Genomic DNA, 125853 nt, shown 5'->3' with positions numbered 1-125853 from the left:
ATACACACACACACACATTTAATATAACAAACACATTTAACACACCCACCACACACACATTTAATGCAAAGAAAATGAAAATCACTTACTTGAAATGTTTGCAAGCAATAATTCTTCCCCACTTTAGCTCCTTTCTTCTCCTTTGATTTTTATTTCAAGTGAATGGGAGCTCACTACTAGCTAAAAAGTGATATAAAAGCTGCAGGATAAAACCGACCGACCAATCGGTCGGTTTTAGTACCAAACAAAGAAAACGACGTCGTTTTAAGGGGCTGACGCACAGATATTTTTATTTAAATTGATTTTTAATTATTTTTCCGCGGAACACAAAACCGACCACAGGGAACGGTCGGTTATAGCATTGCCATGTCATACATATAACCGACCGTTGACGCCGGTCGGTTTTATTTGTTGCCACGTCACCCAGGTCGACGTCGTTTTGTGATTTCGACGGGTTAAAACCGACCACGCGACCGTCGGTCGGTTTTATTTGTGGCGGTCGGTTTTGTGCGGTCGGTTTTGACCTGTTTTCTTGTAGTGTCAAAAGGACTTTTCTCATTTGGAATTTTTTTTTCCGCTTTTCCTTTTTCCTCCATGCAAAGTATCTAATCCGGGTTACACCGTAAATGTGTATATTCAAAGATATTGTTAAATCTATATAATTACTACCTTTTTTCTTAATAAAATACTAACCTAAATGATATCAACACAACATTATCAAAATGGGTGAATTCTATAAAATTAAATGAATTAAAAATATTAAATTAGTATTTATTTTAACTTATATATTAAACTTATTCATATAGTTTGTTTAAAAAAATTATAATTCAACTTACACACAAGTTGAAAATCTTAGTTTTTTTATAACGTGTTTTTATTTTGAAAATTTGAGGTTAAGAAAAATACACAGAATCACTTTAAAAAATTACCTATATTGTTTGTTATGTAAATAATTTTATATCTAATAAATTGTAAATTCTAAATGATTTATCTAGACACATGAATTAAAAATTATTTTCTTCATTTTTTAATTTATAAATGGTTTTATAAAAAAATGACTTAACAAAACATGTATGAGAACCAAACCGAGAAATCTTGAACTTTCAATTACAATTTGATTATTGTGAACCAAAATACAAAGTAAACAAATAATTATTTTATTTTGAGCGTGTGAAGCCTTCATTCTATCTAAATTATTCAATTAAAAAAATATTATAATAACATGATGAGCAATCGAATCAATATCGGATGTGAAACTAGTAATGTCATAATTAACCTTGATAAGAGTACCACTAATGTTTACAATTATTAGTTGTATTAACTTATATTGATATTGAAGTAACAAGTGCCCTCAAAATATGACCAATTTATTGGTGTGAAAGATGAGCTCTTTTGGTATTGTCATTGTCCATGAAATTATGCGAGTCTTAAAAATCGTTCAAAATACCATATAATTTCTTATCACAAAATAAGCAAAACATGTATGAGAACACACAAAAATATCAAAGTATAAACATTAACATCTTAAAAAGGTGGAAACGGTTAAAAATCTAAATAACAAGATATTAAACAAGATCTCACCTGGAAAAAATTAGACTAAAATTTTATTGAAAAACTGGTACTAACAAAGAGGGTGAAGGAACGAATGGGATAAAAATTTGGAAAGTAGAGAAGTGGTCATTAGAATCCTAAATATGCGGATAGACTCTTAAAGCATCCATTTACCTTTGATGTTATTTTTTGGAAATTTGACAAATACACCAACTTTTAGATATTTATTTTCAAATATACTATCTTATCTAAAATCTTTAAAATTTACTATATATATTTTTTTGAAACAAACGTGTTAATCTAATAATAAAAAACCATACGGCATCTACACGAATGATATTTTGAAGAAAATGTATATACAAATACAAATATCCGCTTCATGCATCCTCGTTGATTTACTGGTACCTTCTTCATCATGCCCTGATAGAGCTATTGTTTGAGCTATCGACCAAAACGGCGATTTCATATAAACTTTCATCACCAAATCAAAACCCGCTTACAATTAAGAAGCGAAAACAAAACTCTCACCATGGAGAGAAAAATACCTTAGATCTGAAGTAGAACCACAGAAACGAGAGAAATCGAATTGAAAATCCACCCGCTTGAAATAGAGAAAAAAAACAACGAAATCTCCAATGGTTTTAGATCTATAAATTCTCCCGAGAATAGATCCGGAGCAGAATCACAAAAACAAGAGAAATCAGACTGAAACTCACCCGCTTGGAAGAGAGACAACGAAACCTCCGATAGTTTTAGATCTAAGTTTCCCGAGAAGATGTATTATTCAAAAACTAAGAAGGAAAACAAAGCAATTAGGTGATTCGGGGCTTTCCACCGGTGAAACTGTTAGTTCAGTACAAATAGAAAAAGAAATTAATACAGAGTTAACCTTATAAAAAATAAAACTTCTATTTAGTACATCCTATATTGTAAATATAAAATATATACTAATACTCAAGTTTGAAAAATAAAAATATCTTTTTATTATAAATGAACAATGCATTTTTGTGTATATGCATAATATAAATATATTTTATTTAGACGAAGAGTACAAAAACGGAATACATCGAGAAAATGAGAATTTTTAAATTTTTAAAAATTATTATTATTTATTAAATAATTTTATTTAATTCTTAAGTTTATGAAGATTTTCACAAATAACGAAAATAATTAAATATTAACATCTACATGGTTTAAAATAGTTTTTAAAATTTATTTATTATGAAAATTTTGTAATCAACTATAAAAATATAATTTAAAAAATTCATTTATTCATATTCAACTCCATGAATATTACAATACATTGTTTTTGTCATCTATATCATAATTATTTTTATCTCACAGGATCAACTGATTACATTTCCCTCTACCAAAAAATTTCAGTTCCCCCTTTACTTTTTCATCCAAATTTTCGTTCCCCCCACTTTTTCAACCTAAACTTTGTAAGTGAGAGATTTAGTTGAATCTCTCTTCTTCTACATTTGTTTCTTTCTCTTCCTCTCCCTACTATTAATTTGGTGTATACATATCCTTCCCTCTTTTCCCTTCCCTGTCTTCCCTTGTCTCTCCTTCTCCTCCCTTTCCCTCTCCTGTCCTCTCCATCTGATTATCAACCGAGCTTACTCAGATCTGTTGCCATCGACGGTGACCCACCAGCCGTTTGATGCCGATGTTGACCATTCTTTAAAGTTTAACAACAACCCACCTGATGATGAGGTAAAAAAATGATTTTTAGTGTGTGATTATATTTGATTTTGCGGATAAATTTTGCATCTCTGTGAGATTTCGATGTGTTTGTGTGTGATTTGAGCTATAGTTGTATAGTTTAGAGTAAATATATATAGTGATGGCTGTTGGTTGGATTTTGATTTTTGGGGATAAAGTTTGTATCATATTTCAGTTTGTGTGTGTGATGTGTGTTTATGTGCCTTTAATCACCTTTTTTTTAAATGTTCACTTAATTAAACTTGCACAGATTTTCCTATTGAGAAAATACAAGGTTGTATATGTGACCCTAAGCTGCTGTTGAAAATAAAGTCTTATAATTTGATCAATATCACCAGGTTCATTGGTTCAAATACTTTGAAGAACCAATATATCTAAGATTTGGTGTTTTACATTAGTGCTAAGAATAATATCTAATGTTATGTTGTTTAATTTGTCTTATAGGTTGAACGAAAATCTCATGGCGATCTTACTATCTCACCAACACTATATATAGATGATGTTTAGTACAGAGGTTTGTTGACCAGAGAGTTTAATCCATTGTCACATGGTGAGACAGGAGAAAATTCATTGACTCATATTCCTTTTCAGGTCTTCCATTATACCACTGTTCTCTAATTTCCTTTGTAACTGGTATATGTCCCGAATTGGTTTTTTGAAAGGCCCATATGTGTTTTTGGAATCATATCTAAGGAGTTACCAACTGCAACTCTGTGATACTTGTAGCCAAATCCCTGTTGTCAATAGCTTCTTAAATTCACATATATACACTTACTCTCTTAGGGAATGAATTGTGACCACAGTCTGGGATTAAGTTATAGATTTTGTTCCTTTGTACCTTACTTGGTAGTTTATTATCCTTAAAAAAAGTGAAAGCCTCTGCCTTGCATGTTTCTTCTAAGAACGGAACTTGTTTTAAGACTAACAGTGTCTGTCTCCATTATTGTACTACAACAGAAGCTAGTAGTAAAGATGGAGGCGAGGTAACTTTTAAGCTATATATCATATATGGTCATTACCTCTTTTATAAGTAGAAAGCTTTTTGGGAAGGGGACTGAAAATGCCAACTATATCATCGATTCACATATTATCTGTCAGTATCCTATTAATGATTAATAGGCCAGAAAGGATATGGATAACCTATTTCTTGTAAGTTTTTATGTTGCTTCCAAGACTTCATGTGATTTCTACTGACATAATTCTATATATGAAGTAGGTAATTTTATCATAGTTTAGATTCTTTATGTTTTAGGTTCATGCTCGTTCTCTTTTGAACATTTTTGCTTGTGGCAAATATCTTAACTGCATATTTAAGCAACATGCTTTAGTGCACAGAGTGTTGCTGCCATCCGAACGAAAAATCCTGCCAGCAATCTACCAAGTCACAGATGAACTCTAGTTTCCATTACTGCACCACCAAGGCAGCCAATGATGGAGCTCACAACTATAGAAACACATATTGACTCATATACAAGGCCAAGTTGATTAATTTTTGGTGACGTTGCAATTAAAGATAGATTAATTTATGTTTTGTTTATTGTATATCTTTAGGTTATTTAGATATTTGGGATTGTCATCCTCACGGGACATATTGGTGGATATTTGATGATATATTTGGTTGGTTGTAATGGTGTTTATTAGTTCGGAATGATAACTTTTGTTTACAAAATTTTGAATTGTTAATTACATTTTCTAGCCTAGCTTGTTAATTTCTTATTACAAAACTATTGTCCAAACAAATGATTTACAAGAGTAATGAAATAGAAACAATTGTCCAAATATTTAAAAGACAACAAATTGGCAGGAAGAAAACCATTGTATGAAATAAGCAAACACAAAAGAAAAAGAAAAGAAAACCGTTGTGTGAAAGTCTACAAACAATGTAATTTGAAAAAACAAATTGTTGTATAAGAGACATACAAACAACTTAATAATAGAGCTAAAACCATTGTCTAAATGGATATTCTTCAAGCATTTGTTTAACAAAAAACATTGTACAAGAGGTTTTGCACAACTGCCACAAAAGTTAAAATATTGTTGGAAGGGTCCTTATACAAGTGTTCTTGTGCTCTAAATCCGTTGTGATAGAGAGTAAAACACGAGCATCTCTACTTCAAATTTCGTTGTATGATCCTATTACCAACAAGTCTAGCTAACTCTTAAAACTGTTGTGGATAGTCTTACTAACAACACAAATTTGTAAAACGACTATTGTTAAGAAGCGTTTATAACAACACTCCTTTTAAGAGTAACGTTGTTGTTTCTGGGTGTTGCACAACGTTTTATTTAGCGTAAACCATCGTGTTGCGCACTATCACACAACGGTACGCCCGTTGTCTGATATGCATATCAGACGGCGTCTCGATAGACCACGGTTTTCCGAGGTCTCAGACAACGGGCAAAAATCGTTGTCTGATGCTGTTTTCCTTGTAGTGTCAGTTTATTTTTTATACCATATTTTTGTTGGAAATTATGGGTACAAAGCCCCAAATTGTTAAGTCATTTTGTGTGCACAATTGAGCGAGTCCCAATCACCTGTTCGTAAATTTGGATTGCGTTTTCAGTTTGGATTAGACGAGATGATCCACAGTTGCTTCAAAGTGTAAATATAAAGGTGAGACCTTATATCCCTCATTAATTTCATAAAGGATCTTTCAAGATTTCATGTGGTGGAACGTGTGTAAATGTGTTACTAGTGTATTGCTCGACCACCCACCTATGTGCGGGGCGGTGCAAATTGTGAGATTTTGAAGTGAATCAAAGATCGTGGATACGTGCTTCACTGTGAACCAAAAAAAATGGAATATCTATGTGTTTGAAAGCAAATTGTGAGATTTAGAAGTGAATCAAAGCTCATGGATACGTGCTTCACTATGACCCAAAAAAAATTAAATATCTGTGTGTTTAAAAAAATAAATTCATTGGTCACAGAAATTTCATAATACAGAGGAAAAAGTGGAACTGAAGTATCATAATACAGGAAAAAATAGCTTTATAGGTCACTGAATAGTCATAATACGTAGCAGTTTTATAATTAGACATCAAGTACATTTGGAGCACCAAATTCTCACCCTTAATCGAGCCAAAACCTTGATTTTTGCTCTAACAAGTGGCTCAATTCTAGTTGTCGAAGCTGAAGCAATTCGTGTCAGATCGTGTACTTTCGTGTCGTGTACCTTTTCGTGTCGTGTACTTAAAGACCAAACACAAAACCGACATGTTTAGCGTTCGTGTATTTTCGTGTCATGTACCTCTGTTTTCGTGCTCGTGTCATGTTTCGTGTAAAGTCGAATTTAAATATAAATATAAATAAATATATAAAATAATGTAAATATTAGATTTCTAGGCAAAAGTTACGAAATTATATGAAATATATTTATTTTAATTATTTATACTTACAATATTATAAACTATGCATTATTTGAAAAGAGAATATAATTATATTTTTATAAATATACATATTTTTATTTAAATATTAATATTTAATTATAAAATTATATTTATTTCTTGTACCTTGTGTCGTGTCGTTACCCAAAGGGTAAACAGAAAATCGACACGACATATCAGTCGTGTACTTCGTGTTCGTGTATTTTTCGTGTCGTGTACTCAAAATGCAAACACAAACACTAAATTTTCGTGTCGTTTTCGTGTCGTATGAAAAATTTCCGGGTCTACTCATGACCGACACCTCTACAGTGATAGTTGTGAGCAGATCGTATGCTAGTGATAGTTAATGTTAGTAGTTTTGACACACATATACAACTCCAAAACACCTCCTTTGTCCATGCCAATTGCCAACCCATCAAACTCTCATTCAAGCTTCAAGAATCAAGACAAAGCAATAGAAACCTTGCAACACAACTTAACGAAAATTCTCAATGTAGCATATACTAGCTAGGATTCTGTAGCTTGTTTCTTCAGATGTATGCCCACAGCTGTTTTACGATTTGAATGCACAAAGTAGAAATTCGCTATAATTAAGCAGAAGTGCAGGTTATTTTAAGTTGCATTTTAAAGTTCAGGTGTTACAACACATACTTTGTTTCATCCCTGAACTACCTCTTTATTAAGTTGGCACACTGAAATGTTACCATAGCCAAAATCATTGAAACAAAATAGTTTCAAAAATTCAAAAATAATTATTTAATTCAAAAGACATTCAAGTCAAATGTCTGCTACAATGATATGTCTCACCCGACACACATTGCAACCATTAACACCAAAAATAATCCAAACCTACTAGCATCCGTGGGGATGGAGCACAACGGAGATTTACGTTGAATCTTAACAAAAATGTTTACCATATTAAATTAGCTGTTCACAAGTTGAATCGCAGAACCAAACTCCATTCGACATTAGGCTTCTCAATTTTAGGCCACGAGTATGAGCTGCAATTAACAAAAATGTTTCACATATTAAAGTTGTTAAAGAAGTTCATGGCAATGACATATATACAGTTCTAATACAACATTCTTATATTCTAGGTAACTTACATATAAGCTCGCTCTGGTTACACTTACAGATCACTTTGGTTAAAGTCTTCCGTGTCCCTTTGCATTTGGCCCCTTCCACAAATCATGCAGCGCCAGGATGAATTGATTGGCGATGATGATGAGTACGATGAACTTTATGGTGATCTTAATATTGGAGAGGGTTTTCTTCAGCCCCAGCCGTCTGAGGCGCCTGGTCCAAATGGTGCGGTGAATCTACGCCAGTAAATCTGGTGCCAAAAGAGTTAAACGTTCCTGGAGGACTAACTGATTAGAAGTATATAGATTTTGGAGTTCCATTGCCGGACCCAGCGGATCAGATAGCTAGCAGATGAAGTGGCATCAAATTTGGAAGGAATTAAGACTTCACAGAAAGCAATAGCTCCAGATGTGAGTCATTATTCTCAAGCATTAAAATTGGGGTTTCATGGCTCAACACCTGTGGCTCAGAATGGTGCGGAGAGCTACACTGGTTGACTACTGATGCGGAAGTTGAGAGTGTTTTATCTAAATATGGGAGGATCAAGGAGTTTAAGTTTTATGATGAAAAACGTAGTGGAAAATCTAAAGGATATTGTCTGGTTGAGTTTTATGACTCAGCTTCTGCTGCTACTTGCAAAGAAGGAATTAATGGATGGTTACAATTTTAATGGGAGAGCTTGTACAGTGGCATTGGCCACAAGGAAGGAGGGCTCTGAATGATAATGCAGTCATAATTACTTGCGGAACAAATGATCCTACTGGAGATTTAGGAAGAGGTTTTGGAAGAGGTAGGTGTCCGAGAGGACAAGGAGGTGGAAATTGGAGATTCGGGCCAAACTGGGGCATAGGTACCTCTATGAGACCAAACATGCCAAATGCACGAGGGTTTGGAGCTGGTGCAAATTTAAATTCTGGAGTTTTCATGCATCCACATCGTATGATGTGTACTGCTGGATTTGATTCAACCCATATGGGTCGAGGCTTTCCACGTCCTACTTTTCCAGGGATGATACCTCCTTTCCGCAATGTGAATGCTCCGAAACTTTCTGGTGCATTTCGTCCTGTCATTGAAATTAAATTTTAGTTGCATCTAGCACTTACACCCGACCTAGCTACCATCCAACAAATATGTTTTGGTTGAAAGACCGTAACATTTATATTGAAGATGAAGACTCGTTACAATTAGTCATTTTTTTTATGGAAAATGCTTGGTGTATATAATTTTATACAAAATTTTGTACATAATGACATGTGGTGGGTTTTAATTGAAATGAGCTCCCTGTATTTACATTAACAACCCCAATTAAAACTCACCACATAAATTGCCACCTCATTATGTACAAATTTTATGTACACAATTTCATGCACCTATCACTACTCTTTTTTTATTTCCTTTTATTTAATTTCAAGGTAGCCTCTAGCATAAGCAGAAGGGTAGTATAGTCTTTTAGTCTTGAAGTTGTTAGTTATGGGTAGCATAAAAAGAACATGGGAAGGATCATTCTAGAATTGAATCAAAAAGTAGCAATTCTTTCCCTGCAAGTTTAGTCTCTACAAGAGGTGGTCCAATAGTTATATATATCCTAGGTGGAGCAGCTTGTAAACTCTCCTTCAGTACTGCTGACTGTTAATTTCTTTTTATAGTCCAACTTGTTTTTACTTTTTAATATATAGGTTTATATTTTCAAGAAAACCCCACTTTATAATAATTATGTTCTCCCAAGCTTGTAAAAATTTGAACTTTTGTCTCAATTTATTAGAAAGATACATGACGTGTTCTTATTACGCATTAAACTATTAGCTTGTACAACCACGTTACTATGAAATCTTAATCTGCAAAACAAGTATTGGTAGTAAAAATAACAAGTGCCTTGATAGAGGGTAGGAGATGGATGAATATTCAAATAAACGGGTGTTTGAACTGTCGGAAAATAACATAAAACATAACATTTTACTCGGGGTTGTTGCCTAGGCGTGCAAGGCCAATTCTACGCACTCAGAAAGTCATTACATGATCCAAAATAGAGTTCTTCATCATAAAATAGAGTAGAATTAATAACTACAATACAAGGTAATATTACCTGCTTAGCACATGACGAAAAAGGCATTTTAGATTTGGAGCAATTTCTTCATTGTTTAGAATAATTTTTTTACATATACCGAAATAAGATAACATTAAATTATTTTTGTAATATCAAATTTCAAGGACTAATTTAAAAATACAATGATATATGCAATATATAAATTTAAGAAAAGATCGAACCATAACAAAAAACTAAAAGACGATTAAAGTGTGTCATGATAAGGCTTTTCATGCAATTATATCATGATCACTTTATGCTTTATTGAAAACTTTATATCATAGATTAGGATTCAATAATCACAACCCAACATTCCATTAACCCCAAATATGTACAAAGAAATCCAAAATAAGATATGAATATATATATGATAATGGCTTATTTATTATGCATGAATGACACAAATCGTCAAATATATAATATATCTAGAACATCATAACAATGATTGTTGTGGGTTGTGGATGGTGGTGTTATACTCCCTCTGTCCTAGCAGGTTTTTATGTTACTCTTTGGCATGCATTTTGACACTCTTATAAAGTATAGTTTCGTAATAATTTTTAAACTTTTTTTCTAGAATAAATGTTTGACGTTTAAATATTTATTAAAAAAAAGTTATGGAACTATACTTTATTAGAGTATCAAAATGTGTGCAAATAGTGAACGTAAACAATCACATGGGACGGAGGGAGTAGTGTTTATACTAATAAAAAGATAATAATTAAGACAATCTTTACAACAATAATGTACAGATTAAAAGCTTGATGTGTTTTCCCCAAATATGAAGAGAATTAACGTGCACCAACTAAATGCACATGAAAATATGAAAGCTAGTAGCCCGGATGCTTTGTTGAAAGATATGTTCAGGATTTGCGATAAATGATAAACTGAACTTCTCTTCATATTTCGAAATTGTATATCGCAATTGAGGCATTAAAGAACCGTTAAGTTAGACGGAAAAGGTGCAGAATGAAGCGCATAAAATAACCAATGGGTTGCCATATGCAATTTCTAAAAGTTTGCATACTAAAGTGTTGTGGGCCCAAGCGTAAGGATGTGAAATACAATTAAGTCTTTTTTCACTCACGTTTGTTTTCCATGGAATTTGATTGATGCGTGGTCAAATTCTAGTATTGAACACAATTAATACTTGGTATGTATAAAATATTATAGTTTTTTCTGTTTATATTAATTAAGGGAAGAAATTATTGTTAGGTATATAAGAAGTGATCAATTCAATTATATAGGCCTATATGTGTAAAAGAGCTCTTACCACTTTCTTAAGCCTGCCTCCCCCTCCTCCTGACGCGTATATCACTGCTTTCTTCTTCAAAGTCCAAGTCCTCAAAGTCTAAAATGTGGTGGTAAAAATGAATCAAGACAACAATATGGTTACCCGTATTTAACTCGTTTAGTTCAAAATAGAGCATTATTAATAACTACAATAAAAGATAATATTACCTGCTTAGCACATGATCAAGGAGGCATTTTAAGTCATGTTGGAGCAATTTCTTCATTGTTTAGAATAATTCTTTTACATAAACTGAAATAAGATGAACATCAAATTATTTTTGTAATATAAATTTCAAGGACTAATATAAAAATACAATGATATATGCAATATATAATTTTAAGAAAAGATCGAACCATAACAAAAAATTAAAAGATGATTAAAGTGTGTCATGATAAGGCTTTCATGTAATTATATCATGATCACTTTATACTTTATTGAAAATTTTATATCATAGATTGGGGCTCCAAAATCACAACCCAACATTCCATTAACTCCAAATATGTACAGAGATAAAGAAATCCAAAATAAGATATAAATATATGATAATGGCTTATTGATTATGCATGAATCAAGCACAAATATACGTTATACTCTCTCTATTCTAGCACGTTCTTTATGTTACTTTTTGGCACGCATTTTGACACTCCTATAAAGTATTGTTTTATAATAATTTTTAAAAACTTTCCCTAAATAAAAGTTTGTCTTTTAAACTTTTATCCAAAAAACAGTTATGGAACGAGACTTTATAGGAACCTCAAAATGCGTGCAAACAGTGAACATAAACAATCACATGGGACGGAGGGAGTTGTGTTTATACTAAAAAGATTATAATTAAGACTTTATTGGAAACTTCATATCCTAGATCGAAACTTAAAAATCATAATACAACATTCAATTAAATAAGTATATGTACAAATAAAAATAAATCCAAAATCAGAAGTAAATACGTGACACTGACTTGCAGATTAGGCATGAATTAATCGGGCACAAATCGTCAGATCTATGATATATCGAGAACATCAAAAAATTGATTGTGGTGGATGGTGGTGATATATTGTTTACACTAAAAAAAGAAGATAAATAAAGGCTTAATTGGAAAATTTATATCTTTGATTGAAACTCAACAATAAAATCCATCATTGGATTGATTAATCCAAATATGTAAAATTAAAAATAAATACAAAATAAAACGTAAATATATGGTAATGGCTTACCCATTAGGCGTGGATCGGGCACAAATCGTCAGATATATGATATATTGAAAAGATCATCACAATGATTGTTGTGGATGCTGGTGATGTAGTGATTACACTAAAAATGATAAATTTTGAAGAGAGGGTGATACGGAAGTAGGGGAAGAACCAAGATTTGGAATTCGCCTGGGCTGGGAGACAGAGCGACAGCGGCCGAGTGGAGGTGATTTTAATTATGCGGGGCTGTGAAGAATAGAATTAGGTTTAGTTTGCTGGGGAAGGCACTATAGAATTAGGTTTTGAATTTTGGGCTACCTAGGCTGAAATCATATTGGGCCCGCAGATATATATAAAAAATTTATAAAAATATTTTTTGGGTCGGGCTACAGCCCACCCTAGTCATGGGCTAGTTCCGTCCACGGAAGGTAAATTATGAACGAGAGGTTGATGCGGAAGGTGCAATTCTAAATAGAGAGAATAAGAAGATGAAGGGATGATTGTATGAAATGATGAATGTAGAATGATTTTTTATTTTGAGGGGCGTTTACGTTGGTATGGACATGTTCGGCGTAAATGTAACTCAGCCCTGGTTCGAAGGGTTGAACGCATATCGGTTCGGGAAAAGAGAAAGAGAGGTCGGCCCCGTCGGACGTGGTCTGATCAATTGAGTTTGGACTTGGGAGCCCTAAATCTAACGGGAGATATGACATTAGATAAGAATGATTGGCGACGGCATATTAGGGTAGTTGAGACTCGGTTTAGTGGCTTACACGGGTTTTGAGTGTTCTGGTGTTATGCTTTTATAACAAGGCTCAGGTGCAACGGCTCAGATCATTCATGGACAGATGCATTGCCGATAGAGGTGAGTCCCATGTGTTAGAAATCATGGGCCAAGGTACACTCTACTTATATTTCACACAAAACTTTGTTTTGCACCAAGCCGGGGGTCTCACGGAAACAGCCTCCTTACTCTAAATGAGTAGGGGCATGGTGTGCGTACATTTTACCATTCCGAGACCCTGCTCTAAGCGGGATACTGGGTTTGTTTGGTTTGGTTATTGAAAGAATGTGCGATAACAAGACAAGATGTGTGAGAAATAACAACGGGGTGTCTCGAATAAAGTGTATAAGTTCTACTCCAGTACAAATCAAATTAGCCTAAAAGTGAAAAACCAGCTTGTGGTCAGTTTCCTACACACATATATATATATTTATACAATGTATATAATCATCAATTTTACCCGTACTATAATGAGGAACCTCCTAACACCATTACCAACACTTTTTTGTAACTGGACACCACCGGCTACCATCGCTAATAGTCATTGCCGCTTGCCACCATAACTTACCACAATTAGCGACTACTTATCACGATCACTTACTACTATTATGGACCTCCTATTACCATAATTGATCATTAATAATCGACAACTAATACTTAAAATAAGTAGATTTTCTCAATTATGAAAAATAAAAGTTTCAGAATTTACTATATGAAATAGTGATTAATGTTGTATAAACTAGTGATTCATGTAGTTGTAAATAGTGATTTTGAAACGGGTTTTTAGTTTGTATTTAAGATTTGATCACTAGCCTACTTATAAGTTATATATATACAACCTCTTATATGATTTTATTCATGATAGAAGTATTTTGTTGATAATAAGTTATTAAAAATTAATTTTAGAACTGTTTAATGGTAGAAAAATATATTCTCTAATGTCCGAACAAATTGAGCTAATTTAACTCTCTCAATTTTTGTGAAAGAGCTAATATAGGTTAGAGTACTGAAATTCGGATTTTACGAGCACTCTATCCACTAAACTTTGTTTGGACTATGATTGAAGTTCTAGAGATTAAAATTGGACATTTTAACATCTGCACGAAGAAAACAAAATTTATCACCAACTAAACTTTGTTTGGACTATAATTGAAGTTCTAGATATTAAAATTGGACATTTTAACATCTCTACGAAGAAAACAAAATTTATCACCAAGTATGAGGTGATCCAATAGTTATATGGGGTATTCTAATATATACCCAAGTCCAAAATATTTGTTTTTATAAAAATACTACATCTTTTTCAAATATTTTACAAAATACCAAATATTTGAAAATATTTCAAAAATACTGTATACAAACACTTGCAACCCCTGCAAGGCCAATTAACTAAATTTAAATCCGGTTGAATCTACTTGAAGATCTTACTTTTGCAAATAATCTCTAAAATGTTACTCCCTCTATCCCATTTTCTTTGAGCTCATTTGAGTAGCCTGATTAAGAAAGAAATGATTGACTCATTTTCAACCACATAAAGAGAGTTAGTGCATATATATTAAACGAGTGTAGTTTATGAATGTGTGGTTGTAATAATGTTAAAAAGATGTTGTAAAATAGAAGGTTCATTATTTTTGGCACATCCAGAAAAAGGAAGTGGTTCAAATAAAATGGGAGGGGAGAGATTAATATTTTTGCAAATATTTTGAAAAGATAGTAACATCGCAAAAAAACCTAGAAAAAGTGGTAGTTTTGGTAAATTCCCTAATTATTAAATTTATTATTATTTAAAGTATTAATATGGATTTGACTAATAATATTAATATGAACTCCTTATTTTTTGAATTCTGAAACATGATAGCAATTTTATATATGCGTAAATTAAATTGTTCGAGTTTCAAAAAAGAAAATGAATAATTTTGTTAGTAATTTAATTTTGTTGGTGGGAAAATCGTTACATTATAAAAGTTTAGCCAATTTGGAAGTCAAATAGAATTTTTAGGATAAATAACTTGAATTCAAAACTAATTTGTTATCAATTTTTTTAAAATATGATACTACAACTATTTTAAATGCCCATTAACCTTTTTAGCCTTTACTTAATTAATCTCCCTCTCAATATGATATTTCTCTCTATTTTCTGTCTACAAGTGTGACTATAAAAATTCAATACAAAATTTGATAATATAAAGTGTTTTTAATAATTTTCATGAAAAAATAATTGTATATATTGAACAATATGAAATCAGTTATGCAGGGCATTTTACGAGCTGCTCCATCTAGAATATTATCTTATTCACCGAATTTCCTCCAAAAAAATAAACGGGGAGGTGAAACTCTTTGACCGTCACATGCATGCGATGCAGGTGATGAAATTTTACCTAGTTGAGTTCTCACATTTAGTCTTCTTGAGTTTCAAAGGGGAAACTCGCAACAATTTCACATGCTTTCTATATGAGGCTTTAAAGGCCGAGGGCTTTGTGTCATATGTGTCGGAGATGAGGTGTATTCGACAATCAAAGAGGGGATCAAGAACTCTATGAGTGCCATAATTGTATTTTCTCAGAATTATGCTTACTCTACATGGTGTCTTGATGAACTTGTTCTCATCCTGAAGGCAACAAGAACTCCATGTATTTTATTATACCACTTTTTTTGAGGTTGAAATTCACCATACCAAATACCAGCTAGGAAATTATACACTTGCACTAGAAAAGCATAAAGCAAGGCACAAAGACAAGAGGGAGGAGTGGAGAGAAGCCCTTGTAGAAGTTGGAAGTATTCTTGCAGAACATATAGAGGGGTAATCTTATTATCCAGTTTTTCTCAATTATTCAACGTTACATGCTATATAATACCATGGTTTTCTCCGGTTGCGCTCAAAAGAGACCTCATCCTTGAAGCCCAAATTTTAAATAGATTTTCAGGATCTAAATCTAAAGACATGTTTTTTCGTTGTTATGTGTGTTCAATAATAATTTTAAAATATTATACATAAACACGAAATGTGTTTTACATGTGCAGTTAGCTGCATAACCCTTATTAATACCAGAAGGTTCTAAGGATTCTTAGGTCAAGGGTTCTAAGAGGAACACGGCCCTCGTTTTCTGATATTAGCATTCTTGATTGTATAATACCATGGTTTCTTTCTGTAATTAGTTCAGGAATCCTATATATCTCGACATGTCAAGACATATTATTGTATTTACGGATTGTTGGATGATAATGTGTTTGGTTTTCTGGTAGGCAACAGAGCACTTTCATCTAGAATACTGTGAAATTGTTTAGGGAAACACTGGCGGCCAAGTTCCCAAAGTGCCGGCTCCCAGAGCCTGAAACATCAGTTTTACGAGGCAGTTCTTCATCGTCCTTGTCCAGATATGAGCTATCTAACGACAAGGTAATTCTTTACACAACGAATGCTAACAATGGCCTAGGCGCAAAAGGGTTGGCGAAGGAGGTTCTGTTGAGTGGAAATGTTGTATTTGAGGAGAGAAACTGTTCAAAAGAGCCAATATATTTGAAAGATCTAGAAGAGCTTGTGGGTAAAGAAAAGGTGAGGTTTCCTTTGGTAATTGTGAATGGGAAGGATTTGTGTGGAGAAGAAGAGGTAGAGGGTTTAGATGATTTTGAGGACAAGCAAAAGCTTAGGTCAGTATTGAATATGCTTTATGTCACCAAAAGAGCAGTGAAAAGCCTTCCATTTGGCGGAAGAAGTTCAACTAATGGTGAAGGTTTCTAAGACTTCCCTCACATAGAAGGTTTTGTAATATCTTCTCATAGTGTCTAAAGTATAGATTAACTGACCATGTTTTGATTAGTCGCAGATTTCTAATCCCTCATACTAATTTGATTCATGACAAGCTAATTCACTATGGCTCAGGATGCCTCGTTTTGTCATGTCTTCTTGAGTTTCAGAGGGGGGACCCGCAACAAGTTCACATGCTTCTTATATGAGGCAATGAAAGCCGAAGGATTTACAGCTTTCATGGACAGAACTGCCATACGTGTTGGAGATGAAGTAGATTCAACAATCAAAGAAGGGATCAGAAACTCTATGAGCGCCATAATTATATTCTCCTGAAATTATGCCTATTCTACGTGGTGTCTTGATGAACTTGTTCTTATCGTTGAACGCAAAAAGAACTCCAGGTATTTTATCATACCAATTTTTTATGAGGTCGAAATTCTAGATATTAAACAACAGCTCGGGAATTATGGCATTGCACTTAAGAAGCATAGAGCGAGGCACAATGACAAGGTGGACAAGTGGAGAGAAGCTCTTGCAGAAGTTGGTAATATTCTTGGACAGCATGTAAAAGGGTAATTTTTCTTCCTTTTCTTTAGGGTGATTTTATGTTATACTCTAAATGATACTTTTCTTTATGGCATTGTTACACAATATTCATTTGTCGGATTTGTTCTCCGTAATATTTTGAGGTCTGGAGTTGGATCACATGCCATGGTAGTAGTCTATGCACCTACTAGGGGCAAGAGATCGAGCTATATATGCACCTGAGTTTGGATGATAATATGTTTTGTTTATCACTTTCTGGCTGCAGAGCATCTTTATCCAAAACATTGTAAAATTGTTTCAAGAGATATTTGCTGGCAAGTTCCCAGAATGCCGCCTTCCTACACTAGAAGGTCCAAGTTCACAAGGTAGTTCTTCATCATCAATGTTGAGACCTGAGCCATCTAACGACAAGGTCGTTCTTTACACAATTAGTGTTAATAATGGCCTAGGTGCAAATGGGTGGGTAAAGAAAATTCTGATGAGTGGGAATGTTGTATTTGACAGGGTAAGGTTCCCTATGGTGATTGTGAACGGGTAGGACTTGGGCGGAGCAGAAGAGGTGGAGGGTTTAGATGATTTTGAGAACAAGCAAAAGCTTATATTAGTACTGAATCATCTCTATTTTTGTGCAAAAACTATAGAAAACTAGCTCTTAGTGGATCAAAGTAGGAGTTTAACATTTCAAAGTAGTATTCAGGACGAGTGGATCAATCGGAGATACTCTTAGTTGTTGTGCTACTTCTTTTCCTGTTTCTTTACTATGTTTCTTTTAATATAAATGAAATTATCTCTCATTCTTTGAGTACTCTTCATCTTATTTAGTATTGGTGAGCACGGTTCGGTTTGGAAGGTTTTGGAGGTTAAAACCAAACCAAACTGAATTTTTCGGTTTCGAAATTTTACAAACCGTATCCAAACCGAATGTTATAAAACCAATCCAAACCGAACCGATTCTTAACGGATTGGTTTCAGTTTAATACCAAAATATTAAAAAAAAAAAAATTGTGCAATTTTATTAATTTATAATAATTTTAGGTGCTACCTTCTTTTGTCACTTAGCATAATATTTAATAAAAGGTAAAGGCGAAACTTGTATAATCCTTTGATATAAATAATTTTCCTTATATGTTGTTATAAAAACCAATAATTCATTTTATTTTAAAAACTAAAGAAAATATTTTATTTAAAAAAGAAAAAGAAGAAAGGTTGATTATTAATGAAGAGTAGATAATATAAGGATGGAGTAAAAGGGGAAGAATAATTTTAAAAGTATGAAATAACCAAAATATTAATCAACACTTAAATACCGAAATTAAATTTATAAAAATATTAATTATGTAACATATGTGCTAACGTTTCGCTTCGGATATTTTCGGTCGGTTTGAAGGTGAAAACCGAAACCAAACCAAAAATTTTTGAATTATAATTACCAAAACCAAAACCAAACCATTAAGAAACCGCAATATTCAGTTTGGATCAGCAAGTTTGGACCGGTTTCGGATAATTATGCTCAGGCCTATTATTTAGTTTTGTGTATGTCGTTAGGCCTCTGTCCTTTATTATGTATGTTCTTGACGATACATAAGTCTACATAGATGGAAGTCTCAGTTATGTTTATTTTAGTGTTTAACTCTTCGTCATGTCTTTCTGACATAAGCTGTATAGCTTCATCATGTGTATGATTGTTGGGCTTCCTAGGCGAGCCTAACTCCGGCTATGATAATACTTGTTGTGCTTGCTAGGCGATCCTAACTCTGACTTTAATAATACTTGTTTGGCTTGCTAGGCGAGCCTAACACGACATTAGTAATGATATTGTCCGCTTTAGGCTGAGCCCGCACGGCTTTGCTTTTGGGCGCCTCCCAAAAGGTTTCATTCTATTTGGAGTTGTTCTCGCTGCTTAATTATATTGTAGATTTCTGCCCTTTCCACCCTTTCCACCGCCGATGTGGGACAATTTCTAACAATAGGAACATCCCCTCCTGCACATAGGCTAAACTAAGAATATTATCAATATCCGCAGATCATGTTTATGTCTGAAAAGAAAGAAAGAACTTTAACATTCTTTACTGCTAGTGAATTGTATTATTAATTCAATGTTATTAGTCCCCGAATAATATTTCGTGTCTCTCTTGAAACATATAATTTCCAGGCATCCCTATCAACTTTTTGATCTCGTCTCTTGCCATCTTTTCACCGCTCCGCCTATCCGTCCTTTAGTAATTCCAGACTTATGTTCAGTCTCCTTACTTGGCTCGAATCAATTTATTATAAATTTTCACCAAACATATGGCACCACAATTTATTCCTTATACCATATTTGTGTTTGAAAATGTGGGTAACAAAGCCGCACAATGTCAAGTCATTTTGAGCATAAAATTGAGTGAGTGTTCATAACGAGTCAAGTTTGGATTGTGTTTTCAATTGAGCTCGCGGATAAATACTTAACTGTGAACAAAAAAAGTGAAATATCAAGGTGTTTGAAAAGATAAATTCATTATTGGTCACTGAATTGCCATAATACAAAGAAAAAAATTATCTACATACCTTTATGTTATTAAGAGCAAAGATATAAGCAATTAATGTTAGTAGTTTTGAGTCTTTTGACACAAATCCACAGCTCCAAAACACCTCCTTTGTCCATGCCGACCCATCAAACTACGTGCTATGGTCCTAAAACTAACCAAAGCAGCAACTGATCCTCGAGCAGCTTCCCATAACAGTTCCTACGGTCCATCCATTCCTCGAGAAATGTTTAACATATTAAATTACCTGTACACAAGTTGAATCCCAGAACCAAACTCCATTGGGTATTAGGCTTTTCAATTTTAGGCGACGAGTTTGAGCTGCAACAGAAATGTTTAACATATTAAAGTTATAAAAGAAGTTCATGGCAATGACATATATACAGTTCTAGTACAGCATTCTTATATTCTAGGTAACTTACTTATACGCTCACGCTGGTTACACTTAGAGATCACTTTGGTTAAAGTCTTCCGTGTCTCTTTTCATTTGGCCCCTTCCACAAATCATGCATAGCGCCATGATGAATTTATTGGCGATGATGATGAGTTCGATGAACTTTATGGTTATCTTAATATGGAGAGGGTTTTCTTTAGCCTCAGCCGTATGAGGCGCATGGTCCAAATGGTGCGGTGAATCTACGCCATTAAATCTGGTGCCAAAAGAGTTAAACGTTCCTAGAGGACTAACTGATGAGAAGTATACAGCTTCTGGAGTTCCATTGCCAGACCCAGCCGATCAGATAGCAGATGAATTGTCTTTGGGCTATTACCTTCTCCATTACCCCTGTTAGCAGGATGGACAAAACCAGTCACCATAAGGAACACCGTATATAGCAAAGAATTTAAATAAACATTATAATTAATTTTTCTTTAAATAAAATTGTTTATTTGACCTAATTTCGCAATTATATACCAAGATCTAACTTAATTTGAAATGAGGAGTGCAAAAATGAGATTTATCAAAATGTAACATAATTTGAAATGAGAGGCGCAGATGAGACCAAAAATTTGTAGGTGATCCACTTACATTCAAGTGAAGCTAAATGATCTAATTTGTGTTAACCATACATATACATAGTTGAGCGTCACGTATCATTGACTTTGATATTACTCTTTCTTGGCCAAAGCAATTTGAACTGATCAACATCATTAAGAAAAATGCACCAGACCTGATTACAAAAAGAGTGTTGTTTTTCAGGCGCCTGATATTCGGGTTAGAAGACAAGTGTACACATGAATCAGATAAATGCTTACCTGAACTTCATAACCCGAAAATCACATCGTGGTTGACTTTGTAAAGGATATTCGCAGATCACTTCTATGTGCCAAACAAGAAAATATTACAAAGCCAGGCTCTGCCAACATTACTTAATTGTAATATTTATTTGTAGTTATATTATAATATATTTTAATGAAAAGACGTGGTTTAAAGATGAAACGGTGAAATATAAATAATCAAAAATCATTAATGCTTAATTAAAAATATATATTTCTGTACCAATTAAAAACATAATTATTGCCGAAATAAATTCATTGATTTAAATTTTTATGATAAAATTTGTAACAAGGTAATGTACTAAATTTGAAATGAATAACTAGCACAAAACATTAGCTAATAAAAGATATTACTCCCTCCGTTCCTATTTATCTATCCACTTTTAACATTTTTACGCATATTAAGAAAATTTAAGTTTGATAAGAAACTTCCATCAATACCCTATTTAATACCTTAATTGTAGGAAAATACTAGTGGGATTACTCCATTATCCAATACAAATTTGATGAATCAGTGAATAATAGTCATGATATTTATAGCTAGAAGAACAAAGTTAAAGACTCTTCAGGTTATTAAATAAAAATTTTTGCTTTGGTTATATAAATGGACAGATAAATAGGGACAAGTTTTTACTTCCAAAGTGGACAGATAAATAGGGACGGAGGGAGTACCTATTTAGTATATTTCTCAAAGACAAGGACGCGGATTTCAAGTCTTACTGGAGCATTTTCTTCATTATTTCGGATAATTCTTCCCATAAATACTGAAATAATTCACTACTAGAAAACGTAAAATAGACATCAGGGTATAGACATCGGTCGACTTTGGCCACGATGTAAAAGAGCGTATTAACATCGGCTGAAAATTAATCGATGTCTATGATATTTTTGACATCTAGTTAATATAAGAACCGATGTCTATCTTCTTTGAATTAAAAGCAAAAACCGCGCGGCAACCCTTTTTTTTCCCTCTCCCCAAATATTTCCCGTACTTAGCCAAATTTTCGTTCCCCCCAAATCTTTTAACCCCAAAATCTGACAAAATAACATACTCACTCATAATGAAATTTTCTCTCTCGCTCTTTATTTTCTCTCTCGCTCTACTGCTTACCACCTCTCGTCACCGGCCCCGCGACGGCGCAACAACCCACCTGCCTCCTCAATCCGATTTGCAACCACACAATTGAATACAATCAAATAAACCCACAATCAAACCTCACCTTCAGATTTCATTCGATTGAATGAATCGCAGAGTACTCAAACCCTAGATCGCCGCCTCCTCCAATTCCCTATTCACGCTGCGACGTTGCTATGGATTTCGTTCAGTGTTTTTCTTTCGTTAAGTTTGTTTAGCTGAGTTCCCCCGAATCCGTACTGTTTTGACTGTAGTTTGTTTTGTCGTTTTTGGGTTATCTCCGGGAGTGGATGCTGATTTGTGTTCGCTAGGTTTAAATGGATGTCTGGTAAACTTGAGTCGATTGTTTGATTGGTGTTTATTTTGTAGAGTTGTTGCGTTTCTTGTTTGAGTATTGGTTGAGTCATCAAGTCACAGTCGAGCTGTGTGTCCTCCGCTGCTGGGTCGAGTTTTGTTTCCAAATTGCAGTCCTTGTCTCGATTATAGTTTTTGTTTTTGTTGTGTTGTAACTACGGGTCTCAGGAAATGGTTTCCATCAGCTTTACTATTTTTATATGTATTTGAGAGGGAGTTTTTATCATTTGCTCATAGCTGGCTTATTAGAGAAACGACGTAGTTTGAAGAGAATATTATAATATAAAGTGGGGATGGGTACTCTAACAGACTAATCAATGGTCCAATGCTTATGCGACATGTGGCAGGAGAATTGTGTTGAGATATAAACAGCAAAGGGGCATGAGGAAAGGCAGACTGGAGCATGCACTATTTTCTCGTTTTGTTTTCATTTACCTATTCTCTGTAGTTTTCTTATCTGTGAAGTAATGAGATCTTACATATTCTCAGTAGTATAAGCCAGTTTATCCTCTCATTTGTGTGTTTATTCCATTACTGCTTTGGTATAATTTGTGTGGTTGGTTACAAGTGGCATCAGAGCTGTTCATTTCTCGGCCTTTTGTAGAGCAATTATGGCAGACGGAACTCGTAGTAAAGGGTTGGATGACCGTTTGGGGGCTTTGGAGGTGAAGTTTATCGAGCTGTCTAATGAAACTAGTAAAGGCAGGACTGAGAGTAATCGGAAGATGGCGGAGATGTGTCAACAAATCGAGGAGTTGGGAGTTGGATTGGGCAAAGTTGATACTCGTTTTGATGAAATCAAACAATTGCTGCTGCACAATTCCTCTTCCAGGAAGAGTGATAACCACTCGGTGCCACCGAATTCATCCGGTGTTCCAGAAGGAGGCGATAATCGGATCTTCCGAGAAGAGGTACCCTATCACTCTACTCCGTCCTCAAACCTTACTTTTACTACCATGAATTTATCTTCTGTTCCGCTTACATCTGCACTATATGCACAACCTCCACCCAGTTCTGCTATGGGCACCATCCCAACACACACGCTCCCTTTCCAACCTCCGCCACACTATCACCAGTTCCAACCACCCCCAATATATTCAGTACCACCGTACTACTCCACCACCATGACCACACAACCCACTTCACCTAACACCACCAACACTTATGGATCTAACCAACTCTACATACCTCAATACAATCAATTCCATCACACCGTACCACCATATACCTCTCAGCTTCTGCACCACAATCCTGGACCCATATTTATCCCACATACCACTCATTCCCCACACTTTAACCCTATACCAAAAATTGAATTTCCAAAGTTCGATGGCAGTGATCCTAAGGGCTGGATTATTAGAGCAGAACAGTATTTCGACTTCATTAATATAGAGGAACATAAGAAAGTGAAACTAGCAGGACTCCACTTTGAGGGAAAGGCAAGCATATGGTATAGGTTTTACCAGAACAGCAGGGGTAACTACACTTGGAGGTCTTTTCAGAATGATCTCCTGTCCAGATTTGAGAACCCAGAGAACCGCGATGTTCAGGACTTGTTCAATAAGTTGAGACAAACTGGAACAGTTACTGAGTATGAAGATAAATTTGAAGAACTCAGGGCCATGATTGTGCTAAAAAATAAGCATCACACGGAGGAATATTTTGTGTCGAGCTTCATTAGTGGGCTAAAGGATCACATTAAGGGTGCTGTTAAGATGTTCAGGCCCCAATTGTTGATTGATGCTGTTTATTTAGCAAAGCAGGAGGAATACAAAACTTCTAAAAGTGTCTCCGTTAGCAAACCTTATTTACCAAAGGTTGTTCCAGCCTACACTACTGATACCAAGCAGAGTTCCACCACCTCTCATTGGGGAAAAAAAGAAGGGGCCAGCCCGAGGTCCACTCTCACTAGTAAGGAAATAATGGAGCGACGAGCCCAAGGATTATGTTTTCATTGTGACGAGAAGTATCATCCCGGAAAAGATTGCAAGGCCAGGTTGTATGTTATGATGGGAGAGGAAGATGTCACAGACCTAGATGAAAATTCGATGTGTGGTTTAGTAGACTTGGAGCCAAAGTGCGAGGTGGAGTGCCCTCCAGGAGAGATCTCTCTTAATGCTATTGTTGGAAATCAGACTCCGAGCACAATTCGCCTACAAGGATTGATTAAGAAGCACCAAGTGAGTATCCTAATCGATAGTGGATCTACTCACAGCTTTATCGATACTAAATTAGTTAAACATCTGGGCGTACCGGCCGAAATGGTCCCTGCACTAGTGGTGAATGTAGCAGATGGGTCTCGATTGGTGTGTGATACTGCTTGTAAGCAACTAAACTATGTGATACAGGGCCACAAGTTCACTACCGATCTGAGGTTGTTTCCATTGGGAGGATCAGATATTGTTTTAGGGGTTGATTGGCTGAAGGCGTATAACCTTGTGACTTTCAATTATCAAAATTTGAGCATTGCTATAGTGAGGGAAGGGCACCAAGTGGTTCTGCAGGGTCAAACGGGGCACAAGGACGGCGAATTAAAGACTATTAGTGGAAAAGGTTTACGGAAGTTAATTAGAGGGAATCAGGTAGCATCACATGGCTATCTGTGCTTGATTTCTGCCCAGAAACTGGATGATAATAGTCCCTCTTCTCCGACTTCAGTACCATCTGCAGTTAGTCAGTTACTACAACAATACCAGGACGTATTCCAGGAGCCCCAGGGTCTGCCCCCTCATAGGTTGCATGATCATAAAATACCACTGCTTGAAGGTAGTCAGCCGGTGAACCAGGCCAGCTACAGAGTTCCTTATTTTCAGAAGAATATGATAGAAAGGCAAGTCAAGGAGATGATAGCCTCTGGGATTATACAGCCAAGCACAAGTCCTTTTGCTTCGCCCGTAATATTGGTTAAAAAGAAAGACGGCTCTTGGCGCATGTGCATTGATTATAGAAAGCTAAATGACATCACAGTGAAAAATAAGTACCCAATTCCAGTTATTGATGAGCTTTTAGACGAATTAAGGGGAGCTGCATGGTTTACAAAACTTGACTTGCGAGCTGGGTATCACCAGATTCGAGTTGTGGACGAGGATGTGCATAAAACAGCCTTTAAAACTCATCAAGGCTTATACGAATTTCGGGTGATGCCATTTGGGTTAACTAACGCTCCAGCATCGTTCCAAGCTTTAATGAATGATATTTTTCAGTTGCAATTAAGGAAGACGGTGTTAGTTTTTTTCGATGATATACTAGTGTATAGCAAAACACTTGAGGAACATCTTACAAATTTAGAGGAGGTACTGAACATCATGAGGACTCATCAGTTATATGTCAAGGAAAGCAAGTGCTCCTTCTGTCAGAACCAACTAGAGTATCTCGGCCACATTATCTCTAATGAAGGAGTCTCGACTGATGCTAGCAAGGTACAATCAATGGTGCAATGGCCAGTCCCTACTAATATCAAGCAGCTGAGAGGTTTTTTGGGATTGACCGGATATTACAGGCGTTTCGTGAAAGGTTACGGGGTGATTTGTAAGCCTCTCACTGAGTTGTTAAAAAAGGGGTCCTTTATCTGGAATCAAGAAGCACAAACAGCCTTCGAGCAGCTTAAACATGTCATGTCCACGACACCTGTTTTAAGGTTACCAGATTATTCTCAGCCTTTCACCATTGAAGCCAATGCTAGTGGGACAGGTGTGGGCGCTGTATTGATGCAGCAAGGCCAACCCATCGCTTACTACAGTAAGAAGTTGTCACCCAAACAACAAGCCTTGTCTACTTACGAAAAGGAGCTGCTGGCCATTGTTTTGGCCACTCATAAGTGGCATTCGTATTTGCAGGGCCATCACTTTATTATCCGTACGGACCACCAGTCTCTAAAGTACTTGCTCGAACAGAGATTATCGACCATCCTTCAACAGAAATGGTTGGCCAAGTTGATGGGTTTGGATTACGAGATTACATATAAGAAAGGGAAAGATAACAGTGTGGCTGATGCTTTATCGAGGGTGGGAGAAAAGAGCACAGAGGGTACATTACAGGAACTCACAATTGTCACTCAAGGCTGGCTCCACGATGTTATTTCAAGCTATGTTGAGGACAAAGAGTCACAGTTGATAATTGATGGCCTTGCTGTCGGTGACCCCCTGTATGCAGAATTCCAGTACTACAAGGGCCTCTTGAAGAAAGCAAATAAAATTTATGTGGGTTCAACTGGTGGTTTGCAGACAAAATTGATTTGGGAATTTCATGATGGGGTGGTCGGGGGCCATTCTGGGCAGGAAGCTACTTTTAAGCGACTTTCACAACATCTTTTCTGGCCTGGCATGAAAAAGGATGTCAATGAATATATCAGGTCTTGTGATATATGCCAACGAGTCAAGACAGGAACTCATTACCCTCACGGGCTGCTACAACCTCTTCCGATTCCTAATCAAATCTGGGAGGACATCTCCATTGATTTTATTGAGGGACTACCAAATTCAGTTGGGAAGGATTGCATTATGGTAGTGGTGGATCGACTCACTAAAGTTGGTCATTTTTTCTCAATCTCCCATCCTTTCACTGCAACCCAGATTGCACAGCTTTTCCTGGATAACATCTACAAGCTGCACGGCCTGCCCAAGTCAATTGTCTCGGACAGAGACAAGATATTTACAAGTAATTTTTGGAAGGAGCTGTTCTCGTCACTAGGTACACAACTCAACCTTAGCACGTCGTATCATCCACAGTCCGATGGACAAACGGAAAGGCTAAATCGCTGCTTGGAACACTATCTTCTGGCAATGACTAGTAAGAGGCCTAGACAGTGGAGCAAATGGCTACCACTTGCTGAGTGGTGGTATAATTCATCTTATAATTCAGCAATTAAGATGAGTCCTTATGAAGCTTTATATGGGGTCAAACCTCGCCAATTTTGTGCTCCTTCTACCTGCCGATCTACGGTGGGGGCTGTTGCAGACTTCCAAGTGGATAGGGAGGCGATGAATCATGTTCTTCATGATGCTATAAGTGCAGCACAACATAAGTACAAAACTTATGCGGACAAGAAGCGAACAGAGATCAGTTATGAGGTGGGTGACTGGGTCTTCCTGAAATTACAGCCATATAGGCAACTGTCCGTCGCTATTAGAAAATATCTCAAGCTTGCACATAAATTCTTTGGGCCTTATCAAGTTGTGGAAAAAATTGGGGCTGTTGCATACAAGCTTAATCTTCCTCCAGGCAGTCAAGTCCACCCTGTCTTCCATGTGAGTTTATTAAAGAAGAAAGTTGGCTCCAAGTTTAGTGTTTCGACGCAGCTGCCCAAGTTGGGCCAGGAAGGACAGTTCCTGGTGTATCCCATTAAAGTCTTGGATAGGAAGATGATAAAGAAGGGCAATATAGCAGTGGTACAATGGTTGGTGCAGTGGTCACACTCTGTTCCGGAGGATGCTAGCTGGGAAGACGCAGCTGCTATTGCTGAGCAGTATCCGGATTTTAATCCTTGAGGACAAGGATGATTTGAAGAGGAGGGTATTGTAACTACGGGTCTCAGGAAATGGTTTCCATCAGCTTTACTATTTTTATATGTATTTGAGAGGGAGTTTTTATCATTTGCTCATAGCTGGCTTATTAGAGAAACGACGTAGTTTGAAGAGAATATTATAATATAAAGTGGGGATGGGTACTCTAACAGACTAATCAATGGTCCAATGCTTATGCGACATGTGGCAGGAGAATTGTGTTGAGATATAAACAGCAAAGGGGCATGAGGAAAGGCAGACTGGAGCATGCACTATTTTCTCGTTTTGTTTTCATTTACCTATTCTCTGTAGTTTTCTTATCTGTGAAGTAATGAGACCTTACATATTCTCAGTAGTATAAGCCAGTTTATCCTCTCATTTGTGTGTTTATTCCATTACTGCTTTGGTATAATTTGTGTGGTTGGTTACAAGTGTGTTTTATTGTTCACTGAGTTGCATCTCTGTGCTCTAGTCCTGTGATGCTGAGTTTGGTGCTTGGTTTGGTCTGTGCCGACATCCTGAGTCTTTTTGTTTAGCATCGAGTTGAGTGTAGCCGTGTTTGAGTCTTTTGATTTGATAGTTTTGTGCATTTTATGTTGAGTTCACTAGATTTAAGGATTGCATGTATTTAGTTTCTTAGTTTTGTTTCCTGTTTGTTTCTTGTTTCAGTGAGTATTGTTCGAGTCTAAAGTTGTTAGTTTTAAGGTTGCAGTATTTTGTTTATTATTGTCTGATTTGTTTTTGATTTGTGTTGTCACTTTCTGAGTTAATTGTTTCGAGCTGGGTTTGTATCTGAGTTTCAGAGTCACTAGGTCTTGAATTCTTGACTTTCATATGGGTGTCAATTGTCATCCATATTTTTTTGTGTTGTCCTGGTACTGCTAATTGTTATGGATGCATGAGCTTCTTGCCTAACATGGTCGTAAGATCCATGGTGGTGGTGGAGAGATCCAGAAGGGGAAGGAGCAGAAAAGAAGGGTGCAAATTAGGCGATAATTGTGCCTTAATTAAGGATATTCATTATTCTTAATTAAGGTTTTTTAGTACCATTTATGGCGACCATGTTTGGGGCATTTTTGGCCTATAGAGGCATTTAAGTGCCATAATGTTGGCTTATATATGTCATTAGTTTAAAAATATTCAAATTTGCTCATATTTCTTTCATTCGGTTTTGTCTTTTTTTCAGGATGTTTGGAAGAGACGTGAACATTGGTGTCCCAGAAAATTGAGCTACAAATATTGGTAGAAAGGAATAAAGAAGACATCATTTTAGTCTATTTTGTAATCGATGTAATTTTGTAGGGCACTCTTTTTCCCCCTTGAGTTTTTTTCCCACACGGTTTTACTCTTGAGGGGCTTTAACGAGGCCTTTTTTAGTGGGTTATCTCTTCTGACTTGAAAGGCTATGTTGTCTAAACATCCGGAGTATTTACATAAATTCAGTTAGATGATATACCTTCTTAAATGAAGGATACTCTGTCCATCCGGATTTTGTAATTTCAATCTTGGTATAATACAACCGTCTTATAACAAAAAAAAACATACTCACTCAATATTCAGACAAAACACTTCAAATTAAAACACCCCCCGCTTTTCTCTCCCCCCGCCTCTCTCTCGTTTCTCAGAGTCGAAGAACCCTAATCGAAGCTGTGCAAGCCCTAATCGAAGTGTTGAAGCCCTATCGAAGCTACTGGATCTCTGAAAGCCCTAACCGAAGCTGCTCAAGCCCTAATCGAAGGTGTTGAAGGCCTAATCGAAGGTTTTGAAACCCAAATCTCAAAGTCGAAGCAGCTAATACTCAACCTCTCAAGGTCTAATAGTTCAGGTTTTGTTAATAGTTTTGAGAGCATTTACCGCAACTTTCTTTGCCGGAGTGTTTCAGGCTAGCCTGCTAAGGTTATCAGTGTGTATCATTATGAAAAAGCTTCAACTACCATCGTTGTTGTATTTGGCAGACATTTGCTAACTACTGGTTGGAGGCTTGGAGCGCATTTGTCAGTGTGTATCATTATGAAAAAGCTTCAACTACCAGTGTTTTTGTATCTGGCAGACATTTGTTGACTACTAGTTGGAGGCTTGGAGCGCATTAGTCAATAAGAAGCTGGTCTGTGGAGATGCTATTCTTTTTCTCAGGTGTAGATAGGATGCAGCACCTTAGTTTTATAAAGGGGTTCTTACATTTATGATCTTATTAACAAGGATTTAGTAGCAGGGGTGACGATGGAGAACAGAGGCTGGGGATTAGAAGAGCAGCCCAGGCTAAAAGTGGAGCCAATTTTGCTTTAGCTTTTACTCAGCAGTTGAATGATATTGCTTCCGTGGTGAAGACCATATATATGAAAAGTGTTTTCAACCTTTGCTACAATCCAAGGTACATCTATTTCCACATGTCAATTAACGCTGACCGGGTCCCTTTAGTGTTGCTACTCCTAGCTATGGTCTGATCTGCATTTTCTCATGAAAATAAACTTGTGCTAGTGGCAATTGCTAGTTTTGGCTCATGTGTCTAGGAATTCTTTTGCCGACTCTTTCTAGTAGGTTCTCCGCATGATGATTTTTGTTCTCATAAACTGTTATGCCATCTTAAAGTAGTTGGGCTTTAATGTTGTAGCATATGTTTCTTTCATGCGAATCGAGCAAAACAAAATCTTTCCTTATATATATATATAGGCTTAATGACCTTTTAGCCCTTGAAGTATGGGTGGAAATTCCGATGCGGCCTCAAATTTTAAAAACGTACCTTTCGACCCTCAAAGTACCTTTGTCGTACCTTTTAGCCCTTTTTAAAAATAGCGGTATAAATCGGGGGATAAACTTGACGATTCATATTCTGAGTAAAGTTTGGGCGTACCTTTTAACCCTTAAAGTATACATCTCGTTCCTTTTAACCCCTAAAGAATACATTAAAATACATTAAATGTTCCTTTTAACCCTTAATGTTTAATGTCCCTTTTAACCCTCACGTGTGAAATGTCAACTTTGTCCACCCCGTTATATACCGGTATACGCCATAAGGGCTAAAAGGTACGACAAAGATACTTTGAGGGTCGAAAGGAACGTTTTTAAACTTCGAAGCCGCATCGGAACTTCCACCCAAACTTCAAGGGCTAAAAGGTCGTTAAGCCATATATATTAATATATATTTCAATTTGGACTGTGAAGTTCTTTTGGCCTGATTTGTTTAGCTGTTTGCTTTGTATGATTTCATTAAGAATTTCAGTTATCTTGTTATAGCTATTCTAGATTGATAAAAAAGAGTAACAATTGCAGGAAGGTTGTATAAGTTTTCTTATACATCACTTTCCCAGTAACTTTATGGAAAGATGGTATAACTATCTTAATTCTTATATGCCGTTCAAAATACCACAAGCCTTCATGTTATTCTTTGTTATTTATCTTTAAATTCCTGTGTTCTGGGGATGAACTTTTCCTCCACAACTTGCAGTAGTGTATTTAGTTTACAGCATCATGTAACTGTTGCGACCTTACTCCCCTGTGATGACTTTTCTAAAGGTCTAGCTCGTCCAATTTTGTAGTACCTTTCTGCAAATTCTCGAAGAGCCTCGGCAATTCTTTTTCACCTGGGATGAGGTTCAAAATGCTCACTGAAATAGAAGACGCAGCAGAGAGAAGGTTAAGCACCTGTTTTATATCTGTAATTAGTAAATTTACCAATATCTAATACATTGCATTGTTACAGGTGCACTGGACTAATAATTGGTATCAGTGACGTTGATCCTCTGAGATGGCCTGGTTCGAAATGGCGGTGCATATAAGCTGAAGGATGGCTAGATTATTATAGTTTGGAGTTTTTGGATAACTTTAGATTTTGGTATTTTGCCGAAGGATGGCTAGATTATTGTAGTTTGGAGTTTTTGGATAACTTTAGATTTTGGTATATTGCCGATAGATGGCTAGATTGGTTATGGTTGAATGTTGGATGTATATATTGAATGGTATAGTGCGATTTCTATGAATGAATCGAATTTTTGGCAGCATTAATTTTTCAATTTTTTTTTGTAAAATATTGCAGTAATTATATTAGGCCCCCTTCTACAATCGTTTCTAGACCTAACATATTGTTATTTTTATATTCATACTTAGTATTCTAAAAATCGCCGAGTCGGCCAAGTACTCATTCCGAGTACTCGTTTTTAACCCCTTGTCCGATCTGAGTCCCGAGTAACTGGGTTCAAAACCGATTTATTAAAAAACCGGTCAAAACTCGGTTTGACTCCGAGTACTCGAGGTCAAATCCGAGTTTGACTTCGTAATTTTTTATTGTCTTATTTGAAAATTATTTCAAAAGAGACTAAACGTAAATTTATATATGTTTTGGTCTTGTTTTGGAAAGTATTGACATTAATTACAAAGTATATGTGTTTTATCATTAAAACTTGTAAATGATTATTATGTCAAAAATTATCAAACTAGTTACTTTATATTTGAACTTCATTATTTCAAGTGTGTTATTAAAATATTAATATTATTAGATAGTTTTATTATTAATCGGTAGATAACTATATACGAGAGAAAAAATTAATTTGAAAAAGATACCTGATTAGTTATCCGATAACTCATTCGGAGAACTCTCCCGAGTTTCGAGTACTCATTTTTTCGGAACCAAACCGAGTTGAACGGAGTTGCGATTTTTACAACCTTAATCATACTTAATATACTCAATGTAAGAAATTTGGAAGAATTTATCTGTTTTTAAAAAAATTCTTCCTCTCTTCTCTTCATTTATATTAATTTTTCTTTTTCTCTTTTTCACTTTAGAAACTTGGGAGGAAAGTCGAAGAGGCCACCTAATATTGAAGATTGAGCAAAATTGAAAAGTCAGGAAATTATATCGAATCATGTAAATTTCATCAGGTTTAGTTCTAATTTTTTAAAAAAATTGATCTATTCAGCTTTTCAATGTTGAACAAATTAAATTTTAATTCGGTTAAGTTCTAAACAAAAAATATCATTCTCAATCGAATTGATTGAATCATATGCTATATATATATATATATATATATATATATATATATATATAGAGAGAGAGAGAGAGAGTTTTACTCCAATAGAAACCTCCTTATCCTAGAAACTAAAAACCAAACTGAAATATCACTAAATCCTAAAGCAAATACCACTAAATTTTTAAACAACCTCATCTCCACCTCCATCTTCATCAAACCCACCTCCATCTTCACCAACCCCACCTCCACTACCACCACCTCCGTCGTCGCCTCCTTCATAACCACTACCACCTCTATGCCGCCCACCCCCTCCATAACCACCACCTCCATCTCCATCTCCACCTCCACCTCCATTATTTCTTTAACAACACAACCTCCACACCTCCATCTTCACCAGGCCCATCTTAATCGCCGCTTCAACCTCCTTCAGATTCGTTCATACTTCTTTCTCCACCTCGACTCAACTTCAAAGGCGGAGCCGCCACTATTCCGGCAACGCTCCAACCCCCTACTTCAAGCCGCCCAAACCTCCGCTACAATCATCTTTCCTCCATCTCCACCTTCACCTCCACCATCTCCACCACTATCACCACCATCTGAATCGAAAACATGAACAGATCTGGAGATTCTAAGCTGGTTAATATCTGGAGATTGAGTTTCCACTAAATTCTGCAGCACAGATCACTAAATCCTAAAGAGATAATCACTAAATTGTACTGAGAATATCACTAACTTGTATTGGTTTCTAGTTTTTATTTTAAAATTGGTTTCTATTTGATCATGAGCCTATATATATATATATATTATATTTTCGGTTAGGATTCACTAGTTTTAATGATAACATAACACACTGTAACATTTCTAGTTAAATAATTTATCATCTTATGAGTTGAACTTTGTGTTATTTTTAACTTATGATCCCTCAATGGAAATTTAGAATAGGGTGACCAATTGTAAATAGTCTATGCCATGTAATTCTTTCTAAGTGAAGTATGATCAATGGATGAACTGCTAGCATATATCAACAGATGAAGACTGTAAACTCATCAATGGATAAGTCATGAAGATCTCAACGGATGAGGCTTGTATAACAGTCAACGGATAAAGTGTGTAAATCAATGAACGAATGAAGCATGTTTCAACGGATAAGTCAATATCCATTGAAAAAGACCGGTGCTAAGCCTGACAGATCACATGGTTTGATTACACTAATTTGGACATGAGAGCCTATTTGGGAAAATAAAGAAGAAGCAGAAACATTCTTCTCTTATACAATGCAACCTGGATTAAAAGAAGATGATCAGTCAAAGATGAAGACGATTCAGAAGACTTGTATAAGACAAATATTGATGCAGCAAAGATTTAGATTAGAGTGCTAGTTTTGTAATTTCGTGAATTCTTTAAACTTGGGATATATAACCAAGTAGTAGCAATACTAGAGTTGTTGTTGAACATTAGTGAGCTTTAGAGAGATCAAACAACTTCTAGTGTTGAAAACCAGCAGATGTGTGTTTGTAAAAATTCACAGATATCTTCTTCAATATATTTTCACGAGTGGATATATCAATCTACCCGTATTTTTAATACCTGGTGTTATTTGCTTGTTTGTTATTACTTGTCTGCTTGTATTGAATCTTTTATGTTTTAAAAGATTGTATTCAACCCCACCCCCCTCTTTCTACAATCTTTACTCTAGTTCTGTGTAAAATAACATTTGGTATCAGAGCCAAGTTCCCGACATACATGAAAAAAGATCAACACTGCTAGCAAAGATGGGAAGGATGGATATTGAAGTGAAGATACATGTTCTTGACAAAGATAACTACTTTCATTGGAAAGTAAAGATGCATCTTCATTTAATGTCTCTTGATAAAGATTATGTCAACCACATAGAAAAAGGGCCTCATATTCCTATAAAGGTATGCACCGGGATAGGAGCTAATGGTGAAGAGATGATAGGCAAGATGATTCCAAAGCCTATTAGTGAATACTATCTTGAAGATATTGAGGAAGTGCGCAAGGACAAGAAGATCATGAACATTTTGTTTAATGGTCAAGATCAAGTAATGTTTGATAATGTTATCAACTGTGCTACTTCCAAAGAGTTGTGGAATACTATTAGATCTGTGTGTGAAGGAAATGAGCAAGTTAGAGAGAAGAAGACGCAGTTGCTAATTCAGCAATATGAGCACTTCCATTCAAAGCTGGTGAAAGTTTGAGTGACACATTTAACGAATTTCAAAAATTGTTAAATGGTTTGAAACTCAATGGAAGAATCTATCAAGTTAAGGATTTGAATTTGAAATTCTTAAGGGCAAGCCCATGACAGTTTCTCTGAGAAACACTCAAGAATTCAACGACTATATTTTGGAGAGACTATATGGCACCCTGAAAATCTATGAGCTTGATATGGAACAAGATGAGGAAATTGGTAAAGGGCAAAAGAAAGAAAACTCATATGTGGCTTTAGTTGCATCAAGTGTAGAAAATGTCAAGGAGAAGAGTATTGCTCTTGTTGCAAATTCAAGCAAGGTGTCAAAAGAAGAAAGCTCGGAATCTAGAAAAGGAAAAGGAAAAGTGATTGAAGAACATGACTCTGACGAGGATATGGATGAGATTGATGAGCACTTGGCTTTTCAATCCAGAATATTCTCAAAGCTCAAATTTAAGAAGAATTCTAATGCAGCAAGGCCATTCAAAAGCATTCCCAAATCTGACAGAAGTATTGTAGACAGATTAAAATTTAAATGCTTCAATTGTGGATTAGTTAGTCACTTTGCAAATGGATGCAGAAAGCCAAAGTCTGAAAAGAAATCTTTTGAGAATGTGGATTACAAGAAGAAATACTTTGAACTTCTCAAACAGAAAGAAAAATCATTCATCACAAAGGAGGATTGGGCTGCTGAGGATGATTCTAATGAGGATTATGAGTATGTCAATCTTGTTCTTATGGTCAACTCCTCTGATCAAGATTATAGCACAACAAGCAGTCAGGTATTCACTAAAAATCTAGTTGAATTATCTAAAGATGAATGCAAAGCTACTATAAATGAAAAGTCTACTGAATTGTATCATTTACATGTGTCTTTATGTTGCCTGAGATTTATAACAATAGACTAGGCGGAATAACTCTATTCTTAAGGTTTAAATGTCAAATTGATATACATAAACAACCAATATCAAAATCAACTACTCTTATTGATTTATAAGAACTGTTACAAACTCTCTCAAGAACTTTGTTCTTATGAGCTGCTAGGTTACAACGATATCTCGCGTGTTGTACATACATTTATATAACCTAATAATTGTGTCTAATAATTGTGTTTATATACTACACATGCCACAGGTACGTCTGTCAAGATATTCTCTATCAATGATTATCTGTTTCTATTTATCTCATGTAAGATTGAATATCTTCCTACAAACTAGATGTCCGGTATCAATCTTCTTATGTTTCCTAAAGTGCTCCGTCTTTAGATACTAATGCTACTTACTGACCAAGTATCTGTATACTAATATCTATGTACTAGTTCCTGATGCCCATATCAGTTTCTGATGACTCCGTTGTTTCTTGGCATTTGCATATTAATAATCTCCTTTCCTGATGCATCAATGACTCTTCTTTCGTAACAATCTCCCCCAATTCATGCATTATGTTATAAGACATAAATTCTTAATTCAGTGATGCCAAAACCCCTTCAAAATTTTAAAGCAAATAGTACACCATTATCAAGAATGCTTTCACGAACAAGTTCATCATACTTGTCAAGATTTTAAGATTGATATCTGTAAAACTCACTTGTTTAGTAGCTTCCTTTGAATTCTCTCACTTCTTGTAAATTTTCAAAACTATTAACCGCTTGAAACTTGAAAACCTTGAAAATTCTCTTCTTTTCTTCTTCTTCTCTTCTTTTCAAAATGAAATTTTGAATTTCTTCCTTATCCCCTTTTTTGGCAATCAATGACCAAAATTGAGTATCCAGAGAATCAGTATCAATTATGAATATAAGAACAAAAGTACATCTCGGATGACCCTGCAATAAATTAAGAAAAATTCCTAATTCTCTCTGTTATCTTCAAGTGATCTCATCACTTCTCACAATAATACTTACTCCCTCTGTCCCTCTCATTTGTTTACAGTTTTTTTAAACTGCTCGACACACATTTTAAAGCGCATATAAAACATAGTTCAATAACTTATTTTCAAAATTTTTCTTTTTTGTATAAAAATTTAAACACTAAACTTTTATTCAAAAGGAAAAAAAATTCAAAATAAAGCTATACTTTATGAGAACACTCAAATACGTGCCGAGTCCCCGTCCTCCAATGTAAACAATTGAGGGGGACGGAGGAAGTATATCACTGTAAAGAGTGATAACTAGAGATAAAGTCTTCTAATGACTATGAATGATGTCAAAGTTTTTTAATATGTGTAATTATTTTTAAAATGACTTTTATTATGGGACGAAACAAGTATTTATAAATTACAACTTACTAGATGTGAATCATAAATGCACATTTGTAGTTTAAACAAAAACTCTTAATTTTGTTTCCAGGCGTAATATTTCTTAATTTTGTTTCCAGACACGATTGTGCATGTTTGGGAAGCAGAAGTAGTTGCTTCTTTTTATTAAAAAGTTGGCTTCCACTTCTAGTGACTGTTTATGTAAAGAAGCAAAAAACACTTTTAAGCGTTGAAAGAAGTTGGAAGTTGAAAAGGCTGACTTATTTTCACAGCTTCGCTTCTTTTCATTTTTCTTATGTAATAACACTCTACTTTAAATTACCAAACATTCTGAGTAAAATTATAATTATCCAAACACTTAAATAATCTATAATTTACATTATCCAAACACTTTAATAACTTATAAATCATCTTCTACTTATCACTTATAATCCATTTCTCTGTTTTAAGTGAGAAATAACTTCTTTAAGTGAGATATTTACGGTCAAACACAGCACATGAAACTGTAAATTGCCACTTTATAGAACAACATTCTTATTAACTTGTGTGGAAAGAATTTGTAATTACCAATAAGCTGGGACTGCCTACAGACTCTACATGTATATCTCAGAGACGCAAACATGAACATGGAGAACAGAAAACACAGTGTCCTGAGCAATGTAGAACATCCAAAACATATATATTACAGATGACTTCTATTCTGATGTTCGACATGCAAAAACTTTCACTTTTGGACTCTTGCCAACATCTGGATATATGAACTGAATTTGGGGCCGTCAAGACGAGAGTTGTAAAACTACTAGTTTTGATATCTAAACCCTTCTTACTGAGGCCTCTAGTATTCTGTGGATATGGAATGCTTCACCTTGGTACCATTTAGCGACCTCCCCTCCAAGAAACAAGCAGTTAGTTGCCTCAGTAACTTCTCAAGATGAGATTGCGAGCAACTCTTTCGATCTTCTAAGTTGGGATTTACTGACAAGACAAACGCATTAACTGCATCCACCACAATTTCTCGTTGTGAATCTTCTAGAAGATATCCAACTGATGATTTCTCTAGTTGTGCATACACTAACAGAGCAGAACAGTCCTACACAGACATCCAAACAGCCCGGTTACCAAACTTACGTACACGGAATAAATATTTAATTACAGATAAAAAATAATGTCTCTCAATCCCCAGAGCTATAAGATAACAGCGATAATGATGAGTAACTTGCCAAAGCCATTTTACTTTTTTCATTCAACGTAAAACACTAGCAACAATTGATGATATTATTTTACTATTAGGGAAATCATCATGCTAAACAGGCGAACAAAGAGGAGATGATTCTAAAGCAACAAAAGAGGCGGCGACAAGATAAAGGACAGATGTGATTTTCTTCTTCCCTTCCCTTGCTTAAAAGTTATTGGAATTCCAAAAGTAGAAGATTCTCACTGCACAAAGCACAATATATATAGGGCAGTACGAGCACAAAATATTTTAAAGGTACCTTAAGCAGATCTTTATCTTCTTCAAACTCATAGAACTTTTCAAATGCACTCCTTCCATAGAAGATAGCTTTCTCCAGATTTGCTTCCTACACGCAAGAAATAACTCCACATGTTTAGTTGTTCAACATCATCCCCTATCAGCAAGCTTACTCATAACTGAATCTTAAATAATGTAGCATCACACAAGAAACCAAATAGAACAAAAGCACAAGACCAGAAACAAACAATTTTAAGTTACCAATTTAACTTAATGACAAGATAAAAATCCATATTCCAGTTTTGTATTAAGTGATATATTATGTGAAATCTGATGATTAAAACTTAGGCTTACAAATTGACTAAGCTGAAAAATAAAGTATCCAATCCAAAAGATAGGGGGTCAGCAGTGCATATCATTGTTTTGAATGATTTTGCTTTTAGTTACTGGTGGACTAATTGTATCAATCAATTTAACAAGTGCTTTTAGTTTTAAGCTTTCTAACTAATAGGCTTATTATCCACAACTACATATCTATACTAAACTATAAAAACTGAACATAGGTATAATTTGTAGTTTGGTATGGTACCTCAATCTTGGTTACCCCTCCTAAATCACATCTGTTAAAATTTTCAACTCAAATTGATGTGAATCTTAGATATAATACTAAAAGAAGTCCATAAAAATGTCTGAGATTTGATCCCCACAGCAACGTATTAAATTTTAAATATTACAATATTAATTTTAGAGATATAAATAAATTAAAAATCATAACAATTACATTATATTCTATTTTTAAATTATAAAAAAGTTCGAAAAAATAATAATTAAAATTTATTGAAAAAAAAATAAATCATTTAAAATTAACTCATGCTTTGCACGGCCTGTAAGCTACTATAAATAATAATTAATAAATAAAAGAAGGTTTCCTCTGTGCACTTACTCCTAGTTGTTCTGGCATAACTTCTAAGAAAAGATCAAGTTGCTAGTCAACCAAGGTCAGCAAAATTAATTGAATAGAATTACAAACTACACCTTAAAAGCTGAATTTGATTGCTCAGTTAAATAATCAAACAAAGCACAATGAGCTCGGAACTATATCTTCAAATGGCTACATATAACACTTTTCATCATTGCTCGAAGATACAATGATAGAAAGATGGCAACATATGACACTTTTCCTCATTGCTCGAAGATATTACGACAGAAAATAACACAGGTCAAAACAGGAGCACAAGAAACTGTGTACATGATCTACAGTTGTCTTGTAAAGAAACCCAAGAAAAAAACTAACTGGCACTTTACATAGATTGTGGATACAAGTTATTTAACAGAATGCTATTTACCCGAACCAGCTCAATGAATTTCTGGCAATGAAGCAGGAAACAAGTAGCTGAGGTGTCGTCCTGCCAAGAATTGGGTAAGTCAAGTACTTGGAGAATAGGAGCATCTAAGAATAAACCACTACCTAACTCTTACTGTAAATATTAATCTTTATCTATCATGTATCGAATCTTTTCTTAGCGTTCTCGCTCTTTTTTCAGAAAGAATTGATGGACGAGCTCTAATAGGTTAAGGAGCACACAACAGAAAATAAGTGCTTTACAAATTCAGATTTCTAAACACTGATGTATATTAGTAACTAACCAAAGTAAGTAAAAACATAAGCACGAAAAGACCCGAATCTAAGAACCTAACAGAACCTGTCCTAATTAATTATTCCTTCTAGCAGAACGAATGTACTACCTGCTTTGTTGAAGTTAATACTTGGGAACTTCACTAGGTTACTTGTCCAAGTTGCAAAGTATTGACGTTAACAACTATTTGAGGTACCAAATACCAATGGACTCAAAATTCAACTTTGTTACCTTTAAGCTACAAAATTGTACTCATCAAGCAATAACAATTATATGTCAAGGCACCAAATAACAATTTTTTTAAGGAAAAAATGGTCTATATCATTTTATTTTTAATGTTCTATTGCTGACTGCCATACTGCGATTGAATGCTCAATTGCTTATAGGTGAATTATACCCCTTGCACTTGATTCTGTATATTTTATATTTCCATATGTTAGGACTAGCCTATATTAGGAGTATTACTTAATAGTAGTAGTGTGACTAATAAGTAACAGCAGTTGTAGTTGAGTATTAAGGTGTAGGGGTGTTTGTATCTTTCTCAGAAGTTGTTACTGGTTAGCTAAGTCTATATAGAAGTAGCAGTTGTAATTCTCAATCATGTAAAATGACATGAAATTTGAACTTGTTCCACCACTATTTTCTTTCTCTATATTTAACTCACTTCTTCTCTAAGCTTTTGTCAAGCTTTTATCTCTCTAAACTCTCTCTTATTTCTAATTTATATCTCTCTTCGACTCTTTCTCTTCAATCTATATCGAATTGTTGTTTTACATCTTACATTCCTGCACTTAAATAACTGAAAATCACAATATTATATAAAATTAACAAACCTAGTTCCTGACATTTTTCTTATTTAATTTCTCCAATCCTCAACTCTGCTTCTACCGATTCTCTACGAGTGCACACTATAATTTGATCTCAATACAAGAGGCAGAACTTGTCAGACTTCTCACTTCTGTGTTGGGTACAATCAGTCACTGTCAGCAATTTACAGCTCAATCTTTCAAAATAAAAGTTGGGGAGTCAAGCTTGGAGCCATGATCGGAGTTTGAGAACAGGAACTTGACTACACACGGGAACGGGAAGATGACTACATAGAACATAAAGCACAAAGGAGCGTATCTCATTTCTGTGTTAAGTACAATCAGTCACTGTCAGCAAGGGAACATAAAGCACCAAGGAGTGTCTGTGTGCAATGATGGTTGTTTGATTGGCATCAATTGTTCTTTTAAAGTTTTTAAGAACATATCTCAATGTATTCAATATTTTAGAGTCAAAATTGAATGTTTATCAAGTGTATAAGACTATATGGTGATAAATTGTGTATATGAAACAATTTTGGTGAAATTTTTGTTATCTCAACATTAGTGTGAATCAAACCTACAAATAATAACAATAGATATGAGCTTATACCTTGAATCATGTTGACTACTCACTCTCTAATCTATCAAATAATCCAGATTATGTGTGACGGATAGTGTTTCAATTTCTATTACTGTTTGAGATCTTTAGAGGTAATGGCTGACAATTATTGAGCAAGGGAAAATAAAAGGAAAGGCCGAGGAAGAAAGAGAAGCAGATCTGATGCATTTGTTGCAGACTTGCAAGAGATGCATTTCACCACCTTCTCATTCAAACTTTTCTTTGTGGCCTTCTATTCTTATTTCCTTCAATTTTCCCTCAATTTTTATTTTTTTTCCCAGCACTGCCAGAGATCCGAAAAAAGAAGAAACAAATTGCAATCCTAGCATGTATGATCATCCATGATCCATCAAACATATTTCAGGTTATTTAATCAGTAAACTTCAAAATATAACCTGATTTGTAGTCAGAATTTTCTAGTCACTATTAAGTATTAACATTATTGCTAAGATGGAAATTTTGTACCATAATTTTTTCATACATATATAATACCACAACTCTTTCATATACACAAAACATTCAAATCTGAATCTACAAGATTTAATACATTAAAAAGTGTTTTTGGAAGGAAACAACAAAAATAATACAAACAATTGAAATCAATAAAAATAACACCATATACGTGCACATACACAAAAAGGTTATAAGCCATGATGATACATAATTATATGTAAACATATAATTTTTGACTAACTATCAATATACACAGGGTCTTTCACAAATGATTATATACTATTACGTAATATTCGATGACTTTTCCAGGATTAACCATTCACATATACACTTGTACAGTATATATTATTTACATAGGCTATAACAATTTCGATTTCATTTACTTGTATATCAAATATTTAAATTGAAAAACATAACCTCTCAAAATGTTTACTTAATTTTAAGAATGTAAATTCAATTTAATTTCTACTTTTGTAGAATATTTGGGAAAAAGGGCCCTCATTATCATAAATAATGAAAATAATGCCCCGAATAACGTTTTTCCAGAAAAAAACCCAAAATAACAATTAGTGACGCAACTACAGTAGTGTGTCTTACTCTTGCAATCAAACGTGACATCATTTGGCGTTTTAATTTTTTATAAACAAATAAAACATTAGACTAACTAATGTTTAGACTAACTAACGTCAGACTTATAAAGAGATAAACTGTATTTTAATATAAAAGAAAAACTCTACACGAAGTAGCGTTTTAATATTTTAAATAACGACATAGATGCTACGCGAAGTAGCGTTTACATGTTTAGTATATAAATTGTTCAAACTCCTCCAACGGTTAACAGTGACGAGTGGGGTTTTGGCCCCCAATGACATTATAACAAAGATTAATGCCCTGAATGACATTATGCCAAAAGATGGCCCTGAATATCATTGAGTGACGTTTCTCGTGTAGCGTTTTGGTTGAAAAACCAAAACGCAACATTGTGAAACGTTTTAGTGGATTTAAACACATAAAACGCTACTTAAAGTATTTATTTTTTTCAAATATGTTAAACGCTACTTTGTGTGTCGTTCAATTGTTTTTTGTTATTTTTTATAAATATGTAAGACACCACATCGTGTGGCATTTTGTTTGTTTTAAATACTCAAATCTTCAACTTCGAATATAAAAGGGCACTTAAATTAAACTTTGAATACTCCCTCCGTCCCCCTGAGTTGTATACATTGGGGGACGGGGACGCGGCACGGACTTTAATGCTCCTGTAAAGTGTAGTTGTGTAATTTATTTTTAAAATTTTTTTTTCTGAATTAAAGTTTGTATGTTATATTTTTATTCAGAAAAAGAAAATCTCAAAAATAAGTTACGGAACTATATTTTATAAGAGCATTGAAATGCGTGTCGAGCAGTTGAAAAGAAACGTATACAATTAAATGGGACAGAGGGAGTATAAAAAACACATAAATTATCGTAATTCATACTCGAATCTAGTCTAACATGCTTCGAAACAGGTTTATCATAACAAAACCTTCTAATTGAGATTGGATTATATCACCGTCAAAATAATCCATCCAAGTACTGTATTTCCAAGTTCCAACTTTCGAACCTGAACCCGAAGCCATGATTGTATCTATCAAATTCTTCACAACCGACTTGTTAGGGATTGGCGCAGATATTTGAATTGTTTTACTTGGCTTGGCTTGGCAGTGGATAAACACAGAAAAGTGTTTAGGGTTTGGGCAGTGAGACACACAGACTGTTCTATCAGTGTTGTGTTGAATACAAAAACGCAAGACGCAATAGCGTTTATAATCAAAACGCCACTTAAACTAGCGTCTAGCCTTATTCTTTTACTTTAAATATTATTAAAACACAGTATCGTTAAGCGTCTACGACAATTGAATTTTTAGCTTTGAACAAAACACTATTTCGTTTTGCGTTTTTATCTTTTTTTGTTTTCTCATTTGCGGATAAATGCAGTATCATCTGGTGTCTAAAGCAAAAACGCTTTTTCAACTGTCGTTTTGATCTTTAAACACTTAATAATGTAGTGTTTAAAATGTATTTTTTATTGTTTTCCAACTAAAATGTTTTTTGTTTATAAAATTAATAAATACTATACTAAAATATTTTTAAAAATGATTCAAGTATAAATTAATCATTCTAAAATCCAAACATAAACCCTTAATGTTAATGAATATTAATTTACTTTTTAAAACTGGTTTCTTGGCGAAGGCCCTAAAGCTTCGAATTAATTAGAGTTTAGGCTCGTCAATCCTAAGCCCTAACTGTCAGCCAATTTAGTTTCAAGTATAATAAATTAAACATTCTAAAACCCAAACATAAACCCTAAATCTTAACGAATGTTAATTTTTTTTTTAAACATAAACAGGTTTCTCGGCTTGAAGGCCGAATTAAGGTTTAGGCTCGATAGCCCCTAAACCCTCAATCATAAACCCTAACCGTCAGCCAGTTTAATTTCAAATATAAATTAATAATTCTAAAATCCAAACATAAACCTTAAATGTTAATGAATGTTAATTTACTTTTTTAAACTGGTTTCTCGGCTTTAGCGCCTTCGGCACTAAAGCCTCGAAATTATTAAGGTTTAGGCTCTAGGGTTTAGGGCCTTAATCTTAACCCTAACTGTCAGTCAATTTAATAATTTAAACTCTAACGTTGTACTAAAACATAAATATAGACACGAAATTAAAATAATTACAAGATCCGCGCAATGAGAATTTACAAGTTCAGGGTCCTATCCCTACAGATGTTATGAAAAGCCTACAATATACAATAAAAACTAATAAAACTCCAGCTCTATAGCTCCAATAGCTGATACCCTGTCAAACGATAATGAATATGAAATAATTAGATTGGTTTATATAAACACTACACAAGCAAGAAACTTAACTACACAACTCAAACAGAAAAGCCTAGTGATTCAATACATACCCTCATTTATGTCCACCAATACCACAATCGGGAGCCTGTCGCTGCCTTTTTAACCGGCGCACATATATTTCATATCTACCAGACATATCAGCTCTATCTGAACTAGTCTGTGTATCAGGTTGAGAAGACTGTAAAGAGAAGCCCAAGTCAAAAGAGGAGATCTCTGATATATCATGCTGAAGTCGAGTCCGGTGATGATGCTGTATAATAGGAGGAGGCTGTTGTATATTGGTATCCGGAATATGAAAAGTCTGTTGCTCAGCAACTGGCTATGGAGTAGGAGTGAGGCCTAGAGAGCAGGAAGGCCAATCCTCACGTCTAATGAACTCAGCCTCGTCGCTAGCAGCAATAGAAGACCCGGCAGCAGCAGCAATAGATGGCTCGGCTATAGTGGCAGTAGATTGCTCGGCAATAGCAGTACTACACAATCCTCGCTTGTATCTACATGAGTTCCCCTCCTAAACCGCAGTGTCCTCATGCTCATCAGCATGATCAACATCATCAACCGGCTCATCAACTAATCGTCCACCATCTCGACCTCCTCTCCCACCGGCACGGCCTCCTCTCCTACCACCAACACGGCCTCGTCTGGGTTAATGACCTGCATCCTCTCTCCCCTCATCCTATCTCCCCTCCTTCATAACCACTACCACCTCTATGCCGCCCACCCCCTCCATAACCACCACCTCCATCTCCATCTCCACCTCCACCTCCATTATTTCTTTAACAACACAACCTCCACACCTCCATCTTCACCAGGCCCATCTTAATCGCCGCTTCAACCTCCTTCAGATTCGTTCATACTTCTTTCTCCACCTCGACTCAACTTCAAAGGCGGAGCCGCCACTATTCCGGCAACGCTCCAACCCCCTACTTCAAGCCGCCCAAACCTCCGCTACAATCATCTTTCCTCCATCTCCACCTTCACCTCCACCATCTCCACCACTATCACCACCATCTGAATCGAAAACATGAACAGATCTGGAGATTCTAAGTTGGTTAATATCTGGAGATTGAGTTTCCACTAATTTCTGCAGCACAGATCACTAAATCCTAAAGAGATAATCACTAAATTGTACTGAGAATATCACTAACTTGTATTGGTTTCTAGTTTTTATTTTAAAATTGGTTTCTATTTGATCATGAGCCTATATATATATATATATTATATTTTCGGTTAGGATTCACTAGTTTTAATGATAACATAACACACTGTAACATTTCTAGTTAAATAATTTATCATCTTATGAGTTGAACTTTGTGTTATTTTTAACTTATGATCCCTCAATGGAAATTTAGAATAGGGTGACCAATTGTAAATAGTCTATGCCATGTAATTCTTTCTAAGTGAAGTATGATCAATGGATGAACTGCTAGCATATATCAACAGATGAAGACTGTAAACTCATCAATGGATAAGTCATGAAGATCTCAACGGATGAAGCTTGTATAACAGTCAACGGATAAAGTGTGTAAATCAATGAACGAATGAAGCATGTTTCAACGGATAAGTCAATATCCATTGAAAAAGACCGGTGCTAAGCCTGACAGATCACATGGTTTGATTACACTAATTTGGACATGAGAGCCTATTTGGGAAAATAAAGAAGAAGCAGAAACATTCTTCTCTTATACAATGCAACCTGGATTAAAAGAAGATGATCAGTCAAAGATGAAGACGATTCAGAAGACTTGTATAAGACACATATTGATGCAGCAAAGATTTAGATTAGAGTGCTAGTTTTGTAATTTAGTGAATTCTTTAAACTTGGGATATATAACCAAGTAGTAGCAATACTAGAGTTGTTGTTGAACATTAGTGAGCTTTAGAGAGATCAAACAACTTCTAGTGTTGAAAACCAGCAGATGTGTGTTTGTAAAAATTCACAGATATCTTCTTCAATATATTTTCACGAGTGGATATATCAATCTACCCGTGTTTTTAATACCTGGTGTTATTTGCTTGTTTGTTATTACTTGTCTGCTTGTATTGAATCTTTTATGTTTTAAAAGATTGTATTCAACCCCACCCCCCTCTTTCTACAATCTTTACTCTAGTTCTGTGTAAAATAACATTTGGTATCAGAGCCAAGTTCCCGATATACATGAAAAAAGATCAACACTGCTAGCAAAGATGGGAAGGATGGATATTGAAGTGAAGATACATGTTCTTGACAAAGATAACTACTTTCATTGGAAAGTAAAGATGCATCTTCATTTAATGTCTCTTGATAAAGATTATGTCAACCACATAGAAAAAGGGCCTCATATTCCTATAAAGGTATGCACCGGGATAGGAGCTAATGGTGAAGAGATGATAGGCAAGATGATTCCAAAGCCTATTAGTGAATACTATCTTGAAGATATTGAGGAAGTGCGCAAGGACAAGAAGATCATGAACATTTTGTTTAATGGTCAAGATCAAGTAATGTTTGATAATGTTATCAACTGTGCTACTTCCAAAGAGTTGTGGAATACTATTAGATTTGTGTGTGAAGGAAATGAGCAAGTTAGAGAGAAGAAGACGCAGTTGCTAATTCAGCAATATGAGCACTTCCATTCAAAGCTGGTGAAAGTTTGAGTGACACATTTAACGAATTTCAAAAATTGTTAAATGGTTTGAAACTCAATGGAAGAATCTATCAAGTTAAGGATTTGAAAAATTCTTAAGGGCAAGCCCATGACAGTTTCTCTGAGAAACACTCAAGAATTCAACGACTATATTTTGGAGAGACTATATGGCACCCTGAAAATCTATGAGCTTGATATGGAACAAGATGAGGAAATTGGTAAAGGGCAAAAGAAAGAAAACTCATATGTGGCTTTAGTTGCATCAAGTGTAGAAAATGTCAAGGAGAAGAGTATTGCTCTTGTTGCAAATTCAAGCAAGGTGTCAAAAGAAGAAAGCTCGGAATCTAGAAAAGGAAAAGGAAAAGTGATTGAAGAACATGACTCTGACGAGGATATGGATGAGATTGATGAGCACTTGGCTTTTCAATCCAGAATATTCTCAAAGCTCAAATTTAAGAAGAATTCTAATGCAGCAAGGCCATTCAAAAGCATTCCCAAATCTGACAGAAGTATTGTAGACAGATTAAAATTTAAATGCTTCAATTGTGGATTAGTTAGTCACTTTGCAAATGGATGCAGAAAGCCAAAGTCTGAAAAGAAATCTTTTGAGAATGTGGATTACAAGAAGAAATACTTTGAACTTCTCAAACAGAAAGAAAAATCATTCATCACAAAGGAGGATTGGGCTGCTGAGGATGATTCTAATGAGGATTATGAGTATGTCAATCTTGTTCTTATGGTCAACTCCTCTGATCAAGATTATAGCACAACAAGCAGTCAGGTATTCACTAAAAATCTAGTTGAATTATCTAAAGATGAATGCAAAGCTACTATAAATGAAAAGTCTACTGAATTGTATCATTTACATGTGTCTTTATGTTGCCTGAGATTTATAACAATAGACTAGGCGGAATAACTCTATTCTTAAGGTTTAAATGTCAAATTGATATACATAAACAACCAATATCAAAATCAACTACTCTTATTGATTTATAAGAACTGTTACAAACTCTCTCAAGAACTTTGTTCTTATGAGCTGCTAGGTTACAACGATATCTCGCGTGTTGTACATACATTTATATAACCTAATAATTGTGTCTAATAATTGTGTTTATATACTACACATGCCACAGGTACGTCTGTCAAGATATTCTCTATCAATGATTATCTGTTTCTATTTATCTCATGTAAGATTGAATATCTTCCTACAAACTAGATGTCCGGTATCAATCTTCTTATGTTTCCTAAAGTGCTCCGTCTTTAGATACTAATGCTACTTACTGACCAAGTATCTGTATACTAATATCTATGTACTAGTTCCTGATGCCCATATCAGTTTCTGATGACTCCGTTGTTTCTTGGCATTTGCATATTAATAATCTCCTTTCCTGATGCATCAATGACTCTTCTTTCGTAACAATCTCCCCCAATTCATGCATTATGTTATAAGACATAAATTCTTAATTCAGTGATGCCAAAACCCCTTCAAAATTTTAAAGCAAATAGTACACCATTATCAAGAATGCTTTCACGAACAAGTTCATCATACTTGTCAAGATTTTAAGATTGATATCTGTAAAACTCAGTTGTTTAGTAGCTTCTTTTGAATTCTCTCACTTCTTGTAAATTTTCAAAACTATTAACCGCTTGAAACTTGAAAACCTTGAAAATTCTCTTCTTTTCTTCTTCTTCTCTTCTTTTCAAAATGAAATTTTGAATTTCTTCCTTATCCCCTTTTTTGGCAATCAATGACCAAAATTGAGTATCCAGAGAATCAGTATCAATTATGAATATAAGAACAAAAGTACATCTCGGATGACCCTGCAATAAATTAAGAAAAATTCCTAATTCTCTCTGTTATCTTCAAGTGATCTCATCACTTCTCACAATAATACTTACTCCCTCTGTCCCTCTCATTTGTTTACAGTTTTTTTAAACTGCTCGACACACATTTTAAAGCGCATATAAAACATAGTTCAATAACTTATTTTCAAAATTTTTCTTTTTTGTATAAAAATTTAAACACTAAACTTTTATTCAAAAGGAAAAAAAATTCAAAATAAAGCTATACTTTATGAGAACACTCAAATACGTGCCGAGTCCCCGTCCTCCAATGTAAACAATTGAGGGGGACGGAGGAAGTATATCACTGTAAAGAGTGATAACTAGAGATAAAGTCTTCTAATGACTATGAATGATGTCAAAGTTTTTTAATATGTGTAATTATTTTTAAAATGACTTTTATTATGGGACGAAACAAGTATTTATAAATTACAACTTACTAGATGTGAATCATAAATGCACATTTGTAGTTTAAACAAAAACTCTTAATTTTGTTTCCAGGCGTAATATTTCTTAATTTTGTTTCCAGACACGATTGTGCATGTTTGGGAAGCAGAAGTATAGTTGCTTCTTTTTATTAAAAAGTTGGCTTCCACTTCTAGTGACTGTTTATGTAAAGAAGCAAAAAACACTTTTAAGCGTTGAAAGAAGTTGGAAGTTGAAAAGGCTGACTTATTTTCACAGCTTCGCTTCTTTTCATTTTTCTTATGTAATAACACTCTACTTTAAATTACCAAACATTCTGAGTAAAATTATAATTATCCAAACACTTAAATAATCTATAATTTACATTATCCAAACACTTTAATAACTTATAAATCATCTTCTACTTATCACTTATAATCCATTTCTCTGTTTTAAGTGAGAAATAACTTCTTTAAGTGAGATATTTACGGTCAAACACAGCACATGAAACTGTAAATTGCCACTTTATAGAACAACATTCTTATTAACTTGTGTGGAAAGAATTTGTAATTACCAATAAGCTGGGACTGCCTACAGACTCTACATGTATATCTCAGAGACGCAAACATGAACATGGAGAACAGAAAACACAGTGTCCTGAGCAATGTAGAACATCCAAAACATATATATTACAGATGACTTCTATTCTGATGTTCGACATGCAAAAACTTTCACTTTTGGACTCTTGCCAACATCTGGATATATGAACTGAATTTGGGGCCGTCAAGACGAGAGTTGTAAAACTACTAGTTTTGATATCTAAACCCTTCTTACTGAGGCCTCTAGTATTCTGTGGATATGGAATGCTTCACCTTGGTACCATTTAGCGACCTCCCCTCCAAGAAACAAGCAGTTAGTTGCCTCAGTAACTTCTCAAGATGAGATTGCGAGCAACTCTTTCGATCTTCTAAGTTGGGATTTACTGACAAGACAAACGCATTAACTGCATCCACCACAATTTCTCGTTGTGAATCTTCTAGAAGATATCCAACTGATGATTTCTCTAGTTGTGCATACACTAACAGAGCAGAACAGTCCTACACAGACATCCAAACAGCCCGGTTACCAAACTTACGTACACGGAATAAATATTTAATTACAGATAAAAAATAATGTCTCTCAATCCCCAGAGCTATAAGATAACAGCGATAATGATGAGTAACTTGCCAAAGCCATTTTACTTTTTTCATTCAACGTAAAACACTAGCAACAATTGATGATATTATTTTACTATTAGGGAAATCATCATGCTAAACAGGCGAACAAAGAGGAGATGATTCTAAAGCAACAAAAGAGGCGGCGACAAGATAAAGGACAGATGTGATTTTCTTCTTCCCTTCCCTTGCTTAAAAGTTATTGGAATTCCAAAAGTAGAAGATTCTCACTGCACAAAGCACAATATATATAGGGCAGTACGAGCACAAAATATTTTAAAGGTACCTTAAGCAGATCTTTATCTTCTTCAAACTCATAGAACTTTTCAAATGCACTCCTTCCATAGAAGATAGCTTTCTCCAGATTTGCTTCCTACACGCAAGAAATAACTCCACATGTTTAGTTGTTCAACATCATCCCCTATCAGCAAGCTTACTCATAACTGAATCTTAAATAATGTAGCATCACACAAGAAACCAAATAGAACAAAAGCACAAGACCAGAAACAAACAATTTTAAGTTACCAATTTAACTTAATGACAAGATAAAAATCCATATTCCAGTTTTGTATTAAGTGATATATTATGTGAAATCTGATGATTAAAACTTAGGCTTACAAATTGACTAAGCTGAAAAATAAAGTATCCAATCCAAAAGATAGGGGGTCAGCAGTGCATATCATTGTTTTGAATGATTTTGCTTTTAGTTACTGGTGGACTAATTGTATCAATCAATTTAACAAGTGCTTTTAGTTTTAAGCTTTCTAACTAATAGGCTTATTATCCACAACTACATATCTATACTAAACTATAAAAACTGAACATAGGTATAATTTGTAGTTTGGTATGGTACCTCAATCTTGGTTACCCCTCCTAAATCACATCTGTTAAAATTTTCAACTCAAATTGATGTGAATCTTAGATATAATACTAAAAGAAGTCCATAAAAATGTCTGAGATTTGATCCCCACAGCAACGTATTAAATTTTAAATATTACAATATTAATTTTAGAGATATAAATAAATTAAAAATCATAACAATTACATTATATTCTATTTTTAAATTATAAAAAAGTTCGAAAAAATAATAATTAAAATTTATTGAAAAAAAAATAAATCATTTAAAATTAACTCATGCTTTGCACGGCCTGTAAGCTACTATAAATAATAATTAATAAATAAAAGAAGGTTTCCTCTGTGCACTTACTCCTAGTTGTTCTGGCATAACTTCTAAGAAAAGATCAAGTTGCTAGTCAACCAAGGTCAGCAAAATTAATTGAATAGAATTACAAACTACACCTTAAAAGCTGAATTTGATTGCTCAGTTAAATAATCAAACAAAGCACAATGAGCTCGGAACTATATCTTCAAATGGCTACATATAACACTTTTCATCATTGCTCGAAGATACAATGATAGAAAGATGGCAACATATGACACTTTTCCTCATTGCTCGAAGATATTACGACAGAAAATAACACAGGTCAAAACAGGAGCACAAGAAACTGTGTACATGATCTACAGTTGTCTTGTAAAGAAACCCAAGAAAAAAACTAACTGGCACTTTACATAGATTGTGGATACAAGTTATTTAACAGAATGCTATTTACCCGAACCAGCTCAATGAATTTCTGGCAATGAAGCAGGAAACAAGTAGCTGAGGTGTCGTCCTGCCAAGAATTGGGTAAGTCAAGTACTTGGAGAATAGGAGCATCTAAGAATAAACCACTACCTAACTCTTACTGTAAATATTAATCTTTATCTATCATGTATCGAATCTTTTCTTAGCGTTCTCGCTCTTTTTTCAGAAAGAATTGATGGACGAGCTCTAATAGGTTAAGGAGCACACAACAGAAAATAAGTGCTTTACAAATTCAGATTTCTAAACACTGATGTATATTAGTAACTAACCAAAGTAAGTAAAAACATAAGCACGAAAAGACCCGAATCTAAGAACCTAACAGAACCTGTCCTAATTAATTATTCCTTCTAGCAGAACGAATGTACTACCTGCTTTGTTGAAGTTAATACTTGGGAACTTCACTAGGTTACTTGTCCAAGTTGCAAAGTATTGACGTTAACAACTATTTGAGGTACCAAATACCAATGGACTCAAAATTCAACTTTGTTACCTTTAAGCTACAAAATTGTACTCATCAAGCAATAACAATTATATGTCAAGGCACCAAATAACAATTTTTTTAAGGAAAAAATGGTCTATATCATTTTATTTTTAATGTTCTATTGCTGACTGCCATACTGCGATTGAATGCTCAATTGCTTATAGGTGAATTATACCCCTTGCACTTGATTCTGTATATTTTATATTTCCATATGTTAGGACTAGCCTATATTAGGAGTATTACTTAATAGTAGTAGTGTGACTAATAAGTAACAGCAGTTGTAGTTGAGTATTAAGGTGTAGGGGTGTTTGTATCTTTCTCAGAAGTTGTTACTGGTTAGCTAAGTCTATATAGAAGTAGCAGTTGTAATTCTCAATCATGTAAAATGACATGAAATTTGAACTTGTTCCACCACTATTTTCTTTCTCTATATTTAACTCACTTCTTCTCTAAGCTTTTGTCAAGCTTTTATCTCTCTAAACTCTCTCTTATTTCTAATTTATATCTCTCTTCGACTCTTTCTCTTCAATCTATATCGAATTGTTGTTTTACATCTTACATTCCTGCACTTAAATAACTGAAAATCACAATATTATATAAAATTAACAAACCTAGTTCCTGACATTTTTCTTATTTAATTTCTCCAATCCTCAACTCTGCTTCTACCGATTCTCTACGAGTGCACACTATAATTTGATCTCAATACAAGAGGCAGAACTTGTCAGACTTCTCACTTCTGTGTTGGGTACAATCAGTCACTGTCAGCAATTTACAGCTCAATCTTTCAAAATAAAAGTTGGGGAGTCAAGCTTGGAGCCATGATCGGAGTTTGAGAACAGGAACTTGACTACACACGGGAACGGGAAGATGACTACATAGAACATAAAGCACAAAGGAGCGTATCTCATTTCTGTGTTAAGTACAATCAGTCACTGTCAGCAAGGGAACATAAAGCACCAAGGAGTGTCTGTGTGCAATGATGGTTGTTTGATTGGCATCAATTGTTCTTTTAAAGTTTTTAAGAACATATCTCAATGTATTCAATATTTTAGAGTCAAAATTGAATGTTTATCAAGTGTATAAGACTATATGGTGATAAATTGTGTATATGAAACAATTTTGGTGAAATTTTTGTTATCTCAACATTAGTGTGAATCAAACCTACAAATAATAACAATAGATATGAGCTTATACCTTGAATCATGTTGACTACTCACTCTCTAATCTATCAAATAATCCAGATTATGTGTGACGGATAGTGTTTCAATTTCTATTACTGTTTGAGATCTTTAGAGGTAATGGCTGACAATTATTGAGCAAGGGAAAATAAAAGGAAAGGCCGAGGAAGAAAGAGAAGCAGATCTGATGCATTTGTTGCAGACTTGCAAGAGATGCATTTCACCACCTTCTCATTCAAACTTTTCTTTGTGGCCTTCTATTCTTATTTCCTTCAATTTTCCCTCAATTTTTATTTTTTTTCCCAGCACTGCCAGAGATCCGAAAAAAGAAGAAACAAATTGCAATCCTAGCATGTATGATCATCCATGATCCATCAAACATATTTCAGGTTATTTAATCAGTAAACTTCAAAATATAACCTGATTTGTAGTCAGAATTTTCTAGTCACTATTAAGTATTAACATTATTGCTAAGATGGAAATTTTGTACCATAATTTTTTCATACATATATAATACCACAACTCTTTCATATACACAAAACATTCAAATCTGAATCTACAAGATTTAATACATTAAAAAGTGTTTTTGGAAGGAAACAACAAAAATAATACAAACAATTGAAATCAATAAAAATAACACCATATACGTGCACATACACAAAAAGGTTATAAGCCATGATGATACATAATTATATGTAAACATATAATTTTTGACTAACTATCAATATACACAGGGTCTTTCACAAATGATTATATACTATTACGTAATATTCGATGACTTTTCCAGGATTAACCATTCACATATACACTTGTACAGTATATATTATTTACATAGGCTATAACAATTTCGATTTCATTTACTTGTATATCAAATATTTAAATTGAAAAACATAACCTCTCAAAATGTTTACTTAATTTTAAGAATGTAAATTCAATTTAATTTCTACTTTTGTAGAATATTTGGGAAAAAGGGCCCTCATTATCATAAATAATGAAAATAATGCCCCGAATAACGTTTTTCCAGAAAAAAACCCAAAATAACAATTAGTGACGCAACTACAGTAGTGTGTCTTACTCTTGCAATCAAACGTGACATCATTTGGCGTTTTAATTTTTTATAAACAAATAAAACATTAGACTAACTAATGTTTAGACTAACTAACGTCAGACTTATAAAGAGATAAACTGTATTTTAATATAAAAGAAAAACTCTACACGAAGTAGCGTTTTAATATTTTAAATAACGACATAGATGCTACGCGAAGTAGCGTTTACATGTTTAGTATATAAATTGTTCAAACTCCTCCAACGGTTAACAGTGACGAGTGGGGTTTTGGCCCCCAATGACATTATAACAAAGATTAATGCCCTGAATGACATTATGCCAAAAGATGGCCCTGAATATCATTGAGTGACGTTTCTCGTGTAGCGTTTTGGTTGAAAAACCAAAACGCAACATTGTGAAACGTTTTAGTGGATTTAAACACATAAAACGCTACTTAAAGTATTTATTTTTTTCAAATATGTTAAACGCTACTTTGTGTGTCGTTCAATTGTTTTTTGTTATTTTTTATAAATATGTAAGACACCACATCGTGTGGCATTTTGTTTGTTTTAAATACTCAAATCTTCAACTTTGAATATAAAAGGGCACTTAAATTAAACTTTGAATACTCCCTCCGTCCCCCTGAGTTGTATACATTGGGGGACGGGGACGCGGCACGGACTTTAATGCTCCTGTAAAGTGTAGTTGTGTAATTTATTTTTAAAATTTTTTTTTTCTGAATTAAAGTTTGTATGTTATATTTTTATTCAGAAAAAGAAAATCTCAAAAATAAGTTACGGAACTATATTTTATAAGAGCATTGAAATGCGTGTCGAGCAGTTGAAAAGAAACGTATACAATTAAATGGGACAGAGGGAGTATAAAAAACACATAAATTATCGTAATTCATACTCGAATCTAGTCTAACATGCTTCGAAACAGGTTTATCATAACAAAACCTTCTAATTGAGATTGGATTATATCACCGTCAAAATAATCCATCCAAGTACTGTATTTCCAAGTTCCAACTTTCGAACCTGAACCCGAAGCCATGATTGTATCTATCAAATTCTTCACAACCGACTTGTTAGGGATTGGCGCAGATATTTGAATTGTTTTACTTGGCTTGGCTTGGCAGTGGATAAACACAGAAAAGTGTTTAGGGTTTGGGCAGTGAGACACACAGACTGTTCTATCAGTGTTGTGTTGAATACAAAAACGCAAGACGCAATAGCGTTTATAATCAAAACGCCACTTAAACTAGCGTCTAGCCTTATTCTTTTACTTTAAATATTATTAAAACACAGTATCGTTAAGCGTCTACGACAATTGAATTTTTAGCTTTGAACAAAACACTATTTCGTTTTGCGTTTTTATCTTTTTTTGTTTTCTCATTTGCGGATAAATGCAGTATCATCTGGTGTCTAAAGCAAAAACGCTTTTTCAACTGTCGTTTTGATCTTTAAACACTTAATAATGTAGTGTTTAAAATGTATTTTTTATTGTTTTCCAACTAAAATGTTTTTTGTTTATAAAATTAATAAATACTATACTAAAATATTTTCATGTGTTGCATATACAGAGGCTCAGGCGTCGTAACGCCAACTCTAATGACTTGAACATTGACGTTCGGCTGATCCCCATTCTACAGGCAGCTAGCGTTTAAGGGGTAGCTCGGATATCTTCACTTCAGCTTGATTGGAGTCTGATCGATGCTCTGGTAGAGAGACGGCGACCAGCGACACATACATTCCACTTGCCAATGGGAGAGTGTACTGTTACACTGCAGGATGTTAGTGTTTTGCTCGGGTTACCCATTGCCGGAGCTCCCTAGATGTGTCCTATCAGCCATGCACCTTGACAAAGCGGGGCGACCACCATTAGTGGCATATTTGGACAGATTCCAACACCCGAGAGTTTCAATAACTCGAGGATACGGCTCATTTGGTATGAGGCTATCACTCCAGCAGTATTACGTGATGCTACAGGGGATGAGGAGATTAGACATCAAGCCAGGTGTTATTTGATGCAGCCGCTTGGAGGGGTCACTGTTCACTAACCATTCAGGTGGACTAATACACTCGATGTGGGTGCATTTTGTTCGTGGCCTAGAGGCGTTCGGAGATTATGCATGGGGTCTAGCTGTTCTGGCCCGTCTCTACAGAAAGCTTTGTAATGGTGGCAAAGTGGGTACTGAGGAGGTAGCTGGATGCCTTCTCTTACTGCAGCTGTGGGCATGGGAGAGGTTGCCCACTCTTGCCCCTATTCGGACCACTGTTCCGTTAGTGGATGGTGCTTTCTGGGCGGATCAGCTTCCGGGACCACATGGAGTCAGGTACATAGTAGCTGTGTTTTACTAGTTTGTCTCTTCAAGTTGCGAACTGTCTTTCAAATTGACTAATGTGTTTTTATTGTATTTTCATGATGTCTATAGGTGGCTTGTTGAACATTCCCTCGTGGAAAGTGATGGACGCACCATGTCTACGGCTCGAACGGCATTGGATGAGCTTGCTCCGGGTCGGTTCATTTGGGAGCCTTATGCTCGCATTCTTGACACATTGCCAGACTACTGTTTGGCCGGTCATCATCTCTGGCGCTATCTCAGCCCTGTGATATGTGTTCACCTGGTGGAGCCACATCTGCCGGACAGAGTAGCTAGACAATTTGGCATGATGGAGCACATTCCTGGTGACCCGGGCTACTTACTGGAGCATCATGCTATGACGCTGAGGAGCCAGAAGGCCTTGGATTATGCACGGACACATCAGCCGAGTGTGGCACTCTGGGAGCATCATCTAGAGCATATATTTACTGCTGACCTGATCGATGGTGATGCTACAGTCCCGGAGTACATGGATTGGTATATGCACAGGAATGTGAGGTTCATTAGTTGTTTGGGTGCATTGCATGTCCACCTGGTAAGTATTTTTTCACTATTATATCTACACTTTATGTGATATGTATCATGTCTTTTTCGTTATATGTAGTTGGGGTATGAGTTGTATTAGTCGTCATGCTTTATTTGATGAGTTCTAGTAGTTGATATTGTATTTGTATTCGTTGTATTTCAGGGAGTGTTGCTACAGACTAAGAAAACGGGGCGGCAGCTATTCTCCCGGATCTATCCTTACTAGCCACTCAGGGTATGCAGCATCTCCGAGAATCGAGATCAGTCTGTATACGTGTTTGATGCACTTCGAGAAGAGGAGCACCAAGCTAGACAAGAAGAGGGTAGACAGGACGAGGGGAGGGAGGATGCAGGTCATCAGCCCAGAAGTGGTAGAGTAGGTCGTGCTGGTGGTACGAGAGGAGGCCGTGCTGGTGGGAGAGGAGGTCAAGCTAGCGGACGATTAGTTGATGAGCCGGTTGATGATGTTGATCCTGCTGACGAGCATGAGGTCACTGCGGTTCAGGAGGAAACTCATGTAGATACAGGCGAGCATCGTGGACCTGAGCCATCTACAACTGCTATTGCCGAGCCTTCTACTGCTACTGTAGCCGAGCCATCTACTGCTGCTGCCGGATCTTTTATTGCTGCTAGCGACGAGGCTGAGTTCATTAGACGGGAGAATTGGCCTTCCTGCTCTCTAGGCCTCACTCCTACTCCACAGCCGGTACTTGAGCATCTAAATACATGTTTTTTTGCATCGATGTCTGGTCTTCTAAATACATGTTTTTTTGCATCGCTGTGTGTGTTCAAAAGTAATTTCAAAATATAATACATAAATAAGATATATTTTTCATGTGCAGTTCTTCTGCAGAACCCTAACAAATACTAGAAATAATGTAAAGGTTCTAAGGGCTCTATGGCTAATGGTTTTATGTGGAACATGACCCTATACATATGTAAATACATAAATATGTATATATATATATCTAGGTATATATATATACAGGTGTGTATATATATATAGGTCAACATTCCAGAGAGTTACTCCTTATATGGAGTTACATAGTGCGCCATTGTAAATCATCAATTTTATTATAAATTCTATTATAGAATACATATAAAACGTGATTCTAATATAGAATACTATAAAATATATCTATTTAAAGTAATCTAACCCTTAAAATTTGATGAAAAAAAGTATATTTTCGAAACTGATTCTACTACAGAATAATTCTGGATGATTATTATTCTGTTATAGAATCATGTTGAGATATTGCATAATTTTAGATGATCTTTGGAATAAAAAAATTGTATAACTTCGTTTTCGGTTTAATAATCAAAATTTGCAATTATATTCCATAAAAAATATAATAAAATATATATTATGTGTATATTTATAATGGTGTGCTAGCACTCGATAGCATACCCTCTTATATGGAGTTACGTAGCACACCATTATAAATATATACATAATATATATTCTATTATATTTTTTATGAAATATAATTGCAAATTTTGATTATTAAACCGAAAACGAAGTTATAAAATTTTTTTATTCCAAAGATCATCTAAAATTATGCAATATCTCAACATGATTCTATAACAGAATAATAATCATCCAGAATTATTCTGTTGTAGAATCAGTTTGTATTCTATAATAAAATTTATAATAAAATTGATGATTTATAGTGGCGCACTATATAACTCCATATAAGGAGTCCCTCTCTTGAATGTTGCCCTATATATATATAGAGTGGAGTTCTGTGGGACACTAAAATTTTGGCTTTATTGGAGTCCATCAGATCCACCGTTGGTTTTTTAAACTATCCAATGGCTGAGATTTAATAATTAAAAAAAAACGGCTGCCAGTTTTAAACTCTTAGCACGCGCACGTCTCTGCAAGGCTAATCCCGCAACATCCGGTGAAGGACACATCAACGCTATCATTAATCCCTCACTCTCGGTGAAGGTTAGTCTCATATTTGTAGGGCGATTGGAACATTATCTAACAAGCGGCGAAGAGTTTGAAGAGCAAAGCTAATTTGGGCGAAGATGAGCTCTGGTAAGTTAACACTCTCCTGTTTATGTCCTTCAATTGAGATGCATGTCTTTTTTAGGTTCAGCAAATTATCAGATTATATGAACTTGGGGGTCTAATGGGTGGGTTGTCCTGCATTCGTACTTTAATAGGGTTTCGATCGTTTGTGCCCGGTTTTATTTGTGAGGGCTTTGTTACAAATTTTAGTTTGTGCGAGTGTTTTTTAATATCACAGCAGTTTTTGTGATCCATGGTTGACTGCTCTGGTTGAAATTGGGTATTTTCTGTTGGAAGTTTGAAATTCATTGCGCTCTTTAGTTCTGCATTTTGTTGCTTTAATTCTCGAGAAATTGCATTTTTGTGTTGCTTGATTGAGGGATTGTATTTTGGGGAATGTGTCTTGCAAATATGCCCTATGGGTTGCCCTGTAAGTGGGTGATGAACTTGTTATTTTTATTGTACTTTGAAAAAGGTGTGAATATGGGGATTGTTGGCTTATCTGTAATTGGGGGATTGTATTTTGAAAAGGTGTGAATATGGGGATTGCATAACTCTGTATCTTATTTTGAAGCTTGTTGTTGAGAATATGCACAGCAATGTAAAGACATTCTGGTGTGTTGCTACGCAATGATATTGCATATGAGCTTTGACTGAATAGAATTCTCTGCCTTGTTTCAAGAAATTGCTTGTTTGTTGCTGTTTTAAATGAGTCTTGCACTGGTTATAATGTGCTATTTTGCGTCATGTGGTTAGGTCGAAGGAGAAGCGGGAGACTAATTGCTAGCCCGTGGTTATACAATTGGACGAAGAAGAAACCGGAATACGTCATTATTGATGATGACAGCTCAAGTGAAGACATCCCGGGATTGTTTCTGGGGGATCTTTACTGAAGAAAAAAGTACGCGGAAGCGTGATTGGCAAGTCACCAGGTGAGGTGACAACACCATTGCGTAGGTTGGACATACGAAGGGAAAGGATGGAGGCAGATCAGATGCGTCGGAACGCTTCAGACGAGGAGGAGGACGATTTTATGACGCCTGAAGAGTGTTTTCAAAGCTCGGGTAAGAAGTATGCAGGACAAGCTAGTGGAAAGGCTGGAGGTTCAGATTTCCATGCAAAATCACAGGTTTCCACGGCATCTATTGTGAAACGGTTACGCATCAAGGTAATTTAATTTTCCAGCACGCTGTATTTAGAGATGACGCGCATTGTGAACTATAACCGGAGTTTCGTCAAGCAATCATTAATTGTGTGCATATTTGTTTGGTGACGTTTAGAATATGCAGAACAGTAGCGATGGGCGGGATGACTCTGCAGCTGTTAAGCCTGACATGCCGAGAGTACGATCCACCTCATCTAAAATTCCTGAGGTATTGTTTACAGTGCTTTTAAAATCTGTGAATACATAACCATGACCACTTGCTTCGTGTTATCGTCCAGTTAAACGAAAATGCAGTTGTGTTTAGTTAGTGTGTGGTGTGCTAAACATTGTACATGACATTGTCACATGACTTTATGTGCAGGCCCGGAGGCGCGCAGCGCGATGTATTGCAAACAGGGCTCGATTAGCAGTTCGTGCGACACCACCAAAGCAAGAACAGGAAAAAAAGAAGAGGAACTATGAGGGATATCTTCAGAAGAAATTTACGCCCTCAATTATAACCAATGTGCTGCTCACACTGTCTAATGCTCAAACAGAGTGGGTGAAGAAGGCCGGTTTCGGGCTGCTATTAGATTTCCGCATGAAAACTTACCAGCATAGGCTTGGATATAAGATTGTTGACTCGTTCTGCAGCAGGACATGTGGACTTCGTTTGAAGGCGGGAGATGTCTTGATCACGGATACTCTTGTTCACAAGATTATTGGTCTACCACTAGGTGATTTAGAGATAGAACTTAAAGAAGGGAAAATAGCGAAGACTGATTAGGACAACCAATATGAAGGCAAGTCTATATCTCCGTTCATGGTCATGAATGCAATAAAAAAAAGCAGACGGGCTGATTACAACTTCAAAATGAACTTTCTGGTTCTTGTGTACAATTTTTTTATCGAGGCGAATCAGAATAGGTGGATATCGCGAAAGATGCTCAGCTTTGGAGGTAATGTAGATGAATGTGGACAGTACAATTGGTGTAAGTTGCTGATAGATAAGCTGCACAAGACGCATGCTTTCTGGGCAGAACACAAGTGGAGGAATTTTGCAGGTCCTTTGGCATTTTTAATTGTAAGTTTTTTAAGCGTTGTACATTTACTGTTCTTTTACATTATTAATATGTGACTAGTGCAATGAATTTTTTATTTTGTGCTGCACCAGTACTGCTATGCTACCTGTATCCGGAGCAACAATTCGATGGAGAGGAATATTACTTATCCCGCATATTTGAGTTGGACCGACGACATCCTGCGAGAGAGAGAGAAGAACGAGACTGACGAGGATAAATTTGACGTAGGATCCCTTGTGTTAATAGAAGATGAAGTACAGGTAAGCTGTAGTGTGTGTTACTGTCTTGCGAAAATTTAAGCTGGCTACTGACTATTGCCTTTATGTTATGTTATATAGGATGTTGACAAGCACGTGGGATCGGGTGGTCCTAGTAATACCGCGACTGAGGTATTTAAAAATGTGTTAGCGTGTAGTATATAGTTTTACAAATTTGTTAAAAGTTATGTCACTGTTTAAAAATTATCATGCAACTTGCCTGGAAATGTCAGATTATGAGGGATTGCTTAATATATTTACATGGCTGACTGAAAAAAATTACTGGCGTACTTATTAAATGTATGTGTTTAGAGTCCTAGGGGTATCTTATCAGCAGGATGGATGTTGCATATGGGTATGTTGAAAAAAAATCATTTGTTCCAACTTTAAATTTTAAAATTGACCATTTGACTAATCTTGTATAACTGACGGCAGTTACAATGATGCATGATAAACGCAGGAGCATACCTATTGTCAAAGCAGTAGTTGTATGCATAATAAAAATTTAAGTAAAACATAAATTCACAAGACTTTGTTCCTTTTAAGTTGGTCTTTGACTAATGCCTTTATGGCATGTTAAATAGGATGTGGAGAAGCACGTGGGACCTCGTGGTACAAGTAATACCGAGACTGAGGTATGTGAAACTCTATTATTGTGTAATTTATAATATTTTTTTCAATGGTTCTATGGTTTGAAATTGTCTTGCTTGCCTCTTATTTGGACAGAGTATATCTAGAGAGCTGTCAATGAAAGAGATGGTGGTCCCGGACAGTGTTTCAGGGGACTCTGGGGAGGAGTTTGAAGGGGGATGCGAGGGAATGGATGTTGACGGGGGATGTTATAATACTGCAAATACGGATACTGAACCGGTGCAACAGGTAGGGTGATACAGTTCTTATATTTCTGTACATGATGCTTAGTCTAAATGCGGGATGTCCTTCAACTTAGTCTTAATATGCAACATGTTTATATCTCATTTGCCTTGGATTTAGCTGCTGAACGCAACGGAACATGGAAGACATGATAGTCCTAATGGTGGACAGAGAGAACAAGCAAGTGTGGTCATGGATGCAACACACTACCGTTCGGTAAGGAAGACAGCAGGACACGGGATTAAAAAAATTAAGGTATACGGCAGTTTTGATTTGTAAATCAAAATGTGGGGTGTCCTTCGAGACTGTGGGTGTGCTGTTGTGTGGAATTTATGTCCTACAAATAAGTTCTAGTATGATAACTAATACAGTCTTAATTGGGTTGGATTTAGATTGTGCATGCAGCGGATCGTGGAGAACATGACAGTCCCAATGTTGGACAGAGCACACAAGCACGTGCGGATATAGAGATCGAGAGGCATTTTGAGGAAGAGGTACTATAAAGATTCATGTACGATAAGTGCTTTTTTTTTAAATGTTGTCCTGAATAATGTAATTTTTCTTGTTGCAGCCATATATGAAGAGATTTGAGGCAAATATGTTGGAATTGGAGGAAAATTATAATAAGTGCCTATCTAATTACATCGAGAGCATGGCCTTATATCCCGATAATGAAAAGCTTGCTAATTGAAAAGGAGGTTTAAGCAATTTTTCCAGATGTTTGCAGAGTCTAGCCCTATCACTAAGAGCTTGTCAATGAGATGTGAAAATCAGGGGCGTAGGACAACGCGGGATGAAGAGGATACTGACAGTATTCCTAGTTTCTCTCTTGGCTTGACACAAGTGGTCCCTCAAAATTTGGGAGATTCAATGGACGACTGTGTTTTCACTCCAGCTGCGGTGCTTCCTTCTGCCAAACCAAACAGTGAGCAAAGGGAGACTAGAGACTTACAGGCACCTTTGAAGGTGAGACCTAGAAGAGACATCATACCTACGGCAATATGCAAATCACCATATGTGACTAGAATTACAGATATTAGCCGGCACAACCTGACAACGGAAGAGAAGGATGTTTGAGAGTGGTTGTGTAAGGATAGCACAAATCAGTCGTGAGTTTCTCGTTCAACTGAATAACGTTACGCAATCTCATACATCTACCTTTTTACATACCTAATTAAGTGCTGCTCTATTGTAGGGACTACATATTTGAGTGGAGAGATAGGAGATGCACGAAAGCACATTTTCAGTCTCTTCGGGAAAATGCACAAGTGGAGTCTACTGTGATTGACACCTGGACACACATGCTGAATGAAAATGAGCTACGCAGAGCGGAATCATCCCCAATGCGCTTGTTCCTAACCAGTGAAACAATAGTAAGTGTGTAATTATATATCTTGTATCAAAAAACATTCCTTAAAAAGTATGTAAAAGTTTATATATTCAAACTTGCTTGTTCCTTACCGAACGGTAGTGTGTTGCATCCATGACCAAACTTGCTTGTTCTCTCTGTCCACCATTAGGACTGAGGTATTTCAAACTGTGTTATCGTGTAGCATTCCTTAAAAAGTATGTAAAAGTTTAAAAATTACCATGCAGTTTGCCTGGAAATGTCCTGTTATTGTCAGATAATGAGGGATTGTTAAATATATTGACATGGTTGACTTAAGAAATTGTAGTGGTATACGTGTTTAGTCCTAGAAGTAGCTAATCAGCAGGCCAGATAATGAGGGATTGTTAAACATAGTTCTGCACGTTGTTAGTGTTGTGAGCAATCAATTGGAAATTATGTTTGCCAATTTGGGTATGTTTTTTGGTAGCAATGTGGGGGAGGTGTCCTGCCAATAGACCTATGGTTTACATTCGAATAAAAATTGTTTGTGCTTTTGTGTCCTGACATTGCTTGATTATTGGTACTTGCTGCTGTGGTTGTATCTGTGCTTAGAGTTTTGTGAATAACATGAGTTTTTTGTGTCTGCAGTATAATTATGCAGGTTACTAACTAGGGTAGTGGTATACTTATTATGTGTATGTGTTGAGAGTCCTGGAAGTAGCTAATCAACATGCCAGATAATGAGGGATTGTTAAATATAGTTCTGCACTTTGTTAGTGTTGTGAGCAATCAATTGGAAATTATGTTTGCCATTTGGGGTATGTTTTTTTTCTGGCTTACATTCGAATAAAAATTGTTTGTGCTTTTGTGTCCTGACATTGATTGATTGGTACTTACTGCTGTGGTTGTATCTGTGGTTAGAGTTTTGTGAAGAACTTGAGTTTTTTGTGTCTGCAGTATAATTATGCAGGTTACTAACTATTATAGTGGTATACTTATTATATGTATTTGTTTAGAGTCCTAGAAGTAGCTAATCAGCAGGCCAGATAATGAGGGATTGTTAAATATAGCTCTGCACTTTGGTAGTGTTGTGAGCAATCAATTGGAAATTATGTTTTCCATTTTGGATATATTTTTTGGTTGCAATGTTGAGCGTGTATATTGGTGTTCCAAGCAGTAGTAATTTTTTTTAATTGATCCATATACAGTATGGACCTATGCTGATGAATGTTGCACAAGGAGATGTGGATGCGAGGCTGACTCGGTATGCTGCTTTTGATGATAACATGGATGTGGTCCTACAGCTGGTGAATGATATCCATGGCCGTATATTTGACATTAATGATTTCAAACTGGTAATTTTTAATTCCCATTGTTTCGTGGGTTTATATTGTAAAGTAGAAAGTAGGATCTGCTACGTGCTGTAAAAATTGACTTTAAATCTTGCCATGTAGTTCCTTTTCCCGGTGTATACTGGCATACATCACTACATCATATGTTACAACATTAAAAGGCCACAATGGGAAATTATAGACAACCGAGCGCAGGAGATGTCTGTGGAGGATACATACGGCGATCTACCATGGAACCTGGTATGTCGATTCCTCAAATGAAGTCAATATCTGCACATATATCTGTGCTTTACTATAATTTATTTTTTATGTACTTCTGCTGTGCGAGGATACATTTTGCCATATATGTATGCTACACAAATCATGCAATGCATTGATAAAATAAAGCATAAAATAAATATGATATGTGTAGAGTAGTGGATAAGAGGCCATCCTAACTACATGTTTCGTTGCAGCATGACTGCTTCTGCCAGTATTTGGAATGCTACCGAGTTCCTAAGCAGCATGAAATTGTAAACCTTGAGCCTACTATCGTGACCATGAGCTGGCAAACATTCGACAATGTAGTGGACTGCGGCGTCTTTGTAATGAGACACTTAGAGTCCTATATGGGCAGCGCAAATGGATGGAGTACTGGACTGCGAGCTGAGAGGGTATGTAGTCTCCCTCTTAAGTAATTAAATCTCTGATGTGCAAATGGATGGGAGTACATGACTTAATTTTTGATTTTAACAACTGCAGGACAATCAGAAAAGTGTGCTGCAGAAGCTCAGGGCTGTATATGCTCATCGAATCCTGATGTGGTCTAAAAACAAAAAAAAGCATCTTGTGCTGCACAAAATGGTGAATTACTCCAAGATGAAGTTGTTAGGGGATTAATGTTGTTAGTAGTTTATTGATGCGTCCCACGATTTGAATATTATGTGTTTGCGTGGCCATTTATTTTTTAAGGACATTAATCTAGAATTTAGCTGGAATGTATCTTCGAAACCTACGTCTGCTTAAGCTTTTTTAAGTACTTATTTGGATTATTTGCGTTATAATGAATTCAAACATATTATATGTTTATATAATTCTTGTGGACAATGTTCTTACTACACATGCCACAGGATGAGTTATGTAATAGTATTTTTGTGTGATCTCATTATATCAAATTAGGTACCTAAAATAAATTGTAAAATATTATGAAATTCGGATATAGATGTCTACTTCTGTACATAATAATAAACCATGTATATCAAATCCCGTATATATACAAAGTTACTCCTAAACTCTATTCTTTTTGCTAAATATATGAAAATTCAGAAATTAGAACTCATGTTTACCGGTTTGTTATGTAATTACACAACTTCAAAATCGACTTTCATCGTCCCAATTATCTTATCTTTAAATCTTTTCAGAATCAACATGTAGAGATACATTTATTTATATTTTAAAACTTTCAAAATTCTGATTAAAAGCTAAAAATATACAGCTACCAGAAGCAATATATATTAAAACTATATACTTTACTATTATAGTAGCCACGGGTTTGAATCAAGTTTGTTTTAAGCTAAACATGTCCTTGATCTGACAAAATTGTATTCGAGTAAATTACTCTCGGACAAAATAGAAACTCATTAGGGTTGAGTCACAGGTGCTTTAATATATAAGGAGTATTAGAATACATGTTTATTGTTGTTAAAAGATAAAAGGGCAAAGGGAACTTTGAGGAACAAAGGAAAAAGGCACAACATACTCTTCGTTCTGGCTGTGTACAGCAATGGTAGGAATTAGGATATAACCGACCTTTCACCTCCTTGCAAACCTCTCCTACCATTTCCCCGTTCTTCCTACCATCATGAACTTAAACTAGATTAGTACAAATGTTATGGTAGGACAGAGAATTACAAAATTTTAAATATGCTAAACATGAGCTAATGCGCATATTCACTTACGTGAAAAAGAACTTTTGGGAAGCATAATTGATACCGCCACCAACTGTATCGTTAGCAGTATAGGTTGGAGTTGGACCAAATTTCTCTCCCTTTCCTTGACCACGATAAAGATAGCCGTCATCCCCATGATACCCATAACTGTTTGCCTCCCATCTGATATGGAGAAAAAGATCAGGACAAATCTTCATCTTAGAGGAAAATTACTTGCCACTCATAATTTTCTTTCGAACCTGTATATATTTCAATCATATATTAGTCAAAGAGGAAAAGGTGCCACCTCATAAAGTCAACAACAAAACTAACCCTCAATTCCTACCATTATATAAAAGTCAGATACACAATGAAATATATGTCAATTAACCTGCAGTCCTGCACATAAGCTCAACAATCAATATGCATGAAAGCTTATCAGCTCTCTCGGATATAGTACACATCTAGCTATTTAAGTCGTTAAAATCAATTTTTTTACACCTCCAGATAACAATATAACATGTAATACTCCGTGCCAATCTAAGTGTCATCATTTCCTTTGTCGTGTGTCCGACTTTAGCTGATCAGAAAACCTACTTTTATACATATCTGAATAATCATTAAAGGATACCACCAAAATGAGTAACAACTAAAACTCGCAAGACATTTGCATATTGGAAACTGATATCATTATAACATAGTCCAACTTATTTTTCTACAAGTGAAGATGGGAGTAAATATTATCACCGTGAATTTATGAGGGTAGTGGATTAGAATAAAATATATATATAAGACAGAGTGACAAAACACATATAGAAAATTGCAATTTGAATTTATGAAGGTAGTGGATGTAGAATAAAACATATATACAACAGTAACAAAACACAAATGAAAAATCGCAAATTTGGACGGAGGAGCTAAATAGCCATAATAATATTATTATTCCTATCATTTTTAGTACTAGAACTCAAAGGGTACTAAACAAGAGATAGAAATTCTGTAAAACTAAAATAGTCCTTCAGTAGAACTCTGCTGTAAGAGGACTCTACTAAAACATTAAAGCTGCAAGTAGCTAAAATAAATACGTCCTTGTTTTTGCAAGGAAATCTTTGCTAAATTATTTCCCATGTATTACTATTTCCCTAAAAAAAATCACTGGTGATGTATTTCGTCAAATATTATGCTTGATATCATAAGCCTTCTTATGGCTTATCTTTCATCAAACCGGTACTAAACATAAACACAACACTATATGGCTATAGGCTTTCCAATACCAAATTCTATGAGTCATTCTCCATCCAGGGGCGTAACCAGAAATATCATTCAGTGGTGTCAAAATTTACTACATTCAAAACACATACAAAAAATTTCATTCAGTGGTGTCAAAATTATAATTTACCACTATAAATACTCTTCCTAGCAAAACAAGCATAAAATTTTATTTTTTAAAATTTCAGTGGTGTCGGATGACCCCAATACCAATACATTGGCTACGCCCTTGACTCCATCACAAACATAGTTGTAAAAATGTTCAATACCTAATTCGAAGCATTCACCGCACTTGTTTGCTATAAGCCAATCACCATTTTTCAAAAAATCAATTTATTTTATTGAGCAAGATAGATTTATATATACACCAAAAATTTCAAAACATTCATAATATATGCTACAATATACTTAAACAACTTCTCATTATGCACTTCCAGCTGATTATGTACAGAGGTGGAAGAAGAAGAACGTTCAACCACTTGTGCTTTGAGATGAGTATTCTCAGCCTTATTTTGTTCAAGTTGTTCTTTCAGAGCCGGAATCTGAGCCAAAAGATCATTATTTGTTTGTGTCTGAGTGTGTCTGTTTGTGTCAATGAGTGCTCTCTCCTGTTTTCTAAATTTCTCTCATAAGTGTTTCACTCAACTCCCGTGCTTGTGTTTCGCTCAGAATAAACTGACATTCACTTTATGTCTCCCAAGTACTGCATTTTTCTGAATAAAATATTCTAGTATATTAATATACGTCACTATATTGGTTGGTGAGTGGGATTACATTGGGGGTTGGTGCGTCGTTAGAGGTGGACTACTAAGCATATCACGATCATTTTGCTACTAGGAGTCCCATTCTTCAACTACCAAAAAAACTATACTCCAAACAGCCACCAGCCTTCTTTACTTGCATTGTCGCTTTAATTTGGTTTTTACAAAATTGATGATAAAAATGATATATTCTTAAATTTTCAATTTTATTAAGTTTAAGTATTATTTCTATTGTTTTCTACAGTAGAAGAGGATTATCAAATCACCACTAGAGAGAGTTCATCTTTCAATTTAATGTTTCATTATGGGATTATTATCAAATCCACTAGAGAGAATTCAGCTTTCAATACTGATGTTAAGCCAATGGAAAAATTCACTGATAGTGAGTTGCCAGGTCTCATACAACAATAAATAAACTTATGCAGACATGTGTAATGAGCTATACTGAGATAAATTTTCAGTAATACCTTTTCCATTGAAATTTAATACTAGCAGACATGATTTATTCTGATACTGCAGCTTCTAATATCCAGACAGCAGATACAGTGTTTGTCACAGGATCACCAACATCCTTGACCTTCCGCACCCTTATACAAAAGTTTCTTGCGACTTAGACTTCAGCCAGTCATGATTTCTTACAATTTCAGGACTTCTGTTCAGCAAATAGTTCTATTTGGTTCTTTAAAGTATTAGTTGATCATTTCAAAAACAGATATACAATCCAACGAACCCATCATTTCTAGTCAGTTAACGCTTAAATGTCCTTTTTCACCTTAAACATAACTCCATTAGATACAAAATGATCCAAACATTAGAAATGAAGAATGCAACAAAGAAACATACGGATCAACTTTAATAGCATCCAAACGTCTGAACTGAAGTATACAAAAAAGTAAGTCAACTCCGGTTTTGAAGTCTTAAAATATGAGACACTAGCTCGAGTTCTCCAAGATTTTTCAAATGATCAATCGCGATCTCAGCATAGGGAGGTTTCAATCCAATACCTTTTTCCACCATTACCCCAGCAAGATTTGCAGCCTCTAGCAAATGTCCGTCTTGGCAAAGCCCAGCCAACAAAATAGAGTAAATATCAGAATCAATTGTCAATATGCAACCCAACTTCTCAATTTCGACGTACAAGCGATAACCATCCAGAATCTGCCCTTTTGAACAAAGTTTCTTTATCAAAAGGCTCGAGGCCAGGCTATTAGGACTCACAGAGGTAGCTAACATCTTTCTGAACACCTTCTCAGCCTCTGGAATTTTTTCAACCCGCATCAGGGACACTACAAGAGCACTATAGCACTCAGTATCAGAAACAAAACCCTCTCCAACAAATCTGCAAATGAGCTTATAAACCTCATTTACATGCCCCTCTAAACAAAGTCCATTAATTAAAGTACTAGCTGTGACCCTATTAGGTACAGAACCATTGGCAACCATTCTATCCAAAATACTCAATGCCTCTAAGGACTTGCCATTTTCACAGTAGCTTTGTATCACAGATGTATAAGTAATAACATTTGGTTTACTGGCACCGCCTTCTTTCTCCATCTCCCCCAACAACTGCAACGCCTTGTCTAAACTCCCAAACCTACAAACCCCATCAAGCAGTGTAGAATACATCACCGTGTTTGGCAAACACCCATGACTCTCCATAACCTTAAACAATCCACAAGCTTCCTCCAACCTATCACCCTCCACAAAACCCTTAGTCATCGCAACATACGTAATCATATCAGGATAAAGACCAAAACCCTTCATTTCCCTCATCAACCTATCCGCCTCATCCATATCACCCTTATCACAAAACAACCTAATAACCACATTATACGCCAATGTATCCGGTCGACAACCACCTTCCTCCATCTTCCTCAACACCCACAAAGCCTCATTCGCAAGCTTAGCCTCTCGACACAAATTCAAAACAACTTTAAACCTCTTCACACTACCCAAACACCCCTCACTACCAAAATCCTCCATAACATCATTAATGACACAAGGGTTCAGTTTAATTTTCAGCAAGTTACAAACTTTATTATACATATAAGTAGTGTGTCTATAATTAGGCTGCAAAGCAGCCCAAATAAAGAATCTAAGACCCAATACAGGTTGATTAACACATCTTTGTAACACTTGAGTTACAGATGAAGTATCTAATTGAGCCCTAATCATGTTTAGGTTTCTTTCAACGTTTGACCCATTTTTCTGCAATTGGGCCCAATATTGATCTGCAGATGATGAGGAAAATTGGGTTCTTGAAAATACAAAAATGGGATTTGTGAATCTATATGATGATGTGATCGATCGGCTCATTTCATCAGAAAATCAAATTTAAGACAATATGCGTATGAAAAGCTGTGTGGGTACCTTTGATACTGAGGAATTCAACAGCTTCAATGGCGTCGATTTTGCAGGGATGAGTGAGAGCTGCTTACAGCGTCAGTGTGTTACTCCTTCGACTTACCGTGGTGGAATGGAGATGTAGAATTATTTTGATTTACCCATTTAATTAATTATTTATATTTTAATTGGACACATGTTAGAACTTTAATTGGAAAAATTCATGTGAATCATTTTTTATCCAAACTTCTGTTTCAATCTTTTATCTTTTAATTATTAAATATTTATTTATACTAACTTATAACTCGTGCAATACACTGACGATTATAATATTTATAATTTTATTGTATATATTTTAAATTTAACTAATTTTATTGTGTAAATAAAATTTTGATGGAATAATGCGGTTAAATAAAAAATTTATTATTATATTACTCGATATTATTTTAGAAGATCGAGGTCTTTTAGTTAGAAAATATAAAACAGATAATATATAATAGTTAAAAAGAATAACTTGTTATATATATAGGCCCGTATTTCGGTCCGAATACCGACTGAACAAATTTTTAATGTTTCGATCTTAATAATATAATAATAATATAGATAGATGAGATTAGAAGATTCAATAATCAAACATCTAAGTCTCGTTTGGTGCACTTTAACTAGAAACCTAGACTTCCACGAAATTTATAATATTTTTTTTCTGATAAATCGAGATAAAATGACAAAAATCAGAGTTCAATACATCTAAAATACATAGACCAGACCAACCAATCCAAATTTCATGAAACTTATGCGACGGATAGCTTTTGATTGTATGATATTAACGGGTATATTCGATTGGGATTTTAATGGATTGTTTTTAGTCTATGGATTTTACAGGTGTTTATTAGATTGGGATTTTAATAAATTGTTTTTTGTGATTTTGATTTTGTGCGGATTCTTGATCAAATGTCGCAGAGTTGATAGGATTTAAGTACAATACTTCAAAATCCCATAGATTTTGATGGGATTTCAAAAGATTTAATATACACTACGAAATGCCACAAAATCCATCATTTTATGAAGTCCAAAAAAATCCATCAGCATTTGAATACCATCAGATTTTAATGGATTTTAAACAATCCCAATTGAATATCATCGGATTTTAAAGCATAATTTAAAATCCCAATTGAATACCACCAGATTTTGCAGCATAATTTAAAATCTCAATCGAATACCTCAAGATTTTAATGGATTTCAAACAATCCCAATCGAATACCTTTCATGAATGCAAAAAAATGCTTTAAAATCCCAATCCAATACACCTCTTATAATGGATTATGTGTGATTTTGATTTTGTGCGGATTCTTAGTAAAATGTCGCAGAATTTATAGGATTTAAGCACAATGCTTCAAAATCCTATTGATTTTGGTGGGATTTCAAAAAATTTAAAATACACTGAAGAATGCCACAAAATCCATCATTTTATGAAATGCAAAAAATCCATCAGCATTTGAATACCATCAGATTTTAGTGGATTTTAAACAATCCCAATTGAATACCATCAGATTTTAAAGCATAATTTAAAATTTCAATTGATTACCACCGAATTTTGTAGCATAATTTAAAATCCCAATTGAATACATCAGGATTTTAATGGATTTCAAACAATCCCAATCGAATACTCTCGGATTTCATAAATGCAAAAAAATGCTTTAAAATCCCAATCCAATACACCCCTCTAAAAGTAAACAAAATATAGACTTTCCTGAAATTTGAATTTCTTGTAAAACGGTGTAACATTATTAGTCATACGTGGTTACTCTGAGTTACATAATTGTTTACTTATTATAATTTTATATGTTTAATTATACCATGACCAAATTCACAAAATTTAAATTATAAATAAATAATATTTATCAAAATAAATTATTTAATAATGTATTATTTTTTATTTAGCATTTACGCATACTACATATATCATTATTATAGAAAAGATACTTTAATTTTTCTTAACAATACTTATTATATATTATTATATAGGGTCTCGCTCAAGAGGGAATTAATACTTAAAATATAACCACATGCAGAACCCTATATTTTACATAGATTTTTAGGATCTAAATCTAAATACATGTTTTTTGGCATCGTTGTGTGTGTTCAGAAGTGATTTCAAAATATTATACATAAATAAGACATTTTTTTCATGTGCAGTACTGCTACAAGTCCTAACGAATACTAGAAATAAGGTAAGGGTTCTCAGGATTCTCTGTCTAATGGTTCTTTCTTAAACATGACCTTTATTATATATGTGTATTTTACATTAACAATTTATCCATCTTATAAAATTTATATTTATTTCCCAGCTTAAACTTTGCAACGTAAATTTTGTTCTATATTTTATTTGCTTTTATTTAGATATTACTAATATTATATTAATATATTGTCTCATCTAAATATTGTTTTATATTTATAAATCTCATTTTTTTTCTTTTTATACTATGTTAAAATTCATATTAGTTCATGTTAATATTACATACCAAATCATTTTATTTCATTTATATACCTAAAATATATTAATTTTATTATCTAAATTGTCAAAATTATATAATTACATATTTAGTATATAGTATCAACCAAAAAACACTGTATTTTCAGTTTCAAAACAACTACACATTGTAACCTACTTTTAAGTAACAACGAGTTCCTGTGTAATTATGAATCCCGCTAAACAAATAAGGCCCTAATATGATCCAAATCTGTATGTTTTTCTCAAAACTCTACTTTCAAACAAGCCGTTATCTTCTTAATATGGTCTTACAAGATATAATGTTGTAGAAAAGTTTAGAAAATTATCCAAAGATTAATTTATTGTATGATCTTGGAAGTAACATTTTGAAGGGAAAAGGATAGGGTTGATTATATTTCATAAACAACGGATTAGATATATCAATTTATATTTAGTAAGTTAGTTTCAGAAAAAATTAGTAGAGAAAAGCTTTTATGATTGTTGTTAGAGGAGTAATAAATGAGAGGCTTTTGCTGAAATAGCCCCGATAAATATAGTGTGACCTCGAGGAAAGCTTTTTGTTAGGTTTTCGGATTTTCAAAGAACACGAGTGGTGAGTTCTCGAAAGTGAGATTAGAGTTTAAGGCCATGGTGTTGCCGGGAATGGAGGAAAAGTAAGAGAAGATGGACGTGGAGGCGGGGTTGTTCAAAGTAGTGATATTGTGTTTAGAATTTAGTGATATGGCAGCTGAGAGTCAAAGTGTCTTCTTTGGAAATTTTCAGATTTACAATTTGGTTGACGATCCTCAATATGAAGGGTGCTCGCCCTAATGGTACAACATATTTTCCTAAGAAGGTTGTTTTGCCTCACCATAACTAAAAACCTGTAAATTGAGGATTTATGTAGCCGACATACTAGAATTGTGAAATTCCTAACTCTACTATTAGGTCAGTAATGACTTGGTTTTCGTTGTAAGTTGGTGTTTTAATTTTTTTTAAATAAGATGCGTATTGTTTAACAGACTCCTGTATACAGTATCCTACCGGCCAAAGGCCTCGCACACAATCATATGCATTGTATTGGAAAGGCACGAATAATTCTTTCATTGTAAATACATATGATCTGTCCTCGGATTATTTTACGCCTCCATTGTGCTTGTCATTTTTGCGTGCACCTCATATGACACAAGAAACGGCACATTGTTGCACCTAGACTAGGTGAATAGATGTACTCTGTATATCTTGAGTAAGCGAAGATATAACTACATTATGAAATCTTAGGAGGGAAACTATGTCAATCAATTAAAATTCCTATCCTCAGGATTCATTTACTAACTGAGCTAAATTACAAAATAATTGGTTAATTCAACATTATCAAACTAGGTTATAATTAATCTACGAAGTTTTAAATTGCTCTGATATATATATTTTTGACGTGCTGAAAGCTCTGTTTTACCAATGAAGATAATCCGATTTAGATAAGTAGCATATGCATATGATATTAGAAAGTGATCATACTACCTCATGGCCGTTTATTGTATTATTGCTTTGATTGTTCTATTAATAGATGTATAGACATGATGACATAATTGAAATATTTGAAGTCATGTAATCTGTACAAGTGAAGTGAAGATCGATTGCTAATCAGAAGCATCAACGGCTGAATAAACAAGCTATCAACCGCTACATCAATTTCATCAATGGCTAATCTAGTAATGCTATCGATTGGTAATTCAAGAAGCTATCGACGTCTGAACTCTTACTAGCAATTGATGACTACCAATTGACAGCTACAAGTCAAGTAAATGACAAAAAACACATGGGTTGATGTGAAAGGTGCTGCACCAGTTTTGGAAGCTAAACCAAAAGCTGTTTAGTCAAATATTAAGAACCTCGAAGCCTATCATTTCTAGCAAAGCAACAAGAGTTTCAAGCTGCCAAAAGTACTATCAAGTCCAAAAAATTTCTATATTTGTAACTGTTAAAAAAAGGAGTAGGATTATGCTTTTACAGGCTATCCTAGTTTGTAGTAGTATATATTCACATTATAATTTACATTTCAATGTATCCAAACACTGAGAACTGAAGAACAAAGTAGTAGAGATAGCAAGCAAGAATTTGTAAACTTCTGCTCTACATTTTTTTGTAAGCAGCCAAGTATTTTAACTTGGGAGGTTCTTAATGGAAAAATATCTCAGGTGGACTAAACAATTCACCTGAAAATTTTAAAATCTTTGTTCTTTTTAATTTCTATTCAAATTTTATTATCTCTTGTATTTTGAATATAATTTATTAAGTAAAAATTAGTTCAAAATTTTTGTAGAATGTATTCAACCCCCTTCTACAATCTAACTTATTGTTTGCATTGTCAAATAACAGCGATTCATTCAAATAATGATCAAAAGTTGTAGTATATTGTTTTAAATAATCTATATATAATATACCATAATAAATATTTATTTATGTACGATTTAATTTAGGAAAATGCTATGATACCGCTTCGAAGCGCGGTTCATGAACCGGTTGGTGTAAAGTTAATTTCGAATATGAACCCACTGGGCCAACTCGGTAACTTTTGGTCCAAGATTACCCCGACTCGGGCAGTGTTAAAATGAGTTGAAATACTATTTACATATGTTTGATTATTTTCTGGGTGAGCTCTTACGAAAAGGCGACAAAAGCAAAGGGGCTCAATTCATCCTCGCTAATTCAGCAACTAAGGTGCCACTTGATATCATCTCTCTCTCTCTCTCTCTCTCTGAGATTCATTTTGTAACTAGGGTTTTGACTTGGGGTATTTTTGTTCTATCTTGTTTAGATCTCTTTTATCCTCAACGCTTAATTATATGTTTGTATGCATAGTTGTGTTTGTGCTGCTGTAATTAGTGTTGTTGTGTTGTAATTGCTGTAAGTTATGACCAGTTTTGTTTATGATGTGAAGATTTAAGGTCTTAGTGGATGTGTTATAATGCACTTAAACTGTTTGTTAATTTGACTCTGAGGCAGTCTTGTAGTAATTGAGCTGAGGTTATTGGGTTTCGATTTCGATTTTTAGTTGTTTTCGTGTAATTTTCAGGAAGGAGAATTGAATTATTTTTTCGTGCATTATGTCTAGAAAGTAATTTCATGGACTCGTATTAGTTGTGATTTGAAGAAGAGATGTAAATTGGACCGGTTGTGTACTGATTGTTTGTTGTTGTGATGTGGGATTGATGCGGGTTTGCTGGGTATTTTAGTTTTGGTTGATTCTTATGCAGGATTAATTTGGGGAGGTAATGGCTTCAAAGTTGGTTCAGTTGCAGTCCAAGGCAAGTCAAGCGTCACAGCTTGTGGCCAAGCATGGCACATCGTACTATAAGCAGCTGATGGAACAGAATAAGCAGTACATCCAGGAACCTGCCACTATTGAGAAATGCAATGAATTGTCCAAACAGTTGTTCTACACTCGTCTTGCCAGGTTACATTCCTTGAACCCTTTTTGGATCTTTTGAGTCGGCTATACTAGTGTTAATTAATTTAGCTACACATATCATATGTGCCGAGGACTGAAGTAAATCATCATGTTATCTTATCTGAGAATCTATAGTTGAACCTCGATTAAGTAATAATTGATAAGGTAATATCTTCAAATTTTTTCCTAGCCTCAACATAATGTAGATGGTGTTTTTTCACTCTCGATAAAGTAATAAACTCGATGTATTTTTCCTTGGTCCCAGTGTTATGACTTTAACGAGGTTTAACTGTACATTTTAGCTTTAAGCTACCTCAGACAGCATCCTAATTTCATTGTGCTTTTAGCACCCTCTTTTATCGCAGCAGTATACAGAAATATGCAAGCAAACATGTGAATTCGACAACTTGAGCTAGGAATCCATACCTCTTTTGTGAAAATTTTCTCTCTCGGGTTCATACAAAAATTTTAGTGTTTGAGTTAGTTCAGTAGTAAAATGATACAGTAAACATGGATTGGATGACTATAAAATCTATGCATCTACTTTCTAAATTTTTATTTTTATTTTTTTATAGTTAGATGTGTCGTGCGTGGCACTCTGATTCTCATGGGGTTAATGGAATCTTGATCCTGTAGGCATCATTTGTAGTAGACGTGCTATATTGTGATATATAAGTGGAACTAGTAATTAGGTTATTGGCAAATAGTGCATCTCTGGTTTGCTGTCCTCGAGTTCATATAAAATCCACTGAAGCTGCTTACAGATGGATTTTTGTATTTAAATCATGTTGTACCAGAACATTTTGTCAATGGAAGATATAACACCCAGTGCAAGCTTTACATATTTCCTCTAAAGTTATAATTACTGGCTATTGCTCATTTTTCTGAATATCACAAGTTTCTACCATTTTGTGTTACAGTGTTCCCGGTCGTTATGAGGCAATGCAGAAGGAAGTTGAATATGTAAAGCAACTGTGGAAGAACAGGAAGGACCTGAAAGTTGAGAATCTCGGTATTGCTGCTTTGTTTGGACTGGAGTGTTATGCATGGTATTGTGCTGGTGAAATTGTTGGAAGGGGTTTCACATTCACTGGATATTATCCTTAAGCCCTACGATTAGGGTTAAAAGTATTTGCGGGAATTACTATTTTAAAGTTTTCTGTTATAATTAGTGATTTCATAGTCACTGGCACTTGTAATAGATACATGTTTTTGTACTTTCACCAATTTTCAGAGCTGAGAAACAGTGGCTAAATTTGGTTGCCTTAATAATTCCATATATGGTGATTACATTCGCATCTGTGACATCTTTTATCCCTTGCTATCATATTCTTGGTCTTGTTTATACATGGGTTCATAGCTCAGGAGTTCTGTAAACTACAAGTTCCTCTTTTTTCAACACGAGGATCTGGTTATATACAAGTGCTTATTGCTTAAAATAAAAAAGCGAAGTAGAAGTTAGAAGCAAGTTAAGACTTATAAGTGGTAAAAGTGTTTGGGAAATAAGTAGAAGCCGTGAGACAAAAGCTAGTATTCGTAGCTTTTTTTAAGTACTTCCTGACTTCCTACACAAACAGTACAAATAAGTGCTTCTAACTTATAATCCAGAAGCTGGGCTTATGAGCCCACGCCAAACACCCACCTAGTTTGCGGCCTGCTTTTAAGTAGATCTACCGTTTAAAGCTGTTTTAAGCAAGTTGAAAACCATGAGTTCGGCACTGTCATTTTGTAAGAGTATGTCCCAAGCTGTTCCTTCAGGGAGCCGTCGCAGCCCTATTGTGCAAGTAACAATCAGATATTAGAGAATATGACAAGTTGCAGACTGTCCTGTAGCGTGTGAATGTTTGGTTATAATAATTTACATAAATATTATAAATATATAAAAATATATAAGAAAAGTGATTTGTTTATATATAGAATGTGACGGATGAGCAAAGAAAACGTGTAAAAGCATAACATGGCTTCGTCCCCATCTTATTTTCGCGTTTTTTTTCAAGTCGGTCGTCATAACTTTGTAGTTCGTACCCACCGCCACCAGGCCAACAACATCGAATAAATAATCAACTAAACCTATTAAATTATTTTTAAATATAATTGTACTTAAAACTTACTCATCTGGTTTTTTTATATGTCACTTTTGACTTGTGCACCTAACTTTAGGTGAGTTAGGTGGCCAATGAAAATTATTATTTTTAATTGATTTTTTTGTAAAATAAAATTTTGATTATATATTTTTATTTTGAAAAAAAAATTCAATAATAATATTTTTAACTATCCGATCAAAGCAGTTAAAAATATGTGCCAAAAATTCAAACGTCAAATATTAAAAAAAAGGGAGTATCTCACTATTACTGGCAAAAAAGAAAACCTTATCTCAATATTATATTTATATAATTAATAAAATTTAAATGGAGTATGTGAAGAAGAAAAGCATAGTCTGAAATATTTTCTCGTCCGATTCTAGCTGATTCTGAAATTCGATTCTGACAGAAATGGAAGCTTCTCTCTGATCTATCACTTCTTTCTGTAAAATAACCTTACAAATTCGAAGAAACCACACCAAAATTACACATAATAAATACACACACAAGTACACAACTAAATAAATAAACAATCACCGATCATCATATTAGCGACTCAGAGTCTCTGTAAAAATGCTTCACAAGAGCTTCAAACCCGCGAAATGGTAACAACTTCACTTGATTCAATATCTATCTGTATCTATACGTGTATGTATATGCTGATTTGATTTAAGTTAGGTTTTAATAACTGATTGAATTTTTGAATTGTGACGTCAGCAAGACGTCGTTGAAATTGGCGACGGCGAGGATAAAGCTGATGAAGAACAAGAAAGGAGTGCAGATGAATCAGATGAAGAATGATCTGGCGGCGTTGCTGCAGTCCGGGCAGGATCGGACTGCTCGTATTCGTGTACGATTCTTCGGTTTCATTTGATTATGATTATTTTCATAGAAATGCGATTTTTTTGTGGTTTAGTTGGGAATTATGTGATTAGAGTTGGTAATTGATGTGTTTGTGTGGATGTAGTTGTGAATTGTTTGTGTTTTTGAGGATCTGGAAGTTGTGCTTCGTTAAAACTGGAGTCTCGAGTTGAGATGGATGAGTGAATTGAATTTTTGTTGTCGTGTTCAGTCAAGTCAACTCATGTGTATAGATTATTTGTGATTACATATATTTGTTATTGTCGTTATTTTGTTATTGTAGTCTTTATAATAATGATCTCGGTATCAATAGCTGGACAGTAGTATAATAAGTGTCGGTGTTTGCTTTAGTGAAGTTAAAAGTACATGTAAATTCAATATGTTTTATAGGAAAAATTGGACGTTTGATTGATGGTTTTGGTTCTCCTAATGTCAAGTAAATGGTGGTTTGAAGGTTCTTACTTGCACGTAGTGTTGACATCACCGACAAGTTTAGGAAAAGGTCATTTTTAAGTGTTTTATAAAGTGGATCAAGTAAGGTAAGTGGTTCAGCGCTTAGAAAGGTCATTTGCTGCATTTGTCATTATTGTGTTTTGCACATTGTAGGAGCTTCAATGTACTTTTTATTTGCAGTATGTATTTCATATTTCATTTAGGGCTTGAAAGCTTGATATGGAGTTTGTATTGAGTCGAAGTCAGATGACTAATAATTTGCTTAATCTACAACATATGTTCTCTTTCCTCTATGTTAGACATACTTTATGTTGAGCATCATTAAGCTGTTACTGGAGTTATGTTGCACTTCCAGGTACCAGTACTAGAGAGAAGCCTAAGACCTTAGTACTTGATGCATCTCTATAGAGTTTTATACTGATGCACTGATATCCCTGTTTAGCTCTTTTTTACTATAAAAGTGAAATTTATATTCATTTATTATCGCAATATAGAGGTGAGGATATATTTGGAAGCAAGTAGGAACCTAGTACCTTCTGTTTATTTACCACACATATTCTGACATCAACCAGATCATAAGTGTGCTTGTATCCATCCGAATTTTATTTAGCTTTTCTGGTCAGTTGCCATCCAGTTTAGATGCGGCTAATTTTTTACATGACATTTAGTTTTTTATTTCATTTCTTGACATTAAAGCCCTATATTTTTTCGATGACAATGTTTTTTTTTGGTATTCTTTGTCATAAACTGTTACTTTTACAGTCTCCTGAAACTGCTTATATATTGACCTTCCAAATTCAGGTCGAACATTTCATCAGGGAAGAGAAGATGGTGGCAGCTTATGATCTTATTGAGTTATATTGTGAGCTCATTGCTGCACGCTTGCCAATTATAGAGTCTCAGAAGTATGTAAAATTTCATTATTTTAGATGATATTGTACCTCTTTTTACCCTTTTATGGACAACTCTTATTTCAGGAATGCAAATTTTTTGTTGAGATGTAATTTTCCCAAGAGGTTAACAATTTTCATGAAATTGGAGAAATCAAAAGTAATTGTTCATAAGCCACTGATGGAAACTTTCCTGCCATTTTATTTTTGTGAAAGTTCTGGCAGGTGTTTCTGTCCATGATTTATTGGTTGTGAAGAAAACCAGTAGTTTTTGGCTTTCTGTAGGTTCATTAAAAAAATACTAATAATAATCTTACTCTTTATTAATGTCCTTCATTGTTTGGTGTCAAAAGTCCTTCATTGTTTAAGTTTTTATGAAGATAGCTATTTTGAGGCTGCCTGGGTGGCTTTACTTTTGAATATGTTCTACTAAAAGGGCTAGAACACAAATAAGATTTTGTAAGTCTTTTGACCCATATACAGCTTTTGGTGGTCTGACTGTATAAACTCTCCTTTCTTAATACGAGAAATGCATAACTGCTTAAATACATTTTTAAAGTTGCAGAAACTTGATGTTTTCTTGTGGATGTTCATGTTTAATGAGTTGTTATAAATAATTTGTGAAGGAATTGCCCAATTGACTTGAAGGAAGCAATTGCAAGTGTGATATTTGCAGCACCAAGATGTGCTGATGTACCAGAACTGTTGGATGTTAAAAAGCACTTCACAGCAAAATATGGAAAAGAATTTGTTACAACAGCACTCGAGTTGCGTCCCAATTGTGGTGTTGGCCGCATGGTAAGCTTCTATAGTTTGCATATCTCCTTGTCATATTTGATCAAAAATCAACTGCTAAGTTGTACATAGTTCAACAGTATTGATGTTTTTTGTAATCATGATATGCTTTCTTGTTTTCAGTTAGTTGAAAAATTATCTGCTGTTGCACCAGATGGGCAGGCTAAATTTAAAATATTAAATGCCATAGCAGAGGAACGCAACATCGAGTGGGATTCTAAATCATTTGAAGAAAAAGAAACAAAGCCAACAAATGATTTGTTGGTGAGCATGAATATCTGAAATACTGTTGCATTTCTTATTTGTCATTTTTCCTGTATGAAGCTAGGTTTAAGTAAAATTGAGAACCCATTAAATCTCTTAAATACATGTGAAAATCTTTCGATGGTTGATGAAGTAATATCTGTCACTGAGCAGAATGGACCAAGTACTTTTGAGAAGGCTGGTGAGATGGCAGTGGAAGCCACCAAAATCGGTGTTTCAGATGTCCAAGCTACTTCTAGTCATGATAGGCACACCAGACCTTTGAATTCCACTGAGACAAACACGGTATCTTCGGTGGACGTGCACACTGTTTTGCCTGTAGATCATGGTGGTAGGAATACAAATGATATTACTCATTCTGATCCTAGACATTCAGGTTCACCAGTTCCAATTTTACGCTGTTGATAAAAGTTACATTATTTATATATCTCAACTCATTTGGCAAATTTATATTTTATCTTATTTAGGAAATGAGACAAAGGTAGGCAGCCACTCTTTTGCCAGAGATGAAAATTATTCTAGGAGGCAGGATTGGAATATGGAATTTAAGGATGCTAGGTCTGCAGCACAGGCAGCAGCAGAGTCTGCTGAAAGAGCAAGTATGGCTGCAAGAGCTGCTGCAGAATTTTCTAGAAGGGAAGATGATAGTAGGCATTTACCCTCTGAATCCAGGAACTCAACTGGTAACAATACAAGACAAGATATGCCTGGGACATATTCTTCATCAGAACTGCCAGGTGAAAATTTTGGAAATGTCCCTGTGAAGAACTCCTCCTTTCATAGTGGAAATTCCAAGGTGCAGAATGATCAAATAGTGAGAGGTGAAAATCAAAATCGGGCAGAAGCTCGTGACAGATTGCAAATGTATGATCATGGCAACACTAAAGAATCCAGTCATCCAACATCTGTGAGGCCTGGAGAATCTACAAGTGATGATATGAACTCCGTACATAGCATGCAAAGGCCACATGAGTACTCTGGAAAAACTTCATTTGAAGAGACCACTAAACAAGTCAGGGAACCTTCAGATTCTAGAACAGGGATGATGCAACAATACATAGAGTCCAGGGATGAAAGTGCATCTAGATGGAAAGATGATTTCAGAGCTGAACATTTTGATCAATATGGCGAAGGGAGACCTGAAAAGCAGGATCATCTCGGGTCATTTCACTCTCATTCCAGCACCGAAACTGATGATGTTGCCTACAAGGAATCAGGGAGTAATGCTGCCCAGGATCTTTTTATCGTTAATGGCCAAGAGAGTATATACAGAGACACTACGAAGATGAACTCATTTGATGACAAATCTGTAGCTTTTGACGAATATGACTCCAGTGATGTCAGCCATAATCTGGATATAGGCCCGAGATATGATGAAGGAGAGTCCACTACATATGTTTCACCACTAGGCAGTAATTCATCCTTTTCATCAACTATAGATATCTGGAACCCTAGAAAAGACACAATCAAGTCGCCGGAAAGAGCGACATTAAAACCACATCATTTTTCTGAATACCAACCCACTCCTGTTTTCTCTGAAAGCACATCAAAATCTTTGGATCCTTTAGGACCAGACAATGTGTCTGTAACTCCTCATGATTTGGATGGACCAAAATTCGACAGCGAAGATGAGGTGGAGATGTCTATTGATGAAGAAAAGAAAAATGTGTTATCCTTAGATCCTGAGTCAGCACATGCTGAAAGTTATGACTCTACTGAAACTTTGTTTGTGAACAGGAAGGATACTGATAATTATAGAAAGCCAGGTGTAGGATCCTCGTCCGATGATGATTTGGTTACTATGGAAGCTCACCGACAGAGTGACTCTATGATAGTTCTAAATGCAGACTCTCCAAAGTTTGATTCCGACAAGTATATGCAGAACATCAGCCAATCTTCAAATCTGTTGTCGACCCATACGGACGGGGACAGATTTCTTATAACCGAGTCACCTGAGGCATTGAAAGATGAGGAATTGAAACATCAGTCTGATTCAGAGGAAGAAGGTAAGCTTAAATTTGGAACCTTGACAGGTGGGCTTCGCAATAAGGGCTACAGGCATCCACCCTCTATTAGGAAACTAACAGGTGATTCATCATCGAGGAACCCAAAAACTACAGATGAGAGTTTAATGAAAATTGAGCAGCAAATTTCCCCAATCTCTTTGGAGAGCTCTGTGATTGCTACACTGAGCAATGATGCAAACACAAAATCAAGCTTTAGCACATCAACTCTTCATTCAGATTCTGATTCACAGACTGATGATTCTGGGGATGAAGCCCAACAAAATACCATCAAGGGAAGGCAAGCTTCGCTTGGCAAGAAGCCCAACAAAGAAGTAAAATATAAATCCAGCTTCAGGCCTCCTGTTGCCACATACTTTGACCTTGATAATGAAGATTACAATGACGATGTCCCGAAACAAAATTTACCCAACAAGGGCCACTTGGGAAGTGCAATATCTCGCAGGACAAAACCTTCACCTTCAGGCCCTGGAACCAAATCATACTCCAAGATTCAAGCTGAGCATGAGGAATCAGCTAAGCCAAATCCCAGTAAAGATCGAACATCCACTAGAGACCGCCCAAGTAATGAAATACCAACCAAGATGAAGTCAGAGGTGAAAAGTGTCGACTACTTTTATAGAGAAGAACAGCTGAACCCTGCAAAATCCGAAGCTTCCAAGTCTACAGTTTCCAGAATCCCTCCCCATGAGAGACCTTTAAACTCATCAACAGCAGAAGAATCTTCCAGCGGTCTTCAAAAAACAGAAGCTTCAAGTAGCCTACAAAATCCAAAGACATTGAAATTTACAGGGGAGCCACCAACAAGGGAAGATTCCACGAAGAGAGCGAGTCATGTTCATCCAAAACTTCCAGACTACGACTCCATAGCTTCTCGCTTACAATTATTGCGAAAGGATCAGCAGTAAAGATATACAACTACACTACATTATGATAGCCTGATCAGTGTGTATAGCCTAGTAAATAATATATCCTTGGTTTGCAAAGCTTGTGTAAAGTCTCATATTTGATTTGTTGTTTCATTTGCCGAAAATGAGTAATTTTGTCATGTAAAAGACATTTCACTAAAAAAAATCTCCTAAAAATTTGATAAATTATTGGTTGAATAGTAGGGAGATTGGTTTCCATTATTGTTGTCCAGTAGCAGTGAAAGTGATTGAAATGATATGCCCTCATACTCGGCTTTTACCATCCCGTTCATTTTCAAGTAAATATTTTTCTTTTATAAATGTGGATTTTCTTTTCGGACATATTGTATTTTGCGTGTCGATCTTGAGTCTTGAGTCGGGTGTCTATATCAGACCCCGAAACTCTGACCAAACATCTAAAATCACGGAGCATCCCATGTTATTTATTACACACAAAACATCCTCGAAATCACCTTGTCCAAACAAAACCCTCCAATGGATCATCTCCCCCACTCCCTCCTCCTGGAAATCCTGACTCGCCTGCACGACTCAGCCCTCCTAACTCGCCTCAAACTCACCTCCAAAACCCTCAACTCACTCTCCACTCAGACCCCATCAATCCATCTCCAATGCTCCCACTCTCGCTACCTCAAATCACGATCACCCCTCACCATGTCCCAGATCACTCCCTTCAAGACCATCTTGATCAAACTCATCGACACCTCTGAGGTCCCTGTTGAGTCCGTGTGTATTGGTGTGGAGAATTCGCTTCGTGGGCTGGTTTATGATGATGTGGAGGATGAGAGTGATGATTTGTTTCTGACTGAGAGTGGGTTTGTGGAGGAGTGGGCGAGGAGAGTTGGGGAGGGGCTGAAGATGGTTTCGGTTTGCGATTTTTGGGTGCAGTCTTGCTGGAGACGGTCTCGTGTGCTTCCCATCATTTCCAATTATTGTGAGTGCACATTTTGGATTATATTGATTGATATGTAAATAAGTTTGATAGTTTGTGAATTACGGAGTAATTGAATTGGAATTGACTACGAAAAGATAGAAATTGTTAAGTTTCGATGTGCATGACATGAAATGTGATCAGTGAGAAATTTGTACTTGTATCTTGGACTTTAGAGGTCTGATTGTGATGCTTAAGTAACTGGCAGCTCGAGTAAATGTGTTCACAATGTTTTTATGTTATCGAAAAAATTTAAATATTAGTTATGGTTTGAGCTTTTACGTATCAGGGTTGAGTTCAAGATCACAGTGAAGCATTAACCGTTAGTTTAAGTAACTGTGTTCACAAGGTTTTATATGTTTTTATTTTCCCAAGATCGATTTAAGTTTGACAAAATATTATCACTATGATTTCATTTTTTATACCTGCTTGATTGGACAAAGTCTGGTGAATTTGAATGGAGCTAACCCAGGACTCGAATTGTCTCAGAGCTTTTAATCAAACAAAAATACTTTTGGAGATAAATAGTATCAAGCCTTATGTTATAGAGTCCAGCTATGTAACACTGTTTAAATCAGGGACCTAATTAACTTTCTTAGTTGATGAATGAGAAGGTTTAAATTATTGGTAGTTGTAACTTGGAACTTGATAGAGTCTATTTGCTGTTCAATAATTGCCTTCTCAGTCCTAGAATATAGCTGGAATAGCTTGCAGTTGCCTATTTTAGAAAAGTATTGTATCAATGCTAAGATAAAGGTTTGTGGTGCTTTAGTTTATTAAGGGAGGAAACATAGTTCCACATAGTCACAAATTATAAATAATTATTTCTTATACTAAAGCAGACCCAAATGTTATTTTATTGAGAATTTTTTGTTTGTGTTCTGTAGCATGCTTGCTATATTGTGTTTTGCAAACAGGAATGAAGTTTGTTTTGTGGGTATGCAGGTCACAGTCTTCTTGAACTAGAGGTGAAGAATGCTTGGTTGTCTGTAGATGGTTTAAAACCGATGCCGATGCTCAGAAAGTTGACACTAGAATTTATCAGACTTGATGATGAGGACCTAGATAAACTGAATGAATGTTTCCCGGCTCTTCAAGTTCTAAACTTGATTGGAGTTGGTGGATTGACAGACCCAAAGATTCATCTCTTCAACCTAAAAGCATGTCAGTGGACTGTCTCTAATGCTCCATTATCTCTGACTATATGTGCTCCTAATCTTGCCAGTCTAGAACTTAAATGTGCTAAGCCAAGAAAACTATCTATTGATGCTCCATTATTGTCTCATTTCCATCTTAGTTTAGAGAGAGCGGGCCAGTTTAAAGTAGAAGAACTTAAGACTCTAAAAACACTACACCTAGAATCCTCAGACTTATGTTACCTACTCTGCACATTTCCATATAATACAACAATTCAGAATCTTACGCTGGACTCGCCAAAGTGTGGGCCAGTTGAAATGACGAAGTTCAGCCTTCTTAAGGTATTCAGTGTTTTCCCAAATGCAAGCAGTCTTACATTGGGTTCTGGGGTCTGGTCAGAACTAATGATGTGCCCTTCGGCACCATTGGCTCCGGTGGCCGAAAGTTTAAGAGCTAGGAGTATTATGAAGGGCTTGAAGCAAATTACTGCTTACTTGGTGCTAGGTGATATAGACATAACACTCTCCTTCATTTCATATGTCCTAGGGAAATGCTCAAATTTATCAGACATGGCATTGTTTATTCACCGCGATGTTGATTCTGGTGTTGCAAGTAGCCTTATCTCGTCATGTGTGACTCAGTGCTCAAGAGTAAGATGGAGGTGGGGAACTTGGAAAGAAGGAACTAAAGACTGTTGGATTTGAAAGAGCGCCTGACCTGACGTAAATGTGTAAAGAGGAATTTATGTATGCCATGCTTTAATAATTTCATGGTGATTCTCCCACGTAGCTTTGGTGATTTTGAAGAATCAGAATATTATCTGTGTCAGATACCCAAGCGTTTGTTGTATCCAACACAACTTACTAAACAGGTCCAGTGTACTTCTTCAATGTCTGCTTTAAATCAGTGTATAATATATGTATGGTTCCCTAACCTCTGACCTCGGTTTTTCTCTCCCAATATGCTCCTGGTTATGCTTTCATAGTTGTATAATAATTTATCATGGCCATATGTGTTTATCATATCATACAATAAAGGGTAGTGATATTTTCGCAGTATCCTTCATTCTTCTTTTATGTGTCCTTAATTGTAATCTCCCTTTTAAGATGATAAAAGAAGAAAAGTGCACAGCTCAATATATGATACCCAAATTGTGATCGAGTAGTTTTTATGAATATAACTCGAAGTTAAATATATAAAAATCCGCTAAAAAATCAGAGAGTTTGTAAAATTTTGGGTGTAAGTTATGACTAGACCAAATGCTCAACACATAAGCTACAATTTTGGGAAATAATAGGAAGTGGAATATGAGAACTTCCATGTCTGTTCAGTTGCAAAAGTTGTAGAGTAAGGAGTGCAGGTAGACAAACACTGATCACTATATTAGAAGTTAGGGGAATGAATGCCTGTTTCTTTAAACAAGGTGACAGATTATAAGTAATCTCTGTAATTTTTATTCCGTGTTATGTAATATATACTCATATGACATGAGTATATAACAATTTTATATCTCTCAGTTTTTTTAGTTGTAATTGTGTCAGTGTATGCACTTCAATTTGATTAGAAAGTATTCTGCATCTTCAGTATAATGTATAATATCTACTTATGGAATAAGGATGAACATAAATTGAAAAGTCTGAGTGACCTGAAAAGATATGTACCTTTAAGTCTTTGTTTCCCTTATTTTTATTTTTAAGTCCTGAAACATTTCTAAAAAAATTGGTGTTAAAAATATTTTTCTCATATATTATTAAGCGTGCGTTTGGCTAAACATTTGAAGCACTTATATTGGGCTTGATAAGTTCAGAAAAAAAGCTACGTTGTGCAGCTTTTTTTTCACTGCAGCTTATTCCGCTCTTCTACTGCAGCTGTGTTTAACTGTTTATATTATGATTATGAACTATGTACCAAAAATGTATGTATAGCGCAAGATGCACTATCTCCCACAAAACACTAGTAGTATTTTTATCTTAAGATATTATTAAATTAAAGTTGGCATTGTGTCTTTAGTCAATATATTCTAATCATTTTTATAAGAAATTTAAATAATAAATATATTATTGTGATTTTTTATTATTGTAATTTATTTCTTTTATTACAATAAAACAATTTTATATTACAAATTTATCCGGCTATACTAACTTATAAGTCAAGTTATCCAAACACTAAATAATTTATAAGTTAGAGTATCCAAACACTTTTAATAACTTATAAGTTCAAACTGACTTTTTATTTATAATCCACTTCTTCACTTTAAGCAATAAGTCACTTCTTTTAAGCTTAGCCAAACGGCCCCTAAATATTTTGAGGTTCGTGTTTATTTTATGTTACTTTTGAGGTTCAACTTCTTGTTAAATGAACTTTAAGATTTTTTGTGTCCATACATGTAAACTTTCAGGTTTAATTTCTTATTAGGTCTCATGAGGACACCTGTGTGATAGTTTTGAGGTTCAAGTGTACTTGTATGAGTGAGAACAACTACTGGTGTTCTTATAATAAAAGTGTCACTTTAGAAGAAAGTCATGGCATTTTTGAAAGTTCGAAATCAAGAAATGTATCCGTAGTTTTATTTATATAAATAATTAAATAAATGTGATCAGACTTGACGGAAAGAAAACAAATATAATCAGATAAACGGAAATTACTTGATCTGTGTGAATTATTAAGGGGGAAAGTTCTAAAATTTGAGAATATTTCTGTTTTATAAAACTTGAAAAGATTCGAATAGAAGTGATCGACTGCAAGTTCTAGCAGGAACATTTAATATAACCATAATCCATTTTAGAGTCTGGTGAGCTGCTAAGCTTAAGAGTTGAGGTGCAATCTAGTTTGTCAAGTAATTGCAAGTTTTAGCAGGAAAGCGAAATGCACACATACCAGCCGTGCTATCTAAAGTCTAAATTTGTATTAGTGATATAGTCAGAGTCTTGTGCTTTTATTGAACCTGCTACAATGCTGTGACTTGGCTTACATCTTACTTGCTTCTACTGTTTGAGAGAAAGCAAGTAGGAGATCCTTGGAAAGTTGTGATTATTTATTACATATTACAGATGTTTTTGTGAGGAGAAGGAAATGAAATATGAAGAGTAAAAGTTAAAGGCTACGCTCTATATAATTTGGCTTCTGAAAAAATTAAGAGATATAGAGAATGTAATGAAGGTTCTAAAAACCTTGCAAAAATGCTTTGTTGCTTAGAGAAAAAGCTGCAGGATCCTTCAGAAGTTGCATGATAGCATGTCCTTGGTATTGCTGTGTGGCTTTTGGTGGAACTAGTCCACAATCTGAAGTCCCTCCGGTACTTCGCATTTCAATTTCAAGGCCTTTGAGCTTTGAAGTCACAGATGACGCAATTCTAAAATGTTGGTTTAGCAGATTGGCACCGGGTTGACTTGGTTTATTTGTTGCTAATTCAGTCTCTTATCGATGCAATCTTCTTAGTAGTAGGCGTGCTTTACCTTGCACAATTTTGCGATAATCTGAACGCAATGAGAACTGAACTTGATCTTGAAATTGTGTTTTTTTTCTGACCGTGATTAATAAGGGATGCAGTAGATTGGATTTTCCAATTTTAGACACTATTTAATATCTTTTGTTATAATAAGGGACAGATTTTCATTAAACTAATTGAGACAGCAAATCATTTTAATGAAAAGCAAAGAAGAATGTGTCAATTAAATTGTTGCCAAAATAGTTTCTATATCAGTGTCGAATGTCAATGCAAAAATTATCTACAGCACACCTATGCCAAAACAACTCAGTTGTGCCATCAACTCCTCTAGAATGTCTTCTCTCTGCATCATGCTCTGCTCCCTCTTATATCATCAAAACTTTGCCAATGCCAATTATGCAGTCCTTTCTACTTCTAAAAAAGGGCAAGGCAGGTCGCAAATAACATGTACAACAAGATATAGTGTTGAGTCTCGGCAAGATATACTGCCTAAATCTTGTGTACGCTGTATCCGGCATCTTCTGATGTCAGGTTCTGCCTCCAGTTCTCAAACTCGGTTCCGCCAAAAACCAATTGCTTAATTCCAACAAAGCTGTTATGAAAATTCAAAACTGTAGTCAGGCTATTAAAGTTGCCACCAACACAAAGAAACTTTATGCGCATCTCAAGCATTTGATTAGTATAATAGACAAGAAATTTGACCAGCAAGATTGCATAAAAAATCCAGATATCATGCTATGCAAGTAGCAACTACTAACTAGAACAATTGACAAGGTCAATGTGTATAAAATAATTGTTCCCCTTTTGGTGTAAAATTACTGATGAAGACCTATAACAAGTTTAAAACACTGTTTGAAGCTTACTCTGAGCTTAATTGGGTCAGCGCATTTACCAAAATATCTAACAACAATCCATCAGCCGTTCCAATATCCACCCTGCCACATGCAAATGGCTATGTCAAATTTAAAATTCATTACTAAATAGTTATACCACATAAAAATCATTTACACAAGACTGCATACCATATTCGTGCGATGTTGTCTTGAATCTCTAAATCCCCAATGTTATAAAATGTTGTTGGTGTAACATTTGCTCCCTGAATATCATCGTAAACTGGCCTTTTATCCATAGGAGATTGTGATAACTGGAATTCAATATATTGTCAAATTATGCAAACACAAGTAAAAGAAAACCTGAAGTGCAGAATGCAAAAGGTATCAATCACATCCGAACTTTGTACTGCCAGGCTAGTTTCTTAAAATGTGCATTTCTCAACTACATGCGGCAGTTTACCAATCAATTCTCACAGGGATTCAATAATCTTATGTATAATGAAATTGAAGGCTATAGTGCTATACTGTATTTTAGAGGTTATGTATCATACAGAACTTACTTGCATATTTAAGGAATTGCAACCACCAAGACGTCCCACAATGTGCCATGACCGTAGCGTCTGCACAAGGTAGATTAGGTGTATCAATAATTAAAATTTGGAAGATAAAAGAAAATATATTTTCAAGTTTCAGTGAAATTACATCACAAATCAAGGACACATCTTTCTCCAAGAGAGTGTTGTAGAACTCAAACCAAATATACGAGTTGGAGAATTCGAATCTGATAATACAACCAAGTGACAAGTTAGGATAAATTTTCACGAATTTCACCTTAAATAATCTGAATAGAAAAATAGGCCCATTTCATTCTTAATAGGAGATTAACCAACTACAAAAGTGGATCTTAAGAGGGTGTCATATATTATATATATGGAAAACTAAAGATGTGCTTGAAAAGAATAATTAGTAGAATACAGATTATCCATTACCAGTTATCACTAGTCTATTTGTGGATAAACGGAAGTAGTAGGTCATGCTGGGAAAGAAGTAGTTCCGAAGTCATTTAAATAATCAAATTGTCATTCTTAAAGATCTTATCAAAGCTTTATACAATCCTAGCAAGTTATCAAATAACATGCGGTGAAAACTGTATATTTACTTGTTCATGACGACTTTCATAGGAATTGGCGAGCCCGTTTTAGTATGCAATATCTTGTTCTTCTTCCTCCTCAGTCTTTCCTCCATCTGAAAGTTTAATAATTCCCGTCAAGCAACAACAAGGAGATAAATGTGGAAAAAGAAAGCATAAGTAAAGTACCGACTTACCAAGAACTCAACTCCAAGTCTCTAACATAACTCAATTAACCCGAATATGTTCACATGCTACTATTTTACATAAATAATTACATTTTAATCTTACACACTCTCCCTCTCCCCCTCTCTTCCTCCCCCCCCCCTCCACACACAACATAAATGAGTTTGCATCATAAAAACCACACATTCATACAAACTAAAATGACCATAAACAAATTCAATAAAGTTCACACACAAACATACTAATGTAAATCACACAAAATCACAGCTATACACAATGATACACACATATATACATATACATAGCTTACTTTTGAACGAGCTTTCTGAGGGTCATCAAGACAACTCCCAATAATCTCAGCAAACTCAGGGTTCCTATCATAATCCATCTCTTCAGCGCCCAATCTGAACCTCCCCTCTGGTGAAAACTCATCCAATTCCTCTTCAACATTTGGGTCATCAACAACTGCTTCAATCTTTGACAACAAATCACTGCCCTTCATTCTTTCACTTCCACTCATTGACTTGACAATCAACAGGTTTGGCCTTGCTTGAAAATGGGGTCCACCCAAAAGTGTGTTGAATTTGCTGAACTTGTTGGACGTTGCAAGATTTGAGAATTGAAGAAAAGGGGTGTTAATTTGGAGGGTAAACATCTTTTCTTGATTCACAAAAATGGAGTCTTTGAGGTTTAGAACCATGTCACTTGTGCTAGCTTGGGGTTTTTGATAATTTTATTTTTGCATCTTTGGAAAATGATGCGTCCTCCCTTCCTATTTCTTATCAAAAATATAAATAAAAATATAAAATAATTGAAAAAAAAAAAAAGATTATCGAATACGCAAAATAACAGAAAAAAAGAAAGAAAAGTTGGTAGAGCAGCGTGATTTATCGATTTTTAATGTGTAAAAAGAAGACGGTGAAATAAAAATAATAAATATAAAAATGAAAGAAAAGTGGAGAAATAGTATGGCTTATCGACTATTTTTCATAAATTTTGAAATGTAAAAATTGAATATTAAAAGAAAAAAAGTGTAAAGATGAGACAGAGAGAGTAATAAATTGTGAGATTGTCAAAATGGTACGTTTTTCATAGATTTTCAAGATATAAATCTAAATGCATGTTTTTTTTCATTGTTGTGTGTTTAAAATTAATTAAAAAATATAACATATAAATAAGACCTTTTTTCATGTATAGTCTTAGTGCAAACCCTAACTAATACCAGAAATAAGATAATGGTTTCAAGGGTTCTCTTCCATTGGTAATGATTTTAGAGAAATCTACAAAACTACCTACCTTTTCTTTTATTGTTTTCAAATATATTACTTTTCAGAATTATTTTTAAAAATACTTTTTCATAAATTTTTTTTTTCAAAAATACGGTTTGCAACTTTTGCAACCTCATTTGCAACTCTGGGCGGCGCCAGCCGTGTTGCAACCTCTTTTGCAACTTCATATGCAACTGAATTCCTGATTTCAAGTTCCAGTTTTCAAATGTCATTTTCGACCTCATTTTCGGAATCGATATATATATATATATATATATATATATATATATATATATATATATATATATATATATATATATGCATATGATTGTACTCAGTTGCATATGGTTGTGATAGGGCAAATTATACCACCCTACCACGTGTCGCTCCACTACAACACCTCCTGGCCCACCATGATGGCGGGCACCCATGTGATATCCGGCCCGTGGCCCAAAGTCAGAAGGGACAAAAGCAGCACGTGCTGGGCAATCATCAGGTCGACTATATATAGCTGATTGAGAGTAGTCGAAGGGGGGAAGCTGATTTCCAATACATATGCATCACTTAACTGATAATAGAGAGAGAACTGATTGTCACGCCGGAGGTGCTTATCGGACCTCACCCCCGATCAGGCATTGTTTTGCAGGAACCATCTCCTCACAGGCAACCTACATCAACGTTTAGCAGAAGCTACATTCCTGGAGTTATCAGGTTGCATTCAGTTGATTCTATTGTAATCTAATGGCCCCGTCAGGGGCACACCATACATCTGTTGTTACTTACAGTTTTCAGTTGCATTTAGTTGCAACTGAGGTTGCAAATGAAGTTGCAACTGTTGCAACCTCATTTGCAACTTTTGCAACCTCACTTGCAACTAAATTATATAATTAAGAATTTTCTAATAAATATCAAAGTCCAAGATATTTTTTTGTAATTTTTTGGTATTTTTAATTTTAAAAATTATTTGCTAATTTTATCGGATCCGTTTCAGATTCTATATAAAATCATAATCAACTGCATTATACTAAAACTTATAAGTTATTAGTATTCGTTAAAATAATTTGGATAAATATATTTACCAATAATTTTTAAAAAAATTATTTTTATTTTGAAAAATAATTTTATGGATAATCATCCAAGAAAGGAGATAAATAATTTTACCACATATGTAAAGGAAAGTTTAATGTCAAAATCTGCAAGGGAAGGCAAAACCACAAGGTATAGAGCAGTACTGGTATATACTTTCACACACCACATTGACGGTTATTTTCTTCACAAAAAACAACGACTCATTCCGTACCCGACCCGACCCGACCCGTTGGACATGTTACCGGAAACCTCATCTTCTTCACCGGAGATGGTGAAAAAGAAGATGATAAAGCACCGCTTCAGGTCCTTAAAGCTTGTAAACATAAACATGGATGACCCTTTAGCTGAAAAGCCCTATGGAGTTGATGAGTATGGTGAACTTGATAATGGCCTCACTTACTATGTTAGATCCAATTCTAAGCCCAGAATGCGTGCTGCTCTTGCTCTTGCTGTGAAAGCTGGGTACTTTCTGTTCTTACTTGTTTATATTTGTGTTTTTTGTCTTTTGGGTATGTGTGATTCTCGCTTGGTTGTTGATTTTGTGGTGGGGTTTTGGTTTTCTTGGTAAATTTTGGTGCTTTTTGTGTTTTGGTTACTGTTGTGTTTTTCGATGCGTAATGTGTGATTTTTGTGCAGTAGTTGGTTTTTAGTGTTGGTGTTGAATTTTGAGGCGGGGTTTTGGTTTTTTTGATAAAGGTTGGGTTTTAGTTAGTGTTGCGATTTACGTTGCGTAATGTGTGTTGTTTGGGATAGGAAGATGATTGCGTTAGGGTTAATTGGGTTTTTAGTGTTTGGTTGATCAATGCGGATGATTTGGATTAATAATTGAAAGGCTTTGCTTAGTGAAAATGGATTGAGCTGAAAGTTGGTTGATTTTGCTGAAGTTTTTGGAGGTTGAAAGATATGATGAGATTTTAAGAGGGACGCTTATTTCTAGGATGATCATCTTTCTTGTTTGATTTTTTTAACGAGTGAATTCTCGAGGATATATAACATTTGTATATGCTTGTTGTGTTAGCTTGTGGTTTTTAACAATTCCAAATTAGTTTAAGTTAGACAAGATATTTCTACATTAGATAAGATGAATGTTTGTAGGTTAAATTTTGGGGATAATTTAGAGGGTTGGTCTAAAGGTGGTTGCTTGTTAATTATAGTTCCTTTATGAACAGTTTATTTGGGTTCTTTTTATAATTGGATAAGTTCTTTTTGCAGCTCTGTGTTGGAAGAGGAGGAAGAGCGTGGAGTTGCCCACATTGTGGAGCATCTCGCTTTCAGTGCGACTAATAAGTACACGAATCACGATATTATAAAATTCCTTGAAAGTGTTGGGGCAGAATTTGGGGCTTGTCAAAATGCAGTCACGTCTTCTGACGAAACTATTTATGAGCTGTTTGTTCCGGTTGACAAGCCTGAAGTTTTACCTCATGCTATTTCTATATTGGCGGAATTCAGTTCAGAGGTAATAATGACTTTTTGGTTGTTTTATAAGTATTATTTTTATATCATATCCTATATCTGATAGTTCCCGCCTTATGCGTAGTACAGATTCGGGTGTCATCAGATGATTTGGAGAAAGAAAGAGGAGCAGTTCTGGAAGAGTATAGAGGTACTAGGAATGCTAATGGAAGGATGCAAGATGCACATTGGACGATCATGATGGAAGGTTCAAAGGTATAGTTGTTGGCAGTTTTTAAAATAATTTTTGTGGCTATCAACTAGCAGTCGATGAACTTGCTTCTAGCTTATATAAAAAAGCACAGCCTGTTCAACCTGCTTATTAATGCTATCTGTTGAGTATAATTCCATTTAAGAAAACATCTATTTGTGATCCTCATTGTACTGTATAAGTTTTTTTTTTTTTTTTAAGATAAAACCTAATATGTACTTGTGCATTGACATGCTTACTATAACAGCCTAAGAATTGAAAGTTAGGTGATCAATTCTTTTGTATATCTAGTACCATCGATACGAGTTTGGTGTATCCTGTTTGAGTTCAAATATGGCTGTATATTACTCGCGACTGTAATTTGAGATAACTATACTTTGATATGGTTCAGTTTAACTGACCCTATTGACCTATTTTGCTCTACCCTATGAAGAATACATCATATATGCTCACTGTTGTTTGCAGTATGCCGAACGTTTGCCCATTGGACTGGAAAAGGTGATCCGAACTGTCTCGCCCGAGACTGTGAAACAATTTTACAGGAAATGGTATCATTTGAAAAATATGGCTGTAGTAGCAGTTGGAGATTTTGCTGATACACAGGTCTAAAATAATTTGCATTATCTAGCTATTTATAGAGTACTTGTTTATTTCATTACAGAGGTGTATTTAATATAATATGCTATCAACAAATTTAAAAAGTCCCCACTTAGTCTGATTAAATCTTGGAGGCCTCTATTGATTTATTGTTCCTTGAGTCCGGCCAATACCATTATTGTGCAAATTCTGCCACTAATCTATAAACCTATGTAATTTGGGAATAAAAAGTGTCAAACCCAATCATGTGCTAGCTTATAATAAAGTATAACTATCAAATAAACTTGTAACGCTGAGTTTTAATTTTTTAACTATCTAATTTTTTCTTCCCTCCCTCTCCTACTTCATATAACAGACTGTTGTTGAGCTTATAAAGACGTATTTTGGAAATAAAATTTCAGCACCGGATCCTCCTTCTATACCACACTTTCCGGTTCCATCGCATGAAGAGCCACGTTTTTCATATTTGTTAGAATCTGAAGCTGCCGGGGTTAGTTTGTTGTGCTTTTTTTTTTTTTTATTTAACTGTACTTCCTATTAACTGTAAAATTTTAAGCTAGCTAATTCTTTTTATGTATAATTTAAGTCCTACAGTTACTATCTTTAATTGGCCTTCAATAGTCTGCAGTTATAGTAAGCTGTAAGATGCCAGCGGAGGAGCTGAGAACTGTAAAGGATTACAGGGAATTACTTGTTGAGTCCATGTTCTTTCATGCTTTGAACCAGAGATTCTTTAAGATATCTCGTAAGAAGGATTTACCATATTTTTCATGCTCGGCTTCTGCTGATGTCCTTGTTCGGCCAAGTAAGGCCTATATAATAACTTCTTCTTGCAAAGAGAAAGGAACTATAGAGGCCTTGGAATCAATGCTTACTGAGGTGTGCATTGAATATCACTGTTAAGGCTTTCTTATTGTTCATATACTGATTCTTATCTGTTAGGTGGCAAGGGTTCGACTACATGGGTTTTCCGAGCGCGAAATAGCTATAGCCAGGGCTTTGTTAATGTCAGAAATTGAATCTGCCTATTTGGAGCGGGATCAAATGCAGTCAACCAGCTTACGTGATGAGTATTTGCAAGTATATTACTTACCTGCCTTTGTCTAATGTTTTCTTTATTGTCATTAAGTTTTACCTTCTTTCAACCTCTTCTATTCCAGCATTTTCTCCATGATGAACCCGTCATTTCAGTCGAGTATGAAGCACAGTTGCAGAAAACTATATTACCTCGTGAGTGTTTATTGATTTTTTTTTCCCTTTCTATTAACCACCAACCATCTCCTATTTTTCGCTCTAGGTTACTGTCCACAACTATTTCTATATGTTTTGGCCAATTTTACATAGCTGGATATAACATTACATGAAGTAGGCTTATCCACGCTACTTTTCATTTGATAGAATTTTATGGCATATTAACTTCAAATAATGATTTGTTTCCCAGCTCTCCTACTTCATCGTTACAATTTTATGTCATAAATCTGCTTTCCTCCAACCGTCTCCTATCCTTTCACTCTAGGTTACTGCCAACAACTATTTCTACACGTTCTGGCCGATTTTACATGGCGGGAAATATCATCTCATGAAGTAGGTTTTATCCACCGCACTATTCATTGATAGAATTTTATGACTTCTAACTTCAAGTAATGATTTGTTTCCCAGCTTTCTTACTTTATCCTTATAATTGTTGGAAATCTACTTTCCCCAGATTATAACATCGGATGGATGTAAATGAATGGAGTTAAATAGATACGCTTAAAAGTCACACCTCTCTATTAGAAAATTGATTTCAACTTGGAACTTTGAGGAGAAAGTATACACAACATAAAAATCTTAGAGAAACTTGACAATATACATCAATAATTGTATGGCCTCTGAGTGATTGACATGTTTTACGAAATATTTTCACCATTAAGATAGTGATAATTAGTGAGTATTTAGTACTGGTATAAGAGTTCATTTAACATCAATAATCCTTTTTTTTTGTTACTGCAACTTAACTAGACTGCTATTCTCACACAAATTAATAGCTCCCACATTTTTTTTAAATATATAGATGTATCAGCATCTGAAGTATCAAATTATGCGGAGAAATTTCGAACATCGCGCAGCTGTGTTATTAAGATTGTTGAACCTCGAGCTACTTCAACAGTAGATGATATGAGAGCTGCCGTCCTTAAGATCAATTCTTTTGAGGAAGATAAAAGCATAGCTCCTTGGGACTATGAACACATCCCTGAAGAAGTTGTTAGCGTAAAGCCGAATCCTGGGTAAGCTAACAGATATTAAATGTGCAGATTCTTGTAATCTGAAGGAAACTCTTTTTCAGTTTAGTGTAGATATCTGTTTTTCTTTCTAATCCATGAAATCCTAACTTGTACATTATTAGGTGTTGTAGCTTAAAAATTTAGCAGAAATGTAAAGACAAATATATTTGGTTAGTATGGACATGCTAAAGTTGCCAACTTGCCATAATCTAACTCATTAGAGAAGTTGTGAACAAATATGTAAGTCTTTCATATATTCCTGCAGTAATATAATGCAGCAGTTGGAAATCTCAAACATTGGAGCTACCGAGTTAATTTTGTCAAATGGTATGCGAGTTTGCTACAAGTGTACAGACTTCTTTGATGATCAGGTATGATAATGCCTCCAAACCAACAGATTTGAACAAGCTGATAAATTATCCTTGCCCTTCATCATATATTATTTTGTGATGCTATGACTTATCCACCCTTGCATTTCGTTGAGATGATGACTACTGGCATGACTTCAATTATATTTGAGGCATAGATCTACTTAGAGCTATAGTCCCTACTATGTATAAAACACTTAGTTGATTATGAGGTAGCAGTTGCCATTCAGTCATTCTGAAAATTTTAGACTGGTAACTCGTGTATGTACTATACCACAACCACAAGCAGATAATCAGTTTAATTATAATCGCATCACATGGGAGTTGGTTATGTTGTATTGCTGCTTAATGCATAGAAAATATATATAGCTTTTTATATTTAGGTTTAACTTTTGCTGGAACAGGTAATATTCACAGGGTTCTCATATGGGGGTTTATCTGAACTACCGGAGAGTGAGTGCTACTCATGCTCCATGGGTTCAACAATTGCCGGAGAGATTGGTGTGTTTGGTCATAGACCATCAGTGATAATGGACATGCTTGCTGGTAAGAGAGCTGAAGTTGGTACAAAACTTGGACCATATTTGAGAACCTTCTCCGGTGATTGTTCTCCTTCAGATTTGGAGACCGCCTTCCAGGTTTGCTCGAATATTTCTTTATGATTTTTTGCTTTTATATGTTCAAAATTTATGCATGCACAATATTCATGTATGACCTAATACAAACCCGAAAACAAGCATTTTAGCATGCTTTTATGTATGACAGTGATATTTGGTGTAATTCGTATTTGTCACGTTGTGTAGTCCTTATAAGGAGGCTTTTAGTTTGGGTTTAGGGATCCAGGAAATCATTTATATTCTGAATTTCGGTTGACACATAATTCCGCAACAAATATACATATAATTAGGCTGTTGTATACTCTTCTAGTTCCTTAATATGTATGAAAAATGTATTCAAAGATATCAGTGCGCAAGAAGTAATTCCAAGAGTACTTGGCACCATTTGGTAGCTCCTCATCATTCATTTTAGCAGTATGTTACGTTTAAGAGAAGTCTATCTACAATAATGGAACTCAACAGTATCTTTTCCCCTCGCTTTACCCCTATTGATCCTTGTCGTTTCTGCAGACAGTCAGTCAAGTACAATGTAGGATGTTACTGGGCCGAGGTTGTAAGTATCATCTTTAGGTCAGGACTAAAATTTCTATAAATGATCCCGTCCATTTTTGGTCTTCAATAAGCTGGTAAGAATTTTTCACTTCCCCAGATGGAAGTAATGAATTAAGCTTTTGTTAATGTAATGGGGATTAATGGATTACAGTAATGTAAAACAATTTACTCCAGTAACTTAAGGTATGGGGATTTCTACTATGTGTGATGGTACTACGTGTCCGTTAATCAATACATCTCTCTAACCCTCCATGTCATATATATACAACACAACTTATTTTCTGTTATATATAACAAGAGAAAAAAATTCTTGATGATAAAATGTAAGTGAAATATTATCCCTTGTGTTTTGTCATATTATCATATATATTTTAATTATTCTGTTTCCTTATAATCATATGAATTCCCTGATCAGTTTATATATTATTTTGAAAAAGAAATTCATATAATTATTTCAAAATCTCAAGATTTTTGAGACATGTTTATACTAATTCAATATGAGTCCCATTTATAATTATACGACTACCAAAGGATTAAAAATCTAAGGATCATTAGCAATGGGAGATTATAGTATCCTTTGTATATACTATATAGACATACTTGAGATGGATAATTTGTGAGTTGTGAGATTATATCACTGCTCAAAGTATCTCATCTGTCATGACATGCGGCGTATGTTCAAAGAAGTACTAGACTGTACGCATATGCTGTTTCATATCGTATCTATAAATAGTGCATTATCCATGGAAAGCTGTCCCCAATATTTTGTCAGTCTCTTCTGGCTTATGAGCATTTATATTGTAGTTGGATCAGTTATAATTTACTGATATCTAGATTATGGGCCCTTGAAGCCCGCCAAGTATCTTTGCATTCTCTAAGTATGGTTATTAGCCTCGAGGTCAGTTTTTCACATGAGCATGAACCAGACACATCGATTTATTGCTTCACTATTATCTTCTTTTTCAGTGAGTTAAATTAATCATATAGACTCTGAAAGTAGATGATATAATTTGTGACTATAAGATTTTTAATAAAAGATTATGATCTAAAATGTGAAGCCAAACTTATAATTTTCTTGTATTTCTCAGCTGGTTTATCAGTTGTTTACAACGAAGGTAGAACCAGGGGAGGAGGATGTGAAAGTGGTGATGCAAATGGCAGAAGAAGTAGTGCATGCTCAGGAGAGAGATCCTTACACTGCATTTGCAAATCGTGTGAGAGAGCTCAATTATGGAGATGCCTGTTATTTTAGGGTACGTGTAGGAAAATATTTATGATGCATATATTAAAAGATGGATTGTTCCCTGGATTAGCTACTCATGTATTTTGGAATGCAGCCAATCAGAATGAAGGACCTTAAAAAAGTTAATCCATTCAGAGCTTGCGAATATTACAACAGTTGTTTTAAAGATCCTTCAACATTTACTCTTGTGATTGTTGGGAATATAGATCCTGCACTTGCCCAGCCATTAATTTTGCAGTACTTGGTAAGTGGCATACTTCGTGGTAGCTTCTTCGGAAAGTTAAAACAATTGATACATTATGATATATGGTGCACTATTTGCTTGCAGGGTGGAATACCTAGACCTCTTGAACCAATTTTGCACTTCAATCGTGATGACCTGAAAGGCCTTCCGTTCACTTTTCCGACATCAATAATCAGGTAGCTTGGTGTTTATATTTTAATGAGTTGTTTAAATATTGCTTTTAGATCTTTACATTCTTTTTGCCACTTAAAAGTGAAATTTTGAGTTGCATCAAGTTGAAATGCCATCGAGTTCATAGGGACACTAGCCTTGTTAAACGAATCTCTATATGATAGCCTTGCATTTCATTATATAATGCAATATTTTCCACACTGACTACTCTGAGAATCACTTTCAAGCAATCATCAAATTCTTATGTAGAGAAATTGTTCGAAGTCCCATGGTGGAAGCACATTGTTTAGTTCAACTGTGCTTTCCTGTTGAGCTGAAAAATAAAGATATGGTATGTATATCCTTTATTGCTTTAGGGTAAACTAAATCGTATGGGACAAGATAGAACTGACACTTCCATGATCTCTGATGTTTGATGCCTCTTCACCTTTCCAAACTTGTAGGTGGTGGAAGAAACTCATTTTATTGGGTTTTTGAGCAAGCTGCTTGAAACCAAACTATTGCAGATCCTTCGCTTTAAACACGGGCAGGTGTGTAAAAGTTTCGCTGTCTTGCTTTACGTGCACTACTTTGTTTTGTGGCCTAACATATATCTGGGATCGTATATATGTCTCAAGATTTACTCGACTGGTGTTTCTGTATTCCTTGGGGGTAATAAACCTTCTAGTGATGGTAATGTACGCGGTGACGTAAGTGTAAACTTTTCCTGCAAACCAGATATCTCCTCGAACCTAGTAAGTTCATTGTGTGCCTTTCTTGTTGTTATGCTTATGCATTTATGCTTTCAATAAGCTTACATATCGTAAATCTTTCTTATAGGTTGATCTTGCTTTAGATGAGATATTACGTCTTCAGGAAGAAGGACCGTCGGATGAAGATATTTTAGCTATCCTTGAAATTGAGCAAAGGACACATGAAAATGGACAGCAGGTAGCTTCTATAGTTTAGTATCTTGTGATAATGAACCTTTATATAAAATTGTATTTACACTCCACACTTCACAATCTTGATCTTTGGGCCATCAATCTAAGATATGAGTACTCACCAGCTTGCTCAGATTCCTCAGCATAGAGGCCCTTCCAGTATCCATATCCGTATGGAGACTGAAAAAAGGCGATGATGTGCTAGAAATAATACTTTTAAATCGCAAGCGCACGATCACCGTTTTAATATTTAAGATTCGATCCACAGAGATTAAAATTATTTTTCGCAAATCTTTATTATTAACCTAGGCGGTTTAGAACAATTAATGATGGAGATGATATATTTTTCAAAACTAATTATGATTATTATAAACTTTAATTGAGAATCTAATCCAATTATTCTTAATTAACCAAAGTTAACCACAACAATTTAATATCAAAATCAATTAATCGAGTGATGACACAGCTCGGAAACAAGAGATTGCCAAACAATTTTTTTTTTTTAACCACATCTACTGATCAATCAAACCAACTCAAATAATCTAAACTTACTAAATGCAGCTTAATCAAAACCAAACCAACTCAATGATTACAAAACTCGATTAACAGATTTAAAAATTCGAACACAGAGCAATTGAAATCTAAAACAACCTCAACAGCTCAGAAACAGAGGCTGCAAACTCAGAACATTAAACAGCATCAGAAAAATCAAAACCAACTCGGAACTTTATGTGCTACTCGTACAGACAACTAAGCCATGGCAGACTCGGTTATAAAACAGAGCTCACTCGGCAGAAAAACAGCAGATTCTAATAACAGTAATGCAAACTCAGACTAAAACTCAAAACTCGGTAACGCAACTCAGCAAAACAAGAAACTCAGCTAGCGACTCAGAATCATAAACTCAGCCACAGGAAACTACAGCTCGACACAAACCGACCCAATTGACTTGACTCAGTATAAACGAATTCAAACAAAAGACACCAGCTGCGAACTCAGTACTGCTAAACTTCGACCAACAGAAATCAAACCCAGAAAACAAATGAAGCAACAAAAACGAAGCTAAACAAATGAAGCAACAAAAACGAAGAAACTCGGAGAAACGACTCGGAACTCAGCACAGCCAACCAAACCCAGCAAAAGCTATGACTCGATTTACTGGACTCAACTGAACTCAGTGCAGCGACTCAACTAAACAGAGTAAAAACAGACTCGGGAAACTTGATTTAGACTCAGCAAACCGACTCGAAAACTACTACTACTACGACTCAGTTTAAGAAAACAGACCCAGTACTCCGTTACCATCGACTCAAACAACTCACGATTCAGAACTCATAACAACCAAAACAAATCGGCAAAAACGAAACTACAGAAAAGCAAGACTCGAACTAGTAGCACACTAAAAAAAACAAACTCTGTAGTAAACAAAACAGAACTCATCATTCAACATAAACCCAGCAAAAGATTCGACTAGCAGTGTCGAAAATCAACAGCTCAACTCGGTTATGGCGACTCAGCGCGTAAACACAATAGACAGGGGAGATGGAGTTGTTTTAACTAAAAAGGAAACAGGGGAAAAAGGGGTTTTGTATTCAAAAGTGAAAACAGAGCATACCGATTTAATAAAGAAAACAGAGTAAATAAATGGGGGGCTAACCGAGGGTTTTAAAACTAATTTTATATAATATTCTTGTAATTACTACTTAGCAATTTAAGCAATAAACTAAGACAAGAAAATTTAGGGTTTTAAATCTAAACCCTAACACAAATTAATTTTGTGCTAGGACTTAGTTTCTTACTAAATCAAATCTATAATAAGAGATCTATACTAATCACAAGTTTAATGATTCTTCATTTCCCAAAAAAAAAAGCTTAAAAAGCATGTGGTGGTACTTAGAAGAATCATTCAATTTGGAGAACATAAATTAGAAAGACAACACAAGATTAAACAAAAAGAGATTTGCATAGAAATTAAAAAGTGTATACAAGCTTGGAAAGGAAATTGGGGCTAGCAAAATGTAAATCTATCTAAGATACTAACTATAGAAATGACTAGGTAGAAAAGGAGAGTAGGTGGCTAGGTTTTCTAGGTGCTAGGTTGGTGATTACAAGTAAAAGAAGAGGGGTATTTATAACTAAAGAATTAGGGTTTAGGGGTAGGGTGGCTCCATCTTGACCATCCATGTGCCTTGAGTGTTGGGAGAATTGTGGCCATCCATGTGTCCTTTACTTGCCAACCCTTTTTTTTTCTTCTTTTCTTTTCCCTTTTCTTCTTTTTCTTGCATTTTCTCTTCTTTCTTTATTTATCTACAATTTCCTGAAATAAAATAAATAAGCGATTAATACTACGAAAATAAACAAAAAATAGGTACTTAAATATGCAAAAATATGGACTAATCAAACTTCCCCATACCTATCTTTTGCTCGTCCTCGAGTAAAAATCAAAAGAAAAGAAAATAAACTAAGAAAACTAGATGCGATTCCTAGGCTCCTTTTCGTAGGCGTGACGGGTGATTTTAGGTTCACCAACCCGTTAAACTCGTAGACGATCTCTACAAGAGGAGTTTTGTCTCCTAAGGGTTTACAGAAGATATACCCATAAAATCTTCGAGACATTCTAGCAAGTGTCTACTCGACTCTACTCTAATTTCGTTGGTGTTGACAAAAAGCGTTTTTAAGGAAAATACGACTTAAAGACTCATCTACTAATAATCAAGATACAGTTGTCTCTAATCCACTTGCATCGACACGAAGATTTACTAGAAATCCAAGGAGTGTAAGTAATTTAAGGCCTTTGATGGATCCTAATTGTCTAAGAACACTTTCTCTTTTTCAACCAATTTTGAACTGACCCAATCTCTATCGAAACAAATATCTAGCCAAACTTCACAAACTCTTATTCCCTTTTTTTTTTTCTTCTTTTTTTTTTTTCTTTTCTTTTTTTTTTTGCATTGACTTTATTTTGTCCGTTTTCTTAGGCAAACAATGTTACCCATGTAGCGAGCTTTGGGTCAGTGACTCCCAAACCAAACGGTCTTAGGGCACTAGGTTTTGAAATCCCCCGACGGACTTAATTGCTCGAATAACAAAGGCCACAAAACGAGACTAGCCAATCTACTTTTGCCCATTTATCTAAAGATTTTATCTATAAAGAACAATGGGTATTGAAGTAGTTATTCCTTCTCTCTTTTTTTTTTCTATCTCTTTTTTTTTCTTTTTTTCTATTTTTTTTATTCGCAAAGGTTCGATTCGACATTGTTTCAACATGTGGGTTCTCTCTCAGGTATCGAATAATATCACTAGACAATCTCTCCATCAAAGGTCTCGTGCAAAAGTGTGTGCCATCTTGGAATTTAGAGTACAAATCGGTCGATACAAGCTTCAAAAAGACAACCTTACTCAACTACGTTCAAATTATCTAAAAGACACTACATATATATACTTTTCGAAAATATGCTACACACCAACTACTCCTAAAGTTCGAGTGAGGGAAAGACAACTTAGCTAAAAGTATCTCTATTTTTGGATTTTTCTAATTTTTCAATTTTTAGGGATTTTCATTTTTTAGAATTACACTAAAGCCCTCCCCATACCTAAATCATGCATTGTCCTCAATGTATGCAAAAGAGAGAATTAAAATGAGAGAATAAAGAGGAAAAATACCTGAATAGGAGATGAAGGGATTTTTATTAACTACTGAAGCAACTTACATGATCAAGGGTCGATGAGGTGGATGACCTCTTCCTCCGAATCAACAGGCAATTCTAAAAATGGTTTAAGACGTTGACCATTAACTTTAAAAACATTACCATTTTTAGGATCCTGAATTTCAATAGCACCGTGAGGAAACACAACTTGAACAATGTAAGGACCGTCCCATCTAGAACGCAACTTACCGGGAAACAAATGAAGCCTAGAATTGTAGAGAAGAACTTTTTGGCCGGGAGAAAAGGATTTTCTCAAAATGGTCTTATCATGGAAGGCCTTAGTTCTCTCTTTGTAAATTTTAGCGTTTTCATAGGCATCATTTCTAAGTTCGTCCAACTCGGTCAATTGCAACTTCCGATGACTACCGGCGGTGGGTAAGTCGAAGTTCAATTCTCTAATGGCCCACATGGCCCTATGCTCTAACTCAACCGGCAAATGGCAAGCTTTACCATACACGAGTCTATAGGGAGACATTCCTAAGACGGTCTTAAAGGCGGTCCGATAGGCCCATAAGGCGTCTATCAACTTGGTGGACCAATCTTTCCTATTTGAGTTGACCGTCTTTTCTAAGATTTGCTTAATTTGCCGGTTCGACACCTCTACTTGGCCACTAGTTTGAGGATGATAAGGGGTAGCAAGCCTATGAGTGATGGAGTACTTCTTAAGAAGTGACTCGAATTGACGGTTTTTAAAATGAGTCCCTTGGTCACTAATGATAGCCCTAGGCGTTCCAAATCGAGAAAAGATATTCTCTTTAAGGAATCGAAGGACAACTTTGTTGTCATTGGACCGGGTCGGGATGGCTTCTACCCACTTGGAAACGTAATCAACCGCGAGAAGGATGTAAAGGTGGCCAAACGAACTAGGAAATGGGCCCATGAAATCTATGCCCCACACATCAAAGAGCTCTATAACAAGGATTGGGCTCATAGGCATCATGTTCCTCCTAGTGATTCTTCCTAGATGTTGACACCTACTACATGCGGAACAATACTCGGCAGCATCCTTAAACAAACTAGGCCAATAAAAACCGCATTGGAGGATTTTAGCGGCGGTCTTCTTCGCACTAAAATGACCTCCACATGCTTGATCGTGACAAAACGAGAGGATGCTATGAAACTCACTATTTGGGACACACCTCCTAATGATTTGATCGGGACAATGTTTAAAGAGATAAGGGTCGTCCCAAAAGAAATGTTTCACTTGAGAAAAGAACTTGGCTTTATCATTCTTGGACCAATTCGAGGGAATGTCACCGGTTGCTAAGTAATTGACTATGTCGGCGAACCAAGGGAGAGTGGACATCGAGAGAAGGTGTTCATCGGGAAATGACTCGCTTAAGGGCAAGTCATTAGTGGATTCAACCACTAATCGAGAGAGATGATCGGCGACGACATTCTCACAACCTTTCTTATCCCTAATCTCTAAGTCAAACTCTTGGAGCAACAATATCCATCTAATTAATCGGGCTTTAGAGTCTTTCTTAGAGAAAAGGTACTTAAGAGCGGCATGGTCGGTGTAAACAATGATTTTGGACCCGATAAGATAAGAACGAAACTTTTCTAAGGCAAAGACTACGGCTAGAAGCTCCTTCTCGGTGGTAGAGTAATTGAGTTGGGCATCATTTAAGGTCTTACTAGCGTAGTAAATGACATGAGGCCTCTTATCTATTCGTTGTCCTAAAACCGCTCCTATGGCATAATCGGATGCGTCACACATAAGCTCAAAAGGTTGACTCCAATCGGGAGACTTCATGATCGGGGCCGAAGTCAATTCTCTCTTAAGGTCTTCGAAGGCATGAACACACTCACTTGTGAACTCGAATTTGACATCCTTAGCTAGAAGGTTGGTCAAAGGTCGGGCCTTTTTGCTAAAATCTTGAATGAATCTACGATAAAATCCCGCATGTCCAAGGAAAGAACGAATTTCCTTAACGGACTTGGGAGGAGGGAGATTAGCAATTAGGTCGACCTTAGCCTTGTCTACTTCGATCCCTTTTTCAGAAATTTTGTGTCCTAAAACGATTCCCTCCTTAACCATGAAATGACATTTCTCCCAATTTAACACTAGATCCGTTTCCTCACATCTTTGCAAAACTAAGTCTAGATTGTTAAGGCATTGGTGAAAAGATGGACCAAAGATGGAAAAGTCATCTATGAAGACTTCTAGAAAGTCACCTATCATTTCCGAGAAGATGCTAGTCATGCACCTTTGGAACGTGGACGGGCCCGTGGTTAGGCCGAAGGCTAGACGTCTATAAGCGAAGGTTCCAAAAGGGCAAGTGAAGGTGGTCTTTTCTTGGTCCTCGGGTGCGATTGGGATTTGAAAATATCCCGAGTAACCGTCTAAGAAGCAATAAAACGCGTGACCCGCTAACCTCTCTAGCATTTGATCGATGAAAGGCAAAGGAAAATGATCTTTCCTAGTGACGGCATTGAGCTTCCTAAAGTCTATACACATTCTCCAACCGGATTGGACACGGGTTGGAACTTGCTCATTGTTCTCATTGGTCACCAAAGTAATGCCCGACTTTTTAGGCACTACATGGACGGGACTCACCCACTTACTATCGGAAATGGGATAAATGATCCCATTGTCTAAGCACTTAAGAATTTCTTTCTTAACTACCTCCATCATGGGAGGATTCAGCCTCCTTTGAGGTTCTCTCACGGGCTTTGCATCTTCTACCAAATGAATCCTATGTTGGACAATCGCCGGGCTAATTCCTTTAATGTCCGAAATGCTCCACCCTATGGCTCCCTTATGCTTTCTAAGGATTCCTAAAAGTTCTTCCTCTTGTGACGTAGTCAAATTAGAAGCAATGATAACGGGATAAGACTCGTTAGGGCCTAGAAAAGCATACTTAAGAGTGTCGGGAAGAGGTTTGAGTTCTACTTCCGGCGGTTGTGACTCAACGGTTTTCTTAGGTAAAGGCAAATGCTCGGGTTCAACATCACGCTCTTGATTCTTTGTCGGAATGGTGGATTCTAACATTTGGTTGACCTCATGTGTGTAGTTGGAAACATCCCAATCCTCTCCAAAATGTTTTAAGCAAAATTCAAGGGCATCTTTGGGATTCATGAGATCTTGATCAACTATTTCATCAATTAGATTAACGTCCATAGGTTGATCATAGAAATCATCGGATTGTTTCCCCACATGAAAAATGTTGAGGTCGATTGTCATGTTACCAAATGTTAGCTTCATTAAGCCATTCCTACAATTAATCAAAGCGTTGGATGTAGCTAAAAAGGGTCGTCCTAGGATGATGGGAATTTGATTCTTCGGGTTCCTAACCGGTTCGGTCTCTAGGACGACGAAATCTACCGGAAAAACAAAATCACCTACTTTAATTAGCACGTCCTCGATCATTCCCTTAGGAATTTTCACGGATCGATCGGCTAATTGAAGTGTGACATTGGTTTGTCGGAGCTCCCCTAAACCTAAAGCTTGGTAGACAGAATATGGAAGGAGATTAACACTAGCCCCTAAATCAAGTAACGCCTTATCCACAAAAGTTTCTCCTATGACACATGAAATTGTAGGACAACCGGGGTCCTTGTATTTCACGGGAATTTGGTTTGAGAGAATCGAACTAATGTGAGACGTAAGGAAAGCTTTCTTAGGAACATGGTTGGTTCTCTTATGGGTACATAACTCCTTAAGACACTTAGCATATGAAGGAGTTTGTTGAATTGCATCTAAAAGGGGTATGTTGACCTTGACTTGCTTAAACACTTCCAAAATCTTCTCCATTTGAGCCGATTGCTTTGGTGAAATAAGTCTTTGAGGGTAAGGGACTCTTGGTTTATAGACTACTTCACTTTGCAACTCGGGTTCCGGGTTTGGGTCACTCGACTCCTCACGGGCTTTTGAACTCTCGGGTTGGTCATGATTAATGGTAGTGAAGGGTGGACTTGGATTAGAAGTCGAATCCCCTTTCTTACCAAGGTTCTCACCAACGTGGGTCTCTACTTGTTTACCCGACCTAAGAGAAATGACCGAATGCACATTATCCGGGGGTCTTTGATTAAGTGGAAATTTTGGGTTCGGCTCCGGTTGACTAGGGAATTTGTTCTTTTCTCGTTCACACAACGTGCTCGCTAATTGACTCAATTGGGACTCTAACTTAGAGACGGCTTGCACATTGGAATGCAAAAGTTGCCTATCTTGGGTTAAAGTTTGCATGAAAGTTTGTTGGGATTGGGTCAAGTTAGTTTGCGATTTCACTAAGGCCTCTATGCTCTTTTCTAAGGAATTGAGTCTCTTGTCCGAATCATTAAACCCGGGAGGATTTAACGGAGCTTGACTCGGGTTTTGATAATTCGGAAAAGAATTGGGATTGGGCCTAGGGAAATTAGGTTGTGGAGTTTGAAAATTTTGCCCTTGGTTCCACGAGAAATTCGGGTGATTCTTCCACCCGGGGTTGTACGTTGGTGCAAACGGGTCATTTCTAGGCTTAGGTTGAAACATCGCGTTCACTTGCTCAAAATCATGAGATTGTTGAATCTCGGGATGGGAAACATTATAGTTCGGGAACATAGGCATAGATGAGGGGCCACTATGAGACTCTAAAACCTCGAGTCTCTTAGTAAGGGTTGCTAATTTGGCATCGGTTGCCACATTGTTTCCTATCGAGTGCAAACCCCTAGAGCTAGACGCCTCGATCGACTTTTTAGGTTCCCTAGTAGACTCCCATAACATTGTTTTTTCGGCTAAGTCCTCGAAAAATTCCCACCCTTGATCCTCATCTTTCTCCATGAATTTGCCTTGGCACATAGACTCTAATAAAGCGGTTGTTTGACTATCTAAGGCCTCGTACACAATCTTACAAAGTCTCCATTTCTCTATTCCATGGTGGGGGCATTGTGATAAAAGATTTTTGAAACGATCAAAGAATTTCCAAAATGACTCATTTTCCCTTTGATGGAATTGATTTATCTCATTTGTAATTCGAGTCGTTTTATGGTTTGGAAAATACTTTTTAAGAAACATTACCACAAACCCTTCCCAAGTGGAAATAGAATTGACGGGTAGACTATACAACCATTTTTTAGCATTTTCTTTTAAAGCAAAGTTGATTAGTCTAAGCCGAATGGAATCTTCGCTCAATTGTTGGAGTTTTTGCAAACCGCAAACCTCCTCAAATTCTTGAATGAAAAGATAGGGATCCTCACCTTCACTCCCTAAAAATTTAGGCAACATACTAATGTGATGTGCCTTAATCTCGAAATTATTCCCATTAACGGGAGGAAGGGTGATACATGATGGTTGAGCAGAACGGGACGGGTAACATCGGTCTTTAAGAGACAATGCCATGTTTACTATCGGTTCGCTAGCTTCTATGGGTTCGGAGTCCGAAGAGGATGAAGAAGGAATTTCGATGATCGGTCTAACTAATCTAGACGATTCGCTCCTAACCCAAGTAGTTCGCATAAACTAGATAGTAAACACGTAGCAAATAAGTGCGAGAAATTAAATCAAACAAAAGAAAGGGTGTAAAAGTGAAATAAAAACTTAATTCTAGGGTTCCCTAATAAAAATGAACTAGACCTTGCTCCTAACGTTAAGGACCACCAAAAACTCGATAAATCCAAAATTATTCGGACCGGTCTGGCCAGTTTGGAGCAGGCATTGCCAAGAGGCCAATCTCCGCGCTTAGACACCAAACCTTAATCGGCCAGGTAAGCTTTCGCTTGCCTAGACACCGAAGAGTCGGAATAATAAAAGATTACCTCGTCTTTTAGGTACCTTCCTAGTTGAGCGCGAAATCCTAGGGGCTAACGTCTAATTCAATTTTATTAAAAGGCTAGGGAATGCAAAATGAAGAATTAAGTCGTTGTGGGCCAAGGAAAGAGTGATGAAATCTCCCCCCTTATCTTATGAGTGGGTTTTGCCCTTAAGATTTATTTAAAATGATGCTCCACACAACGAGATAATTAAAGCGATAAACAACTATGGATGCTTAAACTACGTGTCCTAATCTAGAGAAAGAAAGAAATTAACGCACCTTAGGGTCCTCCAGCGATCACCACAATTAAAGGTACGAAAATTTAAAAACAAAAATTAAAATCTAAATGATGTGCCCTAGGTGTAAAAATGCATGATGCAACACATATGTAATTCTAACTAATATTTTTGGATTTTAAATTTTTAATTTTTTTGTGATTTTCAATTTTCAAATTTGTTTGTGATTTTCTAAATAAAAACGAAAAAAATAAGAGTGGAGAGATACGGGATACCAAAGCAAGCTTCCAAATCCGGGCAAAATTTGTCGACTTTACTCCATAATTCCCGAATAATCCTCCTCGAAATAAAAACAAAAATAGTGAGAAACAAACTAATCCGAAAGATTAAAAATAAAGGTGCGAAAAATTAATTTTAATCCCCGGCAGCGGCGCCAAAAACTTGATGTGCTAGAAATAATACTTTTAAATCGCAAGCGCACGATCACCGTTTTAATATTTAAGATTCGATCCACAGAGATTAAAATTATTTTTCGCAAATCTTTATTATTAACCTAGGCGGTTTAGAACAATTAATGATGGAGATGATATATTTTTCAAAACTAATTATGATTATTATAAACTTTAATTGAGAATCTAATCCAATTATTCTTAATTAACCAAAGTTAACCACAACAATTTAATATCAAAATCAATTAATCGAGTGATGACACAGCTCGGAAACAAGAGATTGCCAAACAATTTTTTTTTTTAACCACATCTACTGATCAATCAAACCAACTCAAATAATCTAAACTTACTAAATGCAGCTTAATCAAAACCAAACCAACTCAATGATTACAAAACTCGATTAACAGATTTAAAAATTCGAACACAGAGCAATTGAAATCTAAAACAACCTCAACAGCTCAGAAACAGAGGCTGCAAACTCAGAACATTAAACAGCATCAGAAAAATCAAAACCAACTCGGAACTTTATGTGCTACTCGTACAGACAACTAAGCCATGGCAGACTCGGTTATAAAACAGAGCTCACTCGGCAGAAAAACAGCAGATTCTAATAACAGTAATGCAAACTCAGACTAAAACTCAAAACTCGGTAACGCAACTCAGCAAAACAAGAAACTCAGCTAGCGACTCAGAATCATAAACTCAGCCACAGGAAACTACAGCTCGACACAAACCGACCCAATTGACTTGACTCAGTATAAACGAATTCAAACAAAAGACACCAGCTGCGAACTCAGTACTGCTAAACTTCGACCAACAGAAATCAAACCCAGAAAACAAATGAAGCAACAAAAACGAAGCTAAACAAATGAAGCAACAAAAACGAAGAAACTCGGAGAAACGACTCGGAACTCAGCACAGCCAACCAAACCCAGCAAAAGCTATGACTCGATTTACTGGACTCAACTGAACTCAGTGCAGCGACTCAACTAAACAGAGTAAAAACAGACTCGGGAAACTTGATTTAGACTCAGCAAACCGACTCGAAAACTACTACTACTACGACTCAGTTTAAGAAAACAGACCCAGTACTCCGTTACCATCGACTCAAACAACTCACGATTCAGAACTCATAACAACCAAAACAAATCGGCAAAAACGAAACTACAGAAAAGCAAGACTCGAACTAGTAGCACACTAAAAAAAACAAACTCTGTAGTAAACAAAACAGAACTCATCATTCAACATAAACCCAGCAAAAGATTCGACTAGCAGTGTCGAAAATCAACAGCTCAACTCGGTTATGGCGACTCAGCGCGTAAACACAATAGACAGGGGAGATGGAGTTGTTTTAACTAAAAAGGAAACAGGGGAAAAAGGGGTTTTGTATTCAAAAGTGAAAACAGAGCATACCGATTTAATAAAGAAAACAGAGTAAATAAATGGGGGGCTAACCGAGGGTTTTAAAACTAATTTTATATAATATTCTTGTAATTACTACTTAGCAATTTAAGCAATAAACTAAGACAAGAAAATTTAGGGTTTTAAATCTAAACCCTAACACAAATTAATTTTGTGCTAGGACTTAGTTTCTTACTAAATCAAATCTATAATAAGAGATCTATACTAATCACAAGTTTAATGATTCTTCATTTCCCAAAAAAAAAAGCTTAAAAAGCATGTGGTGGTACTTAGAAGAATCATTCAATTTGGAGAACATAAATTAGAAAGACAACACAAGATTAAACAAAAAGAGATTTGCATAGAAATTAAAAAGTGTATACAAGCTTGGAAAGGAAATTGGGGCTAGCAAAATGTAAATCTATCTAAGATACTAACTATAGAAATGACTAGGTAGAAAAGGAGAGTAGGTGGCTAGGTTTTCTAGGTGCTAGGTTGGTGATTACAAGTAAAAGAAGAGGGGTATTTATAACTAAAGAATTAGGGTTTAGGGGTAGGGTGGCTCCATCTTGACCATCCATGTGCCTTGAGTGTTGGGAGAATTGTGGCCATCCATGTGTCCTTTACTTGCCAACCCTTTTTTTTTCTTCTTTTCTTTTCCCTTTTCTTCTTTTTCTTGCATTTTCTCTTCTTTCTTTATTTATCTACAATTTCCTGAAATAAAATAAATAAGCGATTAATACTACGAAAATAAACAAAAAATAGGTACTTAAATATGCAAAAATATGGACTAATCAGGCGACTGCTTGTGTGGAATATGGATTCACTGAATACATGCAAAGCAATATCCTGATACTGTCCTGGTTTTTATGCACTTTCAGGAAAATTACTACTGGCTAGATAAAATATTGAGCAGCTACCAGTCAAGAATATATTCTGGTGATGTTGGATCTGCTTATGAGGTCAGTAGTCGGACTTTATTACTGTTGCAGCATGCTTCACTGCTTCAGTTTGTTTCTTTACCAAATTTTAGTGGTCTTTCTATCTTATATCTACTTTAACAAATTTGACAGTATTTTAGATGTCAGATCAACAAAATGAATACATCTTTTTTCTTAATATATTTATACACTCGGAGTATGTGCACTGAAATTTCACCTGGTCAAGTAATTAAAAGTGCAAGTGCTATCTATTTTGGATTCATTTAGTTCCTGTGCTTTAAATTACATATAGAAAGGGCACAATGCTCCATTTAAGCAAAGTCTTGGGAAGTTCAAGGCACACAGTCACACCTTTATATTTTACAGAATCGCTGTTCATGGTGTATGAACCTGTGGGACCTATATAATATGTACTATTTGAAACTTACACCTGATAAATGTTACTGCTTGTGTTAAGCAGTTGTTATCTCTGTTTACTATTTTAGTCTTGCTTGCTCAGCTAGTGGACTGAAAATATTTAATTCTTCACTCTTGGCTGTAGGAGCACTCATGAATCTGTTCTTAATCTTACATTCTCAAAAACAACTAGTACTTATTCCATGTTATCGACTTAAATTCATTTTCTGCTACAGCTTCTAGATAAATGTCGTTCTACAGTTAGGGATAAATTGACCCCATCAACAGCACAGTTGGCATTACAAAGGATGCTACCTTTTCCTTGCAAAAAACAGTACACTGTTGTGATTCTCATGCCCCAAGATTCTCGCTTCAAATTACTGAAGTCATTCATTCCCTCCATAGAGTTCGAGTATGCTAAAAACGTGCAGGTCAGTATTATCTTTTTTGCATTGAAAGGTCTCTATTACTTGACATATGTTGTAGTTACATCCAAGGTTGTAAAAATCGGAACTCGGTCCAACTCGGTTTGGTTCCGGAAAAATGAGTACTCGGAACTCGGGTGAGTACTCGGAATGAGTAATCGGATAACTAATCGGGTATTTTTTTTAATTAATTTTTTTCTCTCATATATAGTTATTACTGATTAATAATAAAACTATCTAATAATATTAATATTTTAATAAAACACTTGAAATAATGAAGTTCAAATATAAGTTAATTTTTTGATAGTTTTTGACATAATAATCATTCACAAGTTTTAATCATAAAACACATATACTTTCTAATTAATGTCAATACTTTACCAAAAAAAGATCAAAATATACATAAATTTACGTTTAGTCTCTTTTGAAATAATTTTCAAATAAAACAATAAAAAATTGATAAGTCAAACTCGGATATGACCTCGAGTACTCGGAGTCAAACCGAAGTTTGACCGATTTTTTAATAAATCGGTTTTGAACCCGATTACTCGGAACTCGGATCGGACGAGGGGTTAAAAACGAGTACTCGGAATGAGTACTCGGCCGACTCGGCCGACTCGGCGATTTTTAGAACACTGGTTACATCTAATATCTACCAACCAGATCAGATCACATACTACTATCTTCTACATAAACCAGTATGCTTGTATTACTTTAGGCGACATTTCCGCTTTTTAAAATATTTAATAGTACTTGAATAATCTGTTTCTATTTTTGCAGGTTTTAGCTGGCATAGCCGGCCTGACAGTTTTGGCTTTTAGTTTATGGAGATATTCAAGAAACACATTAAAAACTTAAAAAAAAAAAACAAAAAACATTTAAATAGAATTGAAGTTTTGCAGCAACTGCTCGAAATTGTATAACTAAATTGAGGTATAGATGCATTGTGTAGCATATACAAGAAAAGACCAGAGATGCAAGTTTAATCTTCCCAAGGAAATTAGTTTGCGATTATGTCGTCTAATAGTTTAATGTGTAGTTGTACATTCATTAGATTTAGCAGAATGGTTGAGACGTTGAAGAGGATTTAAATGTGTGATGTAGTGCGATATAAATTTGTTGTATTCGGAAGACATGTCCAATTTTTTTAATTTTTTAAAGCTGTGAGGCGAACTCAATAACTAACCAGATACATGTACGAGGGTCAGGTTATTTAGGGGTCGTTTGGCTGGGAGGAATTAGGTATCGGTATGAAATCAACCAAACTCATACTCGGTGTTTGGTTGGATATTTTTTACCCTCATACCCATATCTGAAACCCTCATATTATGAGTTTTTGAAACCCAAGAGGAGGGGTGGGTATGAGATGCTGGTATGAGTATTATTATTAATGTGTTTTTTTATTCTTCGAAAAAATATTACTAATACCAAAAAATTATATTTATATGTACAAATAAATATTATTAATAATAATAAAAATATTTAAATTTTTTATCTAATAAAATAATATAATATAATCAATAACATAATAATGTTTAAAATTAAACAGATTCATTCCAACAATCAACCAAACATATCAGAAATGATATCTTAACCCCATACCACCCTAAACCGATTCCTTATTCTAATCCCATACCGCTTCACAAACTAAACGACCTCTTATATAATCACCCTCGTATGTATTCGCTATCTTGCATTCCCTGATATTACTGAAAATTGGTATTCGCTATCTTGCATTCCCTGATATTACTGAAAATTGGTTCCAGATCTTACGAAATCTGGAAGTAATACTCTAATTACGAAATCTGGAAGTAATACTCTAGGATAAAGTATAACAGAGGAAAAATAATCCTAAATATCAATTATTAACGCCTGATAATTTAGCGTTAAATTTGGAAAAAAAATGCTATATCGTATAGCGTTTTTGTGACGACTCTCAGATCGGGAGGTCTAGATCCGGTGTCACTTAAAGAAAAAGAATTTAAAACCTGTATTTTTGGAAGAAGATAAAGACAATAATTTCAAAACTTGGATATTTTTAAATTGATTTAAATTAAAAATCAATTTCACCCTTCAGAATCGCATACAAGTTACAATATTGAAATCAGAAACCATACAAATAACTATTTATTACAACATAATCTACATTATCACATAAACTTCGATAAGAAGAGTACCTGATAACCTAATTAATAATTTCTTTTACAACTGAATCAAATACATAACTCTAACTACAACTCTCAAAGACATCACTCAGGATACTCTACCTGATCGTTACGTTGCAACTTAACCATTTGTGACCCTCGCCTAGTATTATTCTTACGCGTAGATATGGGAACCGTCTTTTTTCCTAGCTAAAAGATTTAGAAGGAATAACAAGAATGAGCACTAATGTTTCGCAAGTATATGATAGTTGAAAGCCATGAAATATTCATATGAAGCGAATTAGAATAGTCGAAGTAAAAGCAAACTCTGGACTAAACATGATGTTGTAAATCAACAGTTTCAGTATCATGGTGTAATATAAAAGAGTAAAATGGTATACGATGATAAAAAAGTCCTGCATCAATATATGAATTTGAAGCCGTAGAGATTAACTAATTTCCATTATCTTTTGAACATAAGATAATCTCCTTTGAAACTGATGAATTTTTAATTGGGTTTAAATAAGAAACCTGACTATAACAGATGATCAGTCATGTTATAGTCCATAAACCAAGCTTATTCAGTTAGGTCGACAAATATTACGAATTCCGGTAATCGGGGATGAAGGAGCCACCTTTCACGCTCAGCCGGTGTCTAACCTCTTACGCAAAACTACCCAATGTATTAGATTTAAGAGCTAAAGCTTTATATTTCCAAGAAAAAATTTATTCCATCAGATGTATACTTATAACAGATAAATCTTACAATCAGAAGAACTAAACTGACTTATGAAAATCATTTATAGAGATTTTGAAGCCATGTGTATCAATTTGGTAAGTCAACCTTTCAAATCAAAATCGTACTTAAGTCATGCATTTGCAATAAGTTAAAGTTCAGGGAAAATGCACTTGCTTCTAATTTGCAAGAGCTAAGTAGAAGTACTTGGCTTAACTCCGGTGTCTAGCTCAAATTTCTAATAACACTATATACCGCCATATCTTTCCTTTTTGCCACCTTCTGACCAAATTCTATCTATAACAAATCTTCGTCCTAATTCATCTTGCAACACTACTTGGCTATTTCTGAAAAATTCTTCGCCCTTGAGATTCAAAAAACTAGTTTTATCTTCACTTTGTTGCTTTGATGAAGGTTCCCGCAGGATAATTTTAATTTGTAACTGCCCAATTTAGTTGAGTGAAGTACCGGGTAATGATGCTCCTTATCTTCAGTTAGTATATGTTGGATATTTTAGTGTAATTGAATTAACTAGTTGATCAATGCAATCATAATATTACATCGAACAAGTCAGGAGAGTACAGAGTGTATGCTTTGTTCGAGTTTATTATGATTTTAGTATTGCCATTAGACAAATCTATTTGGATTACGTTGTGTCTATTGTTAAAAGACACATCTCTTGACATCTATATATAAATGTTGCATTGATCATTTCAAGATATATGGTTCATTTGAAATACACATTCTCTCTTCTGGTAGAGTTTCTGACTTTATCCGATTGAATTATTTGGTGAACCACAAATAACTTCAATCTGAAAGTGTTCACACGACTTTAGAAAAATCCAAGTTACCACCATATCTACAACAGTATATTAACTATACGTATCGTCTTTTCTACCGTATATTAGACCGTTTCCCAGATTCTCAGCCTAATTAAAAAATTTGATAGTTTTGCAGTTTTTAGTGTTGTAGATCCAATGGTCTAGATTTAGCTAAAGTTATAACTAAGACCGTCTGAGCAAAAATTGCTGCAAGTTCACTAAAAATTTATCTAAACATATTTTATCTAACAATTTTTGTTTTTAGCGTTGGAGATGCTTTATCTCAATTTTTTGCATTCCTCTTTTCGCTCCAGTCTAGGGTTTAAGCAGCCCCAATCCAAAAAAATTAAAATTTGATTAATAAGTTAGAACCTCATATGAATGAGTTCCTTCTAAATTTTTTATTAATGTCTAGAATTAAATTTAATATATACATATAACCTTTTAATTGATATAAAAAATTATTAACATTTGAGAATTTTTTTTTATATATTAGTTAAGCCCTTCCCCATCAATCAATGATTATTTATGCAGGAAAGGAAATCCTTGAGGACCATTCGAAAAATGTGCAGTGTCCCACACATATGCTATTGCATCTCATCCATTCTTTTGTCTGTCCGATACAGACATGAATCAATGTGCATTACAAATTGACCATCTGTTCACTTCGTACCATAGTGTCCCAAATTACTTATTCTCTCCTCTGTTTTTTCTCCATCTGTCCAATATGGTTTGTCATCTGCTCCTCTCCTTTGTCTATTTAATTTTACTCCTTGAGCTTTCATTTACCCAAAATAATTGCAATGGTGAAGAAAGTATAAGAAATAATAAGACTTAGCCATATAAAATCAGAAAATTAGGGTCGAGTTCAGAGACCATCTAAGTAAATGTAAGATTTAGTCAGGGTCGAATCTCTACAAAATTAGAAATTCAGGATCGAGTTCAGAGACCATCCAAATAAATGTAAATTTAGTTAAGGTTGAAGATGAGATTTGTTATTGATATAAATATTACTTAGTAAATATGACTAGAAAAATAATGGGAGTATCTCATTTCTAAGTCCTGATTTGGACTCTCCATCAAGATTATGACCATGTTTGGAAGTCAGAGGTTTGAGGTGGTTTAGAGGTTTAACTACTAGAATCCGCTAAAATTGGTGTTTGGTAGTTTACGGATTGAAATAGAGGTTTGGGTCCAAAAGGCTAATTTTGAAAATGCTACTTTTGAGGAGTTTTTTGGGTTAGCGGTTTGGATATGTATCACAAAAAACTCATCAAACAGCACCAAATAGTTTTACAACAAACCGCTAATTCAATCCGCTAGTCAAAACATCTATTTCAATCAGTTACTCAAACATCTAATATAATCCGCTAACCGTTAATTCCCAAACAGAGCATGTATAAACTTGTTTGATAGCAAATCAGTAAGATATATCTTTGGCTCTGTACCTGAATATTTTAATATTAATTACGTTTATACAAAATTCCATCAGCCAGGTTGTTCCTTCACTTTTGGCAAAAGAACATGGGTCCTGTTCTTTAGCAAGTGGTTGTTAGAAGGCAATTACATAACACACAGTTTGTCCACCGTTGGATGAATTATTGAAGGGTCAGGATTAAAAAATATGAATCACCTATCCGCTACTAATTTCCGCGGAACGTAAGTCTCAGTTTATAGACTCCGCGCTAAATTTCACCGGAGTGACACAGCTGACCTAATGTTATAAATAAACAAACAATACACAGCTTATCAGTGAGAATTAGTTATAAATAAACAAATTTGAAAATTTGAACCAAATAAATAATTACAAAACATAAATTTTAAAAATATCATTCCAAAAAATTAAAGTTACATAAAAAATAAATTAAAATAATATATGATTAATATCAAATAATTGACATATAAAAAATAGCTAAATGTCTTATAAGAGAAAAAATAAGACATAAATCTCACTAAAAATTTGTAAAAAATAAAGAAAAAATATAATTAAAAATTATCCAAAAAAGATTAAAAAGCTCGGAAGTAGATATAAACTGAGACCTACGTTCCGCGGAAATTAGTAGCGGATAGATGATTCATATTTTTTAATCCTGATCCTTCAATAATTCATCTAACGGTAAACAAACTGTGTGTTATGTAATTGTTTTTTAACAACCACTTGCTAAGGAACAGGACCCAAAGAACATTCCATGACAGATCTACAACTCTTTCTTCATGCAGAATCTTACGCTTTGTTGCTGCCAAAATGCTTGACAATCCTCTTTTGCCTTCACTTTATCATTAACATTCCGTCCGCGTGATTGTTTACATTCAGTATTTGCGCGTATTTTTGAGATTCTTATAAAATATGATTTTATAACGTTTTTCTAATTGTTTTTAATAAAATTTAAACGTCAAATTTTTATTAAGAGAAAAAAATATTAAAAAAATATTATGAAACTACACTTTATAGAAATCTCAGAATATGTGTGAAAAAATAACGTAGAGAATCCGGTGAAACAGTTAATATGTGAAAAATAACGTAAAGAACCCGATGAAACAGAGAATGTAATATATTAATATAAAATTTTACGTTAATACCCTCCACGTAAAAGATTTAAATAAGATTTTCCAATACAAGTACATTCAAGGATGCATAAAATTGTAGATTTGATCTTGATTTTTTTATTTTTCAAATCAAAACTATTTCAATCTAGGTGTAGATTTAGTTATCCTACACAAATTAGAGTGCGGTTTGACATATTACTGGTGCGGTTCAAACCGCACCGCACCATAATATTATAATATATATATAAAT

At 35.2% G+C, this 125853-nt stretch overlaps 7 protein-coding genes and 3 long non-coding RNA genes across 19 annotated transcripts; 5 read left to right on the top strand and 5 right to left on the bottom strand.

Moving 5' to 3' along the window:
• Positions 1-2896: 2896 nt before the first annotated feature.
• Positions 2897-5126, top strand: LOC108198959 (uncharacterized). 3 transcript variants are annotated; one of them, XR_010286269.1, is made up of 3 exons: positions 2897-3267; positions 3721-3867; positions 4605-5126. It is a non-coding gene; the product is annotated as an uncharacterized LOC108198959 (long non-coding RNA). The 3 variants fall into 3 exon arrangements; XR_010286268.1 differs by having other exon boundaries at positions 4612-5123; XR_001802227.2 differs by lacking the exon at positions 4605-5126 and having other exon boundaries at positions 3721-4041.
• Positions 5127-37922: 32796 nt separating this feature from the next.
• On the bottom strand, positions 37923-42642 carry LOC108199134 (uncharacterized). The gene is made up of 3 exons (XR_001802286.2): positions 40425-42642; positions 39101-39187; positions 37923-38697 (listed from the first exon to the last, which is right to left on the bottom strand). It is a non-coding gene; the product is annotated as an uncharacterized LOC108199134 (long non-coding RNA).
• A 2633-nt stretch (positions 42643-45275) lies between these two features.
• On the bottom strand, positions 45276-46174 carry LOC135148268 (uncharacterized). The gene is made up of 2 exons (XR_010286248.1): positions 45546-46174; positions 45276-45433 (listed from the first exon to the last, which is right to left on the bottom strand). It is a non-coding gene; the product is annotated as an uncharacterized LOC135148268 (long non-coding RNA).
• A 4670-nt stretch (positions 46175-50844) lies between these two features.
• Positions 50845-73313, bottom strand: LOC108197068 (ran-binding protein M homolog). Of its 5 annotated transcripts, none has more exons than XM_017364552.2 (7): positions 73194-73313; positions 69140-69192; positions 68824-69053; positions 68625-68718; positions 53188-53247; positions 51864-51950; positions 50850-51460 (listed from the first exon to the last, which is right to left on the bottom strand). In XM_017364552.2, exons 3-7 carry the CDS (start codon positions 69009-69011, stop codon positions 51206-51208), a joined length of 684 nt encoding a protein of 227 aa, XP_017220041.1. In that variant the 5' UTR covers positions 69012-69053; positions 69140-69192; positions 73194-73313; the 3' UTR covers positions 50850-51205. The 5 variants fall into 5 exon arrangements, with proteins under 5 accessions (XP_017220042.1, XP_017220041.1, XP_063939286.1 ...); XM_064083216.1 differs by lacking the exon at positions 73194-73313 and adding an exon at positions 71291-71436; XM_017364553.2 differs by lacking the exons at positions 69140-69192; positions 73194-73313 and adding an exon at positions 71291-71436 and having other exon boundaries at positions 50845-51460; positions 68824-68976.
• Positions 71662-73194, bottom strand: LOC135148354 (pentatricopeptide repeat-containing protein At5g47360). Its single transcript, XM_064083215.1, has one exon. It carries the CDS (start codon positions 73137-73139, stop codon positions 71721-71723), a length of 1419 nt encoding a protein of 472 aa, XP_063939285.1. The 5' UTR covers positions 73140-73194; the 3' UTR covers positions 71662-71720.
• A 4909-nt stretch (positions 73314-78222) lies between the features above and the next one.
• On the top strand, positions 78223-80408 carry LOC108197462 (uncharacterized). 2 transcript variants are annotated; one of them, XM_017365094.2, is made up of 3 exons: positions 78223-78378; positions 78915-79114; positions 80029-80408. In XM_017365094.2, exons 2-3 carry the CDS (start codon positions 78933-78935, stop codon positions 80213-80215), a joined length of 369 nt encoding a protein of 122 aa, XP_017220583.1. In that variant the 5' UTR covers positions 78223-78378; positions 78915-78932; the 3' UTR covers positions 80216-80408. The 2 variants fall into 2 exon arrangements, with proteins under 2 accessions (XP_017220583.1, XP_063939597.1); XM_064083527.1 differs by having other exon boundaries at positions 78253-78380; positions 78878-79114.
• Positions 80409-81527: 1119 nt separating this feature from the next.
• Positions 81528-87606, top strand: LOC108199368 (uncharacterized). 2 transcript variants are annotated; one of them, XM_017367151.2, is made up of 7 exons: positions 81528-81794; positions 81907-82039; positions 83305-83408; positions 84020-84191; positions 84312-84452; positions 84606-84828; positions 84920-87606. In XM_017367151.2, exons 1-7 carry the CDS (start codon positions 81763-81765, stop codon positions 87382-87384), a joined length of 3270 nt encoding a protein of 1089 aa, XP_017222640.1. In that variant the 5' UTR covers positions 81528-81762; the 3' UTR covers positions 87385-87606. The 2 variants fall into 2 exon arrangements, with proteins under 2 accessions (XP_017222640.1, XP_063939168.1); XM_064083098.1 differs by lacking the exons at positions 81528-81794; positions 81907-82039; positions 83305-83408 and having other exon boundaries at positions 84050-84191; positions 84343-84452.
• Positions 87607-87730: 124 nt separating this feature from the next.
• LOC108199369 (F-box/LRR-repeat protein At4g29420) lies at positions 87731-90634 on the top strand. Its single transcript, XM_017367152.2, has 2 exons — positions 87731-88336; positions 89279-90634. Exons 1-2 carry the CDS (start codon positions 87880-87882, stop codon positions 90172-90174), a joined length of 1353 nt encoding a protein of 450 aa, XP_017222641.1. The 5' UTR covers positions 87731-87879; the 3' UTR covers positions 90175-90634.
• A 2473-nt stretch (positions 90635-93107) lies between these two features.
• Positions 93108-95824, bottom strand: LOC108197633 (uncharacterized). The gene is made up of 7 exons (XM_017365303.2): positions 95377-95824; positions 94911-94996; positions 94454-94532; positions 94312-94371; positions 93941-94062; positions 93782-93853; positions 93108-93510 (listed from the first exon to the last, which is right to left on the bottom strand). Exons 1-7 carry the CDS (start codon positions 95764-95766, stop codon positions 93408-93410), a joined length of 912 nt encoding a protein of 303 aa, XP_017220792.1. The 5' UTR covers positions 95767-95824; the 3' UTR covers positions 93108-93407.
• Positions 95825-97537: 1713 nt separating this feature from the next.
• On the top strand, positions 97538-120350 carry LOC108199523 (zinc protease PQQL-like). 2 transcript variants are annotated; one of them, XM_017367365.2, is made up of 21 exons: positions 97538-97885; positions 98636-98882; positions 98969-99094; positions 99555-99692; positions 100042-100176; positions 100308-100565; positions 100629-100766; positions 100847-100916; positions 101740-101953; positions 102216-102321; positions 102723-102956; positions 104576-104740; positions 104825-104974; positions 105059-105150; positions 105395-105476; positions 105589-105675; positions 105763-105879; positions 105965-106075; positions 118475-118555; positions 119167-119361; positions 120136-120350. In XM_017367365.2, exons 1-21 carry the CDS (start codon positions 97659-97661, stop codon positions 120211-120213), a joined length of 3051 nt encoding a protein of 1016 aa, XP_017222854.2. In that variant the 5' UTR covers positions 97538-97658; the 3' UTR covers positions 120214-120350. The 2 variants fall into 2 exon arrangements, with proteins under 2 accessions (XP_017222854.2, XP_017222853.2); XM_017367364.2 differs by having other exon boundaries at positions 97539-97885; positions 104825-105150.
• The last annotated feature ends 5503 nt before the right edge of the window (positions 120351-125853 follow it).

The sequence above is a fragment of the Daucus carota genome, chromosome 8, assembly GCF_001625215.2.
Source record: "Daucus carota subsp. sativus chromosome 8, DH1 v3.0, whole genome shotgun sequence".
In the NCBI taxonomy this organism is placed as follows: domain Eukaryota; kingdom Viridiplantae; phylum Streptophyta; class Magnoliopsida; order Apiales; family Apiaceae; genus Daucus; species Daucus carota.
Note: the sequence above shows the minus strand (reverse complement) of the source record. Positions and strands in the feature narration are given on the sequence as shown.

Bases quoted from the DNA above. Each gene is read 5' to 3' on its own strand.
- LOC108199523 (XM_017367364.2), top strand. From the start codon at position 97,659: ATGTTACCGGAAACCTCATCTTCTTCACCGGAGATGGTGAAAAAGAAG. The intron at 99,693-100,041 runs GTCTAAAATAAT...TTCATATAACAG, and splicing joins GAGATTTTGCTGATACACAG to ACTGTTGTTGAGCTTATAAA. The intron at 100,767-100,846 runs GTATATTACTTA...CTTCTATTCCAG, and splicing joins TACGTGATGAGTATTTGCAA to CATTTTCTCCATGATGAACC.
- LOC108199369 (XM_017367152.2), top strand. From the start codon at position 87,880: ATGGATCATCTCCCCCACTCCCTCCTCCTGGAAATCCTGACTCGCCTG. The intron at 88,337-89,278 runs GTGAGTGCACAT...GTGGGTATGCAG, and splicing joins TCCCATCATTTCCAATTATT to GTCACAGTCTTCTTGAACTA.
- LOC108197462 (XM_017365094.2), top strand. From the start codon at position 78,933: ATGGCTTCAAAGTTGGTTCAGTTGCAGTCCAAGGCAAGTCAAGCGTCA. The intron at 79,115-80,028 runs GTTACATTCCTT...TTTGTGTTACAG, and splicing joins TTCTACACTCGTCTTGCCAG to TGTTCCCGGTCGTTATGAGG.
- LOC108197633 (XM_017365303.2), bottom strand. From the start codon at position 95,766: ATGGTTCTAAACCTCAAAGACTCCATTTTTGTGAATCAAGAAAAGATG. The intron at 94,997-95,376 runs GTAAGCTATGTA...TTAAACTTTCAG, and splicing joins CTCAGAAAGCTCGTTCAAAA to ATGGAGGAAAGACTGAGGAG. The intron at 93,854-93,940 runs GTATGCAGTCTT...TGCATGTGGCAG, and splicing joins GACAACATCGCACGAATATG to GGTGGATATTGGAACGGCTG.
- LOC135148354 (XM_064083215.1), bottom strand. From the start codon at position 73,139: ATGAGCCGATCGATCACATCATCATATAGATTCACAAATCCCATTTTT.
- LOC108197068 (XM_017364552.2), bottom strand. From the start codon at position 69,011: ATGAAGATTTGTCCTGATCTTTTTCTCCATATCAGATGGGAGGCAAAC. The intron at 68,719-68,823 runs GTAAGTGAATAT...TCATGATGGTAG, and splicing joins TCCCAAAAGTTCTTTTTCAC to GAAGAACGGGGAAATGGTAG. The intron at 51,951-53,187 runs GTAAATAGCATT...TCTTGCGTGTAG, and splicing joins AATTCATTGAGCTGGTTCGG to GAAGCAAATCTGGAGAAAGC.
- LOC108199368 (XM_017367151.2), top strand. From the start codon at position 81,763: ATGCTTCACAAGAGCTTCAAACCCGCGAAATG. The intron at 82,040-83,304 runs GTACGATTCTTC...TTCCAAATTCAG, and splicing joins ATCGGACTGCTCGTATTCGT to GTCGAACATTTCATCAGGGA. The intron at 84,453-84,605 runs GTGAGCATGAAT...GTCACTGAGCAG, and splicing joins AGCCAACAAATGATTTGTTG to AATGGACCAAGTACTTTTGA.